At 48.3% G+C, this 143,423-nt stretch overlaps 1 protein-coding gene and 2 long non-coding RNA genes across 6 annotated transcripts; 2 read left to right on the top strand and 1 right to left on the bottom strand.

Annotated features, from left to right (window-relative positions):
- Positions 1-244: 244 nt before the first annotated feature.
- Positions 245-3,732, top strand: LOC121677219. The gene is made up of 3 exons (XR_006020841.1): positions 245-2,184; positions 2,526-2,638; positions 3,354-3,732. It is a non-coding gene; the product is annotated as an uncharacterized LOC121677219 (long non-coding RNA).
- Positions 3,733-28,274: 24,542 nt separating this feature from the next.
- Positions 28,275-121,921, bottom strand: LOC119816281. Of its 3 annotated transcripts, XR_005285716.1 has the most exons (5): positions 121,642-121,921; positions 85,307-85,384; positions 72,510-72,656; positions 32,643-32,827; positions 28,275-29,371 (listed from the first exon to the last, which is right to left on the bottom strand). It is a non-coding gene; the product is annotated as an uncharacterized LOC119816281 (long non-coding RNA). The 3 variants fall into 3 exon arrangements; XR_005285718.1 differs by lacking the exon at positions 72,510-72,656; XR_005285717.1 differs by lacking the exons at positions 72,510-72,656; positions 85,307-85,384; positions 121,642-121,921 and adding exons at positions 36,162-36,335; positions 45,936-45,996.
- A 5,576-nt stretch (positions 121,922-127,497) lies between these two features.
- On the top strand, positions 127,498-142,913 carry Errfi1 (ERBB receptor feedback inhibitor 1). Of its 2 annotated transcripts, none has more exons than XM_038332549.2 (4): positions 127,498-127,805; positions 139,091-139,283; positions 139,395-139,471; positions 140,324-142,913. In XM_038332549.2, exons 2-4 carry the CDS (start codon positions 139,162-139,164, stop codon positions 141,505-141,507), a joined length of 1,383 nt encoding a protein of 460 aa, XP_038188477.1. In that variant the 5' UTR covers positions 127,498-127,805; positions 139,091-139,161; the 3' UTR covers positions 141,508-142,913. The 2 variants fall into 2 exon arrangements, with proteins under 2 accessions (XP_038188477.1, XP_038188476.1); XM_038332548.2 differs by lacking the exon at positions 127,498-127,805 and adding an exon at positions 129,172-129,412.
- The last annotated feature ends 510 nt before the right edge of the window (positions 142,914-143,423 follow it).

Genomic DNA, 143,423 nt, shown 5'->3' with positions numbered 1-143,423 from the left:
AGTTGAGTCTAGAGAAGCTTTTCATCCACCGGAACCCAGAACTTCCCAAATCGCTCCCAGGGGAGGAGGAGTGCATGGAGGTTGGGGGGCAGAGCCAAGGGCCTGGGCTGCTCCTGCATCCTTCCCTGGACCCTGTTTTGCTCAAGTCAGTGATGCTTGTCTTAGTGTTTGGAAGTCCACATTACCATCTCATCTCTGGGTCCAAGCGACAGCAGAAATCCAGAGCGAAGCTTCTAGGCAGCATGAGTCCCCTAAAGACAGCCAGCCTCCACCCCAACTCCTGCTCCTCTAAGAATACAGATAAGACCAAGCCTGCAGATGCACAGGAACAGTTTGTATTGTTCCCTGGGTGTTAAACATTAGCTAGGCTCCTGCTGGTCCTCAGGTCCTCTTATTCCTTAAGCTCTAAAACTGGGCACCAGGGCAGCTCTGCTCCCTAACCCCACCCTGGGCTCACCTTCCTGACCTCTCGTCAAAGGTGTGGGGGGGTTCCTCTTTCCCTGTTGTGTTCTCCTGGACTATCCCAGGTCATCTCTCTCCTCCCTTCTCCCACAGGCAGACTGTCCAAAGGTTCTGTGCCTAGGCGCCCCTGCTGGGGTCATAACCACTCCTAGTTAACTAAGGGCATGGACTTCCTCCTGACTCAACACAGGACACTGACTCACCTGGTGGGAGGTCTTCCAGGCAACCAGACCCTCTTTAAACTCCAGCATGACAAACCTCTGATACCCGGCTTCCTCAGCCCAGGACTCGAGGCAGCCCCTCCCTAGAGTTTCTTACTCGCACCCCTTGGGTTTCCGTTCACCCCTCACCAGAGGACCCAGAGGTACATCACCAAGGACCAAGGATTTCTGTCCACATAGGAGGTACCAGAGCTAAGACACAGCTCTGCCAGCCGTAGCCACTCATGCTGGTCCATCACCTGCCATCTCCCGAGGCTCCTGTAATAGGAGGTCTTTGAAGGGCCTCCAGTGGCTCTGTCCATTCTTGCCTGTTCTGACCCACTCCTGCGAAGGAATTTCCGTTTCTCTGCCCTCTTGGCATCCAGTCCATTTTCTATCCCACGGGTTCTGCAAACCTTCCCAGCGCCTCTGCGCAACCCCATTCCCACCGCTTGCTACTTGTGAGCTCGTCCTCAAGCCTCAGTTTTCCCGTGCAGATCAGCCTTGCACAGCTGGATAAAGGAGAAGGGGTACAGTGTGTCACGGGGGGCCTTGTTCGGACGGAGGGTGGATGCTGGGGTTGGCGAGGATGGTGACGGTGGTGACGATGGTGGTCGCGAGGGAGCCGGAGTGGCACTGGTGGTGATGATGGATAATTGTGGATGACGGTGATGATGGCGGCGTTGGTGACGGTGATAGCGAGGATAACGGCGGCGAGGACAGTGATGGAGGTGGTGATCACACTGATGCCGATGACAACAGAGGCGGAAGTAGTGGTGATGGTGATGGCAATGCTGGCCATGGCAGTGATGGTGACGATGGTGAACCTGTACCTCATGACTATTGATCAGTCTGGAAGGTCTTCCCTTCCCTCCCCCCGTGACATGGACACACACACACACACACACACACACACACACACACACACCCCTACATTACACGTGGAACCAGCATAGGGGCGACCACTCACACATGTTTTCTTCTGGGTCCTACGCCTGGCTCTCCTGGGGTGTGTAGCGGCACAGAACTAGAAGGAGGTGACAATGGGAAGGCTGAAAACAAAGAAAGGAGGCGGCGGAAAAGGAGAAGAGGAGGGGGATGAAGAAGGAGAGAAATGGAGAAGCAGACAGGAAGGGAATAAGGATGTACGGAGGAAGGGGGAGGGAAGGGGAGGCCCCTCATTTCCTATTTACTTACGGCGTGCCAGGCACAGACTTGCAGCGCTTCTCATAGAAGACACATTTACATATGTGGACTTATCTACACACACGTGCATGCACACACACACACACACACACACACACACACATTCATTTAATTTAATTTAATAAACAGGTCTGTTTATGCCTCAGAGAACTCCAGTGAGTGGACAGCCACCAAAACTGAACTAACTGGGCAAAGTCGCCTAAGATAACAGTCGAGTGGAAATCAGCCACTACCAGCAGAGACCCGACTGTCAGCCCTTGCTGTGGGATGATGGCACCTGAGTCCCTGGAGGTCTCTCTGGTAGCTGTAGGAAGTGGTGAGAAGCCAGTGATTGAGGAAGTCACAGATAGGTTGGCAGGAAGGGCCTTGAGAGGACACTCTGGTGACAGGCAGGAAGTGAGCTGATAAACTAGACCTGAGAGATAGGAGGCCTCCTGTCACTCAAAGGCCAGAGGGAGGTGTTTAGTGAAGAGGGGCCTGGGTCCTGCCTCCTGCACTCAGGGGCTGGGCTCAGCCCCAGGGGGGAGCCTTAGTGGCCAGGAAGTGGGGTGGGGGTAGAGGGTGGGGGATGGGAGTGAGGGGGTGGAGGGGTGGGGGGTGGGTGGAATCTGGGTTCCCTAGTCTTCCCCCTTATCACCACCTGGCCCTGACCTACAGGCTGGTGCGCAAGGCCGACTTCCCTCTTAGGTGTCTCCAAGGGTTCTCACAGGCACACCCAGAGATGAACTCTACTCCCAACCCATGGAGCACTCAGGAGTAACCATCACCAGGTGTGGATGCCAAGGACAGATATGTGGGATCACTGCCTGCTGCTCGGGCAGCTTTCCCATAAACTTGAAATCGTAGCCCAGACTGGCTCACACTCACAAAGATCAGCCTGCCTCTCCCTGGGATTAAAAGTGTGCTGGTTTTTCTGTGGGTTTTTTTTTTTTTTTTCATCTCAGCATTGAGAGGCAGAGGGAGGATAGGGACCACAGGTTTGAGGTTAGACTGGTCTACATAGTATGTTCCAGGCCAGCCAGGGCTGCATAGGGTGACCCTGTCTCTTAACAAAACAAGAATTAAATAATGGTAGTAATGATAATGATGATGATGAGGGTATGCTAATAGAAACACAGAGGGTGAGAGACAGAAAGGCGAGGGAGGAAAGGGGAAGGAGAGAAATGGAGGAGCAAGGGAGGGAGGGAAGACAAAGAAGGAAGGAGGAAGACTTAAAAAGGGAAGGAGGGAGGAGATAAAGGAAGGAAGGAGATAAAGGAGAGAGGGAGGGAGGGGAGAGGGAGGAAAGGAGGGAAGCAGGGAAGGCAGAGCGCAGAGGGAGGGGCTGCCAGGCCTCCTCTTTCTTCTTGAAATCACTCACTGTCCTCCTGATTGCAGCCCTTATTTCTAAAACAGACACTGTCAGCTGGCAGACCAAACCTGCCGTAGATTTGCTTGGCCCTCGTGATGTCCCCATGACCTAAATCCGCCCCTCTTCTTTCCCAGGTTTGCCTAGGCCTGCCCACTTCTCTCCGAAGTATAAGAAACCTCTACAGAGGTGTTCTCAGGTGCCTGCTTCGTCAGGGTGTCTGGTCCCTTCTCCATTGGACCCACTCATCCGACCTTCCTTGTCTACTCCAAGCTTTCCTAATTTCATCTGGGGATTTCCACAGTGGCATCCTGCCTGGCCACACATCCCTCAGCTGGCTGAAGCTCACCTACGATGTTGGTAGTTAGCCTAATTTTTCTATGGCACGCTGCTATCCTATTATTTAAGAATGTGACTGTGGGGCTGGAGAGATGGCTCAGTGGCTGAAAGCACTGGCTGCTCTTCCAAAGGTCCTGAGTTCAGTTCCCAGCCCCCACATGGTGGCTCACAACCATCTGTAATGAGATCTGATGCTCTCTTCTGGCCTGCAGACATACATGCAGGTAGAACACACTCTATATAATGAATAAATAAATAAATCTTTTTCTTAAAAAAAAGGAATGTATCTGTGCTGGCTAGTTTTTATATCAGTTTGACACAGGCTAGAGTCATGTGAAAGATGGAAGCCTCAGTTGAGAGAATCCTCCATAATATGGGGCTGTAGGCAGGTATGGGGCTATAAGCAGGTATGGGGCTATAAGCAGGTATGGGGCTGTAGGCAGGTATGGGGCTATAAGCTGGGGCTGCAGGCAGCCTGTAGAGCATTTTCTTAAATAGTGATTGATGGGAGAGGGCCCAGCCCATGGTGGGTGGCGCCATCCCTGGGCTGGTGGTCCTGGGTTCTATAAGAAAGCAGGCTGAGCAAACCGTGAGGAGCAAGCCAGAAAGCACCACCCCATCATGGCCTCTGCATCAGCTCCTGCCTCCAGGTTCCTGCCCTGTTTGAGTTTCTGTCCTGACTTCCTCTGATGATGAACCGTGATAAGGAAGTGTGTGCCAAATAAACCCTTTCCTCAGGTCATGGTGTTTCATCACGTACTAGAAACCCTATGACAACATTCCGAGGTACTCGTGTGCGTGTGTGTGTGAAAGAGAGAGAGCATGTCTTGCTATGTTGTCCAGGCTGGCCCCTGAACCTCTGTGCTCGAGGGATCCATCTGTCTCCACCTCTGGAGTAGCTGGGACTCCAGATGTGTGCTGCTGTACCAGACCTTCTGAGTTTTCCTCAAGCATTTGTCTTTTCTTCCTGCCTCCTCGGGAGTGTCTGGAAGGAGGTGGTCATCCTGAGTCAGGTTTCTGTCCTGCCCTCTTTGGTTGGCTACATCGCAGAATTTAATAGATACCTACTTAATTCAATATTTCTTTTTTATTTCTGGCTGTTGAGTTACATCCAAAGAAATTCTCAAGTTCACCTTACAATGACAGTAGACAAGAACACAAGGCTATGAAATGGCCCTTTTGAGGCCTCCCTGGGTGGCCCTATGGCCAGTGACCATGGCCATTGTGATGGCTTTCAGGTAGCCGGTGGGCTCTGGGTGGTTCTGGATGTCTCATGGGAGGACATTGGTTTTCAACTACATCTATTTCCGTAAATGTTTCAGAGCTCAGCAAGGCTTCAAACACCTAGCTGGTCATTTGAGTATCCCTCTTCTTGCTCTGCCCAAGACACACGGCTTCGACACCACAGCAAACAGCACTGGGGCCAGTTTCTAGTCACTTCAAAACAAGCCTAGTGGCAAAGGCGCTGTCCCGACAGAGCAGAGCGGGGTGAACAAGCCTCCCGAGGTCATCTCCGGGGGAAGGCCGCTGCAGCTAACTGACTGCCGGGCCTGGTCTTGGGTGCTGAAATCCCCTCTCTTCATGTCTCATCATTTCAGCACATACGGGAGAGAATGATGTCATGCCGCACAAATGCCAAAGTCGCCCTTTGGAGCGGCGACACCAAACATGGGCAGCGTGCCTAAGCCAAGTTTGCTTGGGCAAACACGCAGCCCTGTTGCTGAACTCGTCTTCTGAGTCGATGCTTCTTGGGCAGGTTTCATGGAGGTTCTGACCTGGAGATTCGATTTCTTTGAAGTTTTGAACTTCAAAGCTTTGTCAGAAGGCCACACAAGATGCCCACGCTAGAGTGCCTCTATTGTGGGGGACAGGTACCCAAATACTCAGATCCTTAGACGGTAATAATATGAGCCTAGATTTTTATTATTATTATTATTGGCTCTAATGTGCACTTCCTGGTAGGATGTTAGCCAGTTTCCCCTTGTCTGTTTCTCAGGTGGGGTGGTAAACAGTGAGTCTCGGTTCTCTGCACATAGAGAGCCCTAGCCCTCTTGTCTGTGAGTCTCAGTTCTCTGCACATAGAGAGCCCTAGCCCTCTTGTCTGTGAGTCTCGGTTCTCTGCACAGAAAGAGTCCTATTGTCTGTGCACAGCATGACTGACCCCTCGGCTGTCTGCAGGCCCCTGCTCTGAGCTGCTTGTCTGGGTGGGCTGTACTTTTCCTGTTAATTCACAGATTCTTCTCTGGTTCCACTTGGCATTGCGACAATGATGTACTATCCACAGATGTGGAGGTGGGGAAGGAGCCCCAGAAGCAGTTTAAATTGTGATTAGAGTCCTCAAAGGCCACGAGAGCGAGAGAAGTTGTTCAGTGAGCCCTGCCTTGCCAACTCACAGACTCCACAATCACGCGTGAGGAAAACTCAAAAATTCTTGGGTCTATATTCCTCCCACATGAGCATCTATGGAAGCCCGGTCACTTATGGGTGGTCTCTGAGGACACATTAAGAGGGGAAGCAGGGATTAAATGCACTGCCCGGACTCTTTTTGCTAAACAACAACAACCTCAAATGTCATTGGGACAGTTCTAGGCCGCTTGAAATCCCCACCAAGCCCCAGAGACCCTGGGAAATGCCAGTCTCAGAGGAGGCCAGCCTGGCCACAGATCAGGGAGAGGATAGCAACAGAGGCCCATGCACCGCTGGCTTAGTGATTGAGAGTGTTTGCTGCACACTCCGTTCGGTTCCCAGGTAACTAACTCCCAACCGTGTGGGACTCCAGCTCTCCAGGGTCGGGTCCCCTCTGTAGCCTTCACGGACACCCACACATGTAGACATGTAAATAAAGGTAAACAAATCATAAAGGATACAACCTGAGGAGAAGCAGAAAATGCTCCCCCATTCCTGTTTTGACAGGCTCTGAACAAATAACCAGTCATACACAAACGGCTGTCACACGCGATGAGCGACTACTCGATGTACCATACCCCATCCTAAGACTAGGACATGACATTTGCATTCCTGCGCCAGGAGGGAGGGAGGGTGGCCAGGTGCTACGGTGCCAGAGAAGTGAGGAAAACTGACTAAACCCTTGGGACTAAAAATAAACAAACACATTCGGGCCAAGGTTCGGCTTGCTCCGCGACAGAGCACAGACAAGCATTCAAGAGGCCCTGGGCAGGACCTCCAGCACCTCGAAAACAAACAAATGTTCTGCCTCCCTTAGCTAAAGCTCACGTTTAACTGTGTTTCATTTTTGTAGCGTTAATCTGATAGTGCTAAGGGAGGCGAGCATGGTCACAAAGAGTTCTCAGGCGCCTAGTCCAAAGCTCCTGGAGAACTTAGTAGAATTAAGGTGGGGGCCCCTGAGGATGAACTCTCTCTTAGACTCAATTTCTCTCTCTCTTTCTTTCTCATTCTTGAACATATGTTCAGATGACCCTAACAGCACAAGACTTTTGGAAAGGATGCATCAAAAATAACATTATTTTGTTGGAGGTGGGCAGTGAAGGACGTTTTTCCTGTCTTCATAGAGAGAAACTATGGATTATGCCATCTTCTCCTCCCTTCTTAAGACCCCGGTGTATGACTTTGTACTCTAGGAAGGCCATGATAAAGAATAATGGATTTGGGGAGGGTATGGGCTCCCTCAGGCCTAGCTGGTGGGACAGTAAAGTGATTAACAGTCCTTTTGGAAAAGGACCTGGCCATTCCTCCCAAGGTTAAGCACTGAGTTGTTACACAGCCCTACAATCAATTTCTGCAATTTAAGCAGTGAATTATACAGTACTGTAAGATACCGTACTGCTAGGTTGTACATGGCAGTGTGCAGTACTATGCAGTACCCCAGTGAAGCCATCAAAAACCTGTGTGCATGGAGCATAAAGAAATCTTAAAAAAAAAAAAAAAACAGTTTTAGTAAAAATGTTAATAGCTGTTGTCTCCAAGTGCTTGATCCTGTTAAATTTCTGCCTGCTATCATCTTTTGGCACAAACAAAGATCATTCAAGGATACCCCTGTCTCCCAGGGTCACAGAGACATATGTCCATGCTGTACCAGGCTTATTCTTTGGGCCACCAACCAGTTCCTAAATCATGTTAAGAGACTTGTTATAGTTAGGAATGCTCGGCCTTAGCGTGGGCTCATTTCTTATGGCTGTATGTAACTTATAACTGTTTCTCTTTATCCAAACTTTGCCTTGGGGCTTTTTACCCCTCCCCCCTTCTTACTTTCACTGCTTCTTTATATCTGACTGGTGGCTGCCTAACTTCTGGCCCTGGGCGTGTCCCTTGTTCTCTCCTCTCTTCCCTCCTCTCTTGTCTCTCTAGATTTCTCTTCCTACTTATTCTCCCTCCCCACCCCAGTCCCAGCTATCCCTCTCCTGCCTAGCTATTGACATTTCAGCTTTTTACTAGACCAATGGGGTGCCTTAAGCAGGCAAGGTGAAACAAATATGACACATCTTTACATAATTAAACAAATGCAGCAGAAACAAATGTAACACATCTTACATTATTAACAAAGGCAGCAGAAACAAGTGTAACATATCTTTCCCTAGTTAAAATAATAGCCCACAACACTATGCAAACTTGTTGAAGAATGCCAGAGGCATTATCAACACAGCAGAAAGCTGAAACAGCCTTAATATTCATCGAGCAATAGGTGGTTAAGTAAAACGTATATTGGTGTACCAGGGGGAATTTGAAGAAGAAATGAACCGGGAGAGGTGGTACGCTGCAGTAACCCCTGCTTTCCCAGGCTGAGGCAAAGATCAAGGAAGTCAGATGTGACTTTAAAAAGCAGGAAGAAAGAGAAGTAGGAGAGGGAGAGGAAGAAGAGAAGGAGAAAGAGGATGAGGAAGAAGATGAGGAGAAGGAAGAACAGATTGCCACGGTGATGTGAGAGGGTTACGAAACCAGTGTTTGGTAAAGGTAGCCAGATACAGAAGGCCATACATTATAAGTTCCATTCACGGGAAATGTCCAGAGCAGGCACTCATGTAGCAAGAGACAGTATAGATTAATGGTTGCCTAGGACCAGGAGGAGGACGGCGGATGGAAGAACTGCCAATGGGTGTAATGTTTCTTTTCAGAGAGACAAAAATGTTCTCACATTAATTGTGGGGCTGCTTGCACAGCCTTATGAATAAACCATGGACTCGTGTGCTTCCAAAGGGTGGATTTCATGGCATGACAATGAGGCTGTTAAAATCTATTTATGTGCACCGAGGCATAGAAAACTCTTTGGGAAGTGGGTTTAGTCAAAATATTATTATAATTGTTGTCTCAAAGTGCAGGATTATATGAAATTTCTTTTTGAGGGCTTCCTGCCCTCTTTTGCAGTATGCAAAGATTGCACTTGGAGGTAAGAGGGAAACAGAACAAACTTCCTTACCTGCTTAGGGAAAGCTTTCAACATCTCCAAATCCAAGGACTTTCCCAAGATGGCCCCACCCCACACCGCGACAGACATATTAAAACATACCCAAGCCTCCCAGGCCACTTTCCATGGAATGATTGCAGATAACGCTGTTGGGATTGGCCAGGTTTGTTCAGAAAACTGCCGGGCAAACTTGGGAGTTTGTGTTGGTGAGAGAAGAGAGTGTGCGGAGGTCAGAACACAACTCTGTGGAGGAGTCCTCCACCCTGGCCTGAGCACCAGGGATCAAACTCATCTTTTGAGGACAGCAGCTTCAGTCGCCGATGTCATCTTGCTGGCCATGGAAGAGACTGTTATGAATTCTAAATTGCAAGCTCTCTGTAAGCGCTTCACGTTGCAAGTACGAACACTATTTTTACTTTTCAGGGTTTTGTTTGTGGGTTACACTGGAGATGCAATCCCAGCATGCTAAACCAGTGCTCTGGACTGAGCTTCAGCCCCAGCCTGGCTGTTTTGGTTTTCTGGTTTTTTTGAGCCTCCAGGTGAGCCCTGGGAACCAAACTCAGGTCCTTTGCAAGAGCAGCAAGTGCTCTTACCTGCACAACCATCTCTCCAACCCCATTCCTGTGTCTTAGAGCAGAGACCTTATATCAGACAGGTTTTGAAGGTGCATCCATGAGCAAAACCTGGTAGATGCTCCCGAGCTGGGGGATTCGCAGATCAAATCTGCCACCAGGCTGGCTTAGCATTTCAACTGAAGGGGCTGTTTTCCTCCCTTCCTCCCTTTTTGTTGGAGGTGGAAGGGAGTGATCCAGGCCTCCCTAGGCAAGCCCTTGACCCCGAGTCATAGCCACCACCTGAGGCTAAAGCTTTTGTCACACTCAAGAAAATACAAAATAACCTAATGGATTCGCCTGCTAAGAGAATGGGTTGTGAAATCTATCCCCCCCAGCACTTAGCAGCACATTCACAGGGCTGGAAAGATGGCTCAGGGGTTAAGAATGCTTGCTGCTGCTGCAGAGGTCCAGCGTTCTGTTCCCTGCACCCATGCCTGGTGGTTCAGAGTTACTTGTATCTAGCTCTGAGGAATCCAGTGTCTAAATCTGGCCTCCAAGGGAGCACCCCAAAACCATGTCTTTGGATGGCCACGTCTGTCATCTTTCCGTTACCATAATAAACTCTGGAGTTAATTAACGTAGAGCAGGACAAGTGTCATCCCAGCTCAGTGTGGTTCCGTCCCCAGCCGGCTGAACAGTGTGAGGCAGCCCATCATGGCAGGACGCTTGGTGAAGGAGAGCTGGTTTTCTGCCTGTGGCCAGAAGTGAGCGGGAGAGGGAGGCCAGGGCAGTGGCCTCCTCACGGCCTCTCCTCCCGCCTCCCCACCCCCGTGAGCTAACCTCTCCTCTGAGTCCACTTCCTAAAGGGTCTTCCACTCCCAGCAGCACCCTGAGCCAGGAGTAAGCCTTCAACACACACACTTTTGGGGAATGTTCCAGATCCAGCAGTTGAGTCCTGGGTCATGAAGGACTCCTTACATTCGTGGTATTTAGCAGGGGCCTTCAGAGACCACGTGCTGTTGGCTCCATAGCCGTTCTTCTCTCACTCCAGCTAATGGAACACACCAGCCTCGGTTCTCCAGGTGAGGCCCATAGTTTCTGATAAGCCGTGGTGAGAACTTTGCCAAATCAGCCTCAACTGACCGTGCTCACCGCCTCCACATCCCCACCCGCCATGTGCAGAGGCCCCGGCTCCCAGGGAACCTAACCTCTCAGGCAGTTTCTGTTCCCCCCCTGACCTTTGGTCTCTTGTTGTCACATAGGAGATACCTAAACAGACTTCTTTTAATTTTTTAATCAACATTCAAAGTAATCGATTTCCTTAAAACATTTTCACATATGCTTTAAAAAACGGGGATGGAGAGATGAGATGGCTCAGTATTAAAAGCATTGGCTGTGTGCAGTGCTGGAGGTCAACCCAGGACTGTGTGCATGCTAAGCTAGCCCCTCTATGAACCGAGCCACCCTGAAGCCCTTGGTGGTCTCCTGTGAATTCATTCTGTAGGATACTGACAACCAGAATGGCTTTAACTGTTAGTTGAGAACTGTTTTTCTCACATGCTTTGCCTGAGGGTCTTGTGTTCTAACCTGATGTCAGTACTCTGCAGCTATCAGCATCTTGTAAGCCTCCTGACACAGCATCCTTCTTGACGTCACCTGGGTGACCCTCTCCCTGTTCCAGTCCTCAATCTCTTTCTCTGTTTATGGACCATTAATTCTTTTTTAAAGCCAGGCACGGTGGTTTCTAGTACTTGGAAGTCAAAGGTAGGCAGATCTCTGTGAGTTCAAGGCCAGCCTGGTCTACAGAGTAAATTTCAAGATAGCCAGGGCTGTTACACAGAGAAACCCTCTCTCAATCAATCAAGTCATCAATCAATCAATCAAGTATCCAGCTGTATTTCTGAAGGGGATAGGCCAATAGAAACAGGCCGCTGAGCTGACTCATGGCGTTTGGAGCCTTTAAAGCCACACACAGGTTCAAGAATCAGATGGAGCTGAGGCAGACACTAGATCTTGTCCTAAAGCTACACAAACAGTGGGCTGGGGCCAAACATTAGAACCAAGGTGAGGGCTGAGGCTAAACATTAGAACCAAGGATAGATTTTGAGTCACTCTATGCAGCTGTGCATGTAGACAATGGGGTAGATGGCCTAGGTCTGCCTAGGTCTGATGGATCCAGGCTCCACCTCTGCCTGGGTCTGATGGATTCAGGCTCCCCTCTGCTTGGGTCTGATGGATTCAGGCTCCACCTCTGCCTAAGTCTGGTGGATCCAGGCTCCGCCTCTGTGCTTCAAGCTCCCCACTTGTGAAATAATGGAGTGGTGGGGTACTGACTCCCCAGGTTGTGTGAGAATGCCCCGGGGAGAAGGATGCAGGACCCCCACACAGTGAGCTGAAGCGTGCTTGCTGTCACTGCCACCGTTGACTTGGTGCCTGTTCTCAAGATGACAGAGAGGAAAGAAACCAGAGAGTAAAGGACATTGTGTCAGAGATTATGGACCTTGAATTATCTAGCCAATGTCTTAAGGATATCAATATAATATAATCCTATACCATTCTTTTTAAATTAAGAAATATGTGTATGGGCATTTTGCCTGCATACATGTCTGTAATGTGTGTGTGCCTGGTACCCAGTTCCTGCAGAAGTCAGAGGAGGAATGTCAGATCTCCTGGAACTGGAGTTGAGTCACAATCTGGGTGCTGGGAATTGAACCTAGGTCCTCTTCAAGAACAATGCTCTCTCAACCACTGAACCATCTCTCCAGTCCCATCTATATCATTCTGTATCCTATATAAAGGTCTTTCAATTATCTGAAGAAATGCTTACATTTTTTATAAAAATTAATTGTTATTGTGGATTGAACCAAGACCCTTTCATATGTCAGATGAGCACTGAGCTGCATCCCCAGCATACGGTTAACTTTTTTATTTTGAGACACAGTCTCACCAAGCTCTGTAGACTGACCTGAAACTCACTCTGTAGCCCAGGCTAGCCTGGAACTCACGCTGAAGCCCAGGCTGGTTTTGAACTAGTAATCTTCCTGCCTAGGCTCATGAGTATCTGGGATTATAGGACACTTGAGCCTTGTTAAATATTTTAAGCGTGGAAGTTGTCAAACACACACAAGGAAAGAGACATGGATGTGAGGAGCCCCACCCCACACCTTCCACAGTGCGGATACTCCCCCTTGGCACGCTCTGTCTCCATCCCTAGCCACTGGTTACCCGGGCAGCATGCAGAGTCAGCTGCTCTGAGAACCCATGTGGCTTTTGATTATCCTTGGGGTGGAGAAAGGGGAAGAGGATTCTTCTTGTTCTGGACCCTCATCCAGAACAAGAGTCATTTTTCACATTTTTCACCTAACTCTTGACCACTGAAGAGACGCACGTTGCTTCACCTGTTTTTGATCTTGGCTGTGCTTGTGGTCAAATGCTTTTGCTGCCAACAGAGCAAACAAACGTTCAGACACTTCTGGGATCAAGAGATCAACTCAAACTCCTAGCAGTGGCCTCGTTGCTTAAACTAACACAATCTGCTCCCAGGACAGCACAACCCAGGCCCTCAGAATCAGGCCTGGCAGTCCCCTTCATGCTTGGTCAAACTGTGATTATGTTTGTAGAAGATGCAACATTCAGGCCAGGCATGGTAGCACTCACCTGTAATCCCAACACTTGGGAGGCTGAGGCAGAAGGATGGAGCATTTGAGGCTAGCCTGGGCCACATAGAGGTAAACGTATCAAAAACACAACAGGGTAAAACAATTTAAGAAGGAAAAAGGGAAGTGCTGTGCTTCAGGACAGACGTTCTGCTGGGGTGGAGAGCTAGCAGGCTCATGGCCAGGGCTTGTGATCAGGCTTGCACCAGTTGGCACCTGCAGTTTGCAACAGGTCCAGGAAGCTGGTGGATGCCGTGATTGCTGTATGCAGACTGGCAGATTGACTGGTATCTAGTGTATCAGTTTCTTTTCTCTGCTGTGATAAGATACTCAAAAGAAGCCACTGCAGGGAGGAAGGATTTGTTGTGGCTCATAGCGTGAGAGGGACAGTCAGCCCAGGGTGGTGAAGAAGGCATGGCGGAGTTCGTGGTGGCTCCAGGCCATGGCAGCAGAAGTGCCAGGCTGCTTGCACACATTCTAACTGATCGCCATTGCATTCAAACTGCAACATGCTGACAACTACCCTGGTGGTGGAAGACAGCGTCCTCTACTTATAGCTGAGGAAGCTGAGCCGCAGAGAGGCAAAGCGCACTTGCCCAAGGTGTTACCACAGCAAGGAACAGCTCTCCCTAGTACAGGGCTCTGCACACCTCACTTCATTCCTGGCCGTGGTCAGCCCGGTGTTCTGCGTTGTTCATGTATTTCCCGCGTCCTCCACCTTATCTTTTCTTTGGAAATTCCATACTAGATCCCAAACTGCTTGAGAGTGTGAATAAAACAGAGGCAGGATGCTCTGGACACCCAGTGCTACGCAAACGCCTCCGGACAGGTGACGAGAGCCACTGTCCTCTAACACCTGTCTCCCAGATGGAAATGCCTCATGATGATAAAGCCGAGGGACAGTCAGCAGATGAAGCCGATATTGGGGACAGACCGCCATGACATGCTGTGTCACCAGCATGCAGCTGGCCAAAACGGCACAGATGAGAGAGAGCATCCAAGACCTTGCTGTGCCCTGGTGCACACTGTGAAGGTCTTAGCTTTCCTTCCTGGCCACTCACACTGGGAACTCCTCATTCCTCCTAGTACCCTTTCAGATCTCTGCTCTAATCTCTGTGAATTCCTGAGGTGGCAGTCACGTGACCTAAGTCACACTCCAAGTGCTCTGAAATAAAACTGCAGACAGAAGGCTCCAGGAAGCTCAGGCCCTGGCTCTTGCAGGAGCCCCAAAGTTCTTGCTGGGACGAGCCGAGGAGGAGCAATGCAGAATGCCACACAATCTTTCTTTTGGTTGCAGTGAGTCCCCGAAGCCAGGATGTGGTGTGATTCCTCTAACAGGTGGCTGCAGCACTGCATTATCTATTATATTTACAAAGCAATTCTTGATTGTCAGGCCGCAGCTGTGGAAGTCGGAGGGAGGAGGAAGAACCGACGTGGACATTGATTGAGCCCCTACTGTGTGCCAGTTTCTGCTGCTCACCTGGGAGGAGCCTCGGGTGTGGACACACCTAGTTTGCTGCTGTAGAAGGGGAGTTGAGATTACAGATGTGACCCCCAGCTAGAAGATTGGGCCACCCAAAGCTGATCACAGAGCACTTGCTTGTCCCCAACACCATGAAGCCTGGCAAAATGTTCCAGTAAAGCTTTATGGGTTATGTGACTTCATTAGCTTCCCAAAGATATAATTTTCTCTCTAACTAACTAGAAAAAAATAACATTTTCTTAAGATGCGAAACAGCTCAGAAGCACGTTTGAGGAAGTCGAAGACACCTGACTTCCTAAGAGCCAGATATGGATGACCTTGACATTTCCACTGCGATGCTTCCTCATTAAACGGACAGAATATTATACATCACAACATTTATAACTGACCTAAGTGGGAATGGGTTGAATCCCTGAGACTCTTAAGGCCGAGGGTTATGGAAGAATCAAGAGGAAGGAGTTGGGAAAAGATATAACAGAGAATGTCCACCCAGAGACAATAGTTCTCTCTGTCTCTGTCTGTCTGTCTTTTTCTCTCTCAGCCACCTTTTAGTAGTAAACATTTTAATTCACCAGGCAATATGAAATTTTTTTTTTTTGGTTTTTCGAGACAGGGTTTCTCTGTAGCTTTGAAGCCTATCCTGGAACTAGCTCTTGTAGACCAGGCTGGTCTCGAACTCACAGAGATCCGCCTGCCTCTGCCTCCCGAGTGCTGGGATTAAAGGCGTGCGCCACCACCGCCCGGCTGCAATATGAAAATTTTAAGTGTGCACATGCTTAAAAATGTCTGGCCCTTTGTAAATGAACATCTCATAGACATACAGAGAGAAACTGACAGCCGGGACTGCAGAGCAGGTTCAGCAGTGAGGAGCACTTGATGCTTTTCTGGAAGACCCCGTGTCAGCTCCCAGCACCCACATGATGACTCACAAGTACCCACAACTCTAGTTCCAGGGGATCTAACACCCTCTTCTGACCTCCACGGCATGTATGTGGTGTGTAGACACACACGCAGGCAGAGCACTAATACACATGAAATAAACTAAATAAACCTAAAATAGAAATAATCATATATATATATATATATATAGAGAGAGAGAGAGAGAAAGAGAGAGAGAGAGAGAGAAATTTAAGAACAAATTTCCAAATAATCCATTGCTCAAAAAAGAAATTATAATGAAAACTGAAAAATATTTAGAATAATATTATAGAGTATATGGGGCTTATGTGACATATTACGGGGAAAGTTGTACTCAGAGCCAAATGTGTTATTTTAAATACATGTCTAAATGGAGAGAAAAAGGCTAATATTAATAAGATAACCTCAACTTGAAAAGTTAGGAGAACACACAAAATCCAAGGGTGAGGGGAACGTGGGTGAGAAGGAATTAGGACCACTACGTGTTACTATACCACTGTGCCAAAACACCTGAGACTGGGTAGCTTGCAGAGCTTAGGGGCTGACTTAGTTCACAGATCTGTCCAGCTCTGAGGAGGACCTCAAGGAGAACAGCACACCACAAAGGAGACATCGCACCTGCAGTCCAGAGGGATGAGGGTTGGAGACAGGGTTTTGTTTCCAGTGTCCTCTCATAGCAACCTGCTGTCTTGAGGACAAACTCAGGGTCCCACAAAACTACCTTAACCCTTCCCAGGCAACATCCTCAAAGGCTTCGTAAGTTTTGGTTTGATTTTTGAGGCCAGCTCTTTTAGCTCAGGCTGACCTTTGAACGTCTGTGGTGGAGGGTGACTCTGAACCCCTGACTTCCCTGCCTCTGCCTTCTGAGTGCTGAGATCTACAGGTGTGCGGTAAGTCATCCAGCAGGTCTTCATTTTAAAAATCAAGCAAGGGGCTGGGCGGTGGTGGCGCACGCCTTTAATCCCAGCACACGGGAGGCAGAGGCAGGCGGATCTCTGAGTTGGAGGCCAGCCTGGTCTACAAGAGCTAGTTCCAGGACAGGCTCTAGAAACTACAGGGAAACCCTGTCTCGAAAAACAAACAAAAAAAAAATCAAGCAAGGTCAGTTAGAGAAAGAAGCATCAAAACCCAACTTCCTTCATGATCACAGACTCAAAGGCATCTCTGAGAAATACTGGTGGTTTTCCATGAATGCAAGGGTGGATCAGCTTCGGTAGGAAAAACACCTACCCGTGTCCCTGGGCTGCGAGGAATCAGTTTCCTCATAGCAGCCGGCTTTTGTTTCAATTCCTCTAAAGCCCTGACATTTCCCAAGAAATAGAGGCATCTTTGTTTGTTATTTCATGGATGCTTTCTGGCCACATTCGATGACTGGCTTAGTGGGGTGACTCATGGTGGGCCCTTTGCACCTCGTCTGAGTTAAAGCTAAAGGGATCACGGGTGGGGGTTAGCTATGCCAGCATGGCCAACTGTTGATGGGAAGGCCAAGGCTTCGGGCTATTTAAGATTGGATAGGCGTTGGCCAAGAGAGGAGGTGCATGAATTAGAGAGGCTGAGGGCATTCATGTGAGTGTCATCAATCAGTGTGCTGATATAATGAAGGGTTCAGTGGCTGTTCTGGGCCAACAGGCTTGGGCCATTGCTGGGCTGGCAGTACCGTGCATACTGCCCATACACAGGTTGCCAGGAGAGTAAAGCCTCCGTGGGCACAGGAGCTTAGGCTTGGAACCTTCCCAGTTCCAGGTTCTGCCCCATGTCCTCTTCTGCCCATTGAATGTTTGTGTCCTCTGCTATAACTCAGACTGAAGTGTTTCTTGGGGCCCTTTACTGCCTTCCCCAGGCATTTTGGCCAAACCTGAGGGAGTTTGAGTGGGGGTACTTGGGATTCCCGAGTCATGACAGACTTGGCAATCTGGAGACTCTATCCTTCACGCTGGGTTTAGCGGATGCCACAGAAGTTCGTTGCCTCCCATAGAGGGTGATCAGCTACTTGTGACTCTCAACAGACATAGAGGAGAGGAGCATTGACAAGACTTCTTGTCTCATTGGGTAAAGAGCTTGCCGTGGAAGCCTGATGACCTGAGTCAGCTCTCTGGGGACTACGTGGTGTAGTGAGAGAACCAGTTCCTGTAAGGTGTCCTCTAACTCCACACGGGCATGCACACGCGTGTGTGTGCGCGCGCGCACACACACACACACACACACAATGAACAAGTGAATGAACGTAAACAAACATTTTTAATATCTGGGCCATTTTGATTAAAAAGAGAATTAAGTAGACTAGAAAAGTTTTTCCTTATCCTGGTAAAGAGCACATGATCAAACAATATAAATACAAAAGCTGTTGTCAGGCATGGTGGCTCCCATCTCAGAAAGATCGCAAACCCAAGGCCTGCCTGGGTTCTAGAAGGAGTTCAAAACCAGTCTGGGTAACTTAACAAGACACTGCCTCAAAATAAAATGTAAAAAGAAGGTTGGGAGTAGCTCTGTGGTAAAGTGTTTGACTAGCATGCAAAGAGACCCTTGGTTCAACACCCCCGACACACACAAAAGGATAAACAACAAGGCACACGAGGATTCTTAATACGCTGAATCCAAATGAGTGCTCAATTTGGTAAGATGCTTGGCTTCTTGTCAAAGCTCTCTACAGCATCAGCTTAGGGCAGCAGGATGAGTCTGCTGGTTAAGGTGCTTGCCACCTGATAATTTGAGTGCATCCCTGGGACCCCACATGGTGGAAGGAGAGAACTGGCTCCTGCTAATTGTCCTCTGACTTGCAAATGGGCACCATGACACACAGATGCCTCCCTCTCTCCCCCCAACAGACCATAGAAAAATAGACAGCATTAGTTTATACCACAATGTAGTTTATACCACACCGGCCGGTGGCATGCACCTTTAATCCCAGCACAGGGTGGCAGAGGCAGGCAGATCTCTGTGAGTTCAAGGCCAGCCTGGTCTACAGAGTGAGTTATAGGACAGCTGGGACTACACAGAGAAACTCTGTCTTGAAAAACCAGAGACAGACAGAGAGAGAGAGAGAGAGAGAGAGAGAGAGAGAGAGAGAGAGAGAGAGAGAGAGAGAGAGAGAGAGAGAGAGAATGAGGAAGAAATGATGTCCACACAAAAGAGCACTCAGTACCATGTACTCTAAACATCTACAAGCAATACAAATGCCCAGGAGCAGGTAAAATTTGTCCATTGAGCAAAATACTCCCTCCTCCAGACTCAGAGATCACCACACATCTCAGGAGCTAGGAAAACTCTCAGAAACATGAACACAAAAAAGTAGAGAGGAAGTGCAGCATGTGTGTGTGTGTGGAGGGGTGGGGCCAACAGGGGTGTAGTTCCCTGGCAGAGTGCATACTGACCATGTATTATGAACTGGATTCCATCCTCAGCACCAAAGAAAAGAAGGGGAGGTGCAGAGGGGGAGAGGAGGAGGAGGGTAGAAAAGACTGTGTCACTTCATTGATATGGACTTCCAGAACAAAGAAAACAGAGCCAGTTGCCCAAGGAATCCTTGGAGGGGTTGAGGGACTTTCTGGATGGTAGAAGCAGATTTCTCTGGACTAAGGAGTGGTTCCTTGGGTGCCGACATTTCAAAAAACACCAGGCTATGTGCTTTGAACTCTGTGCATTTCTTTGTGTATGACTTACACATCAGCTTAAGAGGGGCGGTTGGAGGGCCAGGGCACGGCTGAGAGTACAGCGATGTGAGGAGCTAAGTTCCAGTCTCCAGAATCCATGGACAAGCTGACAGGTGGAGGCCATGTAGAACCATGGTGATGGGGAGGCAGAGACAGGTGGATCCCAGAGGCTTGCTGGCCGTTTGGGGTGGCCAAAATCGTGGGCTCCGGGTTCACGGAGAGACCCTGTCTCAAAGAACAAGGTAAGTGACCGAAGAAGACACTGAAGTGAACCTCTGGCTTCTACATGCACAGGTGAGTTCACACACGCATGTGCGAGTGCGTGCATACACACATAAGCATTTGGGGAGAAAATTACAAAATTACCTTTAAAAAAACACGATAAACACAAAATTTAATTGAAATCATAGTTGTCTCAAGGTGGGGAGATGGTAGCAGTGGGAGGGGCCTCATACTTATGGGAGTCACAAATGACACTGACTCTTGGTTTGAAGGCCCCAAAGGCCTCTTTCATATCATTATGTCTGTAATAACATAAAATATTCATGTTATATGAACACACATATATATGTTATATTAATTATGTTGTAAGTATCAAATAATGAATTCATTCTAATTTTTAAAACAATTTTATTTAGGGCTGGAGAGATGGCCCAGCAGTTAAGAGCACCGGCTGCTTCTCCAGAGGACCGGGGTTCGATTCCCAGCACCCACAGTCCAGCTCACAACTGTCTCTAACTCTAGTTACAGGGGTTCCTCTCGTCCCCTCTTCTGGCATCCACAGGTACTAGGCACCCACATGGTGTGGACATACACACAGGCAAAACACTCACACATACCAAATAGAAATAAATCTCAAAAAAATTATATCTGTGCGTCCGTGTGTATGCACACATGATAGGGTTTCAGGTGGTTGTAAGTTGTAGGAACCAAACCCTGGTCTTTGGCAAGAGCAGAAAGTGCTCTTAACTGCTGAGCCCTCTCTCCAGCCTCAATGGAATAAGCATTCTAAAAAAAAAAAAAAAAAAAAAAAAAAAAAAAAAAAAAAAAAAAAAAAAAAAAAAAAAACCAACAACCCCGAAAGCAGGGGCTGGAGAGAGGACTCAGCAGTTAAGAGCACTGACCACTCTTCCTGAGGACCTGGGTTCAGTTCCCAGCATTCCACGGTAGCTCACAGCCATCAGTAACTCTGGTCCCCTTCAGGGTTCCAAAGACACTACATATGTGTGGTACACTTACATGCAGGCAAAAGACTCATGCTTTCAAACTTAAGGTAAATCAGTATTTAAGACAATATTGATCACTTCGTGATGGGAGACTCCTTACGGAATTCCTCGAAGTCTATGGTCAGCAATAAAAAACTCTAGAAAGAACCCAGGCTCTACCATTGGCAGTCTCACAGATGGGAGACAAAGGGAGGCATTTTGTAGCTGACGCTGACGGTTCCCACCTATCTCGCGCTGCCCTTGTTTCTTCCTGGAGGTCCTCCTATCTCTAGCTTTCCTGGGCCTGTAGGACAAGGAAAAATATTAGATTTTTGCTGTCTCTCAAAGACCTGAACTTTCTGGGCATAATGGTACATGTCTATAACCCCAGGGTTGGGGAGGCTGAGGCAGGAGTAGCCTGGGCTACTTAAGAGCAGCCTTACTTAAGTAGCCTGGGCTACTTAAGAGCAGCCTCAGTGAACAAAATTGCCACATGGAAAAATGACCGACTGAATCTCGTCAAGTGAAGTCTCAGCCACAAAGCTCCCATGGTTCACTGCTGCCTGCCAACCAGGCCCCTTTTGTCAATCACACAGGGATCTGCAAGTGGGCACCTGCTCCTTGACTCAACTCCAGCGTTGGCCTTTGAGGGCCCAACCTCAAACCCTTGACAGCAATGATGTTGCGCGTGGCCCGGAGACCAACTGAGGAGCCAAGCTTAGCGGTGAGGAAAGCATCCTGTGGGGGTCTGGGATCTCCCGACAAACCTACGGGCTGCTTCTGCCACCTGGACGCTGCGCCTTAGCACAACGGGATCCTGGCTTTCTCCTGGTGTGGAGCAGCCAGGTTCCCTGCAGTCACTGACCCTCTGAGTGCAGGTGGGGGGTGGGGGGGAAGTGGGCTCCAAGCAGCTTGCCAGCCTTGTCTTTCCTAGGAAGCGAAGATCCAGAGTGGGTCTCTGACCACCGTGGCTGTTTGAAGTTCACTAACCATGGGGCTGACCTGCAGATGCCCCCAGGCCATCCCTGTTGCCCCCTCCCACACCGCAGGTCACAGGCCCTGCCACGGGAGAAGCAACCCCTCCTCATTCCCGGTGATGTTAAGTCTAAACAGGATGAAACTTTGGCCTCTGTCACTTTTCTTTTTTAAATGTTTTTAATTAAATCTCTGGGGTCACTGACACCCTGGAGATGGGGAAATGCAAGCCTGCAGCTAGCTCGTTAATGATACACCATCTGTTTGTTCACGCGGGGCGATCACATGATCTTTACTCGGCAGAACATCCTGTCTCACTGGCCTAAACCGGTTTGTGGGTGAAATGCTTGGGAAGAATGTCAGAAGTCTCCGTCTTTCCCTCCTCTTTCTCTCCCTCTCTCCCCATCTTACAATGGGCAGCCTGTTTAAACTACCTTCACTCTGTGTTAGCTGTCTGTCCGTTTGCACCGCAGGATTCCAGCCGGGCACCCAGGAAGGGAAGGGCTTGCTAATAAGGTGGCACTGTCCAATCAAAGAGATTTCCAGTCAGGGAAAGACCACAGGGTCCTCAGCTTGGCATGTGGTATCATCCAACTACCGCTCCACGTGGGGGACCCAGGGACTCCAACCAGGGAAGAGGACAGGGCCTGGAGCCCTCTGTCTTTGACAAGGAGTGCCTGTGTGACTCACTTTTACCCATAAAACTGGGATCATTGACTTGGGCCCATAGATAAAATCTCTGGAGTGTTTCCCCGAGGGTGATTTTAAGGCTTCCAGCATTTAGCCCATACAGTGAAGGCTGGATCACAAAAAAGAAGGAGGAGGAGGAGGAGGAGGAGGAGGAGGAGGAGGAGGAGGAGGAGGAGAAGGAGGAAGAAGAAGAAGAAGAAGAAGAACAACAACAACAACAACAACAACCACCACCACCCAGGGAGATTCTGCCAGTCACTGACCCTCTGAGCGCAGGGGGGGAAGGGGGGCATGGACAACACACGACTCCATCCCTCCCTGTGTCCTTCTCATCATGCCCCAGGGTGGGTGGGCATGGGGGAGCAGAGGAGGTTCTGGAAGAACGGCTGCGAACTATGCTTTATGAGACATATATACTCCTGGACTTGGTCACCCCAGAGCTGTTGGCACACTCCTAGACACCGAATGCTTTGCAGCCTACCTGCAGAGCTCCACCTGACACCAGACACCGTGTCACCGAGGAGGTGACAAGGCACTGAAGCATGGCAGTTTGTCCTGGCGGTGCCCTCTTGTCCAGAGGGCTGCAGTCACCGTGGAGGCGGCGGGAAGGGTGCAAGGACTCGTCTCAGACAGGTGCACGCAGCGTCACCCAGGGTTCTCACGTATGGAAAACTGGATGATGAGTGTGCCGGCGCTAACAGCAGCGCGCCGTGGCCCCTTGTGAGCGCGCCGTGGCCCCTTGTGACATGCCCTTGTGAGCATGCCATGGCCCCTTGTGAGCATGCCGTGGCCCCTTGTGAGCGCGCCGTGGCCCCTTGTGACATGCCCTTGTGAGCATGCCATGGCCCCTTGTGAGCATGCCGTGGCCCCTTGTGAGCATGCCGTGGCCCCTTGTGAGCGCGATGTGGCCCCTTGTGAACACATCTTGCAACTTTTGACAATGGCTCTGCTAGCACCCTTCCTCCCTGTCAGATTTCACTTTCTGTAACAGTCGTGTTTCTTTTCCTGATAATTCTACCTCTGGCTTTGGGCCTCTGCCCACAAGGTAAGCTGGAGGAGGGGGCGGGAGGGAGAGAAAACACCAACAGAGAACTTTTCTTAGGAGGAGCAGGGCACTAAGTGCTTCCCATTCTGGGCTTATGAAATCTTTCTCCAATCACCAAAGAGTCAATGGCCCAGGCCTCTTATCACCACTGATAGGAGTTCGCAGCCCATAAAACCCAGCTCTCCTCCACTCCCTCCAGGAAAACATCTGCACCTGGGCTTCTTGGCCCGGAAGTATGTGACTTAGTCACCTGTTGGTTGAGTGTAGCTATTGTCCTGCCTCCCCTGTACAGACTAGCCACCTCAGATCAATCACCTGTGGTCGACAGCCGTAGGGGGCCCTGGCCGGGATGTACATTCCTCTGGTTTTATCTTCAGCCCCCAAGTAAAACAGCAGGGATGGCTTCCTGGGACAAGCAAGGGGCAATGTTTATCTCGCGGTCTTCCTGGAACCCAGGAGCCATTGACTAGAGTCACACCGGTGGCCATCAACAGTGTGACCTACGGTGAAGACAGGAGGACTTCCAAAGCTGCTGCTAAGAATTCCAGACTGGCTTCATCCAGTAGCACCTGGTTAGCACAAAACAGTGTGACGCCGGATGTCAAAGGTGGCTCTCGGATAAGACCGTGAGTCACTTCCGTGCCTGGTCCTACCGGAGGGGATGCTCAAAACAGCAGCTGTTGGTCTATGCACAACAGTTGGGCGGCGATACGGTTTGAAAGGAATGGAAATGCTTTTTGGTGCTTGGCCACGGGAAAACTCAGGCTGATAAACCCTTTGTGTTCATGCAAGAACTCAGACAAAGATGCTCAGGTTGACTGCTCCTCCTGAGCAAGTGCACAGGCTCTCAACAACACTTTTTAGCTCTAAAGAAACCGGATGGGACACGGTCTTTGCAAGTGGCATCTCAGCTGCCATCTCCTAGGGGACAGCATGCTCCCTGCTCTCCCTTGCTCCGTCGGTTGTCAGTCCATCTTTCTAGACCTCCCTCTTGCCACCTTTACCCTCTGCCTCCCACCTCATCCATCCTGCTGGACCTGGGTCAGCCCCACCTCCTCCAGTGCCTGCCCAGATACTCCCCTCAGATGAACTCCCATGGGATGGGCTAAATCAGGTCACTGCTCCTACACCACCTGTCTGACATGATCCAGAAGGTTCTGGTTGGCAGCATTGCCCAGGCAGAGAAAGACAGGTGCTGTGCACTCCCTACAGCCTCTGCAGCACAAGAAGGATGAGGTGCAGTGGCCCTTAGAGCTTCCACTTTAAGAGGTCCCCACAATCCCTGTCCCCTCATACTTGATCCATCAAAGCAAGTCAAGTGGCCGCCTGAGCCTCAGAGATGATCCTACAGGAAGTCCCAGGATCCAGCTTGTCATGCTTCCTTTGGACAGGGACCATCACTATCATATGCTGTTATCTGGAGGTTTACCCCGCCAAAGGAAGGGGATCCTGCTGGGGTCTGTTGGGCAGCCAGGAGTCTGGGGCCTAAGGTCCACTGGGGTGGCCTGGGATCTGGGGTCTGCTGGGGCGGTCAGGGGCTGAGACCTGCTGGGGCCTAACTCCCAGATGGGTGGTAGGGGCTGTAGCAGGAATACTCAGTCCTCGAGGGCATGTAAACCTCTCTGTTGTACCCAGGCCTTGGAGCCTGCTCCAGTTCCGGGCTCTGCTGAATAAAGAACAAGTTAGCCTTGCAGCTCACTGGGCCTTGAGACCCAAGCTGTGCTGCTCTGGCTATGTCTTAAGTTTTGCAAAGGGTAAGAAGTTTGCGCTCTCAAGCTGGGCAGATGGTGGCACAAGCCTAAATCTGAGCATTCTGGAGTTGGAGGCAGAAGGATTGGGAGTTTGAGACTAGCCTGGGCTACACAGGACCCTGTCTCAAACAAACAAACAAACAAACAAGAAAAGAGAAGCCGCTAATCTTCCCCAGTGCCTCTCTTAATCTAACAGACGTGCACTGTGCAGCACCACCCTTGCCAGTATCTCAGAAATAGTCCACCCTTGCCAGTGTCTCAGAAATAGTCCACAGGCAAAACCACACAGCCATGTGATATGTGTTCGTTTCCTCTATGTGAGGGGCCAGGGATGTGGCTCAGTTGGTAGAGCACTTGTCTAACACACAGGGGGCCTAGATTCAATTCCCAGAACCTCATAAGTGGGGTGTGGTGATAAACATCCATAATCCTGGTATTCTGGGGGCCAGGAAATCAGAAATTCAAGGTCAGTCCTAGCTATAGTAAGTTAAGGCTAGAAGGTGACATAAGACCTCGGGATACAGGAGAGGAGAGGAGGGGAAGGGAGGGAAGAAAAGAAACAAATCTTATACAGAAGAAGCATTCATGAAACACATAGAAATACTTCTGGGGGTGTAAAGGGAACCGAGAAATCTTTCTTCAAGGAAGCAAAGTTTTTCCTGAGCCCATGTCGAAAGGGTCAGAGGTACTGGGGAATGGCGGTGGAGATACAGGACTGGTGGTGGGTTTCCGTTTAGATTGGAAGAGTACAGGATAGGTTGTCCCTAAAGAGCCAATCAGTATTTTAGGCTTCGTGGGCCACATATGAACTCTGCCACATGCCCTTCTTGTGTGCTCGTGTGTGTTTATGGCCCTTTTAAAATGTAAAAGTCATTCGTGGTTTGCGGACCATATGAAAGCAAAAATAAGTGAAGGCCTGCCCAAGGGGATGGCTGTAATAAAAAAGGACAGACAATAACAAGTTCTGGGGAGAGGGTGAGGAAATGCCCCTGACCATTGCTAGTGGGAAGGGTGGTAGTTGTGGGAAGGGGTCTGGCAGCCTGTCACAAGCTAAATACATAGCTGTCATCTAACCTGGCATTTCCACTCTTGGGTGTGTGTGTATTCAGGAGAATTAGAAACATATGTCCACACAAAACCTGTGTGTGGGTACTCATAACAGCATGTCTGGAGCCGTAACCATGGAAACAGCTCAATGCCCACCAGGTGATAAATGGGTAGATGAAATATAGATAGGAATGAAGTTCTGCCAAATACCACAACACAGATGGATCTTGAGATGCTTCACCAAGTAGAAGAAAGCAGACAGACGCCCAAGACCAGACTTTTCAAGACTGGGCTCTGCTGAATGGTTCCAAGCAAGCAAGTCCATAGACCAACCAGTGAACCCTATTCTGGGCTTGAGGGTTTCAAGACAGTGGTGAGTGCCTGCTAATGGGCAGAGCTTCTTTTGGGGGGGGGGGTTGATGAGACTGTTCTGGAATTATCAGTAATAATGACATCACAACTCTGTGAAAATAATATCAGTCATGGAATTGTGTGGTGTGGAAGTGTGAATTAGGGACTAAGGAGATGATTCAGTGTCTGCACACAAGCCAGAGTTCAGATAGCCAGCACACACATGAAGCCAGGTATGGTGGAGCATGAGCATGTCTATAATCCTGGCATGCACGCACGTGCGCACACGCGCGAGCACACACACACACACACACACACACACACACTTTTGTTTGTTTTGAGATAGGGTGTCTTAGCTAGGATTTCTATCGCTGTGAAGAGATACCATGACCACAGCAGCTCCTATAAAGAAAACATTTCATTGGTGTGGCTCGCGTACAGTTTCAGAGGTTCAGTCCATCACCATGACAGGGCGAATGGCAGCATGCAGGCAGCTGTGGTGCTGGAGCTGAGAGTGCTACTTCTTGCAGGCAACAGGAAGTCCACTGAAATTCACACTGAGGGAAGCCTGAGCAAAAGAGACCTCAAAGCTGCCCCCACAGTGACACACTTCCTCCAGGAAGGCCACACCTTGCAATAGTGCCATTCCCTTTGGGAGTCATTTTCTCTCAAACCATCATAGTGTTTCTCTGTGTAGCTCTGGCTGTCCTGGAATTTATTCTGTAAACGAGGTTAGCCTCAAACTCATAGAGATCCTCCTGCCTCTGCCTCCCAAGTCCTGGAATTAAAGGCCTGCGCCACCACCTCCCGGCTATTGCTTGCATTTTTTAATGTGTGAATTATAAGCTGGAAAGATGGTTTTGTTGGGCAAAGGACTTGCCACCAAGTCTGCCAATCTGAACTCAATCTCTAGGACCCACCTGGTAGAAAGAGAAAACCAACTCACAAAAGTTGTCCTCTGACCTCCGCGTGCAGAACACAGTATGTGAACACACACACACACACACACACACACAAAATACACTTTTTAAGATGTTTTTAGAAGCGTGAGTTTTATGAAGTGCAAATTATGTCTCCTTTTTAAACATTTGGCAGGTTTGACATTTGGTTCTTTAGAGCCAAGTGAAGGGCTGTGATTTGCCAAATCCTGGGTAAATGGTTGGAAGGAGCCACGGAGGCACACAGAGACCCACATGGTCTTGCAAGCTGGGAAACAGACTTGGACTTGGTCCTCCAAGGAATGGGGAGGAGCTGAGAAGGCCTAGGTGTAGGAGAGGCCCACCAGAAAATCTTCCACGAAGGCAGAGGCAGAAAGAAAGGGTGGGGACATTGAGATCTGGAATTTGGGCACCATAATAGGAAGGACAGGGGCACAGCCCAGTTCTTTGTGTGTGGCAGAGTCATCAGACTGGATGACTGGCTGGTCCTGAGTCTGAGGGTCAACGGAGAGCTGCTTGTAACATCTAGTAAGAGCTGGTGATGGCTGAGATCCAGAAGCCAGGAGGAGGGTGGACTCGTGAGTGGGATAAGGGCGATACTGGAGTGTGCCCGCCACAGAGCAGTCCCTGAAGGATATCCTGGTGGGGAGCCCCATCGCTAGGCCGAAGGGAGCTATGTGTCTGGATCTCAGAAGAACAGAGACAGACTGGAGAGGAGTCGGATTGCTGGTCCAGCGAGGGTCTGAGGTGCCCACCCACACTTGAGAGGTCAGAGATGAGAAAAAAAGGACAGGAGAAAGTCCAGATGCCAGAGGGCTGGGAGAGCTATAGAGCACACATCAAGGAGAGGGCACCAGATGTTATGAGGTCACCTTATCCGGTGAGGTGATGTCGAGGTCCCAGGGGGAGGAATTCTACCTCCAGCCCCTGATGTCAAAGCTGCCGTGGTGGGGAGGGAGACGTGGGAGGAGGTGTTTGAGCTGGAAGGATGGGAAGCTCTGAGGATGGATGGGTAGTGTTGATGAATACCCCAGTGTGAACGGACCCAATGCTGTTCAACAGTTGAAACCGTAGGGTTGAGTTTGTTTGCTTTTTATTAAAACAGAGTCTCATTATGTAGCCCAGACTGGGCTCCAATTCACAATTACAAGAATTGCTCTTAACAGCTCTTGCTGCTCCCATCCCATTTTATATGGTGTATCTCTAAATCAGGGGTTCCCCACACTCCCATCTTGGGTTCATAACTGAGGAGAGCCCTTTACGACCAGTCATAGGTTTATTAGCAAGGCTCGGGGGCACTGTAAGATGTCCATGGCATGGTCCAGCAGGGCCACAGCACACTGGTACCTTCCTGGGTTCCCCATTCTCCAAGCACATTAATACGCTCACCACCCTGGAAACGTGTGGGAGTGTCATTACGTAGGTGTGATTGATTAAGTCATTGGCCACTGGTCTTGGTCAATAGCTCAGTCTCCACCCTTTTCCCCTCCTCATAATTGGGGTGAGTATTATGGAAGTTTCAGCCCTCAGTCATGCCTAGATCTTTCTTGTAACTAGCCCCCATCTTGATGCTCCCAAGGGCCCCCATATCATTAACCTGAAAAGATATTCGCATGAATCTGGGGAACTAGCTTAGTCTATAAGGGCAAATAATGAGGACCCGAGTTCAGATCCCCACCACCTACATGCAAGCTGGGCCGTGTGTGTGTGTGTGTGTGTGTGTGTGTGTGTGTGTGTAAAATCCCTGGGCTGGGGAATGGAGGCAAGCAGATTCCTGGAGCTCGGTGGTGGCCTGTCTAGAATCAGTCAATTGTATGTTCACACAAAGACCCTACCTTCAAAGATAAAGAGACAAACCATAGAGGGGGATATCCGAACTCAACCTCTGGCCTCTCCACACAACACATACACGCATATACTCATGTATACACACACAAACATGTACACACATACACACAGTAAGTAAGTAAATAGAAATTTAAAAGATACTGTGGTGATTCTTGAGATTTCCAGAATCTTCTGAGCTATGTGCTGGGAACCAGGGATGAGGACCACGCGTCTCCATCTCTGGAGGGCACCAAGCACACTGAACATGACCGCAGCTGGTCTGTACCTTCCTTGTGTCTTCGTCAGGGTTTTTATTGCTGTGATAAAATTCCGTGGCTAGAACAACCTGCAGAGGAAACAATCCCTAGGTCACACTCTGTCACTGAGGGGAGTCAGGGCAGGAACTCAGGGTGGGAACCTGGAGACAGGAACTGAAGAGAGACGGTGGAGGAGTGGCTGACTGGCTGTTCCCCGTGGCTTGCTCAGCCAGCTTTGTCATAGGGAAGGCACCACCCACAGTGAGCAAGGCTGTCCCACGTTAATCATCCATCAAGAAAATGCACCACAGGCTAGCCCACAGACCAACCTGCTGGTGGCATTGTCTCAACCGAGGTCCCCTTTATTCAAATGACTCTAGCTGTGTCAAGGTGACATTAAATAGCCCGCACACCTTGTCACCAGTGAGCAGAACTAGGTGTGGTTGTGCTCGCCTTTAATGCCAGTGCTCGGGAGACAGAAGCAAGCAGTTCTCTTTGAAGTTCCAGGCCAGCCTGGTCTACATCATGAGCTCTAGAGGTTTGGGGGCAGTGGCAGGGGGATGGGGGGGGATGGACACACACCCAAGCCGATGTACGTGTGTGTACATGCTTCTGACAAGCCTTGCTTGTCATTTCTCAGGAGCCGTCTACGTTTTTAAATTTTTGAGATGGGGTTTTACTGGCCTGAATTTGTCAAGTGTTCTAGACTGGCTAACCAGTGCACCCCAATCTCCTGTCTCTGCTTCCCCAATGCAGAAATGAGTGTGACCCACTATGCCTAGCATTTTACACGGGTTCTGAAGATTGAACTGCATGCTCACACAGCAAGCGAGCACTTTACCAACTGGGCCCAAGAGTTCTCTTTATAATGCAAAGTCAGTACCGAGTAGGGCACGGGTCCTGAGGAACCTAGTGAGACCACAGGGACACCCGCAGGAGTGGCTGGCTGGGTAGAGCTGCCTGCTCAGGGGGCGGGCTCTTCCCAAACTTGCAGTTAGCCTGGTGCTCCAGCTTCCGCCCCCACCCCTCCCCGACAAACTGCATTCCCAGAGAGACAGACTGAAAAGATTGTTCCTCCCAGGCTGGAAGAACAGGCCCTGTGCCTCCTGCGCTCCTCCAGGACTTCCAAGGACCGGAAAAGGTCTGATTGACAGCACAGAACAGCTGCAGGAGGGGACGGGAAAGAAGCGAGACTTGAGTTGGTTGTAGGTTAATCTCACGGTAGAATGCGCAGTCTCCTAGACGTCTTCGCATTTTATTTTATGTGTACGAGTGTTTTGCCTGTTGTGTGTCTGTGCGCCATGTGCGTTTAGTGCCCGTGGGGCCAGAAGAGGCGTCAGACTCCCTGGCACTAGAGTTACAGGTGGTTGTGAACTGCCATGTGCCATCAAACCCTGAGTCCTCGGTGCTCTTAATGACTCGGCCACATCTCCAGCCCTACTATCTTTACAACTTTTTAACCCTCCTGAATACAGTGAATTCCAGTATGGAATGCAAGGTGGGCTACTTAAGGACAGGCTGGGGCTGTAACTGGAGACTGTGTTTCGTTTCCCGGCTGCCCAGATCCAAATAATCACACAGAAGCTACATTAACTACAACACTGTTTGATCAACGGCTCAGGCGTATTCCTAGCTAGCTCTTATATCTTAATTTAACCTATTTCTATTAATCTGTGTATTGCCACGAGGCTGTGGCTTACGGGTAAGGTTCTGACGTCTTTCTCCTTCAGCAACTACATGGTGTCTGCCTGACTACACCTTCTTTCCTCCTCTATCTCTGGTTGGATTTCCCACCTTGCTATATTCTGCCCTGCCATAGGCTAAAGCAGCTTCTTTATTAACCAATGGTAATAAAACATATTCACAGCATACAGAAGGGAATTCCATATCAGGGGACCCCCCCAACAGGTCCTGTCAGCTGGTACCTGGGTCTGCAAACTTCTCCACTAACTGTGATAAATGATGGGTATGTGATTAGTGGCTTTCTCTTTTTCCACTGTGTCCTTTCTAAAACTATTGGCTTTTTGCTATTATCTCAAAAACACTTTTGCTCTTTGGACACAAGTATAATTTTAAATGCTTCTGGATGCGCATACAATCTGCATAGGAAATATACTCTTTTCCAAGATAGAGTGCTCATGCGTGTACACATGCACGTGCACACACACACACACACACACACACACACACACACACACACATGCGCACACCCCACACACGCAAACCTTTCTAGCTGAAGAGAATATATTTCTCTCTCTCTCTCTTTTAATCCATGTTTTAAGTTAGCATACAAAGCAACGTGTTTCGCTGGGCACATTTTCACACGTGTTCTTATACTGTGCTCATATTTGGGGGCGGGGGGTAACTGTGACTGTGTTCATCCCATGACTGCTCCCAGAGCTGCTGGGATAGGGGTGGGGCAAAGTCTCATCCATCATTCCTGGCAGCTCAGACCTCAGCCCCGAGATGCCCATAAACAAGTCCTTTGTCCCTGAGAGCTGAAGGAAGCCCAGACCCTTTGACTCTGGAGCTCCCTAGCAGTACAGGGTCTCAGCACTGGACTCTGTCAGATCCCATATAAGGCAGCGGTACTGTTAGAGGGCAGGTGACTTCGTGGCAGAGCACTTGGCCAGCACGCATGAGGCCCCAGGCTCCAACCCCGGCTCCTCAAAATAGTCCCAGTGGTAATGATGGTGATGCGGGACAGCAAAGTCCTCAATGGAGAATTAATCCTCAGGCAGCATGGTTCCTTAGCCCCAAGGAGAGCCAGAGCAAGTGTCCCTATTAACCGTTCTAGTCATAAATGCTTCAAAAATGGCATCAGGCCAAAAATGGTCCCCAGTGAGTGTCCTTAAACAGTCAAAATAAACACCCTCCACCCCTGGAATGTCAGTGCAGGCTACAGAGGGCAGAGAGCAGGGTCTGAATGCTAGGAATTTGCTAATAAAGCTATGGCCAATCCCTCTGACCCTCCTGTCCACTCCAAAGGCTCGATGGTCAGGCCAGTGGGAACTGCTTAGGGCCAAATGTGAAGAAGCTCTTGCTGCTTGGGTCTGGGCAGTAGAGAATGCTGGGGAGGCAGAAGGCCAGGGTTTCCTGGTCCTCTCAACGGTTGACTTAGGCCTGCTCAAGTTTCTCTGCTCCTAGGTCAGACTGCTTTGTGGGAAGCAGGGCCTTCTACCTTGCTGCATAAACAATGGGCATCTTCTCAGGAGATGGGCAGGCTGCTGGAGTCAGGTTGCCTATTGGAGGACAATCACATGGCCTCCCCACCTCCAGACACAATGATGAATGCCCTAGAATTTGGCCCAATCCCTAGCAGTAATTTATGTGAGTGGCAAGGGAGGGCTTATCACTTACTTCTCTGTGGAAGGTCAGCACCAGTGTTAACTCACTGTGTGCCAGAGAGCCAGCCGCTCACAGACAGCCTTCTCCTCTGTAAGTGGCAGGGACTCTCAGCTCTCCAAAGCCCCTGAAGTCCTGACATGTCTGGGCTCTCGGCAGCCTTGGATGATGTACAGAGTGTGATGAAAGAAACCTGTCATCTGTCAAAAGAAAACAAAACAAAAAAACCAAAGCTTCATGCAACGAGATGTGAAAGGAACCTTCTCTTCAACACAGAATCACAGAGAACAACACTTCTGGTTCAGCCTCAAGTCAACTCCTGTGTGCGTGCGTGCATGCATGTGTGCATGCGTGTATGTGTGTGTGAGAGTGTGTTTGTGCACACGCGTGCATGTGTACAGGCATGCAAAAGCTGGATATTGAAGTCAACTCTGTGTGTGTGCGCTTGTGCATGTGCATGTGCTTGTGTGCATGCGTGTGTACAGACATGCAAAAGCCAGATGTTGAAGTCAACTCTCCTGTATGCAGGCGTGTGTATGGGCATGCGTGCATGTGTGTATGTGAAAGCGAGATGTTGACATTCTATCACTCTCCACGTTATCCTGAGACAAGCTCTCTCAACGAACTTGACCGCTTACTGATTCAGCTCGTCTGACTGTCTGGCCAGTGTCCCCACCTCCCCAGCACTAACATTACAGGTGCAGCTGTTGTTGCCTTTACGAGAGTTCTGGGACCTGAACTCAGGTCCTCCATCCTGTGCAGCAAGCACTTGATTGACCAAGTCACCTCCCCAGCCCCCAAGTCGACTGCAATATTGGAGAAAAGAACCATCTTCATCAAACTGAGTCATAAGTCCTCCTCCAGAGAAGAGCTGCTCCATGCCCGTCTGCACAACTGACTGTGATGGGGAGCCGGTCCTTCAGGGCTTGGAAGGGAATGACGGTCCAAGTATCGCTCCTTACACAGCCACTCAGGTCTATTCCGTTTCTGTGAACAGTGGGCCCTGTCCCACCCACCCCTCCTCCGACCTGCTTGCTGGAGAATTCAGAGTAGGGCTCAGTGTCCTGCAGACTGTTTTTACAAATCTACTCTAATTTTAATGGTTTCACGGGGGTACCAGTATTTCTTGGTAAAGACTTATTTTGTTTCTATTCTGTGTGTGTCTGTGTTGGTGTGTAAACACTAGTGTAGTGCCCCAGGAGGCCAGAGCATCAGATCCCCTGGAACTGGTCTGAAAGGGAGTTGTGAACTACCTGATGTGGGAATTGAACTCAGAGTCTCTGAAAAATCAGTGCACATTCTTAACCTCTGAGCCATCTCTCTAGAACCCGGCCTACTGACTGTTTAAAGCAAATCTATGAATGTGTTGGGGTAGTTTCGGGTTCACAGAAAAGCTGAACAGGAAGTGCATAGCTCTCACAGGCCCTCCCCCTCCTAGAGTTTCTCCTGTGAGTGTGAGTGCGGTTGTCACAGTGGGTGAGCAAGGGTTAACTAAAGGCCATTGTTCCCATTCCTTCTTAGTGTCCTTTCTCAGAGTTTGACAAATGTGTGTAGCCACCACTGCAATGTCATAGAGAATCATAACTTCACAGTTCACTTGTTCATGCTCCCTGCTCCCCATCCTGGTCACCTTGGACCTCGGAACCTTGGGTCTTTGCAGTCTTCACAGTTTTTATCTCTTTCAGAACGCTGTAGAGTTTGGCTACATTACAGACTTCACAGATCTATAGGGTTAAGGTGATCCCATGTCTCTTCATAGGAACCCAGCTTCTCCCTCCCTCCCTCCCTCCCTCCCTCCCTCCCTCCCTCCCTCCCTCCTTCCTTTCTTCCTTCCTTCCTTCCTTCCTTCCTCTTTCCTCCACCTCCTTCTCCCCCTTCTTTTCTATTTCTCTTGTGTGTACATGTGATGTGGGATTCCCCTCTATATGCTATGAAGATATTTTATTAGCATTGGTTAATAAAGAAGCTGCTTTGGCCTATGGTAGGGCAGAATATCCAAAAAGAGATACAGACAGGAAATCCAAAACAGATAGAGAGAGAAAGTAGGCAGAGCCAAAGGGATACCATGTAGCTGCCAAAGGAGAAAGATGCCGGAACCTTATTGGTAAACCACAGCCTCATGGCGATACACAGTTAACAGAAATAGGTTAATTAAGATGTAAGAGCTAGCTAGAAATATGCCTGAGCCATTGGCCAAACAGTGTTGCAAGTAACATAGTTTTTGTGTGATTATTTGGGTCTGGGTAGCCAGGAAACAAAAAAGCAGTTTCCATTTACATATGTGTTCACGTGTCTGCAAGCATGTGCAGAGACCAGAAGTCAGCCACAGGTCCCATTCCTCAGGTCCCATCCACCTTGGCTTTTGAAACAGGGTCTTCTTAGGTCTTTCTAGGCTAGACTAGCTGGACAGAGAGCCCCAGGGGTCTGCCTGTCTGTCTCCTCAGCCCTGAGGCTACAAACGTGCAACACCACACCCAGCTTGGAAAAAACAACGTGGTTCTAGGGCTCAGGCACAAGCCTTCCTGTTTGCAAGACAAGCACTTGACCAGCATAGCTGTGTGCTGGGCCCACAGTCCATTTCTTCTTTCTCACTGGATAGTATCCGTTGTCTATATGTAACACAGCGCATTCATCCGCTCACTGAAGAACGGCTCGGTTGTGATGGATAAAACCAACATTCTTATTATTATTTTACTATGTGTACCTCAGAATCCTTTCCGAAGAGCATGGGACTAGAAATTAGCTCACTGAAATATGACTCAAAGATCGTTCATGGGGCTGGGAGACACTAAGCGTTCAGCTCACCTCCTGCTTCTACAGAGGACCCAGGTTCAGCTCCCAGGACCCACGCGGTGGCTCACAACTGCTGTAATTCGAGTTCCAGGGCATCTCACATCTCACTCCCTCTGGCCTGCTGCCTCTATGCAGGCTCACACACATACACACCAATAAAAAGTAAATAAATAAAACTAAAAGTAACATGGTTCATCCTATAAAGTACCAGTCTTGAAAGAAACCAGTTGCTAAGAATCAAGTTTGCCACAGCCCTGGCTAAGCCACACTATGCCAGATTTCTACTACCCAGTGTTGGGCAGCAGGAAACCTCAGTGCTCCTTAAATACAACATGCACCAAGTATCATGTCAGCTAAGAAAGCCGCGGGCTTTACCTCAAGATGCACAGGCATTACCAAGACCAAAGTTTTCGGTCACCCTGCCTGGAATGAAGCACACATTCTTCTTATTAGAAATAAAGAGCAGGGGGCTGGAGAGGTGGCCCAGTGCATAAGAGCACTGACTGCTCTTCCAGATAGATGATTTGGGTTCAGTCCCAAGGATGTACACAGTGGCTCAAACCATCTGTAACTCCAGTTCAGGTCACCTGATGCCCCCTTCTGACTTCCTTGGATGTACATACATATCTGCAGGCAAAAATACTCATACACATCAAACAAACAAACACATCTAAGAAAAGGAAGGAAATTCGACAATGGGGGCCAGGGCGATTGCTTAATGGGTTGCTATACGAGACTTACCCCTTGAGTTCATATCCTTGCAACCCATGTAGAAAGTCTGATGCAGTGGGGCACACACATCTGGAATCCCAATGCTCTTAGGGGGAGATGGGAGCCAGAGACAGGAGACTCACTTGGAGGCTTGCACGCACATACCCTGGACTGACGCAGAAAGCAATAGAGACAGAGGAGACCCTGCCTCAAAACAAGGTGAAAGATGAGAACAGGGCCCTGAATGTTGACCCCTGACCACCACACAGGCGAATGTGTACCCATCCTCAACACCCCCCCCCCCACCAAACAGACCCGTACTCTCTGTTCTTAGTGACGCTGCAGAAGCCCCAGCACGCGGCAAGTCATTTCCGTTGTTAATTAGGTGTGTTAGTTACGTACTTAAGCGTGACGGTTTCAGCTATCAGTGGAGAGATTGAGGGACAGAAAATCCTCACGAGGCATAGACTGGGCTAAGCCTGGTTTCTTAATACAAGCAGGAGCTTGGAGCCGAACACAAAGCAGCAAATCCTTCACATTGCTTTTGTTACAGTAAAATGTAAGGATTTTGTTTGTTTGTTTGCTTTTGTCAATAGGGTTAAAGGTTTATTTCAAGACAAAAACAAGCCGCCCCCTGCCTCCTCCTCACGCAGCTCCCCCGGGTGCCTTCAGCTGTTACAGATCAGCCTGATAAATTACTTCCACATTGGTGACTGTAACTGTCCGTCTGTACCCAACAGCTCTGTCTACAGATTCAGAGTCGTGGGTGGGAATTTTGAAAACAAACAAAACCCCACTGCATCTGTACTGAACACATGTAGATGTTTTTTCCTGTCAGCATTGGCTACAGTCCAGCTATTCTCCACTTTTTCATTTCCCTGTGTGTGTGTGTGTGTGTGTGAGTGTGTGCACATGCGCACGCGTGCACATTCAGTGCTGGTGTTGGAAATCACCCCCACTGCTCCTCTACATTGTTCGTTGAGTCGGGGGTCTCTCCATCCATCCCAGGGCTTGCCATGTGACTTGTCTCACTAGCCAGCTGGTCTCTGCCTTCTGAGGCTGGCGTTCCAGTCAGGACTTCACACCCACAGGACATCTGCATATATCCTGGGGATCTGAGCTCTGGCTTCACCCTCATAAAGCAAGTGTTTTAACCGCTGGACTGCCTCCACGGTCCGCTCATGTGGGAGAGACATCACATCGTGACTGGACGCACATGGGAGGGTGTATGTAGGAACAGGCATCTCTGCAAATGTCGCTGCATCTGCTTTTGTTAATGTTGTTTAATATTTGTATTAGAGCACAGTATAGACCTTCTGCATTCATGCAATATAAATACTGACTGATGAATTCAGCAAATTAATATTTTTCTTTTATGACTTTTGTTCTCAAAGTTTGTTGTTGCCTTCTATTTGGATTTAGTGTTTCTTGTCCCTGTGATGAGCCGTTCACTCCTTGTGGTTAAACCATCTGATAGCCTGTCTTCTCAGTCTTTCCCCCATCCCTGTGTGAATGTATGGGTGCACACAAGTGTGTGTGTGTATGCACACCTGTATGTAGATGTGTGCATGTTTCGTGTACATGTGTATACATGTGTATACATATGTGTGAGTTTTTGTGTGTGCATGTGCATATGTATATGTGTAGTTGCATGTATATATGTGTGGGTGTGTACAGAACATATGTACCGACTGACGGAGATGGGGCCTCAGCTATGACTGTGGAGTCCATGTATGTCACTTCAGGTTTGCAGCCCCTTCCCATGATACACCCTAGAATTAGGCTCACCCACTCAGCAGTACCAAAAAATGGCAGCCTATCTGGAGGTTCAAGAGCTGCTGGAAACACCCATGCTCGACGGCTGACAGAATCCAGAGAGCAGAGAGCAGGGCAGACGGGAGAGGCAGCCCGGGGTGAGGTGGCCCGTGGAGCAGAGGCTTCCGAGTCTGGGGGCCGGAGAGGAGGTCATCTCATGCCGCTGCCCATGTCTGCCTTAGAGGAGAGCCATTACAGAATCTTCTCTCTCTGCTTCAAGCTTTCCTCTGGTGCAGAATCCAGTCCCAGACAGGATGGAGTCTATGACTCTGTTTCCTGTGTTGCATAGCTTGAGGGAAAATGGAGTCTGGATACCTTCTGCCAACTCAGGCTGAGCAGACCCACACTAAATGGCTTTCACTAATAGCTCCTCTTAAACTCTAAAAATAAAAAGGATTTGTTTTTATTTATGTGTGTGTTGCATGTTTGTATGTAAGCCACATGTGTGCAGTGCCCATGGAGGCCAGAACAAGGCATCAGAACATCTGGAGCTCAGGTTACATGTGTGAGACACCCATTGTGGGTGCTGGGAACTGAACTCGGGTCCTCTGGAAGAGTCGTGAGAACTCCTCACTGCGGAGCCGCCTCTCCCGTCACACTTCTTGGACTTTTGAGGAATGGTCGAGAACTGAGCATGGTGGCTCGCACCTGTAATTCTGGCACTGCAGAGGCTGAGACAGAAAAAGGAAGGAAGGAGAGAGGTGGGGGGAGGGGAGAAAAGAAGGCGGAGTTATGGAAAAGAAATGACTGGAGCAGCAAGGGTCCAAGCCGGGAGTGATGTGGGGCAGCTGACTTGTGTGCACACTAATACTGCACACTTTAGTCCGGCGGAGGCATACACCCCAGACACTCTCTTTTTATGGGAGGAAGCACTGTGAAGCATACGGTCTAATTCAGTTTATTACAGTAAATTTCCCCCAAAGTGCCCCCTGATGTCACACCTCACTAGGGAACAAGCCTGGTTTTCCCCACACAGCCAGGGCACCTTGATTCGAATGCAGCTTGGAGATCCTGAAGGAGGCATCCAACCTCTGCCAGCCCGAGTTTTACCACCTCCAAAGCAAACACACTATTATCTGCGCTGCCTCCTCAGAGGGGTAGGGAGGCCTGACCTCATCACACGCAGGTGGGTGCTGGGGCTGAAGGTGCTAATCGGAGGCACTGTCACGATAACGACCCACCTGGCCCTTCTTCCCTCAAGCCAAACAGTTGTGTGCCAATTGCCTCAGAGCATGCCCGCCTGGGCTGTGTGCAGCGCCAACGTGTTCCTCCATTTTCATGCTCAGACCCACGGACCAAGGTGAGAAAACAGATGAGGAGCTAACATCAGGCTTACACTAACTCGGGTCAGCACATCTCCCACCCCATGGTGAAGAACCTTGACCTCCCAAGTGTCCTGCTTTCACCTCCCAGGTGCTGGGGTTACAGGCGCAAGCCACCATGGCCTGGTTTCTGCAGTCCTGGGGAATGAACCCAGAGCTCTGTGCATGCAGGGGAACCAGCTGAATTACTTCCCCAACCCCATAACTCTTGTCTTTAAGATGCTGGTGAAGCTAAATTCCTCACAGCTGTGGTGGCAAGAAAGGGTCTGGGGTGATGCACACTCTCTTCCCTTCTCCGCTTGACCAGGCTGACTGCATCTGCCCAGATTAGCCACGGGGCTCTGTGTGGTCTCTGGGTTTTTGACACAGGGCCTGGTTTAGTTTCTTTTCCTGTTGCTGTGATAAAATACTGTGACAAGAGACTGGAGAGATGGCTCGTGGTTAAAAGCACCGGCTTCTCTCCCAGAGGACCCGGGGTTCAAGTCCCAGCACCTACACGGCAGCTCACCACTGTCTGTAACCCCAGTTCCGGCGGATCCCACACCCTCACACAGACATGCATACAGGCACAACACCAATGCGCACATATAATAAAAATAAATATTAAAAAGATACTATGACAGAAGCAACTTAGGAGAGAAGGGCTTCCTTGGGCTCAGTCTCACATCCTTGGCAGGGAGGCCGAGGCAGTAGGAGTCTGAAGCGGCTGATCACACTGCATCTCAAGAAGCAGAGAAAGAGAAATGCCAGCTCCTGTCCAGCACCTTTTCCTCGTTTAGACCATTCAAGAGCCAGCTTTAACCCATGAATACGGGGGCAGAGCTCTCAATTCAGTTCCGAACACATACCTTCCTGCCACATGTAGATTCCACGTCCCTGAACGTGGGGTCAGTCTTTGCCTTCTGTGTGCCCACTCCCACTCCCAGAGCTTCAGATGGAACCTGGGGTTTTACGCATGCTAAGCCAAGGCTCTGCCACTGAACCATCCTCAGCTTGTCCGTGTGCCTCTGCTAGGCCCCTGTTCAGTACAGAGCATCGAGGGCCGAGACCTCCTTCAGTGGGGAACTCAGAGCCATGCAGAATAAAGAAAACAAGGGACAGGCGAGTCTGTTGCAACAGCTGCAGAAGCATCTGGGCGTGGGGGCCTGAGCCTGTGGTCCCTGCTGCCTGGGAGGCTGAGGTGGACCTCTACTCTCAAGAGTGGCACCAGTGTCTTTAGAAGCAAAGGAAGAGACACTAGGAGTGAACACAAACAGAGAAAAGGCCCTGTGAGGGCAAGAGAAGAGGTGCCTATCCACAAGCCAGAGATTCGGTGCCTAAGAGCGCTTGCTCTGCAAGCATTAGGACCTGAGTCTGGATCGCCAGAACCTATGTAAAACACCCGGGTATGACTGGCTGGCAGAGGCGGTGTGGGTATGTGTGTGTATGTGTGTGCTGGCTCCAGGCTGGCTCCAGGCTGGCCCCAGGTTCATTGACAAACCCTGTCTCAAGGAAAGGCAGTAGAGAGTAACAGAGAAAAACACCCTATTTCCTCCTCTTGCTTTTTTGAGACAGGGTTTCTCTGTAACAGTCATGGCTGTCCTGGAACTTACTTTATAGACCAGGCTAGCCTCAAACTCACAGGAATCCATCTACCTGCCCCTGCCTCCAGAGTGCTGGGATTAAAGACATGTGCTACCATACCCAGCCTCCTCTAACCTTCTTTAACAACCATGAGCATGCATACCTGTACCCACAGACACATGCATACCACACACACACAAACACATGCACGCACGCATGCATACACGCACATACAATTAATTAGGAAAAAGTTGAAGCTAAGAGCTTTAATGCTTGCTGTGTGCACAGCTGTGCTCTCAGAGGCAACGGGAACCCCTGTACACTTTGCACTGCTCTCCTATGTCAGAGCCAAGTTGCCTGTGTATGGGAGGTTCTGGAAGCATTCTCTCTTGACAAGCCACAGAAGAGATGTGGAAAGAGTACATTTTTGGAATCCGAAACCACCCGAAGATTTAAGTGTTGGTGATGAGGTCAGAGAGTCACCATGGAATTCAAGGTTCTTCAAGGCTCCACATAATAGCTACCTATTAAGTTTGGCTTCTGCATGACCCTCCCAGCTGCTATTTAGACAGGGGAAAGCCGTCATCCACCACAGCCACCATGGAGGCCTGCTTTAAACTTTGTCCTTAGGAAACTGTTTTCATAAGTATTTGGCTTGGGTTCTCTTTCCAGCCCTGTACAAGATGTACGGATGGCATAAGTTGCCTTCATCTGGACTCAGGCCCGTCTTTCCAATCAATTAGAATAAGAGGAGTTTGTTGTTTCTTGGAAAAAGTCACCAATCCTAATGACATACATTCAGATTCATGACTTACTCTTAAAAAGAAAAAAACTTCCAGGCAACATAAAGGGTTGCTTCTTGTTTTGATTAATTTTTTTGTTTCTGGTTTTTTTTTTGAGACAGGGTTTCTCTGTGTAGTCCTAGCTGTCCTGGAACTTGCCCTGGGAACCAGGCTGGCCTTGAACTCAGAGATTCATCTTCCTCTGCCTCTGCCTCCCGAGTGCAGGGATTAAAGCTGTCTGCCACCACTGCCCGCACTTTTGAGTAACTTTTTAAGTCATTATTATTGCGTGTGTGTATAATGCCCTGTGTTGGTGGGGGGGCGGTAATGTGCCGAGGAGCACATGTGGAGGCCAGAGGGCAACTCTGTGGTATCGTCATCTCCTTCCACCATTACGTGGGTTCTGGGGATCGAACTCAGGCTTGCACCGCAGGTGCCTTGGCAGCCGGGCCATTTCTCCTTTCTCCCACCCTTGGTTTTGTTTTGTGTGTTTCCAGAAATCCCAGACAGACCTCCCACACAGCTCAGAACCGTGCCATCTGGCCTACCTGCGCTACAAAGGCCTTGAGAAAGGTGTGTATTGTCCCAGGCTTGGTGCCACCCTGAACAAACTGAGCTTATGGTAATTAGGCCAAAGGATAGAATGGCTGGTATCGAGGGTTAACTGTGACATGTTCCTCCCAGGCTCTTGTGCTTTCTTGGTGACTCGCTTTTGAAAGGTTGTGGTCACCTTAGAGCAGTGTTCTCAACCTTTCTAATGCTGTGACCCTTTGAGACAGGGCTTCTTGTTGTGGTGACCCCCATCCATAAAATTATTTTTATTGCTACTTCATAACTGTAATTTTGCTACTGTTATGAATCGTAATGTATCTGTGTTTTCCAATGGTGTTGGGTGACCCCTGTGGAAGGGTCGCTCATTCCCCCCCAAAGGGGGCATGACCCATGGGTTGAGAACGGTTACCTTAGAAGATGGAGCTAGAGGGAGGACGTAGGTCGTGGATGGGGAAGTAGTTTTGTTCCTGGTCCATTTCTGGCTCCCTACTTCCTGCCTGCCACTGGGCAAGAAGTGCCTCTGGTAACCCCAATCTTCCACTGTCACAGTCTCCTGCCCCTCCCCACTGGGGACAAGAAGCCACAAACTAAAGAGAAACTGAGAGCTAAAATAAAACCATGCCCCATCCCCCATGCCCTGCCATGTTGTTTGTGCCAGATATTCAGTCCCAGCGAAGGACAGACCTTATACTGTGAAGTCAGGCGGCCGCAGAGTCTCCCACACAAGGCGTGGAGCAGGAGGATGGCTGCTCTCAGGCCTGCCATCCCATAGCTGGAGCAGGAGAAGCCCAGGAAACATGCCCCAGGGGCTGTGCCGCTCTCCTGTTGCCTAGGCAGGCTGAGAGTCTCGTGGGCTGTATGTAGACTTGGCTAGGTTGAGACCACAGACAAGACCACCAGGGCTGCCATCTCAGGATGGCTGCGGACAGAAGTGGCAAACGGAGCAGGTACCAGGCCCTTAGAAAACAACCGACGTCCCACATCCCTGTAGGGGTCCCGAGGCCTGGTGACTCAGCTCCCTTCCCTATTCTTTGGGCTCCCCCACATCCGCCTCATGCATTCTTCTGCGCTTTCCTTGGTCACAGTTGGTTTTAGTAGCGGTGCCAGATTTCCTAAGTCCGGGAACTTAAAGGGCAGCCGTCTTCTGGAGAGTGAGGCAAACAGGCGCATCTGGCCGCGTCCGCCCACGCCCACACATCTCTCTCACAAGGTGTTCCGAGATGGCGTCTATGGTAGGTTGGTGAGGGGCAGCGAAAGAGGATGCCGGGGCTGGGGAGAGCGCACCGGGGCCAAAGCCGTGAGTATGGCCAACAGGTTGTTTTCGCTATGACTATAAAATTTATATGCAAATATTGTCTTCAACTTGATCACTCTCAAAGAAAGACATTGTTTGCTGTTAAATCACTTCTGCTAGGAAACAGTATTGTTTGTCAGCAGTCTTTAAAGCTATACAAATCGTGACAAGTACAGATTAAAAGTTAAATTGTGTATTCAAAATGTAAATCATCAAAAATAAATTAAAATGCAAGGTGTGGTGGCTTCACCCTTTTAATCCCAGGCAGTCCTCAGGAGACAGGGGCGGATGGATCTCTGGGAGTTTGAGGCCATCTGAGTCTACTTAGAGAGTTCCAGGCCAGCGAGGGTCATATAGTGAGATTCTGTCTCAAAATAAGTAATTAACTATTTCTAACAAGGAGCCGGAAAGATGGCGCAACAGGCAAGAGTACTGATGGCTACTCACAGGAAATGGGTTTGATTCCCAGCACCCACGTGGTGGCTCACAATCATCTGTAACTCCAGTTCCAGGGGATCCAGCACCCTCTTCTGGCCGCCTCAGCCACCACGCAAGCCTAGGATGCACAGGCATATATGCAGGCAAAACATCCATATGCATAAAAATAGAAATTAAAAATCAAAAATAAAACAAAGAATAAATAGGTGAGGGGGTAGAGAGATGGCACAGTGGGTAAGAACACTGGCTACATGATCTCAGGGACCTGAGACCGGATACCATCATCCATGTAAAATGCAGAAGATGGCTGCCTACACACTGTAAGGGGTGGAGACAGGAGGATTGCTGGGACTTGCTGGTTGCCAGTCCAGTTCCAGGCTCTGTGAGAGACCCGGCCTCAAAGGAATAAGGTAGAATGATAAAGCCGGAGGCGTCTATACTCACACTCCCTCTGACACACCCCACACACAGAGATGTGCACACACCACATTCACACATACACACAGACACCAAAATAAAACACAAGCTTAGTTTAATGAATTGTTCTGAAATTCGCATGCTATTTTATTTAAACACGGAAGTTTTAGTTTGTTTGTTCATTTCTAAGCATCCACTATACCACTGAGCTACATTCCTATCCCAACAGTGTATTAAGTAAGAGGGATTTAAACAACATTTTGAGCCAACTGTGGTGGCACAGGCCTTTAATCCCAGCACTCGGGAGGCAGAGGCAGGCGGATCTCTGTGAGTTCGAGGCCAGCCTGGTCTACAGAGTGCATTCCAGGACAGCCAGGGCTACATAGTGAAACTCTGTTTTGAAATTTTTCATTTATCTTTTCTTTGGAGGAGGGTGGCACCACAGGCTTGTGGAGGCCATCGCGTAGGCTCTGGGGATCAAGCTCAGGTCGCCAGCCATGTGGCAGGCACCTCCACTAAACCACTCGCTGTCCCTCTAACTACTTCAGCTTTAAAAATGGACAAGAGGTTGAGACTGGAGGACTGAGAATCTGAGGCCCGCTTAGCCTCCATAGCAAGACTCTGTCCGAAAACAAACAAGTAAACAAGACCTCTTTCCAGCCCTTGCGATGCGGCTCACTTATCCCACTGCAAGTGGCTTCATTTCCTCCCAGATCTTTCTGGGGCTCCCTGGAGCCCCCAAACTGAAGGAGCTGCCTGTGACAGTTGGCTGTTGCTTACTCCCTGTCCACGTCCACAGCTGTGGTCAGCTGCTCCAGACCTGAGAGCCTCAGTCACGTGGTTCCTGGGCCAAGCTGAGCTAAAACCAGTTCTCCCCAGAGAGTGGCAGAAAGCACAGCTGTGGAAACACAGCTCTGGCGCTCAGAACCAAATGACCTCGTTTCTCTACCCCTGTGCTCTCTGCTATCTGCCCTTCCTAGGAAAACAGCCCTGCTCTTGGAATGTGCTAAGTGGGGAGTTTCAGTACAGATGCCCCGACTTCCTTGCTGGCTTTCCTGAAAGCTGATTAAACCGGGCTTTCAAGTGAATTCTTTTATATCCAAAGTTTTAGCTACTTAGACGTTAAAGGGGTACACGTGTGTGTGTGTGTGTGTGTGTGTGTGTAAGTGTTTTGCCTGTATGTATGTATGTGCACCATCTGCATGCCTAGGCCAGAAAAGGACATTGAATTTCTTGTGACTGAAGTTACAGATGGGTTGTGAGTCACCACGTGGGTGTTGGGAACTGAACCTGGGTCCTCTGCAAGAGTAACAAGCAAGTGCTCTTAACCGCTCAGCCATCTTTCCAGCCCCACGTTTTTGTTTTTGTTATTTGTTTTGCTTTGCTTTGTTTTTAAAGTCCCGATGTGATAAATATCTATAAACCCGAGCTCAGCTCAAATGGACCACACTGTAAATGGAGAGTACTCGGCCACCCAGACCTGAATAATCACACAGAAACTATATTAATTAGATTGGCCAATGACTGTTTGGCCAATGACTCAGGCGTATTCCTAGCTAGCTCTTACATCTTAATTTAACCCATTTTTATTAATCTGTGTATCACATGGGCTGTGGCCTACCTGTAAGGTTCCACTCGGCATCCTTCTCCTTCAGCAGCTACGTGGTATCTCCTGACTCTGCCTTCTCTCTCTCTCTCTCTCTCTCTCTCTCTCTCTCTCTCTCTCTCTCTCTCACTACTTCAGCTTTAAAAATGAACAAGAGGGGGCTGGAGAGATGGCTCAGAGGTTAAGAGCACTGCCTGCTCTTCCAAAGGTCCTGAGTTCAATTCCCAGCAACCACATGGTGGCTCACAACCATCTGTAATGGGGTCTGGTGCCCTCTTCCGGCCTGCAGGCAGACAGAATATTGTATACATAATAAATAAATAAATATTTTAAAAAAAATGAACAAGAGGTTGAGACTGGAGGACTGAGAATCTGAGGCCCGCTTAGCCGCCATAGCAAGACTCTGTCCGAAAACAAACAAGTAAACAAGAACTCTTTCCAGCCCTTGCGATGCGGCTCGCTTATCCCACTGCAAGCGGCTTCATTTCCTCCCAGATCTTTCTGGGGCTCCCTGGAGCGCTCTCTCTCTCTGTCTCTCTCTCTCTCCCTCTCTCTCTCCCTCTCTCTCCTCTCTCTCTCCATCTCCTCTCTCTCTCCCTCTCCTCTCTCTCTCTCTCCTCTCTCTCTCTCCCTCCTCTCTCTCCCTCTCCTCTCTCTCCCCTCCCCTCTCTCTTCCAGCCTGGCTACACTCTGCCCTGCCCTAAGCCAAAGCAGTTTTATTCATTAACCAGTGAAAGCTACACATATACAGAGGCACCTCCCACATCACTACACCTTGGTTACCCTGTATCCATCCCCTTCTTGATTCCCTTCCGTGGAAGTCACTTTCCCTTTGTGAGTCTCAGGGTGCAGAAGACAGAGCTGGCAGCCTCCAGACCAGAGATTTCTGAGACTTTCCAAGCTCAGTGCCTCCATCCCCCGTCCGTCCCATGCATCCTGGAGACCTTTCAGTGTGCACTTTCATTTACAAGAGACTGACGACCCTCACCCTCGCTTGCTCAAGGGCCCCTCACCCACCTGCCTGGAGCTGCTTTCTGTGGGCTGGAGCTCAGAATCGAGCTTAGTGGAGCCCTGACTTGGAGAGGGATTCTCGCACGTGACTTCTTTTCAAAAACACGTTCATTTCTTTCCTTACCTTGAAACAATTCGAGCTTCTTGCCGTGTTCATGCCAGACTCTGCACCAGGCATGTAGAAGAAAGGGTGTCAGTTCCCAGCAGACTAGAGAGCAGGCTTAGGCTGGGTACCGTGCTTTCCAAAGCATTGAGCATCTGTAGGCTTTGAGTTTGAGGAACCTGGTGACCCGTTCTGGTTTCTTCCCTTGGGGGAAGGAACACATAGCCTTGCTAAAGTCAGATTTGGCTCAAGGAACAACAGAGTTAAACATTTTCTCGATCAAAAGCCGCGAGTTGTGAGAGCAAGCGTTTTTTAAATTGTGGCTACGAGCCCAGGCTATACATGTTGAGGGGTGCAGCAAAACTTGCTATCAGGGTTGCTTGCCCCTTAGGAAGTCCATGGGAGCGTGTTCCTGGTGTCTGTAAGCTGCTGCCCTGGGGGAGAAGGGGCTTTGTTTTCTAGCAGTTTCCCTTGGCTCCACAGAGAGCTCAGCCTGCTAACGGGGAGGGGACACAGGCAATGTCATTTCAGACGTTCATCCAGCAGAAATGCCGATGTGGCGTCATGTAGCTGGCACCCCCTGGCAGGAAAACTCAGTAAGCTGACGGCAGAGGCGGCACACGGGCCACCAAGGCTGCGGAGGGGACTCACTTAGGCCTGAGGCCAGGAGAATTACAACTCTATTGATGGAATTTCTCCCTGGAACATTATCCCTTACATGGTCTGCTCACACTCAGGGATTAAGAAAGTGGAGTTGCTGGCCAGGTGGACCATACATGGGCTTCTTCCTGGCGTCTAGTAACCACGGACGCCTACGACGATATAGAGGCCCAAAGACAGCGCAAGGGCAAAGGAACCCAAGGTCTGTTTGGCCAAACAAAGGCAAGATGTCAGCCCCTTGAGCCTCTGAGAGTAGCCGTCACCACACCAGGAGGACAGAGCTGGCCAAAGTCAAGCGTGGGGGGGTTCCCGCAGGAAAAGTGGTCCAGTTCCAGCTAACAGGGCTGTGGGAAAGAGGGGAGGAGTCGTGAAACTGCAGGAGGCGTTAACAGTCCAAGGAGATGCTTGGGTCCTGTTCTGACCCCACTGTGGACAGATCAACTGTGCAAACTCATCCTAGGAGGGCTTGGGAGGTACGGCTCAGCCTGAAATGTGCTTGTCAAGCCAGCACCCATGAAAACCAGCAAATGCTCAGCAGGTTAGAGCAACGGTCGCTCTTGCAGAGGACCCCCGGCTCAGTTCCCAGCAACCACAACAAGTGGCTCCTAACCGCCCGTAACTTCGAATCTATGGGGTCTGGTACCCTTTTCAGGTCTCTTCAGGCACTTGTACACACATAGTACACAGACATGCAGCAGCCCCTTATAAACCTAAATTTAGGGGAAAAAACCCTTGTGAGTATTACAGATTATTAAATCCTGGGGCTTCCTAGCTAGCTGGTATGGGCTGCCTGGCAGTCCTGAGGCGATGTCTTAAACCACAAGATAAATGATGCCTGAGGAACACCTGAAGTTGACCTCTGGCCACCATACACACACCCATGTACACCCACATACAAATAAACATGCATACGTGTGTGAGCACACACACATGTATATACGCACACTCACGGAGAAGCAGGAAAACGTGAGAAATAGGGTATAAAGTGACAGTGACTTGTACTTGAGCCCCAAAACCTTTTCTCTGTCAACTTTCAGGTTAGAAGTGGTCTAGGGGAAGTTTCAGAGACCGGGTGAAGCGTGGCGGGCAGACAGGCACACGGCTACGTAGCGTGAGCTCTAATTGGTCTTAGTAATAAAAACCCAGAGTCAGATATCGAGGTAAATGCTGAAAGATCAGAGAAGTAAAGGAGCCACTAGAGAGACCGTTTACCTCTACCTTTCTCTCCGACCAAAGTGGGCAAGATCCTGTCTCTAGCAATCCTCAGACAGAATGTGCTGAGCTCCTGTCTCCTCCCACCTTATATTCTTCTCTCTGCCCGGCCATATCCCTTCCTGTCGCCACCTTCCCAGTGCTGGGATTAAAGGTGTGTGACTCCCAAGTACTGGGTTTAAAGTTGTGAGCCACCACCACCTGGCTCTGTTTCTTTTTCAGACTGGATCAATCTCGTGTACCCCAAGGTGGCCTTGAACTCACAGAGATCCGTCTGCCTCTGCCTCCCAAGTGCTAGGATTAAAGGTGTGTGCCCCCACTGCTTGCCCTCTATGATTTACTAGTGGCTCTCTCCACACTCTGATCTTCACACAAGCTTTATTTGTTAGATCACAAACAAAATATCAACACACAGCTGTCCACAGGTTTCATCCTGTTGTCCTTCAGCGACCCATCCCCTGACCATTTCTGCTAACCCGAAGCTGTGGTCAATCTAACCGATGAAGCAACTAGCCAAAGACTTTTCTCACTTGCTAGGTTGATGGTATTGAGTTGACGCCGGGGGCAGGAACCGCGTCTGCTGCTGGAACATTCCAAAGGCTTTAGGGGTAAAACAATAGCCCATTTACAATTTGCTTTAACTTCTTAAAAGAATGTGTTGGGATTTGGAGGAAAACATACACCACTGAAGCAGAAATGACCATGAAGGACGGGCCATATGCTTGTCTTATGTGCTGTGCAAACCTCACGTGTGTTAGGCAAGCACTCTGCTGCTGACCACCTTTTCCACTCTCTTGATTGGAAATATTTCATGAAAAAGAAGCAAAACAAACTAGGGGAGACCTAAGAAAATGAAGTAGATCCTGAAGAGCTGAGCTGCCCGTCATCCTTGCCACCCTTTCCTCCCTCCCACCCATCAGCCTTCTCCTCCTTTCCCTCATCACCCCTCTACCCCTCCCCCTCCCACCCATCACCTCTCCACCTCTTACCCCTTTACCCCCCCTCCCACCCATCACCCCTCCACCTCTTACCCCTCTACCCCCCCACCCATCACCCCTCCACCTCTTACCCCTCTACCCCCCACCCATCACCCCTCCACCTCTTACCCCTCTACCCCCCCACCCATCACCCCTCCACCTCTTACCCCTCTACCCCTCCCCCTCCCACACATCAATCACCCCTCCCATCCCTCCTCCTCCTGCCACCTCTCCCACCCCTCCCACCCATCACCCCTCCGACCGGACACCCCTCCCACCCCTGTCACCTGTCCCACTCCCACTCCCAAAGTTGCATAACTGGAAAAGTCTTCAGCTCTTTCTTGCTAAGGATGTGGGTTAGAAGAAGAAGGAAAACCCATGGCTGATTACTACCATGCACTTCCCAGAAGAAACCAATTAACCCTTACGGTTACTCTGAGAGTAAGAGGCTTGGGCGTGTGTGAGCTGGTCTTGTTGTTCCTATAAACCAGACTGAAAACAAACCAACCAGCCTATGGCCTCAGAACTCTGAGAATCCTCTAAGCTGCTGGCTGTTTCAAAGGCCTGCAGAGGGCAGGGATTCAGACTCAAGGGTGCAGGTTTTAAAAGGCACCCCGCAAACTGAAATAGTGATTGAGATACAAGACTTTGAGAGGGGAAACTAGAAAGTTTTCATTGTCCTGGCCATGTTTTTGGTTAGGAGAGAAGAGTAGGTGCTGGCCTGGTGCCAACCAAAACAGGAGGGTGGAGGACGCAGCAGGAGCCGTGGTTTTGTTCACAAATGCTCTCTCTCCATGGCTGAACATCTTAGAAAGGGGTCTATTTTATGTCCTTTTAGCCAGCTCACATTTGTGTTATTTTAGGGCCTCAGTAGGAGGGTCTAGGATTTTTGAGCAAATTCCACTCCCTCCCTCTTTCTTTTCCCTTCTTCCTGGATTCTTCAAAGTGTTTTTAAAATAGGAAGCATATTAGATGGACAATATTAAACAGAAGAGCATATCTGGTGTTGAAAAAAATAATCAATGTTCATTAAAATGCACAAAATCAGTAAAGTCAGAAACGAATATAAGCTGATTTTTTTTTTAATCAAGAAGAAATGGGCTGTGGAATATTTTAAATTATTGTTGAATTTTTAAAATGACATTTCTTTGTTTACTTTGTGTGTGTCACGTATGTGGGCACACGCAGCACACACCACTGTGTGCAGGTGGAGGTCCGAGGACAACTTGCAGGAGGTCCAGAAAAACCTACCTCTTCCCAAGAGATCATGAGAGGTGGCATCGGCCTGTGAGCCAGGATGTCAGCTGAACACATCCCGGCCCTTGCTGTTGCGTGTGGAGTTGTTCATTGTGGACGGCTATGGGATGAGGCATAGCAGTGCAAGCTTCCTTTTGGAATGCCATCATTAACTTTACACTTTTTAAATCTTTTTAGTGTCCCTGACACTAATTTAGTCACAATTTTATCCGACATCCTTAATCAGCTGCAGCCTCATGGAATACAATAGTGAGGTAATGGGTATCTTCGTGTACTGGAAGAATGGAAATTCCTGGATATGAGATAAAAGATAAGGCTCACGTCCACTTTTTCACAATAGACACAATCTTAAAAGACCCTGTGGCTCTGTCAATCCTTCAAAGAGGGGATCTAATGACGGCCTGGAATGTCACACTTCCTGTGCCCGTGGTCTTTGTGGCCCTCTGGAGAGGCTAAAATCCCTCATTCTTTTCCTGGAAGTGTTCTCCATGAGGCTGATGGACAGGTCAGTCTGGACCTGTATCCTGGAGCCAATTCTGAGATGGAAGGCGGGATGCGGGGCTGTTGGGTAGGAGATGGAAGGGTGGATAGGCAATGAGAGAGAGCCTGGGAGAGGGTGCTGGCATGGGGTACCTGCGCTGGCTGCGTAAGCAGGAGCTCTGACGCAATCATAGTGCAATGCTTCAAAAGGATAAGCATAAAGGGAGCTCTTCCTCCCCCCACCCCTACCTGTCCCGCACCCTCACCCCGCTTCCTCCATCCCCTTGTCTCTTTTTTTCTCCCCTTCTCCTTCACTTCCGTTTCTGTCTGTGGAGGTGCCACAGCTTGGGTTGTGGGGGGCTGCAGTAAGGAGGAGTTCTCAAAACGGGAGATCCATGGTGGTGGTCACTAAACCCAAGAACAGGACAAGCGGCCATCCATGGGACCCTGGTGGAGGGGAGTCAAGAGTCCTGGTCCCCAGACTGAGCCAACCAGGGTGAGGAGGGTGTCCTGGGTGGGGGCAGAAGTAACCACATAAAGGCCCAGCCTTAGCATGATGGGGATGGTTATTCTTTGGGGGGAAGGAGGTACAGATGTGGAAAGAGAAGGAATCTGTACTTCTGGACAAATCTCAGAGATGCCAAGCCAAACAGATGTGTACCGTCCACATCTGCCCTCTAGCCTGTCTTCTGCAGCAACAGCCGCTCTGTGACAAGCACCCTGACCCCTAGACCTGGATCTCAAAAGCCATTCCCTGCTTGCAGTCATTGGGAGGGACGGTGTGTTCCAGGGCCAGACAGCGAGAGGACACCTGAGCTAGGGTGTCTCTGTAGTCCACAGAACAGGACCGTCCAAAGAACCTGGACCGCAGCCGGGAGGATCACCAACTCTATAGGATGGGACTGAACACCAAAACAGATGGAGCCAGGTAAGTACCAGCAGTCAGAGAGAGAGCATGAGGTACATTCGGTCTCACAAGGACAACATGCATTGTATGACCTGTATCCGTGACACAGGAATGAGGCCAGCTTCCCAGATGACGTCTGGCATGTGCCACCTCATTGGGTGGTTGACACGGTGGCAAATCCAAGCTTGACATTGCATGTCAGAAGACAAGTCAGCTGGCATTCACACCACCGCGTCTCTGCAGTTCCTGTAAGGGATGGCTCAGCCCCAGCCACTCGGAAGCTCTAGATGTCAAACGCTGAGGTGCACCCTGATGAAGCGACTGTTCCAGTATCTCCAAAAGTGGCTGGGTCATGAAGGTCAGGGAAAGACAAGGAAATGACTCAATGTATTTGTGAGTAGACATCAAGGACATTATTGGGACAAGTGACAAAACTTGAGTGGGGTCTCAGGATTCAAGGGTGGCCTCGAGTTGCTGAGAGATCATTTCCTGGTGTTGACGGCTACCAGCTTGTGTGTTAAAAGGATTCAGTGTTCGGGACTCAAGGACCAACCTCAAGGGCTGGTTACTCAATCTTTGTGTGTGTGTCATGTGCACACGCACGTGTTTGCTGTATTTAAGAGTACAGACGGCTGTGTGAGCACAAGGTGGGGTGGGGGGACAGCAGGTACCCTACAGGATTGCGCTCTACCTTATTCCCTTGAGACAGGGTATCTCATTGACCCTGGCACTAGGTCTGAGCCAGCAAACCCTGGCAATCCTCCTGTCTCTTCTTCTGTAATGCTGGGGTTACAGGAATACGTGATTGTATCTGGCTTTCTCGTGGGTTCTGGGGGTTTGAACGTATGACCTCATGTTTGTGCGGCAAGTACTCCTTTACCCTGGAGCCTCCTCCCATCCCAAGAATTGTACTGCAACTTCGAGTCAAGATTCCCCCCTCCCCGTCTTCTGGAAGTACAGGAGATCTAAACTGGGGCCTCGCATACACTAGGCAAATGCTGTGCCCCTGAACTACAGACCTAGCATGAGCTCCCCAACTCTTAAATGGCTCAGAAGGATTTTTGTAGGTACACGCTCTAAGGGGGTTATTCAGGACCTCAGGATGTGCGCCCCTAGATATGAGACCAGCAGTGAGGGGGAAACGCCCAAGCCTGGGTGACTCATTCTCCATTCATTGGCACCCCCAAGTCCAGGTTAGGTTTCTGAATTAAAAGAGAGACGGGGGAGGGGGGTGGAGGGGAGGCCGGTTTACTGTAGATAAAAGGGAGGGCACAGCCAGAGACATCTGGGAAAGCCCAGAGTGGATGTGACCCTGAGCCCTGTGAGGAGGGGGAGAGGGGAAGAAGAGGTGAGAGGGGGAACCAGGTGCAGTAGTTAAGAGGCCCCAAAAGAGGATGGGCAACCAAATGACTGGATTCTATAGGGAAGACTATGGGGGGGGGGGAGGGCAGGCCAGCTCCTGGGCTGGAGAAGTTTAGGGTAGAGGACAGGATGTGCCTGCCAGGAGGACTCTGTAACAGGCCTACCTGAGGGATGCAGGGAAACCTGGCAGCCAGCATCCACTTTGATGTGGTAATGGATCCCTCAGTTAGCCATTTGTCTCAGGTGTGAGACATTTCACAGAACCCTGCATGCAACCCACCAACTCTCCAAAGACTGTTTCCTGTTAGAGAACTGGCCTGGCTTGGTCCTTGTGTCCCCAGTGCTTGGCCCAATCCCAAGTAAATGCAGGTCCCAAAATAAGCACTGGCCACGTGAAGAGCTGCGAAGAAGTCTCTTCCCGTAGTGTTGGCCATCACATCCGGTCATGCACAGATGGAGACCAAGCTTGTGCCCCTGGATCTCCTGCCCTGGGTTCGGGTGGAGCTCTTAGAACCTTGCACTGCTTTGCTGCCCCTCTCTTTCAAGACTTCACAGAACACTGACAAACAGGTCACCACCATGGGTCAGCATGTTCCCTGAAGGGCCTGTAGAGAAGACACCTGGACAGGAAGGAAGCTAAGCTGCCGCTGCGGTTCCATTGGTAGCATGCTTGATCAGCATGCACGAAGTGCTGGGGTCTGTCCCCGGCACCACGTAAACCAGATATGGTGGAGCCAACATGTGATCCCTGCACTGCCGTCCTTGACTGTGCAGTGAGCTGGAAGCTAGCCTAGGCTATTTGAGACCCTATCAAATAATAATAATCATTATCAGAGAAAACCAGAGTGCTCAAGGCTGCCAAGGCTGATGAGCACAGGGCTGGGGACTGTAGTCAGCGAGTGTGAACAGGAGTATGGATCTAAAGTGACATAAATCCTCATCCCTTCTCAGGCTGTTGTGCTTCCCGGCTTCTAGCCATTTCTCTAGCAATTTCCTTAAAGAACGCGATTCTGGCCCTGTGTGGTGGCACACACCTTTAATCCCAGCATTCGGAAGGCAAGCAGGCAGACAGGCAGATTTCCGTGAGTTCAAGGCCAGTCCAATCTACAAATCAAATTGAGTTCCCGGACAACAAAGGCTACACAGAGAGACACTGTCTCGAAAAACCACACACACACACACACACACACACACACACTCACGGGGTGGGGGTGGGAGGGAGAAAGAAAGAAAAGGAAAATGATTCCAGGGAACCCAAGGACACTCCAGCATTGATTCTGAAAAGGTCTGAGTTGTCCCCAAAGCATGTCCCAGGGGATGTGTCTGCCTCTACTCTAGTGGCCCTATCCTGGGCCACCACTGGCCGGGTTGTCCTTTTCTTTTGTTCAGTTTCTCCAACTGGAAAGAGCTTGTATAAAAAAAAAAAAGAAAAAAGGCTCCAGCACTCGGTCACGTCACAATGGGGCCGATTGTTCTGAGAGGGCCACGCTGACTTAAATATTTACCTTTTTTGTTTCCAACAGGAAACAGGGGTCAAGGATTTTTTGTTTCCTTTCCACCTCTGGTCAGCACCACGGAACAGCTGTTTTTCTACCCAAGAGGCAAAAGATAACAGGTAGAAAACTGGCACTTAGCAGATGCCTCCGGATCACAGCCTTGGGTTTCAACGGAATCCTCCAGCAACCCAGCGGAACAGTCGGTGTGGAGCCTTGGCCAACCTTCTCCTACTTTCCCTGTGCCTCTTGGGTGGGGCTGGTGGACAGGAGAGGAGCTCAGCCTTGTTAAACAACAACAAAACCCTAGGATTCTGCTCTAGCAGACCAGACCAAACCGGAGTCACGCATGCCAACTGTTACCTCGAATGGTCGGTTTCCCGCATCTTGGGCAGTCTTTGCCTGCATCATTGTGATAAGGAAGCTTGTGCTGCTTTAACCCTTGTGAACCGCGCCCTCCTCCCGAGATGCCATGTTCAGTAGATAAAGCGCTCATCTAGCACGAATAAAGCCCCAAGTTTGGATCCCCAGTGACACAGAAACGTTTCCTAGGCATTTCCTTGTGAGACCTTTCTGTCCTGCTTTGTGTCTGAAGACTGTCTTGATGCACGATCCACAAATAAAATGCTAGTTAGGTCTGTGACTTGGTCTATGTGAGACGCTGAATGTTATCAGTAACCAAAGTAGACCACTGGGCTCCTTGTCAATCGAAGGCCACGTCGGGTGGTGACCCGAGGGTGGGGATTTGGGCGCTCTGCAGCACACTGTGTGTCAGGTATGCACAGGGCTTGGGCTTCATCCTGGCCAATGAAAGACTGAGAAGAGCCTCGAAAGGACCTCAGGACTTCTCCAGATGTTCTTGCTGGGCGAGAGACCACTCCTGCACAGTTCCCTCTGGATTCTGAAAGGAGGGGTCATCACTGAACACGCAACCCCAAGCCAAAGAGTAAATGGGTGGATGGGGGGGGGGTGTTCTTGTTTAAACTGCCTCAGACTTCCCTCAGGTTTGGTGTTGAATTTGAGATAAACTCACAACAGGCAGAACGATAGGAGGACGCGTATACAAACGTGTTCATGTTTGAGGATTGCATATATGCCTACGTGAAAGGCATGGTGGACCGTGAGAGCAAAATCTTCCCTGTGGCCTGACTCGAGAAGTTTTGTTATCAGTTTAATGGGGAGAAGGGCAGGAAATAAAGGCCACTTAGGGAACAGTAAAAGACTGTTAGGAAGAGGATTGGCCCTTAGGAGAGTAGATGGGAGGTGTTTTAGGTGTGGGGAGGTTTGTCAGGGAGTGGCCTGACCTCTAGAACACTCTTCCCAGTCACTCACTCCAGGGAGGGTCTAACAGCCCTCCAGCTGGAGGGTCTGTCTTTCAGAAGACAAGAACATTCCAGAGAAAACTGCTCTCTGTGTCCAACTGTTTTCCAGTGCCTTCCTCCCTAAGACAATTGGCACCAACACACCAAAGGGGCATATTTAGAGCAGCATGTCCTGAAACCCCATCAGGAACAGAGGTGACTTTGAAACAATTAAAAACATGTAATTCAGTTACCAGATTTTCATAATTACATGAGTTAAAATCGTCTTCAATACTTTAAAGCATTTATGTATTAAAACCCAGTCCCTTACTTAATGTGGTAAGCACACACCTAGAATTCCAGTGCTCAGGAAGGTGAGGCAGGAGGATGATAGGTTTGTGGCCAGTTTGGGCCGTATAGTAGGATTTCATCTCAAATAAAATAGAAAGTCCAGATCTTAAACCTGTATTGCATGTGTTCAAGACCCATGCGTGGCATTTACTACCTGGAAGCAACTGTCTATAACCTTTCTATGCCTCAGCTTCCATATTTCCATATTTCTATGCAAAATAGGGGCAGGGTATATAGCTCAGTGGCAGCATTTGCCTAGCAAGCCACGCCCTGGGGTTCAGACCCCAGTGCCGAAAGGAGGTGAGGGGTATGACACAATGAGAGGAAATGATGTCTATCATACAGGGTTTGGCTAGGAAAAGCGTTTCTGCAAACCAAGTAATATACCAGGCACGCAGCAAACACTTCATATATAACATTCGGCATTTTGATATTGTCACAATGTTTTATTACATGTACTGTGTGTGTGTGTGTGTGTGAGAGAGAGAGAGAGAGAGAGAGAGAGAGAGAGAGAGAGAGAGAACAGGTGGGAGGGTGGGGGAGGACATCAGATACCCTGCTCCAATCCTCCTGTCTGCACCCTCCGCGGTGCTGGGATTTGAGGGGTGTCTGGACCATCCCTGACATTTTACCAGGGCGCTGGAATCAGAAGTCAGGTGCCCACTGAACAGGAAGTACTCTCAGCATAGAATCATCTCAGAAGTCTGTGCTGGACAAGCCTGAAGAAGGGCTTTGATTCTGGCTACCTAGGCTGTTAGACTTGGAGTCCTAGAGCCGAGGAAGGCAAAATATGCCTTCTACACATGGCCTGTAACATCCATGAGGTTCTTCCGTAGCCGGGGCTGACTGTGAACATCCATCCGTCCATCCATCCATCCATCCGTCTGTCCATCCGACAATCACAGACAGGCTTTGGGAATGAAATAAAGGTTTAGCCAGCCAACTGCCAGGAATTATTTGTGCCTGCCAGGCCCGAACAAGTGAGTGCAAACAGCACCAAACCTGGGTGTGCACTGAAGGAGTCTGGATACACTGGAGAGAGAGCGGCTGACCCAGCCCTCAGGGAGTGACTTCATTACCCGAATGGGACTCTGGGACTTGAAAACAAATTGTCTCACCTCCACTTCACACTGCTGGGTTGCCATGGACTTCGTGTTTATAAATTTTCCACTGCCTCCATCAAGTTGGGTTGATTTTTAAAAATTATTATTATTTTATTATTATTAGGTCTTGCACTGTATTTTGACTTCTTCACCCTTTCAAGTTCCTCTTTTAGTCTGGCAGGTCCATCTGGAAGCTCTCTTGGAGGGAGCTTTTCTAACTGTGCTAAAGCCCCAGAGGGTTGGTTTGTTTTCATTCCAGCCCCAGGCTCTGCAGAAACCACAGGGGGCATTTTCCAGACTTCCTTCCAGTACAAACAAAGCTTGCGAGGCCTGCTTAGTTTCACTCGGCCCACGTCTCTGGGTCTCTGGAGGAAGGAGAGACCCCTGACCTTCTGTAAATATCTCAACACAACCAGTTCTCCAAGGAATTAGAATTTGTGCTTTTGAGTCAACTCTGAAACAACCATGACCGAGGCCCTATTTTTATGGCTGGGTGTACTTTCTCCATAATGGGACGTTTTTAATGCTATATTTTTACGGCTGTTAACAAAAGAATTCCACGGCCTAAAACTCTAGTGGTGGGAGGGACACAAAAGAGGAGCACAAGCGTAGCAGTGATTGTAGTGTCTGGTTTGATCCGGCCACAGACACGGGTAGATCACAGAAAACTCTATTGGATTGAGAAATCTTCCCGGGTACAAGCCTGGCCTGCTAAATTGAGAACATCCGTGCCTTAAAATGGAGCCTAGAAAGCTGAGGTTCGATGAGAGCCCCAGGGCGGAACATTCCGTAGCTTTGTCTTTCCCTCGTGTGTACACGTGTGTGCACTGTGTCCACATGGGTGTGGGAGCACGAACCTCTGTGTGTGTGTGTGTGTGTGTGTGTGTGTGTGTGTGTGTGTGTGTGTGTGTAGGCCTGAGGCTGATATTGGTCTTCCTTGAATGCTCTCCATATTATTCTCTGAGGCAAGGTCTCTCGGTTGAACCAGAGCTCACCAGTATGGCAAGTTTGGCTTGCCAGCCTGCTCTCCTGATGCCCTGTGCCAGCTTCCTAATGCTAGGATTGTAGGCAGGCCCCCACGGCCACGCTGCATCTGCGAGGGTTCTGGGGACTCTGATCCTCACGCTTGCACGGTCCGCACTGCACAGCTGAGCCGTCTCTGCAGCCTGGGACAGGAAGTTATAGGACACACGCCAACATTCCTGGTGGACACCAGCAACTGTAGGCAATACTCAGTATATTCTTAGGTACACCGTAGTTTTTCCTATACATATTCACCTATGATTAAGTTTAATGTATAAATTTGGCACAGAAAGATATTCGCCACGATAATTAATAATAGCAGAGCAATTATAACAATACGCCGTAACAAAGGTTAAAAGTGTCTAGTCACCCAGAATGCCCTACTGCTCCTCTACTCTTCAAGGAAGCAGTTCATGGGACTTCTCTTTGGCATATCCCAAGTGCTAACATCACGACTCATTATTAAATAAGAGTTACTTATTGCCTGATAGCACGACAGCCAAACTGATATCCAAGACGGCTCCTCAATGACTAATGGGAGAGTATTAGATCCGGTGTGGGCACGCGGGAAAAGGAGTGACTCCTAGCCCAGACATAATGCCGCAAGCCTTCACCGCGATATTTAGAAAGCACGTAATTTAAATTCGTGGATTATTCATTTCTGGAATTTTCCATGAATACTTTCGGCTGATAGTTGACTGTGGGCAACTGAAAGCTTAGCAGCTGATCCTGTGGTAAGGAGAGAAAATTAACATAGCTGGTTTTCAGAGTGGGATTTCTGGTTTACAGAAGCCAGGAATTTTGTCATGAGGAACCAGGAGAGAAGGTCTCCGATGACTTAGTGCCTCTGCCATATCTGTCTGCTCAGAGAAGGAACTGTTCAGGTAACGGTGGGAAACGGAAATCCCAGTTTTGTGTTGTGAGAGGCAGACATGCAGTTTCTGGTATCCTGCACACAAGAATGTGGTGGTACACATGTGTTGATGTTGTAAGGACTTGGGAAAATTTAAGAAGCTGCTTGATCGGGAGCTGGTAAAGGCACTGGGTTCATAATACTTCGCAGCATCAAGAGTTAGTTGGAAACAGGAATCTTTGCAAAAGTGCAGACCAACTACTGTCCCTAGCAGCTAGCCCCCTGTGACACCCAGCTTTGTGGTCTAGACAGGAGCAGGGATAACTGCTTGGGAAAGGGCGGGGCTGGGGAGACACACAGAAGCAGAAGGAGTCCATACCCTGTACTCAGCAAAACCAACCCCCTTGACCCTAAGTAAACCCGGCTTGCGGTTTTTGCCTATATATGTCAACCCCAAATGAGGAACGGGAGCTCTCCCTACTGCGCTGTGTGTGTGTAGTGGGGAACTCCCAGCTAGCTGGCAAAAGAAATAAACCTTGTTTTTGCATTCTGGACTTGACTGGATTCCGGTGGTTTCTCTGGGGGGTCTCAACTTGGGCACAACGGTGTGACTACACATGGCCTTTGCATGTGGAGGCCAGAGGCCACCATCGGCTATTGTCCCTCAGGTACCATTCACCTTGGTTTTTGAGACAGGGTCTCCAACTGGCCTGGGGTTCTCTGATTACACCAAGCTGGTTGGCCAGCGAGCCCTGGAAAAATCTGTCTATTTCTACCCCACCAGTGCTAGGTTACAGTGGGCTCAACCAGGCCCTGCTTTTATTTTAATCTGGGTTCTGGGTATTAAACTCGGGTCTTCAGGCTTGCAAGGTGAGCATTTTACCAGCAAAAACATCTCCCCAACCCCTTGGCATTCTCTGGTTTGAGGAAAAGTAACCCCTTGACACACACAGAAGGCCTATTTAAATTCTAAATTGATCGCAGTATGAGATTAACCACGGTGACAAACAGAACGACCAGCTATCACAACAGGGCTGTAATGAAAAAGGATGCATCCTCTCCCCGCCCCTCCTCCAGCTCCCCCCCCCCCCCCACAGCGGAGCCAAGGTGCCTAAGTGGTGGCAACTTCTAATGTTTTGAGAGAAACCGGAATTCTCCAAGTATTTTTGTTTGGTTGGGTTTTGTTTGTTTCGTTTTGTTTTTAACGTAGAGACCGTGAGCCAACACTGAAGGAACACAAAGAGAAAGGTCAAGTTCTGGGCTCTCATGAACGCTGTGGCAATCAAACATGCAGTGTCTCTCTGCAGCCTCATGCCTGGCTTGAGAGCGCTTGTCTGACAAGGGATGTGGCAGCTTCCAGGGTCAACCAGCAGGGAACTGGGGGCCTCAATCCTACAACACGGAGCCGAATTTTGCCATGAGCTTAAGGGCCCATGAGAGGGCTCAGCAGGTGAAGGAACTTACTAGCAAGCCTGAATCCTGAGTTCAATCCCCAAGACCCACGTGGTGGAAGGAGAGACCCAACTCTCTCTATCCTCTGATCTCCGACGCACACCATGCCACTCACCTCCCAAAAATAAATAATTTTATAAAAGAATGTAGTAGATTTTTCTCCAGAGCGGCTAGACAGGAACTCGAAGGTACCTTGATTTCTGCCGTGACAGTTCCTGAGCAGCCCCAGGTCTGCAGAACTGGCCTTCCTAGGCAAGGGCTGATTTTGTTGTATACCAGCTGAAAATGAGTATTCTACCTCAGGCCTGTTTTGTTGTGTTTTGGAGACAGGGTCTCACTCCATAGCCCTGGTTGGCCTGGGGCTGGCTATGTAGACCAGACTACCCTTGAATTCACAGAGATCCATCTGCCTCTGCCTCCCAAGTGCTGAGATTCACCTAAGGAGTTTTTAAAAGAGCATTTCCACATAGCACAGATGTGTGGATTTTCCTCTGACAAATGTAACCTTGCGATGTGTAACGACATTACAACTTGTAGCTTAACGATCATGTTTCCCAGTTTCAAAAGGAAGCAGTAGTCTGGGCCTCAAATTGGGATCCATAGACCAATCTGGCAGAGAGCTGCTGTATTTTATGTCTTCCAAAACACAATATAACTTTCCATGTTCTGTTCTTTGAACATCTGGCAGGCAGATGACATCATATGCACCACAGAGGTGGTCTTTCGTGTTTATTTCTAAGGACCACTGCAAATGGTGGTTTTATTATCTATGTTTCTCTGTTGTTGTGATTATTGGTGTGACATAATAAAAATATAATTTTTTTCTTTTTGAGATAGTGTCTCATGTAGCCCAGGAAAACCTCAAACTTATTATGTACTTGAGGCTGGCCTTGAACTCCTGATCCTCCTGCCCAGTGCTGGGATTGCAAGTGTGTCTTCCTACTCAGCTAATCTCTGCATTTTGGTTTTGCACAAAGCACCTTATCAAAAATACTTTATTAACCTCAGGCCTGATTCAAGCATAGAAAACAAACCAAGCGGGGAATAGAAAGCCTGCACTGTGGTTATGCGACCAATCTGTTTCTGCTGGGTTTCTGCTGGGTTGTGAAGGAGCTCTCCCTCCACCTCTCCTGCCTGGATGAGTCTCTGCAAGACTGGGGTCATTTCTTCCTTGAATACTCAGCTGGTCTGGCTTGGTGGCTTCTGAAACGGGAGATTTTATCTTCCGCTTCTACTTCAGTGGGCTTGAGAGCAGCCAGGCTCACATGTCTTCCTGAGTCAGCTGTAATAAGATAAACTACTCCAAGAATGTATCTACCTGTGGTCCTAGATGCAGCACACACCTGTCTGAGCTCTATGAGCTACCACAGTTTGCGAGCTTCAGGCAAGGGGCTAGAGGTTGAAACACACAAACACACACAGACAGAGAGACAGAGACAAGGACCTCTAGTCCCTGGTAAGAAGCTCCTTACTCAGTAGCACCACAGAGGCTTACATACCCAACAGTCAGGTGGGCCAACAGGTGAAAACCTTATCCTCTGATCCTCAAGGCAACACGTGCTCGTGAAGCAGAGCTGGTAAACAACTTTGACACAGCTTTCAGTAACTCAAATCAGAAGGAAAGTAAAGATCTCTAGCAGGAAAGAGCAGCTGGGGGCCAGGACTCCAAATGGTCCCAATACCTAGAGATGTCCATAAGGCCCTTTATTGCTTCTCGAGCTCGGCCACCTCTGTGTTTTGTGTCCTGGTTCAATTTGGGGATTATGTGTGTTCGCGCATCTCTCGTGCTGTTGTTGGGAACAGTTTCTCTGCTGCCCAGGGTATGTGCAACTTTCCTCACTAGTGTGACCAAAACGCCAGCAGAGACTAACTACAGGGGAAAAGACTAACTTTTGACTCAAATTTGGGAGGTGTTCCAGTCCATTGTGGGGGTGTAGTGGAGATTCCTCTCATGGTAGAAAGTCCAGAAGCCGAAAGAACTGGAACTAAGGACTACATAATTTCCAAAGCATAAATCCCCAGTTCCCAGGGAAGGAGGACAGCCCCCCAACTCCCAGGGAACAAGGATAGTGTCCCCCAGTCTTCAGGGAAGGGGGACAGCCCCCCCCAACTCCTAGGGAACAAAGATAGTGTCCCCCAGTTCCCAGGGAAGGAGGACAGCCCCCCAACTCCCAGGGAACAAAGATAGTGTCCCCCAGTCTTCAGGGAAGGAGGATAGCCTCCCCAACTCCCAGGGAACAAGGATAGTATCCCTCAGTCCCCAGGGAAGGAGGACAGCCCCCTCCAACTCCCAGGGAACAAGGATAGTATCCCCCAGTCTCCAGGGAAGGACAGCCCCCCAACAACCAGGGAACAAGGATAGTGTCCCCCAGTCTTCAGGGAAGGAGGCCAGCTTCCTCCAACACCCAGGGAACAAGAATAGTATCCCCCAGTTCCCAGGGAAGGAGGACAGCCCCCCAACTCCCAGGGAACAAAGATAGTGTCCCCCAGTCTTCAGGGAAGGAGGCCAGCTTCCTCCAACACCCAGGGATGTTTTAATAACCCTAAAAAGAAACCCTTATCTATCAGCAGTCACCACCCCACTCAGTGCACGGAAGCCTTGAGTCTGCCACCTGTGTGCTTCTCCTTGTTCTGGTTCACACATGTGGAGTCACACAGGAGTGGCCGTTGTGATCAGCTCCTCTCCCTTGATGTGTCTTGTGACTGGCGTCTTCTTTTACTCGGAGTGTTTGCAAGACCTTCCCACGTGACCTGGTCCATTTGGGCCGCTACAACAAATAGCTTTGACTGGGTGATTTGTAAGCAACAGAAATTTGTTTATTTATTGAGGCAGTGAGTCTCGTAACACAGGCTGACTGCAAGCTCCCAATTCCCGTGTCTCCCCAGGGCTGTGTTTCCAGGAGTGTACCGCCACACCTGGCTCTTGGGGTTTCTGCCTTATACTTCTCATAGCTATGGATGCTGATAGCCCAAAATCAAGATGCCAGCAGCTTCGGTGTGTGCTGTGGTGTCACTCACTGGTTCACAGGTGCCATGGTCACATGCCTGTGTCCTTGTGTGACAGAAGAGGGAGGGAAGGGATGTTTGAGAGCCTCTCTCCCGTTTGTTTTGGGTATTTTCAGAGTCTCAGTCAGCAGTCCTGGCTGGCCTGGAACTCGTCAAAAACCCTCCTGTCTGGGTCTCCTAAGTGCTAAGATTACAGATGGGCACCACCACACCTGGCTGGGTGGAGGACGTCTCTCAGTTAAGGTCCCATATTCCACCCTTGACCCCTCCCCCTTCATGCCCTGTTCACCCGCTAACCCCCATCTTATCACTCTGTGCACTGGGAGTTAGGGTTTAATGTATGAGTTTTGAGGACACGGGTGTTCCAGTCATAGCGTAACCTGCATCAGCACTGAACTGGCAAGCTGCACCCCGCTGTGTGGACCGAGCACATTTTACTGTCTGTCCATCAGTCAAGCAACTGGACGGTTGTCACGTGGCAGGGGTAGGAGCAAATAACACTGTGGACAGCGAGCTTTCGTTCTCTTGAGTAACTCCCAGCCGTAGACATACTGGGTCATATGGTAACTCCACACTTGACACCATTTGACAAAGCCACCAGCAAGATGCTCATTTTTCCACGTCCTTGGCGTCACGTGTCATTAGGTCACTTTTATTAGAGGTCTTACTCCTCCGTGCCAGCATCCTGCACTGTGCTCAGCACATGGCATGACCTCAATGCTTAATTATAACTAGGTTACGATCCTCCTAATTACAGCAGGTTTCTAATTCTCGTGTGTGTCTTATGGATGCATACATTATAGTTACATTTAGTATGTATAATACGGCTAAAGTGCTATTATATTTTGTAGCAGTCATTAAATGCCTTATTTTAAGCTACCCATGATATTTGGTCAAATAACATGAGACGGGAGGTGGGGGCAGGTCTCCCTGGCAATGGTCAGGGCCCATTACCTGAGCTACAGAAGGCCGTGTCAGCCATGTGGAACACATAGACCAATTCAGGCCATAAAAGATTTTCAAAGCTCTTTCATTGTATAACACCTTAATAATACAAATCATTTTTTCCTCAACAATAGTGTATGGGTGAATCAAAAAGAAAATCTGCAATTTTAAAGTCTGTATATTTTCCCTTAAGTCACAACCCATTTGATTCTAAATGGGGGTGGGGGAGTTTTAAAAACATTTTCCTGGGCTGAGGAGATGGCTCAGTAGGCAGAAGTGCTTGCTACATGCGTACAAGAACCTCAGGCATGGTAGCATGCACCTATAATCCCAGCATGCCTGCATGCTGCAGTAAAATAGGAGGTGGAGATGGAATTCTGGGAAATTGTGGGCCAGCTCACTAGAGTCTGCAGTGGCAAGGACTCAAGCAAGGTGGAAGATGAGGAACAGCATTTGAGGCTATCCTCTGACCGCCACGTGTGTGCCTAACTTATACACATCATACAACCATACACACAAGATTAAAACCAATAAAGTAGCCAGTGGTGGCACACGCCTGAGGCAGTGAGCACTCAGGAGGCAGATGCAGGCGGATCTCTGAGTTCAGAGTCAGCCTGGTCTACAGAGCGAGTTCCAGGACAGCCAGGGCTACACAGAGAAACCCTGTCTTAAAAAACCAAGAAAACAAAACCAAACTCAATAAACCCATCTTCCTCTTTCCTGGCCTCATCCTGACCAGGCCCCTGAACTAGATGTCGCTTGTTAGTGGTGGATGCCCTTCTCTTGGGCCTCACACTGGGAGCCACGGTTAAGAAAACTGTGCTTTAAGGACTGAGTATCTTGGTCAAAAAGCTTTCTTTTGAAATAGGTCACTTTGTCCTGAGGGCCGAGAGGACAGAGGATTGGGTAATTCTGTTCATTCACTCACCACAGATTCCTCGAAAGACACAACGGGGAGATTTGTCTCCAACCCCCCTCCTGAGGTCCCCAGTGATCTGCTCACCTTGGTTGCTCTGGGCTACGGCTCTGCTCCTAGCCTCCTACTCAGCACCTGAGACTCTGTCTCCCTCCTAACTACAGTTTACATAACACATCCTTAAATCCACGCTCCTGGTACTCAGCCACATGACGTGCTCACGCAGCAGGTGTCTAGACATTCCTGCGCCCTTGCCACAGTCACCAGCACTGCCAAATCTTAAGCAACTGGGGCCACATTGCTGCTCCACTGTGCACCAATCGGGATAAGAGTGTGGCATGGGTGAGTCCCCAGTAAGCAATGCGCTAACAACAGACTCCGTCCTTGGCATCACTGACTTCAAACAATTAATGAAGCAGTCGTCTTTGCGTCTGTGTGTGGTCAGCAGACTGTGATTACTCAGGGCCAGGACACCTGTCTGCCAGTGACAACATAGACCCAGGTGATTAGGGACACGTTTCTACTGCAGGCCAAGGTGTCATTTCAGGCATACCAAGGTGTGTCTGAAAGGGGACCTGAGTGGAAGGCAGAGAGCGCTGCTCACTATTTACCCAAGGGCCCCAGGCAAGGTCTTAATCCTAGTATAGCCTGCTCTGACTTTCTCTTGTCTCCTAGTGAAAGGCTTTCTGGCTCTCCTCCGTCTGGCAGGAATTCTCCTCGCCAACATGCTTTCTTCCCAGCCCCTGGACCTGCTTATTCAGTAGACAGTTTTAAACTCTGGGTGAATGAGAAAATGTTCCCTTTGTGAGACGGCAGTGGAAGCCGTGTGTGTGTGTGTGTGTGTGTGTGTGTGTGAGAAAGAGAGAGAGAGAGAGAGAGAGAGAGAGAGAGAGAGAGAGGGAGAGAGGGAGAGAGAGCAAGCACGTGCATACACATGCACATGCATGTAGACGCCAGTGTTTAACTTTGGGTGTCCTCCTCAGTTGCCTTCTGGGACTAGAGAGACAGCTCAGTTAGTAAAGAGCTAGCATGGGAACTTCAGTTTGATTTCCAGGATCCATGTAAAAGTCCATGTACAGGTGCACGCACACACGCACGTACACACACACACAAGTGCACATGTGTAAAGGCAATGTTCTATTAGGCAATTTGTCACGGCAACAAAAACATCTTACTAATCTGTATGTCCTTATTCTTCTTGAGGAAGCTAAGGTCCCCAGGACAATCTTGAGGAAGAAAGGCAGGCATGAACAAACTTGTCCTGTCCATCATCAGGCAGAAGCACCCGGGATTTCACCATGAATGATATGGCTAGCTGTAGTTTGGATTTTTGGTTTTTTACAAATGTCCTTTTTCAAGTCAAGGAACTTTCCTTCTGTTCCAGGTTTGCTGAATGTTTCTGAATGGGAACTGAGTATTGTCACGTTTGTTTGCTTGGCAGAGGTGGGCTGAAGATGGGGACATCCACTGAGCTCGTGGTGGTGGTGCACAGCTTTAATCCCAGCACTTGGGAGACAGACAGGTAGGATCTCTGTGAGTTCAAGGACAGCCTGGTCTACAAAGCAAGTTCCAGGTCAGCCAGGGTTATACAGAGAAACCCTGAGTTGAAAAACCAAAAAAAGAAGACAGACTGACAGACGGGAGAGAGGGAGGGAGGGACGGAGGGACAGAGAGTGAAAGGAAGGAAGGAAGGAAGGAAGGAAGGAAGGAAGGAAGGGAGGGAGGGAGGGAGGGAGGGAGGGAGGGAGGGAGGGAAGGAAGGAAGGAAAGAAATGTACTGACTCACAGCTCTGGAGGCCGAGAAGTTCATGATCCAGAGGCCAGCACCAGACACAGCCTTATCAAGACACAGAAGAGGGCATCATGTGAAGAAAAGGCAAGGCCAGGATGAGCCAGAGTGAGAAAGGGAGCCAACGCCCGAGACGAGGAGGGTAAAACCCACTGGACTGATGTCTCCTCACAGCTGAGCTTTCCAATGATGCTGTAATGGCAATTAGAGTTCCGTACTAGCTGAAGAAGAAACAATCATTCAAACCACAGCACCCTCCAGTGTGTGCGCGGTGGAGCATCTCTCTTGGAGGGGTGGGGAATGCTGGGCTCAAACCCAGGGTCTCGAAGGTGCTAGGCAAGACTTCTACCACTGAGCCAGGTCCTAGACCTCTTGTTGGAGAGGTTTTTAAAGATCTGTTCTACTTTAAATCAAGTATATTCGTATGTCTGAGTGTTTGTCACATGTGTGCGGCTGCCTTGAAGCTGGAAGAAGGGTTTCAGATGCCCTGGACCTGGAGTAGCAGATGGCCGTTAGCTCCCTGAGAACTGAACCGGGTCCTCTGGAAGGGCAGCAAGTGCTCTTAACTGCTGAGCCCTCTCTCCAGCCCCCACCTCTAAGGGTGTCTTTAGCCCGAGGCCAGCCTGCTCTGCAGAGTGAGTTCCAGGACAGACACAGAGAAACCCTATCTTGAAAAAGAAACAAACAAGCAAAGGATGTCTTTAGCCTCATAACACACATTTTAATAGACTGATTTCATTTCCATCCCCGTTCAAAATACATTCTACTTTACATTGCGACTTCTTCTTTGACTTGGGTTATCCAGGATGATTTATTGTCCTGCCTCTTGGAGATTTTTTTTTCAGTTCCTTTGTTGTTGTTTTGCTTAACTTCAGCTAAATTCCAGACAGGTGTTGGGAGAAATTTCTCCTGTCCCTTGGCTAAAAATTTAAAGAGTATTTAATTTATTTAACCAATAAACTTCTTTTTGCGGCAACTGCAAAGGTAATGTCAGATGTGTTTTCTGTATATGAGTGTTGGCTGCATGTATGGATGTGTCCTATGCCTGGTGCCCACAGAAGCCAGAGGGCAGCATCAGATTATGAGCTGACACGTGGGAGCTGGGGACTGAACCTGCATCCTCTGAATGAACAACCAGTGCTCTTAACCTCTAAGCCGCCTCTAAGACTCAGGCATGTTTTCTGAACTCATTCAATCTTTTTTTTTTTTTTTTTTTTTTTTTTTTTTTTGGTTTTTCGAGACAGGGTTTCTCTGTAGCTTTGAAGCCTATCCTGGAACTAGCTCTTGTAGACCAGGCTGGTCTCGAACTCACAGAGATCCGCCTGCCTCTGCCTCCCGAGTGCTGGGATTAAAGGCGTGCGCCACCACCGCCCGGCTGAACTCATTCAATCTTAACACCAATGGTGATCCTTTTACTATTGACAGTTTTAAGTAAAATATTACAATTTTTAACAGCCATGATTTAGGTTCTACATTAGTTTTTTTGTTTAATCTTTTGGCTTTAGCTCACATTTAGATAATTACATTGAAACAAAGACCTCTGGTCTCTGAGTAGGTCAGCCCAGGAGAAGGGTTGTAGGCAGACACCTTAATGGTGCTGGCTCTGGGTCTTCTCACATTGGCCAACACTCATGGAGCATACAGTCGCAGGAGTAAACCCTCGGGTAAACTATGGACTTGGGCTGGCAGAGGCATGACTGTAAGTCTATTGATTGTGACAAAGGTTCTGCCCTGGTACCAGATATGGATAGTGGGAAGCTGTGCCTGGGGACAGGGGCTGGGGTGCTGGGGAACCCTGCATGTCCCATTCAATGTTGTCATGAATCTAAAACCATCCAGAAACTAAAACCTATTTAAAAGAGCCAATAATGGGATGCCCCGTCGTCCAGAATGTTAGACTAACATTTAGGTGCTGTGGTTACATGCTTGCGGCTGTCACTAATTAGCTTCTTTGATCCGTGTGGTTTCCAGGCTGACTTTGTGCGAGCCCCCTTAACTTGAACAAGCTTTACTTCGTGAAGGGAAAATCACTTTGATGACGTCTGTGCTATTAGAGTACCGAAGCATTTGGACCCTGGGTGTGAACTAGAGCCCCTTGGCCCTCACAGCCACTGCACGCCCTGCGGAGACTGTTAAGAGTATCTCCCGGCTGCCTCCCTGGTGAGTTCAGCCTGAGCTTGGTAAATAATATCAGAACTGAGTCATTTATGGTTGAATGACACAGAATGAAAAATAAATGCCTTTCAGGCAGTTCCTGTTACCTAATATGGATGAAGTAGTTGACACTTTAACAAGGGCCCCACCTGTGACCCAAATGAACTTTTCCCTATAAGGCTGTTGATCTAATTTCCTGATCAAAAAGGGAAACCAGAAATACTGTAAATGGTCTGTCTAGACCTGAAGAGGGGCTTTTCTCTCTTCTCCGTGGCTTTGGCAACATAAGTCTTATTGAGCCTATTCCTTAAATAGTCAAAGGTGTATTATTTTGTCGTGTTTTTAATGCGTTCTGGGAAAGGTGAGGTCTGCTGCCTGGATGCTCACAGACCCCCTCCCCGCCGCCCGCCCTTCCCTCCCCCACCCAACCCCCAGGACCCGGAAGCAGGGTTTATATTTAGAGTTTAGAAAGCAGTGCTGTTACTCTTCCAGAACCTGGTCTCAAAGCCCTGGAGCGCATCCTCCTTCGAGCGTGGGGGAGGGGGAGGGTTTGAAAGGCAACTTTCAGATAGCTGAACGAAAGCCATAAGGAAGTGAGGCTTGTTCTAAGGAAACACAGCCCATCCATAAACGTGTGACTCACAGGCTGCTTTCAAGTTGCAAAACTGATTCTGAATCATTGAAGGAAAAAAAAAAAAACTTCAGCTCTCCAAAGTCTGAGTCGTCTTTTAGGAATCGATAGCTGAGGTCTTAGCTGCCCGTGAATATGTCCTTATTCATCGGCCTAAAGTAACCCGAAAGCGACTTTAAAATAGGTCAGTTTGCTAGAAATGTTTGCTTAAAGGCCAGTCGGGGCTCCAAATTTCCTTTGAATGAATCATAAGAATCTAGATGATAAAAAAGATTTATGCAGAGAGAGACAGGCTCCAAACAAGGCAGCAGGTGAAGGCACAGAGCCATCCTTAATAGAAACCTGCTTCTGGAGCCTTGAGAACAGACTCAGGGGATGAGGGACCTGAGAAAGACAGAGTGGCCTGGGATATCAAACTTGCTCCCCAAAGCTGGGCTTACTGGTGTGTGCCTGTCACCACAGCTACTCAGGAGGTTGAGGTATGAGGACTGGGGAGTTTAAAGCCAGCCTAGGTAACTCAATAAACAGTAAAAAGAGGACTAGGGGCACAGCACAGTGGGCTGAGCAGGTCTGTGCTGAGGAAAAAGAAACAAAAAGCGGCCACTGTGAGGGCTCGGCAGTTAAAAGCACAGGCGGCTCTTACAAAGGACCTGGGTTTGGTTCCCAGCACCCATGTCAGACAGCCCACAACCAACTGTTTAGCTCTAGGAGATCCCACACTTCTGATGACATCTGTACTTAAGTGCACACACCCGTTCTTACACACATAATTAAAAATAAATAAATCGTTTTTTAAAAGTAAAGACAAACACAATTGCCAGTTAATAGGGGGATAGAGCCTACAAGGTGGAACCGTCAACGAGCGGTGGGATTTTCCCAGAGATCAGTTTGTATTGAGATGCTTCAGAATCTGTGTTACAGAGAGGAAGAAAATGATGACCCAGAAAATTTCCAAGTGACAAGGAATAATGTCCACCCTGAGATTTCAATCATTAACTTCGGACTGACCTTCAGGCTGATACCCAGGTCCAAGAGCCAGGACAATGGTATCTATCAGAGATAAAACACAGTGTTTAACTGGAAAGCTTGGAGATAGTGGATGCAGATAAAACCAATATTGAAGTGCTGAGAAGTTTTTTATGAATGTATAAAGACAGTTCAGGAGAAGTTTGGAGGCAATTTTTATTAGTACTCAGAAAACTGAAATTTGAGTAAACATTAACTGGACCATGTAAATGTTATGAATTATACTTTCCTGTGAAAATTTCCTGAGATTTTCCCACGGGTGTTACCTGTGGTCATGTCATTGGACATTAAACCCTGAGGTGAGAATGAATGAATGTGTACCATGTGCCCATGGAAGTCAGAAGAAGGCTTTAGATGCCCTGGAACTAGAGTCATGGGTGCTGGGAACCAAACCCAAGCTCTCTTCAAGAGCAGCAAGTACTCTGAACCGCTGAGCCATCTCTCCAGACCCATGACGAGAGAATTTTAACGTTCGTTAACTTCAGGGCACAAGCAGGGTTTCCCACAGATCCAAAGATGTCCTGGCGCATTTCCGACAGAGGTGAACTCGTAGGTGAATCCCTAGTTTATCACTTACCAGAATGAGGACAAAGGGAGCCATTCAGAGGGAGCCGTTCAAACTCTCTGGGCCAGTTTCCTCATCTGTAAGATGGGGGTGCCTCTTCTAAGTGGGTCAGTGTGGCAAATACGTCCAGTGACTCGTAGTCGCCTGCTTCCTAGGGCCCTGATGGTCAAAGACATTAAAAAGAAAGCCCGGTCTTCACCATCACTGCCACAAAAGAATGCCAACGCCAGAGTCTTCGGAAATGCAACAGTAGGTCTTGCAACTCAACACCCAGAAAGCTGAACTCACAGATCCACTACACAAAGGAAAACGTGACAGAGTTGAAACAAGGGGTAAAATTTCAACTTAGGATCCTCTGTCTTGACTTAGGTGTCCTTTGCCTGCATTCCGGTCCTTCTTCCCTCATCGCTGGTACCACTCTTCCTTGGTCTCCTCTGCACATTTTGGACTGTATGTGCACCTATACCTGTTACACACACACACACACACACAAACTGTATGTACATCTATGCCTGTTTGCACACACACATAGACTGTATTACACCTATATCTGTTTACACACACATGTCTACTTAGACTATATGGGCACCTATGCCTGTTCACACACACACACATACACTCTACAGGCTGGGACCCACATATGTGTCCGAATGCTCAGCTTTCTTCTGAGGTTGTGTCACCTTGCTTGATATTATACTCCCAAGATCTGCACATTCTCCTGAAAATTTCCCATTTCTTTTTTCTGGATAACAGTCTGGGCTGTGCACACACCACATTTGCATTACCAGCCATCTGCTGACGGACATCTGGGCTGCTTCCATTTCCCTACCGACATAAATAAAGCAGCAATAAACACTGGCATGCGAATATCTCTACGGGGCAGCCCAGGACACCAAGTATACACCCAGGAGCAGCAGAGCTGGGTCAGATGGCAGGGCTACGTTTCTTTTCTTTTTCTTTCTCTTTCTGAGGAACCTTCAAACTGATTTCCATTTGACTGCATTAATCTCTACTCTCACCAAGTTTTATAATCTGAAATTCTTCCCTTTTTTCTCCTGTTTAAATCTATATCAGAGCAGTTCATTTGCGATGTTATTTAATATGTGAACTGTATTGTTTTACACAACGTGGTTTTAAAAATTAAATGAATTTGCTTTAAATGGGGATGCTAAGACTACCTCATAGGATTGCCTTGGTCAGGGACACAACAAGCCATATGACTTGGTATGGGAACCCTGCAACTTTTTTTTTCAGATTCATTATATTTTATGATTGTTTGGCCTGCACGTATGTCAGTGCACCGCAAGCGTGTCTGGTGCCTGTGAAGTCAGAAGAGGACAACGGCTCCCCCAGTTAGGGAATTAAGGATGATGTGGGTGATGGGAACTGAACCCGGGACCCCACAAGAGCATCCATCACTCTTAATCACTGACCCATCTCTTTAGCCTTGGGACCATGAGCTCTAAAAGCTAACGAGAACCATTATTTTACGTCGCTATTAGTTGATGCTCAAGAGAAATCGCATTCTTTTGAGGGAAAGACACACTCAGCATCGTCAACCAGGGTGCCTGTTTGAAACTTGGCTTCTGTGAGGTTGCATTCCCAGGCCCCAGACGACCGCCAGCACTCCCAGTGACCTTAGCAGCCACTCCATGCAAGCCTCAAAGAACAGCGTCTTCCTACCCGTCCCCAGACCGCAGCTAAGGCTCAACACGTACTTGCTGAGATGAGTGTTTACAGCAAGGAATTTGAAGGGATTCTTGTTTTCCAGCCTTCTTAACTGCCGCGCGCATGTTCCCTCGTGGAAAAGGTTACATGTGTTGACTGCCGGACAAGTGCCCCAGACTCCTCAGATTTACAGCCCTTTCCCGAGAGAGCTACAGCTCAGCGTTGGGCAGCAGGGTGCTGTTCAGTTACTTCTCCCCTCTAGCAAGGAGTTCAACCCAGTTTAGATTAAGACACCAAACTCCCGGTGGGTGCCTGCTTAGCATTCAAAAGGCCCCAGGTTCAATCCCTAGCACCACAATAAATAAAATAAAAAGAGGAAGAAGCAGCCCAAATCTCTGCTCTGCCTCTTGACCTCTGCCTGAAGCCCAATGTGCTGAGCCCAGTGACAAACATTAACTGACATTTGGGAAGGGGTGTGTCTCCTTGTACATTTTGAAGGATCATCTGAGAGTTTAGTGTATGACATTTTGGATCCTTTTCAAGAAAGAAATCATCTTTAAAGCCAAGTGGAGACGATGAAGTGACTTCACATTTGAACGCAAGAGGCAGATAGCTCACTGGGTGGAGTAAATGAGGGCTGAGGTGAGTCACACGGTCCTGGGGATGGAATATAATTAGAGCTCGTTTGGAAGCAAGCACGTACAGACGTGACCTTTATTCTCCAAGCAGAGCTGCGCTAATGTCCGCTGCCACGCTGACATGGACACCAGGGGACATAAATCTAAACAGCAGCGGCCGGAGAGCAGGTCACACTCCAGGGGGTGAGGCTCTGGCCAGCTCCAGGCTTCTACTGAGCCAGCACACACCTAGAGGTCAAGGTCCCAGATGACAGTGGCCAGCTGGTCTCTACCACGCTGGTGATAACAACTTTCCATGCTGAGGTGGCGTCTCTCACACACGGTCATCCACAAGCTCCATCTTCCTGTCTAATGCAGACTCAACCCACACAACCTGGTGCTCACACTGCTTCTTGGAGATGATGGTCCCCAAGATGTGTTCATTTATTTTTTTTGCCTTAAAATGTCAGCCCTCATATTGAGCGAGGTAACCCAGACCCAGAAAGACAAATATAATATGTATTCATTCGTAAGTGGCTTTTAGACACAAAAAAAAAGAAAGAAAAAAGAAGAAGAAAACCAGCTGATGGGCCACAAACCCAGAGTACCTAGACAACAAAGAGGAGACTAGGAGACACACACATGGATCTACAACGGAAGGTGAAAAAGACAAGATCTCCTGAGTGCATTGGGAGCGTGGGGGTCATGGGAGAGGGTAAAAGGGGACAGGGGAGCAAGGGAGGGGAGTGGAGAAAAATACATAGCTCGATAAAAATAATAAAAAATGTCAGCCTTTGGGGGACTGGAGAGGTGGCTCGTGGGCAAAGCTCTTGTTTTGCCAGTATGAGGTCTGCAATTCATTTTTGTTGGGCACCTGCAGCAGGCACCTGTAATTCCAATACTCAGGAGGCAGAGACGGGAGCCATGGGACAAGCTACCTATCTAGTCAGAATTGACTGCCAGGTCCAGGTTCAAGCAAGAGACCCCCCTCAATAAATAAAGTAGATATCGATCTCGGTCAGTTTTGAGCCTACACACACATGCACACACACACATACACACCACTGCAAGACACACACAAATTATAAGTGAGAAAATAAATAACAGACATAATAAAATGTCACCCTTGCCTGGCTCACTTTACTTTTAATTTGAGTAGCTGATATGGGTTTCTTCCCTCCTGCCTCTACTTCCTGAGTGTTGGGATCACAGGCAGGCATCGCCGTACTTGGTCTATGTGGCTGGGAACCCAGGGTTTCTTGTGATAGAAGCAGTCTGTCATTTGATCTCCCTCCCTCCCCCTCCTCGTGTGTGTGTGGTGTGTGTGTGTGTGTGTGATTTTGGGAAACATTCTGTGTAGTCCAGGATGGCCTCAAACTTGAATTTCTCCTGCCTCAGCATCTGACATTCCTGACTTTTGCATTCTCTCAAGCCTGCCTGTTTCTCACCTCTACTTTGTGCTCTGCACCATTCCTTGCTCCAGGCATCAGTGTATTATCAGAACACACTGGAGTGTGCACAGTACAGCTGCTGGGGGAATACAGCTGTTAGTAGACTCTGTGAGAGTCACAGATGTCCTGACCCCAAATGACAGATGACCTCTAGTGCCCTCCCCATGATCAAGGACATGGTCAAGGACATCTAGTCATTACACCCAACCCAGTGTCTTCCAGAAAACCTCACATGATTCACTGTTACCTGTCCAAAGTGATGCCATGTGATACGCGAGTTCTTGGTATTCTTAGTGATTAGCGAATAACGAAGGTCATAATTATTATCATGTGCTCCACTGTAACTACAAGCGGACATGAAATATAAGTCAGAGGTCATTCTTAGTAACACAAGTATGAGTGTGTGTGTGTGTGTGTGTGTCTGCGTGTACGTGTTTCTGGGAATTGGACCTGGGACTGTAACGCAGTCCTAATTATTAGTCTTATTAATAAAAACCCGGGGTCAGATATCGAGGGTGAGAACTGAAAGATCAGAGAAGCAGAGCTGCAGGCTCTAGAGAGACTTCTTACCTCTCCCAAACCCTCAAACCAAATGGTCCCACGAGGGGCAGCCAGTCCCCATCGCCTTTATCTTTATAAAAGGATAACAAGACTAATACAGATATGTTGCTGAGGATTGAGTCCTCAATTGTCACTTAGTCTTTGCATCTTGGGCAGCCATGCACCTCTGCATTCACCTCTATTCAACTTCTTAAAAATTATTTTTAAGTAAATAATAATAATTTTTTTTGCAGTACTGGGGATTGAACCCAGGGCCTCCTTCAAGTTAGGCACGCACTTAATACCGAGCCTCGCTAATTTTTGTTTCATTTACTTCATAAATTACCCAAGCTGAACTTGAACTCACCATCCAGCCTGGGCAGCCCCTAAACTTGTGACTTGCCTGCCTCAGCATCCTAAGTAACACACACCTAGTGTGCTCAACACTCTGGGCTCAGACCCCAAAACTGGGGGAAACACATCCTGCGCAGATAGGGTGTTCATGAGGTGGGTGGGACAGAGAAGAGGCACAGTGAGCGAGCGCCACGGGGCTCAGGCACTGATCTCTTCGCCCCACCCTGCTAACAGGACACCGCTTCCCGAATCCTCAACACATCCTGAGTGTAAATGTCATTCTCCTTGACACTCATCCTGTTCCAGCCCTGTACCCATCCCCTCCCTGTCGCCCACAGTTTTCCTGTCCCTGAACTGTTTTTGGTACCAACACTCCATGTGTTTCCTATAATAGTGACACTAATGTCACGGCTTCAGTTGGTGTCATGGCTCTTTCAAAGACACCCGGAACTCTTGACGGCCATGGGGCTGTTAACCACGTTATTAACTGACCACACGATTCCATCACGTAATGGACAATTATCCTCTCCATGAGGAAACTCAACCACCAGGAAGGTCACATAGCCAGCTCCAGGGTCCCACAAGGTCAAGAGTAGTAGAAGGAACCTGGAAGTGGGGTCTAATTCATGTCAGCCATGGACTAGCCGGCTCTTATCTTTCCCAGGAGCCGCTCAGAAGGACACAGGAAGCCAGCACTGGAGCAGGACAGACTGCCTTCTAAAAACAGCATCCCCCATTCACTTCTTAGCCACACGGCATCCTTCTCTGTTTGCCTGGATAGAGCCACCCTGTCTGTGAGAGTAAGGATGGCCAATCCATGCAGACCCTCTCCTACAGCTCTCTCCCTGACCAGTCCACCTGTCTTCCCCACAGCTGCCTTGCTCACACCCTTATCCGCACCGGCTCTCCTTGCCCGCACTCTGGGGGAAGCCCAGCACACACTGTACCTCCCGCCCTTACAAATCATGCCTGCTCTTCCCCCGACGAAGCCTTGACTCTGAGATCACATGCTCAGCAACACCCTCCTTGACCACCTCCTCTGCCTGTCTCCTGCTGCTTCTACCCCCACACCTTGAAGTTCCTGTCCTTATCTCGTTTCCACCCCAGCCCTTGACACTGCCCGGTGTGTTTCACTTGCTTATCTTGCTTGTCAGAGCCTAGCTAACGTGGGGAGAATGAACTCGCCGTCTTTGGGGTGGGGTGGGGGAGAGAGCTGTGTGCAGCAATGACTAATGCTAGCGTAGACTGCTGGCTGCTTTTTGATACTACTCTTAGGAGCTCTTGCAAAGTCGCTTGTGGTTTGAATGACTTTAAGATTCAGAGTGCTATTAATTTCCGGTGAATAATTCCAAGAAACATGGTGCTTGGGGAAGAATTAAGATGTTTTCAAGAGAGTACAAAGAGCTGCCTGGTGTGACTCTAGAGGAAAAGACCACAGCGCTGAAGTCATTTTCCTGTTTGGTGAGCCACAGCAGGCAGTGCCTGGGATATTTTCAGATTTACTGTACTCTCATTCATCCGAAATCAGATTCCACACGATGATACGTTTGTTTAAAGCAGCCTGGAACAAACTCATCTCCATCCCAGCTCTTGTTTTTCTTTCTCTGCTCCCTGCTCCCCACCCCCACCCCACCCCCGCCGCTACAAAGGTATTTATAGGTTTAAAGATTACTGAACTACCAGAGACTTTCTTACAGGTTCTTCAATATGTCTGAAAAGCAGGCTGGGGCTGGGCATGATGGCACACACCTTTAATCCCAGGACTTGGGAGGCAGAGATAGGTGGATCACTATGAGTTCCAGGCCAGCTTCAGGCCAGACAGGGCTTCATAGTGAGACCCTGTCTCAAAAAAGAAAAAGAGAGAGAGAAGGAAGAGCAGAGAAAAGGTGGGGAGAACTGAGGGTATGTGAGTAGCTCAGTGGGAGAAGACTTGCCTAGTGTATATGAGGGCCTGGGTTCTACGCAGGCACAAGGCTTCTATCCAGTATTTTCCATGCATGGTATGCCAGGAACACACCCCTTAGTCTTTGGGCACATGTAAGAGGTTGAAGGCAGCTGTGGCTGGGGGCATGTGCCACCCGCTCCATGAAATCAGAAAGGAAGTGAGGTGGCGGCTGCAGGCTGTCCGCCTACCTCAGGTCCCACCCGCGCCTCAGCAGCTGCTTCCAGAGGTGAGAGATGTCAGCAGACTGATGGGAAACAGCTGGCTCCTTCCTGCCCTTTGTGTTCCCCCAGCCCTAAGCCCACACACAACTGCAAAACCCACCGCATGACCCTCCCAGCAGCGCTGCGGGTCTCGACGGTTGCTGTATCCTTCGGATGGAACAGACAAGGTGATGCCGGGGAGCTCTAGACAAAGGAATCCAGCTCCCAGGGCCTCTGTTGGGCTTTAGTTTATCAAGATTTTTTAAGATAGTGTCTCCAAGCCGGGCGGTGGTGGCGCACGCCTTTAATCCCAGCACTCGGGAGGCAGAGGCAGGCGGATCTCTGTGAGTTCGAGACCAGCCTGGTCTACAAGAGCTAGTTCCAGGACAGGCTCCAAAGCCACAGAGAAACCCTGTCTCGAAAAACACACCCCCCCCCAAAAAAAAGAAAAGAAAAGATAGTGTCTCCACTAACCCACTCCGGCTTCACACTTGCTATATAGCTGAGCATCCCAGAATTCCTACTCTCCCTTCCATAGGCTCCGGAGTACTGGGATGACAGACATGTGCCACCAAGCCCCACTTATGTGGGTTTATGCTGAGAATTGAACAGAAGGCTTCGGGTATGCTAGGTGAGCTCTCTGCCAGTTAAGCCTGGTACATCGTCAGCCCTTATTTTATTTTAGGAAGGTAGGGTTTCATGTAGCCAAGGCTGGCATTGGACTCTTGATCTTCCTGCTTCTGCTGCACATGGTTGGGATTGCAGGTGTGTGCCACTGGCCTCCTGATGGACCCTGAATGCCTAAGCAGGTCTCTGTCCCTTTCCAAGCCTGTTTTCTCAAACTCAACACAGTGACGGACATGTCACGCACGTTCTGTGGGTGACCAGTGAAGGGAAGATTGGTTAGATGAGCTGCTTGAGGGGACAGCTGCCTGTCAATCTACCACTTGGCGCCGAGTTGCTTTGAAAGTACCACATGTAAGTAAACAAACCATTCTGGGAAGCAGAATGGTTTTACGAGACTGAAAGCCACCATTGCCGGAAGGATTGGAAGCATGAGGTAAAACACCAGGGTCACTGCACACAAGTAGACACCTTCGTTCTTCACGGCTGCCTTTCAAAGATGGATTAACAGAATGGAGCCATATAATGTAATTAACATACACACACACACATTTATGTATCTGTACACAGTGGAGTCTACTCACCAGCAAGAAGAATGAGCTGATAGGATCCACGTGTGCACATACTTACTACATAAACATTATGCTGAGTGAGGGGGGCTTTCCACAAGAGACCACATTTATATAATATTCATGGGAAGGCAAGACTTGTCTATGGAAGTGGGGGGTTAGAACACCTGTCTGAAGGGCCGAGCTGGAGGGAGCTTCGGGAAGTCATGCCGGTCATGGACCTTGTTAGGGGTTGAGTTCCAGCAGGATGTGCTGATGGTGCCCTGGAGAGGCACGTGTTTGGAGCTGAGGGTAGAGCTGCCACTCCGTGGCGGTGAACCCACCAGCATATGCGTGACCTGGGCTTGATCCCCAGCATTACATTTTTTAAAATTATTATTAAAAGAGCCATGTTGCCGGGCAGTGGTGGTGCACACCTTTAATCCCAGCACTTGGGAGGTTGAGACAGGTGGATCTCTGAGAGTTTGAGGCCAGCCTGGTCTACAGAGCGAGTTCCAGGACAGGCTTTGTCCAAAGCCACAGAGAAATCCTGTCTTTAAAGAAAAAGAGCATGTCTTTATTGCATTTGAATTTTTCTTCAAAGTAAAAGTACATAATTACATCAAATGCTGTGCTCACTGACAAAGCGTTTGACTGTGTCCCAGGTTGGTCTTTAACACTGGCAGTGCGAGCAGACACAAATGAGGTTGGGCACCACCAGGACTTCGTGGGTCGGTGGAGAGAACCGGAGAGTAGAAGTCTCGTCTCTTATAGCAGTCACCACCTCCCGATAACAGCTCAGGCTGAGGAACGAGCTCCAGTACACGGGCCTTGGAGGGACAGTTCAGACCCAGGCTCCAGCAAGGGGAGGAGTGGCCCTTCTCCATATACACCTTTCAGCGCAGCCCTCCTTTGAGAATCACGCCGCTGCTTCACGCATTGCTTCCGTAACGACAGGAAATGTTTAAAGTCAGCCTAGATGTGGAAGAAACCCAACATGCAGCACGGACTAACATGATCATCCAAGTGAACTGATGCCCTGACTGCCCTGCAGAAGGCAGAGCAGAGAAGAGCCTGGGTGGTTCGTCGTCTTTTGTGTATTTGTTGTGTGCATAGACACACACATGGCATAAGTGCATGTGGTATATGAGCATGTATGTGTTCTGGCTACCACGGGATGACTGCATGTGTCCTGCTCTATGACTCTCCATTTTTTTCATTTGAGACAGTCTCTCCCTGAAGCAGGAGCAAGGCCTGGCAGCCCCATGTTCCTTCCCCACAGCACTGGAGTTGATGGGAGCTCAGGGGACCTTGTCTGGCTTTTTATCTGGGTTCCTCGGGATTGAACTCAGGCTCTCCAGCTTTCAAAGCCAGGGCTCTTGCCCACAGAGTCATCTCAGCCCAAACATAGGTGAATTTAGAAGCAGGCTAACCCCGGTTCTGGGGGCACAGGGGATGACTCCTTTGGAAACAGGCTTGCTTCCCAAGCGTCAGAGCCTGAACTGGGATCCACAGCACCAGGGAGAAACTGGGTGTTCATATGTAGATTAGCAGTGCAGAAAGGTGTAAGTGGCCACTCTCCAGAGGTATACATATCCTCAGGCCACTGGAGTGTGAAATGTCCCTCAGAGGCGTGGCCCCTCCCTGTGGTGCTAGGGGGAGGTGGTGACGCCTTTGAAAGGCAGGGCCGTGGAAGGGAGCACGCTCATCGGGAGAGTGATGGTTCATCAGCTGGCTGCACTGGCGATCACCTAGGAGACGACACGTCTGGGTGTGTCTGTCACGTGTTTCCTGAGAGGTGTACCTGAGAAGGGTGACTGGAGACGTGAAGGTCCCTGGGGCTTGCTGGCCCTATCTAATTGGTGAGCCCCTGGGTTCCACGAGAGACCCTGTCTCAACAGCTGAGGTGGAGACCAGAAGAAAACCAAGGGGGCCTGTCATGTGGGATCCTGGAACAGGACACACGAGGGAAGCTGAGGTTATCCGTGGGGAAATCGGACGAGAGGTAGTTAGGGAGTTCTCCACACCGTTTTGCAAGTCTTCTGTAATTCTAAAATCATTACAGAGCACAAGGCAGAAAGTCACGATGTATTGCTGGGTGGACAGATGCACTGACGATGTGATAAAGAACCGCATTAGCCGGGCGGTGGTGGCGCACGCCTTTAATCCCAGCACTCGGGAGGCAGAGGCAGGCGGATCTCTGTGAGTTCGAGACCAGCCTGGTCTACAAGAGCTAGTTCCAGGACAGGCTCCAAAGCCACAGAGAAACCCTGTCTCGAAAAACCAAAAAAAAAAAAAAAAAAAAAAAAAAAAAAAAAAAAAAAAAAAAAAAATAAAGAACCGCATTAAAACATCAGTCGAGCTGAATACACCTGCAATCCCAGCACTTGAGAACCGAGGCAGGAGAATCAGGAATTAAGGTCAGCCTGAGTTACATAGCAAATTCAAGGCCAGCCTGGGCTAAATGAGATGCTGTCTTTAAAAAAAAAAATGTAAACAAAGTCAACTATAGAATTCTATGGCAACCAAAAGAGGGCTCACGGTACAGCGCTAGAAGGTTCCCACGCGCTCAAAAGCTTCAAGAACGAACTGTTGAAAAGACCAAATTAACAAACTAAACTTAGCCTTGATCCTGGCGGCAGCTTCAAAGTTCCTCCCCTGGCTTAAGAAGCACGTGTGATCGGCTGCAAAGTTGACCTGAGTAGAAAGTTGTGTGTGATGATCCATGTGACACCACCAAGGGAAAACAGGCGAGACCGCTGAACATAAACAACGATGTAACCAAGGCAACAGCAGAGAGGACGGTGGCGACCCAGGAAAGAAGGCTGGGAATTCTCAGGAGAGAATGTTCTGTGAGATGCCATGCAGCTGAGATGGTGAACCTAATGAAAGGTTCACGACACATCCAGGCCCAGGCTGTACCTGTGGGCACCCATCCCTCTTATCAGACACTGATTGCAAGAGGGAGGGGGCAGTGGAGTGAGCTAAGTCAGGGCCGGTGTGAGCTGGTACAGTCGCCTTATTTAATATTATTTAATTACTAAATAAACTGATCTCATGAATCAGCCCCACAGTAAAATGATGTAACAAGCAATAAATCCGCAGTGGTAACCTTTGGTGTTCTGGATGAATGTACACACTGTAACCCACATATTTATCATGGAGCAAGGGAAGCTGTGGGGTTATAATGGAATACACACATGTCCCTTGGAGACTGAGAATCAGAGGAGGGCGAAGGGAAAAACATGAACTTCAAGCTCTAAAGACTCACAGATGAGAAATGTCCTATGAGATAATTCAGAAAGCGTATGGTTCCCTGTGTGGGACAGGAAACGCCTAAGGTCCAACTCAGCCCTCAGAAGATATACATTCAGGGAAAATTCCAAACCTAGTCCTCCAGGGAGCATGGAGAGAAACCAGCCTAGAAGCTTGAGGCTACATCAGCTGCAAAACTTATCTGGTTCTCCAAGGGGGTTGTGAGCCACCAAAAACTCTGTGCTGCAGAAATCAGTTTCAAAGCCAGTAGAGGTGAAAATGCTTTCTCATGTGACTGTAGAGCAGCGGCCTTGCCCATCTCAGTCCAGCTCTGACAGGACTCGTGAGTCCAGAGAGGATTCTGGTCTGCAGTAATGAAGCTAGGGGACATGGTGGAAGACTTTACCCGAGCCCTTCCAGCAACATGGCAGGATCTCGAGTACTTCGTAGGGGACAGTTACTTAGTGACCCTAACTAGTGACAGTTCTAATTGACCTTAAGAGGGTAATCAGTCTAAATAATAACTCCCACACTCTCACAGGGGTGTGTGTGAGGGGGTACGTGTGTATGTGTTTGTGAGTATGTGTACACATGTGTGTGTGCACGTGTGGAGGCCAGAGGTTGACATCTGGTGTCTTTCTTGAGACAGGGTCTCTCGCAGGAGATAGGGCTCACACATTCAGTGGGACTGACCAGCAAGCTCTAGGAATCTCCCGGTCTTTGCCTCCCCATGGCTGGGATTACAGGCTTGCACCGCCATGCCTGGATTTTTTATGTGGGTCTGGCAGTTCAAACTCAGGCCTCTACGTTTATGCGACAAGCCGTTACCAACAGACATCACCCCAATCCATAACAATTTTTGTAAGTAATGATACCCGTTGAACACCTTTTGTGCACCAAGCTTGCGCCCTTCAAGTAGACGGACTAGCTCATTTAATACTAGTCTTCTCTGAGAGCATGCATTAGCCACGACAGGATACAGGACAGAAGAGCTGCTTACTGGTTAGCCTGAGTGATGGGTGAAGATCACTTGGTACAATGACTTAGTACAGCCTCCTCCACTGCTTCTCTTCCCTGAAACTGAAAGTGTGCCAAGGGTCTCTTTGGAAATCATTCCAGTGGTGTGTATCTCAAAATTGCCGAGCAGGGCCACTGCTCCAGCCAGCCAGCCACTCTCCCCATGTGCAATTCCATATAGCAACATAGCACATTACCGCCTCTGAGCGTCAAATGTGTCCCTGAAGGTGTCTGTGGCAAAACTGTACCCAGCCGGCTTGGGAAAGAATAGGAGACATGCCAAGTTCACAGGTTCCCTCTAAGGTGCTGCAGGAAGAATCTGATATGTCAAATAAACAACAAAGTGTCTAAGCACAGATACTTGTAATTCTGCTTCGGCAGGGGAGGGGAGGGAGGGAGAGGAGGGCCTTTGTTACTGTGGATTTTTTTTTAACTCTATTTTTCTGAATCAGACCAGTAAAGAAACACACCCGGTTCTGGTAGATCTGATAGATTTCTCATGAAAGCGGGAAGATTAGCTGCATTTTAAAAAGACGGTTGTTACCCCTATGGCTGGGTTTATATCATTCCAATGGGAAATGAGAGTTTACCTGGACATTTGAAATTCTGAGGTCTCACACCTCTGAGCAGATGGATTCTCCTCCTCACCCCGTGGTCATCGCTGTTCCCTAGGGTAAACCAAACATGGATGTTGCAATGTCTTTTACTCATGGATGCTTGCAATGTCTTCTTTGACGCTTAGAATTCAAACTCACTGATTCCATTTTTTTTTAACGTATTGATAATCTATTTATTTTATTATGTGTATAAGTGTTTTTGCCTGCATACCCTTGGAGGTCAGAAGCGGGTGTGGGATCCCCTGGAACTGGAGTTAAGGGTCGTTTGAGTCAGCCACCATGTGGGTGCTGGGAACTGAACCTTGACCCTGGGAGAGCAATGGTGCTCTTCCCTGCTGAGCCCCGCCCCTACGCCAGCTCCTGACTGCGGACTTGAAACAGGGACTTTGCAAAATACCGCAAGAAGAGGCAATGCTTGCATATATGCAAATAATTCATGCGTGATATGAGCTCAAATGAGCTTCAGACGCCCACGGTCTAGCAGCAGATGGGCCCCTTTGGGCGCTCTCCTAGCCTTTCCCTGTCTCCAAGCGCCCGCTAGAAGCCTATTCCTTCAAGGGCTGCAGCCTTACTCCAGGAGAACAAAGGGAACCTTCCCTTACTCTCTTCCTTCTGGTCAACAGTTTTAGTCTATACAGTTAACTAAGGACAGAAAAGCACACACGGAGTCCACTGCATATCCAAGAAGCCCAGGGGTCATACCCAGAACAGGAGGCTTCAAAAACAGCAAAATGTTTTGAGTGTTTTCTGAGGGTCAGAGGCCTGCAGATGTAGAAGCCCGTGGGCAAGTGCACAGCCACCCAGGGAGCCTCCTAGCTGAGAAATACGAGGACCCTGCCTGCCTGGGAGAAGCCAGACCCCATCCCTTCTTCCTTAGAACACATCTTTCCTAGGCAGGCTGCAGCCGATAGAGAGACTCTACCAGCATCTACGGTTTATGTCGGGAATGTGCAAGGAACAGCTTGCAGTGGTCCCTTTCTGCAGAGGGCTGCAGTTTCTCTGAACAGCTCCAGCTTTCAAAGAAGCATGGACGGGGTGAAGCATTTCCCTCTCCCGCAAGCCTCTGTACCTTCCTTTGTGGACAGCAACTTCAAACCTCCACTCCCCTCCTTCCCAAGTGTGAATCCATCCGGAGCCCTTTCTCCTCACCTTATCTCTTTAGACCAGTGTTTTTTATTTTAAGTAGTGTGTTACTGCAGCACTGGGAACTGGAACCCAGGTCTAGCCCAGGCAAGCATTCAACTGCTAAGGCCCAGCCCAAGGCTCTTGAGACGCTAGACCCACAGACTCCCTCTTGTCTCTTTCCTCAGGCTCCTTCTCACCATGGCTTTTCCCTTTGCAATGCAAGGATCCAGCACAGGAAGAAAAAAATGTGACCTTTCCCGACACCCTAAATCTTTACGTTCTCTCCTCCATCTTCTGTGCTAGCCTTGCCTCCCACCTGGGCCTGGAACCCATCTGTTCCTCTTCATCTTTGCCAGGTCCCCAGCCCACACCACAATCTTCTCTTCTGGACTCTTTCAAAAATGCAAAGCAGGCCAAGTTGCAATGTCTACACATCAGTGTTTCCTGGCCGTCCACAGACATGCCCCTACCCCGCTGCCACCTCCCTCCACCACCCCCTTCCACCGTGGTGGTTTAAAGACTCGGCCTGGGGTCCCTTTTACTCTGTCCAGGGACAGTCACAATGCTCCTATTTGTCCTTTCTGTCCGAGCTCAGAGGTCTTTCTCAAGCGCTCACACTGGGGCCCCCCAGCTCTGTGTGCCTCGCGCCCTCTCCCCCAGGTGTGCTCAGTACGTATCACCCATACGCCTTGCCTTCTCCTTACCAGTGCCTCTCCCCCGTGACCCTCCACGTCCACGTCCACAAGAGTGAAGCCCACATCACTTTTTCTCACTTGTACATCTGCGAGTGCACAGTGTCACTCTTGGAAGGGGTTCAGGAACCGTCCACCCTCCTCAAACTCTGCCTCCCGGAAGGAGGAGGCGGGGCTAAGATGACTGGTGACAGACAGATCTTCTCACCAACCACTCCTCAAGCCTCTACCGGGCCGCTGGCCTCCGAGGAAGCGTTGGGCCTCCTTCGCCTCGACTTCTTTCTGTGGTTCCCTTCTGCTTCTCCCCCAGTCGCTTCCTCCCTGTACCCCCAACTGGTCATCTGCTTGCTTTTTCTAATCTCCCCTCCTACGAGGATCTAATCAGAATTACAGGCCGAGTCCACCTATCCCAGTGTGCCAAACAGACACGCAGAAGGGGGCTTCTGATCTCCAAGGTCACTGAGCCTTGTATGCCAACCACTTAGGCACAGTGACCCCAAGAAACTGCACTGCCACCCTCATCTAACTACCACCTTGCCCAATAAAGTCACCTCTCCCTCCGTCTCCCCCCACCACTACTGGCCTCTTCTTCCTCTGCACCCGCAGCTCTGTCGGTGAGGAATACACTTGCTCCCTACCTGCTCTTGGGCCACACTTTTCTCCTTCCCAGTTGTTTCCCCAAACTAAACACTCCTTTAGATAACTCGGGGTCCACTCTCAGCACTCCATAAAGTCGTCTGGGATCCTTCCCTACAGGAAGGACTTGATTTTCCCCAACTCGACTTTCAAATCATTTCTCAAAAATATGGCCAGCATCTTTCCTGAAAACAGAGCCGTTCCAGGACAAAACAGTGAAGCTTCCACACACATGGTCAGGACACTGTCTTACCGGTCTCCTGCCTCCGCACCCTCCAACACCACCAGGAATAGACAAGTCATGCAGGGAGTCCTAAGGAGTCCTCGCTGTAAGCTAAGGAGGGAGTTTGATCCCAGCCTGGCCCCTTGGCAAGCCCCTCCTTGACTGCCTAGCCCATCTAAGGTGGCAGTTGTTTTTCAAAACAATGGCCTGCCCGCAGCCCGGTGGCCTCGACTGTGACCCCACATTTTGTCAAGCTCACACCCTGCCCTGCACTACTTAGCCTATCAACTTGGCATTCTTCCTGACCTGCTCAGACTTTTCAAATTCTTCCTCAAGGCCCAGAACAAATGACTCATATCTGGGCCCTGTGTCACCATCCAGCTGCCCTCTCTGCATTTGAAAGCAGAGCCCAAGTCCGGCTTTTTAATGGAGCTTCCTGGATCAGTGATGCCCACGCATGCTCAAGGCCACGTAGTGTGAGCCCAATACCCTGAATGAACTAGACTGGGAAAGAGCAGACAAGAGCGAACCAGAGGCCGCTTATTTATAGACCCGTTTTGTTTATTTTGCTTTCGTCCTAAAACTAAGAAAAACACTAGGCTGAGAGAGGCAGGCAAGTCCTACAGTAAGCAATTTCTGCTTCCTCTGAGCTGTGTTTGAACGGTATTTATTCCTGCAGCTTTGCAGGTCGGGTAGTCTCCAGCGGTAACCCCAGGATGGGCCGCTAATGTGGCCCATCCTGGGGCCAGCAACAGCACTTCACCCTGTCTCTAGAGCAAGCAATCTGCAGCCAGGGCCTCTGTGGGAAGGAGCGGTTTAGCACCGGCAGAAGGAGGAAAGCAAGAGCCTGTCGTTGATGTTGTTTCTTTTTTTTTTTTTTGTTTTGGTTTGTTTTTTTGTTTTTTCGAGACAGGGTTTCCCTGTAGTTTCTAGAGCCTGTCCTGGAACTAGCTCTTGTAGACCAGGCTGGCCTCGAACTCAGAGATCCGCCTGCCTCTGCCTCCCGAGTGCTGGGATTAAAGGCGTGCGCCACCACCGCCCGGCTGATGTTGTTTCTATACAGGCCTCCCGCTTCATCCTCAGCATGAAGGAGGAACAAACAAAACCAGAGCCTCGAGTTAACCCCAACCTTTCTTCAAGAGAGTAGCTGTGAGCTACATCCCAAGGTATAAAGTCAGTGTTAGTAACAGCCAGCACTCAGTACTGCGGGCTCTACATCCATAGTCCGTGGTTCTAAACAACTTCAGAGATGATTTGGCGGCGCGCTACATTGAGCATGTGCAACTTTTCCTCGCCAATTCTACGTCCACCGTTCCAAACAACTTCAGACAGAGAAGATTTGGGGGCTCTTATGTCTCCATTGAGCATGCGCGCTTTTCCTCACTAATACTCCCTAAACAGTAATAGTATAGCAGTCACTCCCAGGTTCTATGAAACACCACGCCATCTTGTCTAAGGGATCCAAGCACGTGACTGTTGGTAGCCACACCCTACCCCACCCCTGAGGCACCAAGGGATGATGGCCTGTGAAGGAATTTTAAACAGAGACAAATTCAACTGTGTCAGGCTGTTAGAAGCTTGGAGCTAAGATTAACTGTGTCTTCCGAGATTTTTTCTTTACTAGCAATTGAGAAGCATGGTTTCAGAAAACCCAGTGGAACTATCTGTGTCTAACCCTGAGCCTCTTCTCCGCTACCCCATCCAGGTAACAGCCCTGGTGTAGAGCAGAGCAGCCTGAGGGAGGGGGAGAGGATGCTGAGACCCCCACCTTGGGTATCAGTCATGGTTACCCACAACCTTTGAGTCATGGAGGAAGGAGGAGCCACTCTTGACCAGCTCTGGAGATGCAGAGACCCATGTGTGCTTTTGGGCAGTGGGAACAAGACTACAGGGACCTACAACAGAGTAGCTGGGGGCAAACTCCCCTCGGGCCAGGACCAGGAGTGTCCTAACCAACCATTCTCTGCCCTCCAGACACCCAGCTGAGAAACCATCTGAGCTCGCCTGGCCTCCAAGTTTGTTCTCTGGCCTTCTTTCCCCTTACCCCAGCTCCACCCCCACACACATACTAAGCGCTTGGCTTTGCCCTTATAAGGCTGGACACAATATACAAGTGTCTAGGCAGCAAACATCATTGGAATGTATTTCTTTTGTTCTCTGAGTCCTGTATGCTCACTAATATTCAGTCTGATGGCCACTTCCTAGCATCTCACTGTCCTCCCAATTGTGAGGGCTGAAGGAAATACCAAATGCTACTCAGCTGAGAAAGAATTCTAGAAACCTGGGAGACCCGAACTGATGCTCACCCTCCGTCCATCTGAAAGAACTGAGAACAGCTTCCTCTGAGAACACAGTTCACTTGAAAACCCCTGGATAGAGCCTTGACGTAACCTGTCACAATGTAGACCAGCCTCCAGGATGCGTGCCTACCATGTGTGAGGCCCTAGGTTCAATTGTCAACTGAAGAGAAAAAAAAGAAAGAGAAGAAGGACAGAGGGAGGGAGGGAAGAGAAGGAAAGAACGGGAAGGAGGGAGGGAGGGATGGAGGAAGAGAGGGAGGGATGGAGGAAGGAAGGAAGGAAGGAAGGAAGGAAGGAAGGAAGGAAGGAAGGAAAGAAATGTTTTGACCAGAGCACATAATTTTAAGTAATTTTTCTTTAAGTGTCTTTGTTTGCTGGCTTTGAGGGTTCAGAGGATTGCTTGGGGTCAAATCCAAGGACTCTGAGCAGGCTAAGATGTTGTGGTAAGAAGAGGGTGATGATAGATAGATAGATAGATAGATAGATAGATAGATAGATAGATGATAGATAGATGATAGATAGATAGATAGATAGATAGATGATAGCGATCGATTAGATAGCTCGCTAGCTCGCTCGCTCGCTAGCATGAGCTGATAGCTCGATAGCTAGCTGCTAGCTAGCTCGATCGATAAGCTCGATGCTCGCTCGCTGCTCGCTGCTCGCTCGCTCGCTCGCTGCTCGCTCGCTCGCTGCTACCGCTCGCTGCTCGCTCGCTGCTCGCTGCTCGCTCGCTCGCTGCTCGCTCGCTCGCTCTCTCGCTGCTCGCTCGCTCGCTCGCTCGCTCGCTCGCTCGCTCGCTCGCTGCTCGCTGCTCGCTCGCTCGCTCGCTCGCTCGATCGCTGCTCGCTAGATCGCTCGCTAGATAGATCGCTCGCTCGATAGATAGATAGATAAGGGTGCGAGCAGGGCTAAGGTGGTGGCACAGGGGGCAGAGAATTTGCCTTAAAAGCATGAGGGCCTGAGTTCAATCCCAGCACCCATGAATAAAGCAAGGTGTGACAGACCTCTGACCTCCACCACACACATGTGGTATAGGAGGGCCTTCTGTCTATGTGTTGCTTTTATTGGTTAAAGAAACTGGCTTGGCCTATAGCAAGGTAGAACTTAGGTGGAAAAGCTAGGCTGAATGCTGGGAGAAAGAAGGTGGAGTCAGAGGCAGATGCCAGAACTTCAGCTGGTAAGCCACAGCCACATGGCTATATACACAGATTAATGGAAATGGGTTAAATTAATATGTAAGAGTTAGACAATAAGAAGCTAGAGCTAATGGGCCAAACATGATTTAAATAGTACAGCTTCTGTGTGATTATTTCGGGGCTGAGTAGCCTGGAACTAACTAGCGGCCTCTCTACAACACACATGCACATAAGCACATACACATGGATGTGCACACACAATGCTTTGTTTTGTTTAAGAAGCTAGTTGCTAGAATAAGAGAAATTTAAAGTTAAAAGAGGGAAAATAAGAAATTAACAGTATCAAAATTAACAGTATCACATCGACACAAGAACTGCCTGTCTGTCTACCTCATTAGTGGGAAGTCTGCTGAGGAGAAAAGATAGTCAAGATGACGTTTCCATAGTCAAAATGGACATAACACAGCTTATGAACTAAAAAAATAAGTAACTACCTAGGAAAAAGCTTTAACAAAAAAATAATAAGTGGACTCAAAAGACAGCAATGTAAAGAACGTCCATGTTGGAGGAAAACTCATGCGCAGCCAAGAAACCTTGTGTGTCTCTGACTGACTGGCCAGAGGCCAACAACACATCTTGGCTCCTCAGTCTGCATCCACCAATGAGTGATGGATACAGCAGACAATAAAGCAGGGGTTCTCAACCTGTGGGCCACGACTCACTGGCATTTGAAACCAGTGTAAGATCTGGATTGGGAGACCCATGCTGCAGCTCCCCAGCCATCAGCTCAGCATGACAGCACTAAGCCCTGGCGAGGGAAGCTTCCAGAAGGTGAGAGCAGCAAGCTAAGGCCACAGAAGACCATGGACTTGAACTGCACAGAGAAGTTGCTGAAGACTGACAAGCAGAGACAGCATGGTCAGGTGAGTGAGTAGGTGCGTGTACAGGGATGAAACCCACGCTACCCCATGCTGTACCGCTGAGCCACACAGCACAGCCCTCAGAGCAGCTTTCTGTAGAATCTGATCTCTATCGAGAAAAGTGAACTGGAGGAGGCAGGGAGGACGCAGGGAGGACCCAGGGAAGGGTAGGCAGGTCAGTGCCCATGGCTGCTCAGAGGGTAACAGCAGGAGGGTATGTGGTGCAGCCACGTGTTTGTACTTAAGCGTCATCTTACTCTGGTATTCTTTTCCTCCAGCTTTTGGGATTAAGTCATCCAGCCACCTAAACAAGAAAGATGACAGAGGGTCCAGCCCACAGGCGGACAGGACAGACCCAGACAGCAAGCTGCGGTCTGCCCAGCTTGGAAGGGCTGAGTCTACTGGTGGGTCTTCGGAAACCCTCATGTAATTTACATCCATGTTGATCCAGCTCCCTTCCCTCCTACACAGCCAGTTCTCTCTCCCATCTACTTTCTTCCCCTCCTGCCTTGAGAGCAGGCTCCGTAACTTGAGGGAGCTCAAAATATCCCTCCCCCAAATATTCCCTTATCACACTTATAGGCCGTCTTCCAGAGAAGCTGCAGGGACAGACGGACAAAAGCTGTTCTCTTATAAAAATATTTGCGCCCGTCCCATCTGCTGCCCTCTACCTAGGAAATAAACTTCCTCAGGAAGAAGAGAAGGACTCTGACACCTACCCAGACAGACCGGCCCAGATGGCTGCCACCTCAAGACTTTACTGCACCCAAGGGAACCTTGTCCACAACCTTCCCTGCCCTGCCTGCTCCACTTCCTTCCTCCAGAAGCTTTGTTTAGTTCTAGGGAGCTTGCACTGCTTTGAGCCTTATATTTATGTATGTGTGTGCATATGTGTGTGATGTGCATATATGTGTGTATGTGTATATGTGTGTATGTATAGTGTATGTGTGTGTCTGTATGTGTGTGATGAGTATATGTGTATGTATGCATGTATATATATATGTGTGTGTGTGGTGTGTATATATATGTATGTGTGTGGTGTGTATATATGTATGTGTGTATGGGCACGCATATGTGTGTGCATACGTATATATGTGTGTGTATGTGTGCGTGTGTGTATAGGCATGTATATGTGCGTATACATGTGTGACGTGTGTATGCATGTGTATATGTTGTGTGGTATGTGCGTATATGTGTGTATATATATATGTATGCACGTGGTGTGTATTTTGTGTATGTATGTATATATGTGTGTATGTATTGTGTATGTGTGTATATGTGTGTTTGTGTGTATTTATGTGTATATGTGTGTGCATCTGTGTGTTTGTATGTGTCTTTGTGTATGCATGTATATGTGTCTATGTGAATGTGTCTATCTATATATGTGTATGTATGTGTGTATGTGTGGATATGTGTGTCTGTATGTATGTGTGTGTGCATCTGTGTATTTGTATGTGTCTGTGTGTATGCATGTATATGTGTCTATGTGTATGTATCTGTGTCTGTCTATGCATGTATGTGTATATGTGTACGTGTGTGTACATGTGTGTCTGTGTGTATCTATGTGTGTGTGCATGTGTGTATGTGTGTGTCTGCAAAACTTAGGAACCTAATAAAATTTGTTATTTCCCACAAGCTAGTCTCCTGTCATCTTATTTCTGCGGCTTGGCTGAGGAGTTGGCAGAAGGAAGAGACACACCCCGACGCCCAGGAGCTGGCTCTAGAGTAGCTTACAGCTCAGGGATGTTTCCAGAACAATGCACAAGCGAAAGAAAGATAGATTGGAGCTCCTAATGAGTCCCAATCCATTCAGTTCACACGCGCTCTGACACCGTAGAGCAAGAGAGGGACCAGGCGGCTGTGTTCTGATTCTGAAGGGACGTGGGGGTAGAGATGGGAAGGAGCCGAGCTCTCCACTCCTTTTTCTCTGGGCTGGAACAAAATGTGCCCCAAGAGAGGAGGGGCATGCGTTGTTTTGTTTTACATGTTGTTTGTTGTTTTTATTAGTCACAGGTAACAGGAAGCAACTTTTGAAGAGAAGCTGCTACAGGAAGGAATTCACAACACAACGGTGTTGGGTGCTGATGCTGGGGAAATCGGAATGTAGGGATTTTTAAACATCAAAGTGGAGGGGAAAGATTTGACAGTGAACCACGGATGTCCACATCACTTTGCTTTAGCATTGATCTCACAGGAAAGGGAAAGGGAATATGTGACTATGAAAGCAGGCAGACAGCTGTGTGGAGACCTGCAGACGTGTGCACTACCGTGTGGAGACCTGCAGACATGTGCACTACTGTGCAATCTGCAGACGGCGTGCACTACCGTGTGGAGACCTGCAAACGTGTACACTACTGTGTGGAGATCTGCAGACGTGTACACTACTGTGTGGAGACCTGCAGACGGCGTGCACTACTGTGTGGAGACCTGCAGACGTGTGCACTACTGTGCAGAGACCTGCAGATGTGTGCACTACTGTGTGGAGATCTGCAGATGTGTGCACTACTGTGTGGAGATCTGCAGACATATGCACTACTGTGCGGAGATCTGCAGATGGCGTGCACTACTGTGCGGAGATCTGCAGACGTGTGCACTACTGTGCAGAGACCTGCAGATGTGTGCACTACTGTGTGGAGATCTGCAGATGTGTACACTACTGTGCGGAGATCTGCAGACGTGTACACTACTGTGTGGAGACCTGCAGATGTGTGCACTACTGTGTGGAGGGAGACCTGAAGACGTGTGCACTACTGTGTGGAGATCTGCAGACGGCGTGCCCTGTGCTTCCACACTGCCTTCGCGGAGTGTGGGTCTGGGCTGGTGTAGGTTGCTCAGGTTACCTCTCTGTTGACTGTAATTACACGGGACAATGTAGCCTTGGGGAGCCCGGGAGCTGGTGTCTGCTCGGAGGCCCAGCCTCTCTCTCTCTCTCTCTAAAGCTGGAAAAGCCACTGATCCATTTTCCACAAATCACTTTTGAGAGTGCAGCCAGATCTAAAGTGCTTTTGCCCCTGAACAAAGGAGCAGCCATTCCCAAAGTCCAGTCCAACCTGAAATACCAGATTTCTAATGAGCCCTGGCCCCAGTCCTCCAGCTCACTCTGCACCTGGCTTAACCTCTTTCTGCCTGCAGGTTCTGAGTCTACCTTCAGTGGGAAATGGTTGTGTCTAACTGCTGAGCAGATAAGCCTGCACGCGGTCCCTCTATTCACGCCTGATCCTGTGGGACTTAGGAAAGAGCACTGCCCTTTGCTGCTACGCCGCCTGTTAGCCTCCTGACGCCTCTTGCTCACCTTCCCTGGACACAAAGGGGACTGATTTACTAGTTCTAACCAGTCATCGCTCTGTCACCACGGGTTTGGCTTACATAGTGTACTGGATATCTGTTAAATGATCCCAGGCCCCTGTGTTATTACTAAAACTCTACACACTCCCACCCAGCAGATGAAAATGCCAAGACTCAGACCGAGCGTCTGATTCAGTTCTTGGTAATTCTGTTGTGTCATCTTCTTCCTCTCCTCTTCCTTCTTGTGGTGTGTGTGTGCACATGTATGCAGGACATGTGTGTGCACATGTATGCAGGACATGTGTGTGCACATGTATGCAGGACATGTGTGTAAGTGTGGAGGCTAGAAGTTGATGCCAGGTGTCTTCATCTATCCTTCTCCATTTTATTTTTTTAAGACAAGGTCTCTCACTTAATCTGGAGCTTGCCAATTGGCCAGACTAGCTGTCCAGCAAGTCGCGCCCCCATCTCCTATCTCCTTCTCTCTCTGTGCCCCCAGCACTGTTAGCCACCCCCACCCTCTCCCGCTGCCCCTTCTCCTCCCATCTTCTACCCTCTCCTGCTGCCCACACTCCTCCCATCTTCTACCCTCTCCCGCTGCACCCTCTCCTCCTATCCCCCACCCTCTCCCGCTGCCCCCTTTCTTCCCATCTCCCATCCTCTCCCACTGCCCCCTCTCCTCCCATTTCCCACCCTCTCCCGCTGCCCCCTCTCCTCCTCTCCCTGTGCCCCCAGCACTGGTATTGCAAACTTGCACCACCAGGCCCAGGTTTTACCTGGTGCTGGGCCCTGAACTCAGGTCTTTGAGTTGGCACAGCAAGCACTTCACCCACCAGGCTATCTCTTCAGCCTACTACCTTTTTAAAAGGAGAGCCTTAGATTCTGGGGTTTACAGTCTTGTGATTCTTCTTAATCACGTGTGCTTCACACAATTAAAACTTACCAGATGTGAGACTTGGAGTATTAAATTCTTGTGATCGGAGAGCAGTAGAATCTGAACGGTTTGTTAGAAAACTAGTCATTCAGAGAAGTATGAATGAGAGGTCTCTCTCTCTCTCTCTCTCTCTCTCTCTCTCTCTTTCTCTCTCTCTCTCCTTATGAAGTTAAAAAAAGATTAAAACAAAACAAGACACTCACAGAAAAATCTGGAGGAGAAAAACACAAACCTTGGAGGGAAGTGTAAATTAGTGCAATTGATTTGGAAGGTAAACTAGCAATTAGTATCCAAAGAGTTAATCATTTCCTTTGATCTAATCGGCTTTACTTTGATTGATATACCCCAACAAAATAACTCAAGAGTTTGGTAAAAACAAAGTAGCAAGACCAGGGAAGTGAGTGACACATTGTATCTGACCTACGGCATTGGCAGGAAAACACAACCCTGAGAGACAAGTAGAAAAGACAACGTCTGTAACCTAGATAAACACCTGCACCGCCTGGGATTTGGGTAGATCAGAAGCTGAGAGAGAAGGAGGGGGGGGGTGGTACAGCATCAGGGAAAGGTAATTAGGGAGGTGATGGTGGCAAATATCCACACGGGGAGGTGGACTGAGAAGAACACGCTAGACTGAGAGCCTGCTGTGAGGGAAAAGACAGAGCTGGGATAACGGCTTGTCCCTGAGGTCAGCAGACCTGGGAAGCAGGGCTCTGATTTAAATCTTGTAGTATTTTGTGGCTGCGGTTCCTCTTGCCTTTCTGTCACGGTGAGACGTCACACCGGAAGGGATTGAGAAGGCAGATTGACACAGTAGAAGACTATTTTCCAGAGCCACCGTGGGCAGCGTGGCAAAAGCTGGATTACAGAAAGGGAAGTCTGAGATCAAGAACAGTCCAAAGGCAGAGCTCTCAGGCAGGTGGAAGGTGGAGGAAGGGACAGATTAAGCCATTTAGTGGCTTGCATTCAAGGCTTGGCCACCAGTTAGCTATGAGGCTTAAGGGTCAGTGAGGTCACAGAGACACCACTTTAGGGAAAGGGATTTAGCTACATTTATGGGCAGTTCACAGCAAATTCCTCCTCATCAGCCCACCCAGGTTCTTAAAGGGGGCAGGTTACTCCTTCCTGACCCTTTTCCTCCAGCTGACAACCATCTGGACTGACTTTTAACCGCTAGATCTCCTCAAAACAAACAAAATAGAGAATTTCTTTGCGAATTCAAAACACCTCTAGACTTCACGTTTCATTGCTGGGGACAGAACCAGAGCCTCGGGTACGTTAAGGTGTGTGCTCTGCCTCGGGTACGTTAGGTGTGTGCTCTGCTGTGAGCCGCATCTCCAGCCTTCTGAGATGGCAGACTAGGTGAGTCTTCAAACTCAGATCCTCCTGAGTGGTATGGTTGCATGCATTAACCGTAACGCCTTGTTTAGATTTGAATTTATAAAGAACCAAAGAATTCAAAATCAGTTCAGGCAGTAACTATGTAATCTTATTTTTGAAAATATTAATTTTAAAGAGGCTTTTCAAGTGTAGATTTGATTTCAATGAAATAATTCAAATACCATAAGAATCTCTATTTTACCCCTTCTTAAAGTCACCTTACTTTTTCCTTGAGGTATGGAGAAAATCCAGTTATATTTTACATATAAAACATCACACTTAGGAATGACTCTCTTAGCTGTGCCTTTGACCCCGGAAGTAGTTGGCTCAGTTTTCAAAGTCCACCTACAGGAAACGGTAATGAAGATACACTGCAGAGGACTATTTAACGCCAGGTCTGATGTCTCAGGGGACAGTAAGTACATCTTTGTCTTGTCTGAACTGTGATTTGGATTCTAACTCAATAGAAAGTTATTAAGGTAACTAACAAAGGCTGGTTCCTTTATGGACGAATTCACGGATACTTAAGCAATAGAAACCTGTGCACACGTGCACACACACTGAATGAAGGGCATTGAAAGCAAAACAGCAACATCTGAAAAGCTCATACTGGAAGCAGCATGAGCAGCAGGCCCCAGGGTCATGTATTAATCTACTGTCTCCAAGACAGGACGTGGACCTCCCCCAAAGCTGGCAACAGCCTCCACTCACGAAGACTGAATTAGTGCAGTTAGACCCAAAAGAAGGAGGCTTTGTCTGCCTTCTCCCTGGAGACCCCAAGGTAAAGCTGGAATTGCAATTTCTGGACAGCCTGGGCTGAGCAAGGCTCTTGTCCTATCCTCTGAAGTAACAGGCAGCCATGTCTAAAGGGAACGCTTAGTGGGCAGGAAGACAGGGAAACAATGAAGCAGGTTGTTCTAGAAGATGACAGAGGTCCCCGAAAGACTCTTCTAGATCCAGCAGTGGTCTCCCTCCGCAACAGATGCTGCTTCTGAGCAATGACAGAGGCATGCACAGGCACACAAGCTTTGAAATCCGCAGACCCACTCCAGTGACCCTGGCCAGTTGCTTAACCTCTGCCAGCTGGCTTATTTCTGCATCTGCCAAAGGCGGTAAGCGTGCCTACTTCTGGAGACGCTGTGGGGATTGAGTGAAGTAACACACGTAGAAGCACAAAGCCTGCCCCCAGGCCCCGGCAGACTTTCAGTAGCTTGTCTCCCTTTGTCTCAAAGAGCCCAGGGATTTGAGGGCACCCCCTCCCCCCAAGCACCAACCACATGAGGAAGCGCGGACTCGGCCCTATATCCTCTCTTCATCTGAAAGGCGGCAGAAGACAGACTCTCTTGAGTGCCTGGTCCCAGGTCCTTTCCTGCAGATGAAAGGAGGCATCATCTGCAGGTGAACAGACCCCGACGACGCTGGGCGCAAGTTTGCTGTGCTCACGGCAGGCAAGGTGACTCACGGAAAGACTGAGCCGACAGCAGCATGTGCGGCCACCGTGGTCCCAGCTGTTATTTAGGTCCCAGCTCTGAAAGAGTCTCGCTGGATAGCCCAGGCTAGCCTGAATCTCAACATGCTCCTGCCTCCACCCGAGTGTTGGGAGTATAGACCTCTGCCACCACATCTGGCCTGCTGTATCCTTTTCTTCTCAAATACTCAATAAATAAATGAAAAAAAAATTGCAAAGACAACAAAACCATTAAAAATTGAGATTAAGTATCTGGAGTTTTGCGGGGGAAGGGGATTTGGGTTTTGTTTGTTTGTTTTTCCCTCTCACGTGAGAGAAAACTGATCCAGTAGAGCTCCAGAAAGCAAAAGAGGAGGTCCTGTGTCAAAGTGTCCCTGGGGCACCCCTAGTTGTTGCATCGCAGTGAGGAACACAAGACAGCACTCTGCTATGCCGAGCAGCCAGAATTGCGCTGGTAACCCGGCTCCAGAATCATCATGGACTGATCCAGCCTTCTGTCCTCCTATCGGTCATGCCCAAATCAGTTCAGGTCTCGGCTGCAGTCTCAGTCCGGGAGCCACTATAGCCCTGCCCTCACAGAGTGGTCATGAGACCTGAAGGAGTCTTCGGATTCAATGGCGGTAATACTTGTCAGCTGCTCCCCCCCCCCACACTTAGGCCTTTCTTCTCCTCCAGGGTCAAGCCCAAGGTCAAAGGCAGAGACCTCTGAGAAGCCCTAGGCCAACAACCATGACCTCAGACCGTAAGTCCTTGATATAAAGCCCTAATTCTGAGCATCCTGTAGGAAGTGCTCACTCCCTGTCTCTTCCGCACAGTTAAGGCTACTTTTATCCTCCATAGATGGGGTCCCGGGGTCCGTGTCCCCTCTTGAAGGCAGCTGCATCCTGAGGAAGAGTGTCCGCAGGCATGGAGAACACCACCATGTTTGTAGTGGTATTTCAACGGTATTTTAATAAACAAAGCTTGCCTGAAGATCAGCCTTACAGGCCAGGCAGTGGTGACACACACCTTTAATCCTAGTAGCCACACTAGTTGCCTTAGAAATCGGGCGGTGCACGCCTTTAATTCCAGTGGTGCATGCCTTTAATCCCAGCACTAGAAAGGATTATAAAATGGGAGGAGACAGGTCTCAAGACAGTCTCATTCGGAGGATTCCTGAAGGATCGCCATTTTGGACTGAGGTAGAGGTAAGAGCCAGTGGCTGGCTGCTTTGCTCTTCGGATCTTCAGGTCAAACCCCAATATCCGTCTCTGAGTTTTTATTAATCATGTATCACATGTTAGCACCATCATGTAGGGGAACACTGCTGTTACCCCCTAATGAGTCAGGGGAGGAGAACCCATGGCTGCGGCAACTGTCACCAAGGCCTTGGGCACTCTTTATCTTTTTGTTTGTTTGTTTGTTTGTTTTTCGAGACAGGGTTTCCCTGTAACTTTTTATCTTTTGACAGAACATCTTCAGCATGTGACTTGGGTCACATGGTTGACACCTGAGCACATCTTGGAAAGAGAGCATCAGAAAGAGAAAGGGCCAAGAGGGAGGGTTGTATGTGAGGACCCCTCCCCTCAAGCCACTCACCCTGGCTAACCAGATGGAGACCCCCGAGGTGCAAGGGGAACTAAAACTGGAGTATTTCTTGTTGGTTTTCTTTTTTTTTTTTTTTTTTCTGTCTTGTTTGAGACAGGATTTTGCTCTGTAGCCTTGTCTGGCCTCCAACTCACAGCGATCCTTCTGCCTCGGCTTTCTAGTGCTGGGATTACAGGTGTGAGCCTTCAAAGACAAAAACAATCTTTTTTGAAGCTAAGTAGATTGCGGATCCAAACAAAAATCTGTGCTCTGCTGGGGAGAAAGAGTTATCGGGTAGACACCTAGCAGAGACGTTTCTCTTGGCCAGCCTCCAAAAACAGCTCAGCTCCTACTGGGGTATACTTACTTTTATAGTACCCCAGACTTTGTATACTGCTGATGTAAAAAATGATAATCCAATGATTTGGCGTGTAATTTTTCTTGCTGATGCTGAAATCAAATGCAGGGTCATGCCATATGCGAGGGAAGTCATTTGTCATTGAGCTCTAGCCCATTTCTCATGTACTCAATTGTCAAGCTATCTCCCTACAGAAATGAGAGCTTGGGGAAGGGCAAGGTGTGTCCTATGTGTGCCCTGTTCAGGTGTCCCCAGGGCCCCCAGACCTGCTCCAGTGCCTACATCTGGTACGCATACCTGGTAGACATATTCAAAAGTAGCAGCTAAATTAAAAATTAGAGATTTACTGAGACACCTGGCAGCCGCAGACGGTGCCTCTGGCTTTCCCTTGTTTAAACACAGGCCAGAAGGACGCATGTGCCCCACTCAGTCAGCGCTATGAGCAGAACCCATGGAAAGAGCACCAAGAAACAGTGGGAAAGTATTTTGGGTCAGGACTTGACCTACGTGGGAACAGAAACAGAGCCCCCAGGGACACGGCTGAGGTCATGGGAATAGAGGGATGGCAAATGGGGAAATCCTGGGAATCCCAACCCGACTTTGCGCTAACAGACATGGGAGGTAGAGAGGAGAGGCAAGAGGTAAGGTCATATTTGGCTGTGACTGCTTTTCCTGCCCCCTTCCCTCTTTCCCTCCTCCCAGTAAAGGAGATTTTTACAGACAGAGGGAAGTCTGCTGGCTGCTAGAGGCCATCTCTGCCCACACACTCCCAGAACTGCTGGAGCCTGTTAGACCCTCGAGCACACAGGAATTACACAAACCTGGTCTTGAAACATGGGTGCCTCAATGTTGCTAGAGTGGTGGGGCACACATTTGCTGCTCTGATAAGCCCTGTGAGGTGCCATGACAGAGATTAATAGGGGAGATGGCATTTAATGACCGACCAAGAATGAGAAGTCACTATGACAACTGCCAAGGCAAGAACACCGGCAGTGTGCACGGCAGCAAGAAGGAAAGGGACAAAGCGACAGATGTGTAAGAGGTTTAGTATCGTCTCATCTCTGGAGTGTGAGCACCCTACCCGTGAGCACCCTACCAGTGAGCACCTTACCCGTGAGCACCCTACCCGTGAGCACCTTACCCGTGAGCACCCTACCCGTGAGCACCTTACCAGTGAGCACCTTACCCGTGAGCACCCTACCAGTGAGCACCCTACCCATGAGAACCCTACCAGTGAGCACCCTACCCGTGAGCACCCTATCAGTGAGCAGGAGCTTTTTCAAGGCTGTTGCTCTGCCACCTGGAACAGAGGAGATTTTTAGTCCACATCGTGGGATGAATACAGAGGTTCCAAGCACAAAAACAAGACAGAAAGAGTCGGGAGATGCTTATCACATCAGAAACCCCAGCACCTTCTTTGGATGCATTAACCATCAAGAATGAGTTATGTCAAAGCCAGGCCTGGGGTGCACACCTATAACCTCAGCTCCTTGGGAGGCTGGAACAGGAAGATCACCAATTCAAGGTCTGCGTAAGTGATAGAGGGAGTTCAAGGCCAGGTTAGGTAATTTAGCAAAACGTCTTCTCTCAAAATGGGTGGGGGTGGCAACTCTGTACAGTTCAGTGGCAAAGCATTCACCTAGCAAGTTGCTGGCCATAGGTTCAACTCCTGGTACAGGAAGGAAGAGAAACCTGCATCAAATTACTTTGGGCTATGAAAGAAAATATGCAACTTTAGAAGCTGTGTCTCAGGGAAGGGATCTGCTGGCCCTGTAAGTGCTTTCAAGATTTCTGCTCCAGAAGAAGCTGAAGGGGAGATAAGGGTCAGCCATGCTCCATGTGTGGCAAAGCCAGTATCCTGTCCCATTAAACAAATACATCACCACAAACAAGAGATGCTAAAGGGCTAAGACAGACACACCAAGCATAAATTTTGCTTGGTCAACATAAATTTTCTAAATGAAATAAAATCCAAGCATCATGTCACTATTAGGTTATGACAGGGTTTTTCTCAGGGTTGTTCTCATAGTGACAAACACCATGACCAAAAGCAATGTGGGGAGGACAGAGTTTATTCTAGTTTCCAGCTCTTAGGTCTCACTCCGCCACTGAGGGAAGTCAGGGGCATTACTTACTAGCTTGCTCCTCATGACTTGCTCAGCCTGATTTTGTATATAACTCATGACTGCCTGCCCAGTAGGCTGGGACCTCACAAATCAATCATCAAACAAGAAAATGCTTGACAAACTTGCCTATAGGCAAATCTTATGGAGGCATTTTCTCAACTGAGAGCTCCTTTCCCTAATAAAGCTAGCGTGTGTCCGGTTGACATGAAACTAACCAACAGAATTGTTCCCATGTCAACTTGACAACTCAAACACAGTGCTATTAACCCACAGACCTACCTTTGTGGGTTGTCCCCAAGATCTCATATTAATATCAGCATCACAATATCAAACACGCTCAACCCCAAACTTAACAAAACACACAGATGAAAACCAGAACTGACTTTGACCTCGGACCTAAGAGCAAGGCCGCATATCCCATCTGTGCTACCAACAAAGCTGGTAATTCTCTTCAAAGGCCCCTGGAGAGTACTTTCAGGACTGGCGAGGTTTATAATCAATACAGACCCATGATACCTCTGATCCCTGTTACTGCAGAATAGTCAGCTTACAGCACAGGCCACCGAAGAGAGATTAGCATATCAATTCGATAGGGTAAAGCTGGGGGGCCCAAGCAGTCAGGAAGCAGGCTCTATGCTTATGAAACATACATAGAATTTCCACAAAGAACGTTGGTCTCCTGAGTAACTGACTGGGAATGAGAGACAAATCTAAGTCACCCTCCTGAGAAATAGGTCAAAGTTTACAGAACTAAAATGAACTGCAAGATGAGATATTGAAAACCTGCCATACAAGTAAAGATAACAAGAAACATAGCCTTGTGAATTAAAAGAAAACATGGCGGGGCAACACACTGATGGAGAAGGAAGGCACTACAACTTGGCCTTGGGGCCAAGGAGAAAGGTCAGCTGACTACTGCAGTGGTCAGCTGATGCAAGAGTGTGAATGAAGCAGATACTTAGGTTTACACAGTAAGAATTAAAATCTCTGCTTTGACACGTGAGTTTGAATGCTGTTAGGGTTGGTTGAATTGTACTCTCCAGGACATTGAAGTTCTAATCCCCGTGTCTTGAATGGGCTGTATTTGATAGTACAGTCACTGTGGCTGATGAAGTGTGTTGTTCCTCAATCCAAGGATGGGTGTCCTTGCAAAACGACCCTATGAAGACGGAAGCTGCAGTGATACAACTGTAGGTCAAGGAGTGCCAGGCACAGCCAGGGACAGCTGGGCACAGCCAGGGACAGCTGGGCACAGCCAAGGACAGTCAGGCACAGTCAGGGGCTGCGGGCAGAGCCAGGCACAGCCAAGGACAGCCAGGTACAGCCAGGCACAGTCAGACAACATCCAGGGACAGCAGGCACAGCCAAGAACACCCAGCAACAGCCTGCCACTACCAGGTGCTAGGAAGAGCAAGAAGGATTCTACCCAGAGCCTCTGGGGTAGCACAGCCTTGTACTTCTTGCCACCAGAACTGAGAAAAAAAAATGTTTCCATGGTTGCTTCCCCCCCCCCACACCCCTTATCAAAGTGAATGCAGATGTTTATCAGACATCCAGGGTCAGCTTTGAGGGCTGTTTGGGACTGAAGGCACACTTTGTGAGCTACATCATAACACTGGGGTTGGCTATACAACGAGACCTGCTCATTTGCTGTCTTGGGGAACTGCAAAAACGGGAACAGGTGCCAACCTTGGAAGCAAGGACATGGTCTACATTCCAAGATCCCTGAGTAAGTTTAAGGAGAGCAGAGCCTGTCATCACGGATGTAGATTAAATATAAGAAGCACACGTAGCGAACATTCACAGATAAAACCACCACGTGGCATAGCAGTCAATTCACGGGCCAGTGAACGTAATAAAACTGCCTTAATGATGAAGACACAGCAGATAGGCACATCCGGTCTCACCTCACGTAATGGTGTTGCAGCAATGCTGGATCCATACAATTATGACAGCTAAGAAATTCCTGCCGCCTGGTGACATCAAAGCCTCCTCTTGTCCCCCAGCACAGCCCATGCCTCATCTGTTTATGGTGATGCCACACGGTGCCTACAATTACACGCAGGGCGCCATGCTTGATAATAAGTGGTTGTGCGACTGTCTTATTACTATTCCATACTTGGTGTCGTTCCTTTAGAGCAGAGTCCTGCCACGGTTTCTACAATGAGCTTGCTGTAAAACAGCACACACTGCTTTGCACTGTACAGCTCCCTGGCTGGCCTTGGCCCCGTTCATGTGTTTGTGGAAGCTCTTCTTGCTCTGAGAGGCCACAGGCAGTGTGGCCTACATTTAGGTTTGTGTAAGTGTGCGACGTTGACACTCCTAGCAGCTGTGACTCTCTGATGAGTGACATGTGTGTGCATTCACCAGCTAACATCTGTAGAGCTTAGAGAAATGATCACAGTGACTACCAAGGAGTTCGACAAAGAAACTAGCCCAGGATGAGTCCATAGATGGGGTGGGTTGAGTGGGAAGAGAGGGAGCAGACGACAGCCAGACAGCAGCCTCCTTCTCTGAGTGCACACACCTTCCAGGTACAAGGTTACCGAAGTCTGGGTCAGAACCTAATCACATTCTTAGATCAAAACCACAATCAAAACAAAACATGAACAAGGTCAAGGCACCATGAAGTAATGAAAACTTACAGCCTACGAAACACCCCATTCTTAGGAGAGGAGCCGGTTCAGAGCAGGTCAGGCCATTTTAACAGCAATAAGGATAAATACAGCACTCAATTTGCATAGACTATATACTTACAATGAATGTGTGCATAATTTAATCTGTATTCAACACTGTCCATCAGGTTCTTGGGTGCCAGAAAGGCATGGTGGCGAAATGGCTCCTCCCACAGACAGCCAGGCTTGACTTGCTCAGATGGTCAGACTTGGCGCTTCCCTTCCAAGCTCAGGCCTACCCTGCTGAAGCAGGGCCATGCTGGTCAGTATGCACGGTTGCAGGAGCCTCGCTCAGTCCTCTCCTCTCCTCCCCTTCCCTCTCCTTTCACCTCTCCTCTCCTCTCTTCCCCTCCCCTCACCTCTCCTCCACTCTCACCTCTCCTCTCCTCTCCTCTCCTCTCCTCTCCTCTCCTCTCCTCTCCTCTCCTCCCCTCTCCTCTCTTCTCTCCTCTCCTTTCCTCTTCTTTTCTCTCTCTCTTTTAACTAAACCTTTAAAATCCCCCCTAAATGTAAATCAGTAATCTTTTTGCATCTAAAACTCAAGTTCAAATTTTCCTCCAGTAGCTTCATCAAATTGAAAACTGTGGAGAATCCATTTTTAACAAACGATGGCCCTTGGATTCCAGTGCATTCCGTGGGTGTTTGGCACTGTTAGGGGTTTCCTTCCTGCCCTGTTTGATGAAATCTCTAGTTATAACACTGTTAGGTCACCAGGACTCATAGCCAGCCAAACCTCATCTGAGGCATTTATGTGGGTTTTCCCGAATACCCCTCAGCAACCTAAATCCTGAGTGTTAGTGCCAGCTACCAGGGAAATTAAGCAGGGAGTACAGGAAATAGAAGTGACTAACAGTTAGTGATTGCACAACTTTTTCTCATGGGCATTTTCCATGGCTGGGAAACAAACTCGCGGGCGCAGAGGGACACAGTTGAACGTTCAGACATCCTGAAGTGCAGCGTCTCTGAACACATGGAGAAACTTCTGGTTTGGTTCCTGGAAGGACTAAAGGTTTGAGTCATAAGCTTCTGTGGCTAAGGCTTGTTCAGCTATATCTGGGCAGTCACGATCAAACACAATCAGCATCGTGGGCTAGCAAAGGTCAATGTTTAAACATTTATAGGCACACAATCGCCTTTTACTTGTAAAAAGAAGGAAGTCCTAATCATCTGATATCAAGAATCATCAAGAGGAACCATTTGGACCTTACTCTGCAAAGTTAACATTCCGCAGATGTTTGAGACTGTGGTACTCTCATGGAAGCAACATCTATAAAATGAACACCCATTTGTTGTCCAAGTCTAGTGTGTGAGTCAGCTTCCCTATTTTGTGACAAAAAAAAGATCCAAAACCCAAAAACCAAAACAAAACTTTGGCCAATCAACTTCAAAGGAAGAAAGGTTTATTTCGACTGTTTATTCTGCTGAGAGGGTAGTCATTTCTCAACAGCACCATAAACTGGAGACCAAATCGCCAACACACAGGTCTGCAGAGGAAGTTTGCAGTTCCAACTATGGCATTCAGAATGGGGAAAACATTAAGAGATAAGCAAGTATGGATTTTACTCAACAGTATGGCAAAACTATTATAGAGGAGGAAGCTGGGAAGGAAGTCTGGCCATAGGGACAGCTGGAAACATTCTAACACTCACTGCCATAGCAAGACCTTGTGTGTAAGGGACAGGGAGTGGGGAAGGAGAAAGAAAACATACCTACTAACTAAGCCCAAAACAAACAAAAACAACAATAGAAGGTCAAAAATGTCATTTGAAAATATAGGATGTATTGGACACAATGACTAACATTCTATGACACAGAAAATAGAATTTTTGTTCAGGAGTCTTTACATCTGGAATCCCCCCCCCCATTTTATTTGGGTAGAGTAATCATAAAAGCCTACAGGAAGATTTTATCCCTGCGTTTTTTGTGGTACTTGCATTTGGTTATTATTAATTTTTATATTAATGAGTGAATATAACCATCATAGGCCACTTTCAAAGGTTGAAGGCACAGACATAAACACAGATACACACACACACAGACACACACACACACACAGAGTCACCTTACACATCCATATCTATTTCTCTGTCTCCAAAAACCAAAGGGTTTCAGGAGGCTCATTAGCTACCGATGATGCGTTGCTTCAGTTCAAGTCTGCACTCCGTGTCTTAGAACGAGTGCACCATCGCTTGTAGTGTGTATACTACAGTACTACGCCTGTAGTGTGGCACCTGCACTACAGGACGGTTCGCAAGCTGGGCAAGGGACTGGAGATTTAAACACATACACACACAGACAGAGAGACGAGACACGGGTCATCCTGGAAACAGGAATGCCCCCTGTATTGTGTAGCAGGGCAGCTTATATAGGGATCCTTAACTGATAGCCACGCCCAGCCAAACACACCAGAAACCACTCCCTGCCATCAGGAACGCCTGAGGGTCTCGTGCTCAGAGCACCTGCAAACACGGGAAACAAGTTGTTTTGCTCAGAGCAGTTGCAAGCATAACAAGTTGTTTACAGGAAATTTAGGGTCTGGAGGTCCACAGCCCCAAACAAACAAGAAACTGTGTACCCACCTGCCAGGTACCATACGCCCATCTACCCGCCTGCCAGGCACCATGCTCTCATCCACTTCCAGTTTGCTGGGCAGAAGATACATTGTTCTATCATATATTTGCAAAGTTTCCTTGTTTTACACTATTTGTACAAAGGTGTGTAACATCAGAATAAGTGTCGTGTGACTTCTCTGTCTTCTCCGTAGTGGAACTAACCAGGAAACGGAGACCCTAGAGAATCCGTAAAGCCCCACTCCTGTGAGTTCTTTGTGTCCGCTAACCCCTCATTGCCTGACAAATTCCTCATGCTGGTCTCGGAGGGTGGCCTCCGAGAGACACGTAAAGGCCGGCTGGAAAAGCCACTGACTAAATTAAAACACACTAATTGGGCATTGGATTTCTGCTGGAAGCGTCCCCTCCCAGCATCACTGGTGAGGTTTCGTGGGTGTCGGATGTACGACTAAGAGGAAATTCTTTCTTTCTGCACAAATGAATCATTTGGAATTCGTTTTAGTAAGCTTTCTTATTGGTTCCTGGAAAGATCAAATGCAGGATGTGGGAAATTCAACTAGTCAAACAGTCGAGAGGCTTTATGAATTCAGCGAATGGAAGCAAGAACTGACATCCCAGAGCAACTCCATCCTTACTAAAGAAAACGCACTTCTTCGCTGAACAATTCTAAACAAATCAAAGCTGCCTCTCACGTATGTCCGGACAGATGGGTGCTGTCACCTCCACACGGATGCTGTGAAAATGTCTGCAGTTCAAATCATATGCTAGACTTACGTTTTGGACAGGATCTCATGTAGCACAGGCTAACCTCATATTCACTAAGGGTTCGAAACTGACCCTGAACTTCTGATCCTTCTGCCTCTAACTCCCCAGTGTTGGGGTCACAGGTGTTTGCTGCCATACACAGTGGGGGTTTTCTTTGTTTGCTTGCTTCATCACACTTATTTATTTAGTGTACACACACCACACATGTACATAACACATGCTGTGGCGTGTGTGTGGAGGTCTGAAGTCAATTTTGAGGAGCTAATTGTTCCCTGCTCCCACCATGCGGTACTTGGTCAGGTGGTCAGGCTTGATAGCAGGCATCTTTACCCCCTGAGCATCCCACTGGCCCCATAGCCAGTTAGTGGTGCCAGGGACTGAAGGCAGGCATTGCACACACCGGGCAAGCGCTCGACCAACTGAGCTACATCCTCAGTCTCTTACTAAAATAATTTAAGAAGACATAGATCTTAAGATTTTTTTGATTTAACATCAGTTCCTAGCTCACAACATTACCAAGAATATGCCATATAAAATTAACCTTACACAACTAGGCATGATGACATGTACCTACGATTTTAGCACTCAGAAGGCTGAGGGGTGGGGGAGGGCTGTAAATCTGAAGCCAGCCTGAGATGTTTAGCAAGACCCTGTCTCAAAACAAGCAAACCTAACTTGACATTCAGAGACTTTCTCACCGTGCATTGTTCACATCCTTGAGAAGGAGAGCAGCTATGCAGATTCTCCTTCTGGTTAGTGATCTTTTACATCTGGAATCCCCTCCCCTCTGGTGGTTCTTTTTTTTTTTTTTTTTTTTTTTTTTCCACAATGGGAATCAAAGCCATCAGGGAAATGTTCTCTTAAATGTTCTATGGAGCTGAGTTCCGTTCTGCTTTATTCAAAGATAGTGAGCAGCCCCCAGTTCCCAGTTTTGTCCAGAATATCCGACCCAGGATTCCGCCGTTTGAGCTCATGTTGCCTGTAGGAGGCTACAGACTATTTCTCGGCAAAGGGGTTAAGGTCAACGGCTACAGTAATAAATCACATGACTGGCACATATCTTTGATCAGATGGGATGAAAGTGGCAGTCATTTACAGTCATCCTAAGCAAAAAAAGAAAAAAAGAAAAGAAACTTGTAACTCCAGTCAAACCATGAGGAAAGCATCTGATAACTCCCAGTAGAGGGACTGTCTTAGTCCACGTGGGCTATAAATAAACCCGTAAAACAAAATAGAAATTTTATTATTCATTTGTTTGTTGAGACAGGCTAGCCTGAACTCATTATAAGGCCTCAGTTGGCCTTGAACTTAAGGAAACCCTCCTGCCTCAGTCTACCAAATGCTCTGACCACGGGCATAAGCCACTACCCTCTCTCCTAAAAGCAGAAATTTCATGCATGACAATTCTGGAGGCCAAAAAGACCGAGCTCAACACACTGGCTGGTCAAGAGCCCGGCTCTGCTTCATGGATGGCTTCTCTCCTCTGTGGCCTCACAGGGGAGAAGAAAAGAGACAATTCTGGTCTCTTAGTCCCTGATGATGGCACTGATTCCAATCCCACAGGGCCCCACCCTCGGGGCACACTTGCACCTCCATCAAGGTCCCACCTCCTAAAACCATCCCCATGGAAAGTAGGGTTCAGCCTATGAGTTTTGAGGGAAATGCCCAGATGGCAGCTCAGGGGCACACTGCAATGCCTCGTGTTCTTCAGAAGGGTCGTGCTCATTAAAGACAAGGGGAACCCAAGAGATCTCCGCTGTGGGAGGGCCTGAGGAGCTATGACAGTGACGGCTAAAGTTGTCAGCTTGATTGGCTTGAGAGAGGCCTCCATTAGTAGTGCATTTGCTTGTCTATGAGGATTAGACCAGAGCGGATCAGTGACTTTAAACTATGAGCAGATTGCTGGAGGTGGCGGAACTGTGGAGGCTGAGCAACGAGGTGATACCTTTGCAGGATGCACCCTTGGTTCTAGCCTCTTCTTTCTCCTCTTTGCTTCCTGGCAGCAATGAGGTGAGCAGCTTCCCTCCCCCACACACCCGCATGCTGCATGCTGCCACGGCGGTCTACCTCACCTCAGGCCCATAACCATAGCGTGAGCTGGCCATGCATTGAAACTACCAAGACAGTGAGCCAACTCTTTGCTCATTCAAATTGTTTCAAGTATTCATCACAGAAACAAAATGGTAGTGAACACAATGTGTGGTACGCAAGCGCAGAAGATCGGTCAGTACACTGGGACCCCATTTGGCTCCGGGCTATGTAACTCTCCTTGCGATAACACACTTGCAGCATAGCTTCTCAGCCTATGCATACTGGGCACATGCAGCCCCAACTCCCCACCGATGCACCCAGCAACCTCAAAATCACCTTGACCCTCCACCTACGTTGCCCTACACACCACACACTCCCATCTCTGAGCAAGTATATCATGTTCCTCATCCCTGGTAAGAATCAAATTGAGACAGTTTTCTATTTCAGTCAATTCCAACTATACCTGGGTATGAAGACTAGAATGGCTAATCCAGCTGGAATTGGTTTGGGGTACATGTGCAGCAAAGTAAAGCCGGGTCCTCTGGAAACCTTTTATGGAATGTGGTGGTTTGGATAAGAATGGGCTCCACAGGCACGGAGACCTGAACGCTTGGTCACTGGGGAGCGGCACTATTTGGAAGGATTAGGGGTATGGTCCTGATGGAGGAGGTGTGTCATTGGGGATGGGCTTTGAGGTTTCAAAAAGCCCACTCCAAGCCCAGAGTTGCTCTCTTCCTGCTGCCTGTGGATCTGGATGTAGAACTCGCAGCTACGTTTCCAGCACCGTGTCTGCCTACATGACGCCATGTCACCAGCCATGACGATAATGGACTAAACCTCTAAACCTGAAGCAAGCCCAACCGAATGTTTTCCTTTATAAGAGTTGCCACGGTTATGGTGTCTCTTCCCAATGACAGAACACCGACTGAGACATGAGTCATGGAGGATCCTCTATTTACCATCTTATGACTGCATACGCTCAGCTTCAGACGTATTATGGGAAGGAACACGTACAGTGAGCTAAGTTAACACGTACCTGATCTGGCAATCGGAATATAGAGCCACTCAGACCAGAGCCCTGAATACCTAGCTGCTCATTTCCCTGAGAAAAATCCCTCCCAGAGCACCTCTCTCATGAGGCCGCTGTCAATCTTGACTGCATCTCCCCCCATTTAATCTGCACTATAGCTTTTCTCCATTATCTTGCTATTTTTGCAAACCTGTGTGACCCCCATTTCCAATTGTCTGTGGGGTTTTGTTCTCACTGGGTTTTTTTTTATTATTTCATAGATGAATACTGATTTTATCATTGCTATCTCCCTCCCCCTTACAACTCCTCCCATGTACCACCCCCACATCCTCTCAATATGGAACACCCAGCCCAGACCCCTAACCACCAGTAATAAATGGTTATTATAGGGTGTCCTAGACAAAAGGCGGGGGTGGAGTGTCCTAGAGCAGAAAAATAAAAGGATATTGGACAAAAACCAGGAAAATCAGAACAAACCACAGACTTTAGCTAATAAATATATCACATATATTTCCTTAACCATAGCAAGTGTGTCAGCTATGTGAGAAACTGCAATGGAGGGGCGTGAGCGTGAGAACGTCTTCCTTTTCTTTCAGCTTTTCTGTGATCCAATGTTCATCTGAAAATCCATACAGGTGGTTTTAAAATGCCATAGTTTCTTCTCTATAACTTATTTGTAAAAGGCTCAATAAAGATACATAGACAGCGAGAGGAAGAGGGAAGAAAAAGAAAACATAACATTCTGTTAATACTTGCTGGCCAAGGAGTGCCCACGTGTTTTCTGTATTCATCTGGCAGCTCCTCTGGAAGTCTGGGATTGTATCGACATTAAACATTTTTGAAGACAAAACGTTGCCATCTGAAAGAAGAAATGTCTGCTAAAAAAAAAAAAAAACCTATTAAATTTTTACATAATAAGCTGCTCTTCCCAAAGTAAAACAGCAGGAAGAGACTGAATCTGAAATGAGGAAAACCCTTCTCAGAAGGCATCGAAGCAGACACTCTTCTGCTGGGGATGGCCGGTGACCCAGCTATGTGGCTGCAATTCAGCCATAGAAGGTTTGAAGTTGTTCAGCCTCTTTGATCTCACACTTCCTAAGCTGAGGAGACTTTGTCTTAAGTAGGCAACTATGTACAAGGCAGTTAAAATTAATTAATTAATTAGTTAATTAATTAATTATAAAAATATTATCTATGGGGCTGGAGAGATGACTCAGTGGTTAAGAGAGCTGTCGTCTCTTCCAGAAGACACAGGTTCAATTCCCAGCACCCACATGGCAGCTCACAGCTGTCTGTAACTCCAGTTCCAGGGAATCTGACATCTTGACACAGTTGTGCATGCAGACAAAAACACTAATGCACATAAAATAAAAATAAATCATTAAAAAATAAAATATTACCCATAAAAACACTCTATTGAAAGTCTAAAAATTGGCCGGGCACGGTGACACAAGCCTTTAATCCCAGCACTTGGGGGGCAGAGGCAGTCAGATCTCTGAGTTTAAGGCTAACCTGGTCTATCTAGTGAGGCTCCTCTGGCCAGCCAGTGCTGCATAGTAAGACCTAAGAATTGAAATCAGTCAGATGTGAATTATGCTACAGGCACATGAGGGATTCGTAAAGTGTCATGAACCAAAACCATCATGGAACAGCACTTACTGGTGATGAGAAAGTTGACAGTATACACCATTCATCAGAGTCTAGTTATTTATCTACTTATTTATGTATTTTTGAGTTTTTTAAAGACTGGGCTTCTCTGTGGAGTGCTGGCTGTCCTGGAACTCACTGAACTCAGAGAAAAGGCACACACCACCACCCTGGTTTCCATCCTAGTCACCTCTGAGTAAGCTTATCATTTTGTTGCCATTAACCTTCTGGCACCATGAAGAGATCCTCTGCACACAAGACAGAAGCATATTGTGACGCTGAATCTGTAAGAATGCTTTGGAGGTATCAAGTGGTATCCAGCCTAAGGAAACATGGAAGCGCCACACGGAAAATAACATGGGTAGCTGGGAGGCGGTGGTGGCTCACACCTTTGATCTCCAGTACTCCGGAGGCAGATGTATCTCTGAGTTTGAGGCTAGCCTGGTCTACACAGAGAAACCCTGTCTCGAAACAAAACAAAACAATAAAAATCCAACTTAATAAAAAAGAAAAACAGCATGGGCTTTGCAAGAACAAAATGGGGGTTTATGTGTGTCTTCATTCTGCAAACAGTTAACTGCCTGCTGCCTTCAAAACATTCTGCCAGGGAAGCCAGATGTGGTGGTGCACACCTTTAATCCCAGCACTCAGGAGGCAGAGGCCAGTGGTTCTCTGAGTTCAAGATCAGCCTGGTCTACACAGCGAGCTCCAGGACAGCCAGGGCTGTTACACTAAGAAACCCTGCCTGGAAAAAAAAAACAAAACAAAAACAAACAAACAAACAAAATCCACTCTGCAAGGGGCTGGGAGAGGAAAGAAGGGCAGCTACAGAGTTTGGATAAGCAATGTTATTTGGCTTTAGTGAGCTTATAATTTATCAGGAATGTTCAAAAAGAAAACTTCGTAAATAATTTTGCTGTGCAGAACATTAAAGGAAGGAGAGGGAACAATCCCTGGATGTTAAAACACAGATGTTCCTGCTGTGATATACGAATACAAGAGTCATCTTTTCGCTGCCAACTGCTGCTATGGGGACGCTGGCAGCGGATTTGTAAAGAGGAGTGAAGGAAAGCTTCCTAGGGAAAGCACAGACTTACTATGTGGCTGAACACATGGCAAGCGTAAGGAAGTGAGTGCCGAGAAATGACCGGGCAGGTGGGTAAACATCGGAGATCAAGCTGGGTGCGGTGGGGCGCACCTGCAATGCCAGCACCTGGTGGAGGCAAAATCAGACCCTCAAGGGCAGCTTTGACTCAAAACCATAACAGGAGAGCAAACAAAAAAGCCAGAGAAAATGAAAATGTACATTAGGGGAAGTCTGGTCTGGACTCTCGATTTTAAGTGGGCACGGCCATGAAACATCCCTGGGTGGTTTGAGAGCCTGGTAAAATATGCCTTAGTAAGAGAAAGTGGCCTCTGTTGCTGGCAGCAAGGTGAATGGGAAAAGACCTTCAGGTGCAGCATCTCAGTGGCAAGCAAGATGTTTTCAAACACCTTTGTAAATGCCTGGCTGAGCTGACAGAACGTGAAAGCCCCTGACATCTGACACAGAGGGATAAGTCAATAGGCTAGGAACAGGCTCGCCATCTCCCTGGAGCAATCTGCCAGCTCCTGATGGCCTAGCACACTCAGCAACGGTGGCCCATAGGCCACACCCAGCTTGATAGTCAATTGCACAAATAAAGTTTTATTGGGACAAAACCACACCCCAGCATTTATACGTTACCTGACTATGTTCGTGGCTACCATGGCAGACGTGAGTTGTAACAACAGGAGCCACACAGCCCACAAAGCTTAAAATATAGTCTTTCCAGTCCGACCTTTTGAGAAAGACTATGCTGATCCCTGAGCTTGAGTTTTAGTTGGCTAAGTTGGGGGATTGGGAAGAAAAAGCCTGGGATCTGACTAGAGTTAGGGTGACCCTATGAAAAAAACCCATGTGAGCTGGGATCCTGAGAAGTAACCCCTCAGCCCATGAAGCAGGAGCTTTCTCTGAAGGAGAATCTGAGGGGATAGTCACATAGTGGTGTCTTGGGTGTGGTGGGAAGGAGAGAGTTTCCCCTGAGTATGACTTAATACAGGTTAACCTTTCACAAGTCAAAACCCATATCATCTGTGGGGTAGAAATAAAAACCTCCCAGCCAAAAATGCAGTTTATCCAAGTGAACCATTTGACAGTGAATCTAGGCTTAGAGCTTTAAATGTCAGTCACCTTAGGTTCCCCCAGATTGGGAGTTTTACAAACAACTTAAGCTTTGAGTCAAAAAGCACAAAACAGACAAGAAACTGAATTACTAAAAGCAAAATTAAGGAGAAAGCCAACTACACAAATTGGTCACAGAGGTCAGGATACTAAAACTATTAGGTACCAAATGTTGACTGTGTTGGTTATGATTCAAAAAACAAAGAAGGCATCAGCCTGGGCACTGTGGCAGACACTGTAATCTCTGCTCTCAGGAGGCTCAGACAGGTCATGTGAGCTTGCGGACAACCTGGGCTACAAGTGAGACACTGGCTCAAAAAACCAAACAACAAAATCAAACAAAAAAAGGGGTGTTACACAAGGGGAAAGAAGTCACCAAAAATGGCTCACTGTACTTTAATAGAACCAAATGCCATGCCTAAAAGTTCTCAAACTTTTCAGCATATAATTGGGGTTATAAAACCAATCCAGGTAACCGAGATGCCCAAAGAGAGCAAGAGCAAGTTGGAAAGCAGGTATGAAGAAATCATACAAAAATCCAGCAGAAAGAAAGAAGTAGAAAGCACAAGAGGAAAGAGATATAAAAGAGTAAAATCTGATACTCATTCAATCAAATTATAGGAGGAAAGGCAATTGAATGGCTAAAAATCGTCTGATGACACACACAATCTTCAGAATAAAAATAACCTCAGAGACCTGCTGTGAAGAAACTGCAATGCACAACAAAAGAAAACTATTAATACTCATGGGAAAAATAGAATCATGACTAATTTCCCATCGGTTTTGATATTAGAAGCTAGAACAATGGTCTTAAAGCTCTATGGAAGAACACACACATTATTTTTCAAGATGAGGGTGAGGGGCTAGAAACATGGTGCAGGGGTTAAGAATCCTCACCCTTGCAAAGGACCTGGATTCGTTCTCTGCCCCCACATGGCAGCTTGTAACTACCGTACTTCTCCTTTCAGGGGACCCAATGCCCTCTTCTGACCTCTAAGAATACCAGGCATGCATGTAGCGTACACACATACATGGAGGCAAGCAAAACCCTCACCCCGGTGGCTGGAATGAGAATGAGCCTCATAGGCTCATGGATTGGAATATTTTGTCCCCAGTCGTAGAACTGTTAGGGAAGGAGTGGGAGGAGCAGCATTGTTGGGGGGGAACGTGTGTCACTGGGAGTAGACTCGGGTTTCAAAAGGCACTTATCCAGCACCACGCCTGGCTGCTTACCACCTTGCTCCCTGCCATGAAGGACATGGAGCTGTGTTCTGACACTGTAAATAGGTTTTCAATAAAATGATTTCTTTATAAGTTGCTTTGGTCATGGTGTTTTGTCCTGGCAATAGAAAAGAAACCAAGACACTGGTACAATGCAATAAAAAAAATATTTAAATAAAAGGAAAGGGTCAAACCCAGGCATAACTGTAATCCTTCCTCTCCAGCAGACAGATTCCTGTGAATTCAAGGCCAGCCTGTTCTACACAGTGAGTCCCAGGCCAATCAGAGCCACACAGTGGAGCCCTGTCTCCAAAGAATAAAAGGAAATGCCAAGCAAAACAGATTTCAAAGTAAAAGCTATTCCTGGAATCAAGGCTTGCTACACAATAACAAAATATGGGATTCAAGACATTGAATGCTTTTGCTGCTGCTGCTGCTGCTGCTGCTGCTGCTGCTGCTGCTGCTGCTGCGATGGTGTGGCGGATCAAATCCAGGGCTTCGTGCGGGATAGCTAACCCTCTCACGAAGCCACCTTCACTGCCCAGAAGAGCTCACCCACAACAGTTTCAGAATTCCTAAGGACAATCCACCACACGATTTTCCGCAGATGGAAGCTGCGAGCAGTGCTCCCCAGGGGTCTGCAGTCCTTGCCTGAGGCATACAAGCCTCCTCCCACCCCCACCACCTCAGCTTAGAGGGCCAGGAGCAGAAAAAAATGGCCCCTAACCATCAGCATTGCCTCAGCTGAGGAAGACTTCCTGGTCCAAGGATGCCTCTTCCTGCTGAGAGCAAGCTAGGTGAGTACTGGCCAATGGGGTTAAAGGAACAACTCTGAGGCATACCTCCTGTTTAAGAGCATTCCAGAGTCAGAGGTTGCGTTGCCGAGGCCACATTTCACCTTCTCTCCTCGTCTCCCTCCCCTAACATCCGTCTGTCATAATAATCTCCACCCCAAAGACCGCAACTCACGTGTGAGGGACTGGAGCCGTGTGGCTGAAGGTCAGCAGAGACAGTCAACCTACAGTTGGATTTTTGTGTGATGTATGTAGAAGATGCAATTAAATATTTAGAAACTGAATAAGGTAACTAAATGAACAAACCAGGAAGCTCAAAGGTGAGGCCCTCTAAACACACAGGTGCACAAAAGACAGGATGGAGGAGTCGCATCAAAAAGGTGTGAAGTGCCTTCCCCTGATGTCATGAAGAGAAAACAAGCCGTTCATAAGCCGATGGTGTTAAATGCTGTTGATAAGAAGCCAGTTACAGGGGATGTTTCCACATCCTAACCACACAGACGCCTCTTTTTGACTACCAAGTGTGTCCATCCTATAGCCTGGGGGCCACGTGGAGCCAAAGACAGCTGCGAACACTGTTAGTATTCAGGCGTCTGTACTGGCCTGACCTTGGGACCTGAGGACAGGAAGACCTCAGCTGTAGCCTTTAAGAACACCTCTTGGGCTGGGCGGTGGTGGCGCACGCCTTTAATCCCAGCACTCGGGAGGCAGAGGCAGGCGGATCTCTGTGAGTTCGAGGCCAGCCTGGTCTACAAGAGCTAGGTCCAGGACAGGCTCTAAAAAAGCTGCAGAGAAACCCTGTCTCGAAAAACCAAAAAAAAAAAGAACACCTCTTGGGTCCTACCCCCCAACACACACTTCTTCTGCCTCTCCTGTCTCCAGAGGCTGGTCTCCCCCTCCTCCTCCCCTCCCTCTTTACATTCCCTTCTCCCCTAATAAAAACCCCTCAAGTGGACTCTGTTGCATGGTATCTTTCTCTTTTGCACAGCTGCTTATTATTATTATTATTATTATAACAAACGCAGCCCAACGCAAAACCATAAGCTCACTTAAAACATGGAGATTTATCTTTTGCAATTTTTGCTTTTGGTAACTTGATGGTATGGTTCTCCAACTCCGAACTCTGTAGGTGACCTGGGGTTTCGCTGTCAAAGGTTAGACACTCCTGAGTCTTGCCTCCCTCCCTTCCTTCCTCCCATGGAGCTCTTTTCACCGCCAGTCAGGAAGCTGGGTGCCTGCTCAGGCCTGGCCCATCAGAGAACTGCCTTCTCCGCTCCAGACTTGGCCAATGGGAGACTGCATTTCCCTGGCCTTCAATTCGTTCTAGTGAGACTCAGATTTTATTCAAGCCACAAACTAGGCTCTTCTGTATTTCAGCCGGAGGGCACCAGAGTGTGCTAGCAGGCATTATGCCACTAAGATACCTTAAAATGAAGCCCCTGCCTGGCCAGCCTCGTGGGAATACCTGGACAGAGAGCCTCAGCTTCACCCACTGCCTCCCCATGCTGATCCACTGACTGCCTTTTCTTATTTATGAGGGGGAGTGGGTTTCTGTTACAAGCAAATAAAAAAAATTCTGGCAGAACTTGTCTACCCCTCCCCGCTTTCCATCCTGGGTAAGAGCATGGGAAGTTAATTTATCTAGCGCCTTCTGTCATGCCCAGTTCTAAGTAAATGTTACAAAATGTTAGCTATTATTAGTTATTATTCCTAGTTCCCAAATGAGGACATTCACCCTATTTATAAAATCTTCATGAGAATATGAATAGGCATTCCGTTTCTACTCAGGCAGCCGCCTTACCAATGGGCCAGCTTTTCATCGTGCTGCGTATCGCTGATTGAGGTTGGGGGGGGGGGGATAAAGCTCTCTGTCTGTGATTATTTCCTTACTTTCGAGTGCTTCCAAGAACTGCCTGATTCTCAAAACCTTTGTAAGAATGTAGATTCTCTGGCTTTTCTCTAATGAATTTTCCTTTGGGTTTGTTGTTGTTTATTTGTTTTAGTTTTTGGGGGGCGGGGGAGTTGTTTTTGGGTGGGTTTTGTTTGTTTTTTGTTGCTGTTTTATAGTTTTTTGTTTGTTTTGTTTGTTGTTTGCTTGCTTGTTTGGTTTTTTTGAGATAGGGTTTCTCTGAAGTCCTGGTTATCCTGGAACTTGCTCTGTCGACCAGGCTGGCCTAGAACTCAGTGATCCACCTGCCTCTGCCTCCTGAGTGCTGGGATTAAAGGAGGGTGCCACCAGAGCCTGGCTTTTCCTTTGTGTTTTATGCCAATTAGGTTGCTGTACTCACCCACATCTCTTGTCCTACAATTTAAGCCTATACCTGTGATCAAGGTGGTGCTATGTACTAGGGGATATAGAAGTACCACTGTTTATCGGTGTCCTATACTCTAATTAATGAGGCAGGGCAGAGCATATGGAAGCATTAAAGAAAGGGGGAAGCCACCAGATAGCTCAAGTGACTTTGGAAAAGTCCAACCATCAGAAATGCACATGACAGATACTCGATAAACAGCAGTGGAGTGGGCAACGGTCACCTGGGCTGTCCTAGCGTGCCTCCTGACGCAGCAGGCGGAATCTGTTAACAGAGTTGGTTTTCTTATTTTCCCAAATTGGGAAATCTAAGTTTTGACATGTATTTTTTTCAATAGCCTTAACTACTCACAACCCTCTAAGGCTCAACAAAGGAATACTCACTCATCTTAATGTCAGAGGAAGGCACACTTTAAGAAAATACATATATGCACAACCCTACAACCTTTAAGGTATCTGACACATTCATTATGACGAGAAAGATTACTCTGGGGGGCGGGACATGGTTTTAATAGCACAATCAGACTGATCAGAGAAGAGATAAGAAACAACTCAAATGTTCCCACACAGACGGACAAATTCATCAGTTACCAGTCATAATCAAACCATCTTTCTGAAATGCATAGTCTATCTTGTACAGATATTAACGCCCCAAAGCCTGGGGTTCAGCCCGCTGGTAGAGTCTTTTCTGCCTAGTTATCTTTGTGATGCTCTAAGCACCAACTCAAATGTTCACACACAGACAAAATTATCAATTACCAGTCATAATCAAGCCATCTTTCTGAAATTCATAGTCTAGCACCAAAGGTTTTGTTGGAGAAAATCAGTACCAACCCACATTTTCCAGAATAAGGATACCAGCTCAGCACACTGCCATTAAATGACCAAGGACAAGAGGAGATGAACTTCTACCTGAAATGGCCTCTGACCCCAGAATCCACCAGGCCTCAGCATCCAGGGGTCACAGCAACTCTCCTGAGTGAGTAGGTTGTCAGTGTCCAGCCATACTGTAGAGTGAAAAGAGCCAAGGAAAAAACACTGTGCCCCGGAGTAGACCTGAGACCTGGGCTAAGGACTCCCTGATCTGACCCAGAACCAGGGCCTAAAATCCCACTAATCCCTGAGTTTACCCCAGAGTCAGGCTGCAGAATTCCACCAATCCCTGAGCACAGAATCCCACCAATCCTTGAGATCCCTGAGCACAAAATTCCACCAATCCCTGAGTATGAAATCCCACCACCAATCCTTGAGCTTGGCCTGGAATCAGACCAGAAAAATCCACAAATCCCAGGTGACCCTAGTGAGCTCCACCCCCACAACCCTGTATCATCTCTACCCTGTTCAGTTTGCTCCTGCTTCTCACCCCTGAGGCAGCCACTCTCCTGGATTCTTCCTTCCCAATAAATCTCTTAAGTGAGGTTTGTTGTGCTGTGTGCTATGACATTTTTGCCAGAGCAAAGCCCAGATGCAGTAACTTTCGCAGGAGCCAAAGAGCGGAGCAGAACTATAACACTTTCACTGGGGAAGAGCTGTTCCACCCGAGGGGCCCTGAGCAGAGCTGGAACCGCTTCGCCGGGAAAACCCTCCCTGGCTAGAGCAGGGTTGTTACGTTTGCCTTGGCGTGCCTTTCCTGGAGCAGGGCTGGAAGCTGTGCCACTTACGGTGACTCTGTGGTATTCCTGGGCTCCCAGCTGCCAGGATACCTCTCCATCTGAGCTGCACTTCCTGGCACTGATGAAGTCAGCATTTGGCAAACCTTGGAACCTTGGAACAAGAGGATACAGTTTTACCTCTCTTATCTTTAGGTCTTCACCTAAGTTCTAGACCCTGTGTTCATCAGTCACACCTTCTCCCATGCTCTAACTCCCCAATCCACTGTTTCTCCCTGGGTCTTAATAAGCACAATCGTCCACCCTCTTAAAAGTCTGAAATCACAAATCATCCTTGACTTTTCCTCCCCTCTGTTTCTCACAGGCAAGCTATCGTGAAGGCCTATTACTTCCAAATCCAAACAGAAGCCCAGAAATCTGTGTTTCTAGAACCTTCTCGTTCTGCTTTCTCCCATCTTCCACCACCTTCTCTCACCGGCAGGTCACACCTGAGACACTGACAGTGGCCTCCAGTTGTTTTCAGGCTGAGCTCTCTCACCATGGCCCCTCACACTTCATCCAGGTCTTAGTGCATCTCTCCCAGCTCCTCCCATGCTAGTCCAATGACAGGCACATCCGTTAGCTCTCCACCACCTTTCCCATTAGACTGGAAGTTTCACGGGACAAAGATGATATCCACTGTCTACCAGCGTACCCAGTGCTAGAACAGGGAGTGAGCAGCTTGCTAAATTTGGCTCGAGTGAATGAATGTTTTGAAGATGACTCTCCAATGCTCACAAGTTTTTCTATCGGGCATCCAAGGGTTGCCATGAGCCACAAATATAGTAGATTCCCCACTTTCTCAGCCCTCATGCCCCCACCCCCATCCCTGGCTTAAACTTAGTTTTTCTGTGGGAACCAGCAGTCACTCGAGTTGAAGCAGTTTTTTCTCCCGCTTGGCACCGGAAGGTGGATTTACTCTACGCCCTCAGGAGGAGCACAGTAGAGGAGGCCAGCTTCTCAAAGAGAACCATTTAGTAAGGCGGCCATGAAAGATGAGAGAACTCAGGGAAAAAGACGTCATCTTGTTACTTTAAAACCTAACATACAGCTTCCCAGTGCTGGGACATGGGTATTATATGTGTGTGTGCATGAATTTCTATTTATAAACATTTATATGTAAATGGGTTCGTTTTACTACCCAGTCATCCAGATTGCCCTTAGATGGCATTCACGTACAGGGTTGTGCAGGGGTTTTACGCTTCTGTGTGGATTTCTTGTGCTCTGAAGGGCCACGTGCCTGCGCTTGTGCCTGCATTTGTGCTCAGGGATAACTGCCACAGTCTTTACAGCCACTTCCCACCTTGCCTTCTGGTTGAGGCGCTGGGTCCCGGGGCTTTACTATTGGGCAGCCTTTCCTCGGAAGAGGATATCCTGCGGAGTCAGGAAGGCCAGCCCCTGACTCATCTGCTCCTTGGATGCAGTGAACTCACCTCGTCCACAGACTGTGTCAGGTATAGATAGCAATCTAGAATCGGGGAACTGTACAGTAAAAGGTGTTTAAACATCTCTCAAGGGATAGCCAGCAAAAACAGAGAGACTAACAACACAACCAATCATATCAAAAGTAATATTTATTGAACCCTAATTGGTCCCAAGTGCTGTTCTACATACTGTTACATGCCAATGCTTGCCAGCTAGTCTTACTGTAAGAACCCCTCTTATTTCTAGGTTACTGGACACCAGATATCAAATAATTTGCCCAAAGACAGATAGTTAGTGCTTCTCAGGGTCAAGTGAGGCTTCCAACACAGATCCTCAGATTCCACAGAGAGTGCGCTCCAACGCTGCTTTTCTTCCTTCTCTCTCTCTCTCTCTCTCTCTCTCTCTCTCTCTCTCTCTCTCTCTCTCTCTCTCTCTCTCTCTCTCTCTCTCTCATTTGTCTTTTGTTTGTTTGAGACAGTCTCACCATGCAGTCCAGGACACTTTGGACTTTCGATCCTTTTGCCTCAGCCTCCTGGTTGCTGGGATTATAGGCATGAACCATCATGCCTGGCTCTTGTACTACTTTCTTTCTTCTTCTTTACTTAGAATAAAAGAAAATACCAAAGTATTTTAGGGCTAAACCAAAGGAGTAAGCTGATCAAGTTTTCCTTATTTAATAACATAATTTAACTTTCCATATGCACTATGTATGCATGTGTAACATGTATCCATAGAAATACACCCTATATGTACTGGTAGTCATAAGTTTCTGAAATCTCTTAATGCAGAGTTTACATTAATATTTTAATTAATTAATTTGGCAAGGGACTAGAGCACACCCTACTGGCCAGCTAATAGGAAATACAGTATGTACTTGAGACAAAGGGCTTCAATTTGAAACCGCTTAAAAGAATCTCAGAAACAGCTAGCTTATGTATCTAAATAAATTAATCCATAGGGTGCTAAAAACTTATTAAAGTTATGAGTTCTAGAGATGGGGCTAGAATAAGAAACACGATGTTTGTTAAGGGAACCTTATGTACATAAAAGATGACTCAAAAACCACCGCTAGAGCCTGCCTTCATTCTGAGGGAGTCAATTCCTTCCCCTTAAGCACTCCAAACAACAGCCTAGAAAATTCTAGCACAGCTGGCACAGGCAGTCTTCTCTCAGGCCACAAATCACCCCGCGTGTGTGCAGGTATGTGTGTGTGTTGTTAGCCCTTTTTAAGAGGAAAATCTAGAAGAGGGCAGCAAACCTCCTGAACTACAGAAGGAAAAGCAGGAATGCTGCAAACAACGTTTAGTGCGCTCTACTTTCCATACGGCCGCCGAAGTTCAGAGTTCAATGGGCGCCTCTGCCGCGGCGCAGCGCTCCTGTGAGTGCAACTCGGGGCTCTTGCTCTCTGTAACTGTTTGAGAATTGTATACACGGCTGAAGTGTACTTTGATCAAGTCCACCCCTGTCCCTCCCTTTCAGTCCCTTCCCAGGCCCTCTTAAACTTTTCAAAAATAACACGTAGTCATTTACGTGTGGGTGCGTGTTGTGGAGGTCAGAGGACAGCTTGCCGGACTGGCCTCTCTGCTTCCGTTGTGTGAGTCTCAGAGAGAGAGGCAGGACAGTCTGCTTCTCAGGTTCTTCTGTGGTCTTTAATCTACAGAGTTTGCTGCAGAAGTGGGTGTGTGCGTGTGCATGTGCGTGTGTGCTTAATTCCATAGTGTGGTACAGTAACAAATGACCTCTAAGAAATGTAAATTTTCCACTGTTTATGCATTTTTATTGCGCTTATCTACAGACTAGTAAAAAAATGTCTATCTTATATGTTGAGAAAAACTAAGGTCCTGTTGTTAATAAGGCAATGCAAAAGTGTTTCTCCTTAAAGTATTTCTTTTTAAACAAAGTACAGAAAACACTTATCATCAAGAAGAATAAACACAAAAATGCATGTAGTTGTTTTACAGGCTTCCTAGAGCAAACATATAAACATACATTTGCTAAGGCCCCATGGGGCACGTTCACTCCCAGACATGACTTCTGGGATTTCTTTGAGAGAACAGAGGGGAAGCACCACTGCGGGTCTCAGATTTCTGAGCCAGAACCTCAACCTCGTCCTCATTCCGGGGTGGCTAAAGAGAGCAAAATGACAAGCTAGGTCAGGGCAACAGAAGACTAACGTTTTAGATAGTGTATTTCAGTTCTGCTTTTAAAGACAGCGACTGATAAAAATTCCTTGGGAAATGGCCTCAAGGCTAAACCAACTTTGACTTTTAAAAAGAAAAAGAAAAAAGAAAACCTTTGCATTTCTGAGTAGAGACAATTTAAATCACGTTAGAAAAGAGTATCCTCTCTAGCTCTCTGCTCTGGTGTTTGAGCTGTCACAGGCCAATGAGCAAGCGATCAATATGCCAGCATCACTCCACGTGGCTTAGCATTTTCACTTTAAGCTTTTCTCAAACTTCTCTACAACAGTTTTGGCACATCAGTGTTGTTATAAAATACTATTAAGCAGCCTGTGGAGTATAAGTTTCCCCACAGAATTCTCCACAACTGAGCAAGCGCCATTATAACAGGGGGGTAAAGTTCGTGAAGTCAAAATTCTAATTCCTTTCCCCCCCCCAAAAAAAAGCGTAAGCTAAATATTTATTTTTGCAAGTTTAAAGTAATCTGAAGAGAAAAGCCAGATTAATCATGTATTTCTAAAAAAAATTGTGATTTTTTTTAAATATAATTTACCAAAACATTAGCACACCCCACAGCTCACAGGGTAGACCGAGTATCCTGTTGATCGTCTTTCTCTGCTGAAGGGGTGTGTTCCAGGGTTGCGTTGGTGATTATCACTGTTTTATGAATAGGGGGATATAAAGGCAAGCCAGTCAGGCTAGAGCACGAATTACAACTGCATTGTGTGGACTAGAAAGAGAGTAAGTAGGGTTCTTCTGGATGCAACTGGACCTCACTGAAGTCCCCATTCAGTAAATGCTGTTCTATGAAGTCTGAAAGATGTTCTCAGGTGGATCTTTTAAACACACACACACACAGCGAGGTGGAAGAGGAGAGGGACAGAGAGAGAGAAGGGGAGGGTGGCCTATGGGTAAACCAGAATATAAAAAGTGGGGGGCATGTGGGACTTCCTGTGACTCTCGAAGTCTCCTCAAGCTGGATGAGGTTAGCCCGAGCTATACGGTGAGTTCTAGACCAGCTTGGGCTACAGAGTAAACTGTGTCTCAGAACCCACTAAAACCTAAATAAGCAAGGAAATAATAAATATCTAGCTAATTTGGCAGTGACTAATTTCCGTAAGATTAAAATACTTATTATGTGAAAAGCAGTGAGAAGAAGAGCGAACAGAATGTCTGGAAGCATGGCTGTGAAAACGGTCCAACCAGCCCCTGCAGACCAGTCAGGGCATCGGTAGCCTGCCGCTGAGAACAGGCCAAAGAATACTTGAGATTTTTCTTTTCTTTCTTTCTTTCTTCTTCTTCTTTTTTTAATCTTGTGTTTTAAGGCCTTGAATTCAAAATTAGGCCTTTGAGTTAAATGAAAAAGAATGCAAGTCAATACTGGAAAAGGCAAATCATTTCACGGGGCACAAAGTTAATAGTTAACCAGATAACGAGGCCAGAGCCTCATTCCATATGTTAAACTGGCTCAATTAGGCAGTGCTAAGCATATAACTACCAAGCATTCTTGCTGGAGTGCCAGAGGGCTCTGTGCTGACCACAGAGGTCAGCCACAGGTCTGTGGCCTCTCCTCTGTGGAACACCATTAGGGAGATTTGTACTCGCTCAAACTGAAGGGCTTCGTTCTGTTTGCTTTTTTTCTTTAACTACTCTTGGTTTATCGTTGTATTATTTATTTTACGGTTAAACTATAAACCTGAGTTGCATCACTGGATTTCGGCCCCAAGAAACCTCCTCCCTGGAGACTTGATGGCGTTTTGTCCTTGGGCACCAGTGGCCACCCTGGGGCCGAAAGACATGGAGAACAGCACGAGCCGGACAGGTAAACCAAGAGGCTGGGGGCAGGTTTGAGGGAGGCGCCCCAAGTGCAGCCTAGCTTTGCCCTAGGCCAGGGGCGGGGGAGTGAGGCCTCCCTGATCCTGTCCTCTGAGCTCTCTCCTGTGTCTGTCACCTTCCTATACTGTCCCTCACTTTCTCAATGTCCTTTAATCACCCATATTAATTGTCACGGTGCCCTGTATGCCCTGCAGTGGTTCGCCCTGCTCCTTGCTGCCCTTCTATCCCTTCCTGTCCTTAGCCAGGCACTCCCTGCCCACTGGCTTCAGGTTCCTGCAGCATCTCCTGCTGTATCCTGGTGGCCTTGCTGCCTCCGCCATCCCTCACTGTCCCTTCCTGTCTTCAGTCTCATGCTGTTCCCCACTTCCCCTCAGTTCTCGGCCACTTTCTCCATCGTCCTCCACCTCCATCCCTGGCTGTAGTGCCCTGCCATCCTTCACTGTCCCTTGCTGTTCCTCATTGTCCCCCTCCACTCTCCTTGCCAGCCCTTAACTCTCCCTCACTGTACCTCATGTCCTCTCTTGTCCCTCAGACTCCTTTTCTGTCCCTCACTGTCCCCCAGAGTCCTCTTCTGTCCCCCAGCAGTGTCCTCTCCTGTTCCTCCCTGTCCCCTGAGTCTTCTCCTGTCCCTCACTGTCCCCTGGAGTCCTCTCCTGTCCCTCACTGTCCCCCAGTGTCCTCTCCTGTCTCTCACTTTACCCCGACTCCTCCCCTGTCCCCTAGAGTCCTCTCCTGTCCCTCACTGTCCCCCAGTGTCCTTTCCTGTCTCTCACTGTCCCCCAGTGTCCTTTCCTGTCTCTCACTGTCCCCCAGTGTCCTCTCCTGTCCCTCACTGTCCCTCAGTGTCCTCTCCTGTCTCTCACTTTACCCCCGACTCCTCTCCTGTCCCCTAGAGTCCTCTCCTGTCCCTCACTGTCCCCCAGTGTCCTTTCCTGTCTCTCACTGTCCCCCAGTGTCTTCTCCTGTCCCTCACCGTCCCTCACTGCACCTCACGGTGCCCCTCATCGTCCCAAGCCCCTGCCTTCCTCCTCCCCCAGAGGGCTTCCTTGGCCCAGGGGCACCTCAGCGCCACTTCCTTCCCCGGGGCTGGAAACAGGGCTGCTCACAGCCTTCTGAGGAAAACTCAGTGTCCTCGGGGCTCGGCAGTTCGCACAGGGGCAGCCCCGCCAGAAACATCCCCTCAGGAGACGAGGCTGCTGCCGACGCCCGGCGGGCCCCACACAAACGCTTCGGACGCGGCATTGCCCCTTTAAGCAGCCGGCCGCCCTGATTGGCTGAACGGGGGAGGCGGGGCAGGGAGCGGCGACGTCACTCTGGCGACTCACCCTATATATACGGGCGGCGGCCGAGGCGGCGGCTGCGGCGGCGGCCGAGTGCAAAGCAGAGCGAGCGAGCCGTGCAGTGTGTTGAGCGGGCGCCGAGAGCGACGCGAGCACTAGCAGCCTACGAGCGAGCGGAGAGAGAGAGGGAGAGAAAGAGGAGGCGAGAGAGCGGCGAGGCGCCTGCGCGATGCTCGGGCCCCTGAGCCCGCGGCGCTGAGCCAGCCGGAACAGACATGCGCGGGACGGCGCCGCGGGGCCCCGCTCCCCGGGGGTAAGGGGCCTTGCGGGGGTCGGGGAGCCCGGGACGTCGGCGGGGCCGGGGGCGCAGAGGGAGGGCGAGCGGGCGGGCTGCTTCCAGGGGATGGGCCGGGGCGCGCGAGGAGCCGCGGGCCGGGGCACTCTCTGGGCTTCCCGCCGGGGCCATGCCCCCGCTCGCACACGACACGTCTCCCCAGCTCGGGGCTCCGGAGCGGCGGCTGCAGGGTCTTCTGCGGCCGGGGGGTGGGGGGGGGGAGATGAGGCGGGGCTCCCTCTCACCCCGCGCACCCCGTCAGTCCGGCCCAGAAAGCTCCAGCGAGAAGCTGTTGCGGGCACGGAGATGGCTAGTCCCCGGTTGGTACCAGTTTTGAGTCGCAGTCCGACTCGGCGAGGAAGGTCATTGCCTATTTAAAAACAAACAAAAAAACCAAAAAAACTCATCCGAGTTGTTCTGTGGCCTTTTCCTTGCCAGGAACGTGATTCTCTGCCTTAAATGAATTAAATATTACACAAAGCTGCAAAGTGAACTGTTCGATCGCAAAGGCTCCTTGGCAGTATCGTGTATTTATATATATTTCGTATCTTTGTTCAAATTAACCGTGATTGGTGGTGCTGGATGGGTGCTTCCTCAGTCTTTATTAGGATTTCATCACTGCTTGAAAGAAACCAGTCTCCTACCTGATAAAAATGTGAATAGACTGTTAGTCATAAACTTCAGTGTAGTAAGAATAGAGACTGTAGCTTTAAAAGAGCTGTGACGGGAGGTACACCTGCAACACAGGTAGGGCAGGACTGGTTTCCAGGCAACTGTCTGGGGTGAAGAAAGGTGAGGTAGAAATTGCTTTTTTTTTTTTTTCTTTAAACCTCCTGGGGGTGGGGGAATAAAAGAAGGGCTCTACGGTTTTAAAGTTCCTCCTGTCTCTCCGGGTGTAGTGGGTCCGCATCTCTGGAGACTGGAACATCAGGCTGTGCCTGCCTGCCCTTTGTTAAAACCTTTCTTAAAACATGTATGTAGTTAGGGAGCTTTAAGAAAGATTTTGCTTAAGAGACCAAAGGTGGTCTAAATACCTGTATCAGCAAAAGGGCAAATTTTATAAAAACAAAAATAGTAAGCTGGATTCTTACTAACCTGCCAGTTATGGCTGATTGTCATCAGTCCATCCCTTTCTGGATGTTAGAAAGGAAGCACATGAAGGTTTTTAAACAGGAACTGGACACTCTCATTGCCTCCACTTCCTCTGTTCTGGTGGATGTTTGCTAGTAAGTGGTGAAAACTATCTTGGCAGATGCATTCGATGATAAACTCCTTGAGAGCAGGCACTCTGCCTTGGAGAGCTTTTGTTCTCAGCCTTGCACATAGCTGATGTTGATAAGTAAATGCTGAGAAGCGTGGCTCACATTTTAAGGCTCAACAGGATTGGCTCAGGCACTGATAAAGTTTGGAAAGAAAACTGTTGTTCCTTTTTAATGGCTCTTATGAAATGTCTGAATTACTCATTTTTGAGAAGTGGAATTACCGATTTTTAACAAGTTGGATCTCCTACTTTGGGTTTACAATAGAAACTTTTGAGCCATTTGTGTGACTTAATATGTTGTAGTCTTTAGGTGTTTTTTTTTTGTTTCTTTTTTTTTTCTAATGATACTCTTTATTGCCGCTTCTCCAGAGTTGTAGATAATACTGCCTTTCTGCTCATACTAATAGTAGCTTGTAAAAGCAAGTTCCCTAAATTACAGGTGCAATCTAACATGCTTGCAACTGACCTGATTGTCAGCATACCATCAAGTTGCTTTAGAGAGGTGAGCAGAGGAGGGAAAAGGTGGTGCCCAGGGTAATTCCTGGAATTTGAATGTCATTGGCTCCCTCCACTAGAGACGCAACTCCACTCAGCCTCCATAAACATGAACTGGTACCTCGTCATCAGGGTGCACACAGCATCCTTTACAGGTGTTGGCCATGCTTTATGAAAGCTAATGAATAATAATTCACTAGATAAGCCCAGTTCAATTGTGGTATGCTGACATTATTCACACAGTTTAAACTTGATAAATGTGGATAAAACTGGTGAACATCATAAGCCAAAGTGTAAATTACTAACTTAACAGGATTGGTGTTGAGAAAAAGTTAGTGTGGTATTCAAACTTCAAAAGGTGACATTTGTAGTCATATTGATAATTTAGTTCATTTTAGAATATCAAATCAGGGGTAGGGGGTTGCAAACTGACCAGTGTTTCAGGCCTCAGTGAATAGATCTCTACAGTCCGGAACTAGAGGTCTTTTCAACTTGAAATAGAATGACAAGGACTAGAAGTTACTGTTCAGAAGCTCTTATTAATAATGCCAGGCAGTGGTGGCTCCCGCCTTTAATCCCAGCACTCACGAGGCAGAGACAGCCTGTGAGTTCAAGGCCAACCTGGTCTACAGAGCTAGTTCCAGGACAGCTAGGACTGTTACACAGAGAAAAACAAAAACAAGGGGGAAAAAAAAAGCTCTTACTAACAACACATAGCTAAGAAGAAACTTCACTAAGTATAGATTCTTACTCCACATGGAAGGTCCTTCTCCTACCTCATTTCATGGCTCCCTTCTCTGTCCTTTAAGAAATCGATTCAGAGAGTGCCCTGTCGCCGTGCCCTGTTCGTTTCCTTGAGAGTTATCACTGTCTGAAATTGTTTGTTATCCCCCTCCCCATTGGATGGAGGGTTTCTTCAGGCAGCAACCACAGTTCTTCATCTAATGTAGTCTCTAGTCCAGAAGAAGCATCCAGCATGTGTTTGTGAAAAGAATTAATGTTTGCTCTCTAAGAATTTGGCCTGAAGAAAGTTGAGTACCAGTTCCTGTCTTTGCAGCTAGCTAACATACAGGTTTTAACTATTCCTCCTTTGTATAGCACCGCTTTATTTAGGCAAAAGCGAGAGCGTTAGAAGAAGCCAGGCTGCCCAAAGTGATACTACCACAGAGAGGAGGAGTGTGGTGACAGTGCAGTGTGGAAAATGCTGGCTAGCTCACACGCACGTTAGCAGAATGGAGTTTATAATTCCTGCCTCCTCTTAGAGGGGTGTTGTGGGGACCAGGTGAGATAATACATAAGAAAGTGCTTTGTAATTTGTAGAGTGCCTTACGGATAAAATAATTCTGTTACTGAATTCCAGGTTTCATGATAGAGCCAAGTCATAACGGCATCATTGGGGTCCATGCTATGAGAGTGTTAAAAAGAAGCCTGTTTGGATATAGGCGGTAGCCCTTTTACAAGTAAACCCGTGCCACATCAAGTAACTATGTATACAGAGCCCGTTGTGGGGCATCATTGTAACAGTAAAGATAAAGACCGTCAAAAGAATTACTTCAGTGATCATAAAAGGTTAGTTAATACCGCCATCTGCCCATTTTAGATATCTAGGCCAAATACATAATTGATGACTTTTTAGTAGGGAAATTTGAGGCAGTGAAATGGGAACACTCATAGGCTTCGGGTTACTCAAGGAAATACTGTTACCAAATAGAATCCCTCCAGAAATGTCTCCACCTTCCCCATAGCAGTCAAGTGTGTATCTTAAGTAATTTTTAGCCCATCAGTTTGAAGAGCCTCAGGGTGTAGAAGAGAGGCTGGGGTATGATCAAGAACCTGAACTTCGAAGCCAGGCTTCCTGGAGGAAGCCTTGGCATTACTGTGGCTCACCAGATCTGAGAGGGATCAAGTTCCAGAGGCTCCTCGTGTGCAATTGAGAGCAGTGATGGTCACACACCCACCTTACCGGGTTGGTGCAAGGACAAAACCCTGGAAAAGCTTCCTGACAGTGTCCTGGATGTTAGTTATTAGTAGCGCCTGTGTATTAGCTTTAACAGTCTGGAGTGGCCCATTGGGTTATTTAAATGCTTGTTAAATAAACTTGAAGTTTTAAAGACTCACTTCCCATCATTAGACCATTGTGCTCATTGTCATTAAGGTTACAACAGAATCCACAGATCTTTCACAGGTACAATGTATTATGTCCGAAAGGAATAGTCTTCCGTCCTGTGTGTGCTCACCTGTATTTGTGGATGCTGCTGTTGATTGTGGTGCTCTGTAGGAAAAATACCAGTGGCAAAACAATACATTGTTGGCTGCCCTCCTGTAACCGTATTGCCCTAAAATCCTGAGAGACAAACGGGGTTACAGGGCTGTTTGTTGATTATGGTGGTTGAACTAAAGTGCTTAGTTAGGATTTTTCTGGATTATTGAAGAAGTTCCAGCCTCTGATTATTATTTTGATAGTATGGGTATAAATTATTTTCCTTGTAGCCTCCATTTTCACTACCTGCAAGTGAGCCAGAAATGGGGGGTGGGGTACATTTAAGGCCCTCTGAGGAATGGTGTTGAAAATGCACAAATCTTCATTTTAATTTCATCCTTTAGAACAGCATTTTAATATTTGATGAAAGTGTCACATTTTACTTGATTTTTATTTAAAAAGTCATTCACGCATCTAATATAAAGGCCATTTCTGCCTTTTCACAGTAAGCATATAACAATTTTTTTGTTTTGTTTTGTTGTTTTGTTTTTTGAGACAGGGTTTCCTGTGTAGCTTTGGAGCCTGTCCTGGAACTCGCTCTTGTAGATCAGGCTGGCCTTGAACTCACAGAGATCCACCTGCCTCTGCCTCCAGAGTGCTAGGATAAAGGCGTGCACCACCACTGGCACGAAGAAATTTTCTTAGTTTGCCTCCTTTCTTTCCCTATTCCCAAATCATAGCTTTTAAAATGGAATCTGAAAAACTTTGAATTCAGGCCTTTGCTCTTGAAATGTCTGTGCAAACTGCCCCTGTGCTTTCTGTAAACCAGTGCAGTGACACCACCTGCCGTCTTAACTGCTTCCGCAGCCAGGAAGACACGTGGTCACTTCTTACCGCCGATTGACCAGAAGTATGGCCTAGTATATGATTTTAGTTCCTCCTGCATGACTGCAACAGTGCTGAGCATGTGGGCGGGTGCTAAGTCGTTTCTCTCAGATTAGTAACAAAAGTTGATAAAACAGCCAATAACTGATTTCCATTTTCTCTCAAAGGTAATCAGACTATATATATATATACATATATATATATATATGTATATATATGTGTGTGTATATATATGTGTGTGTATATGTATATGTATATATACACATATATATTTAGCATAGACTGGCATATTTGGGGAGGAGCGAAAGTCATAGCATGTGCCCAGTTCTAATCAGTTTCTTGTGGTAAATCTTGGCCGTATAGTTATGTTATATCTTCGCTGGTTATAGAAGTAGTTAGGTGATTGTTAAATGCAGCTGAAAAGACCAGTTATCATTCTGGATAAACATAAATCAGGTTCTAGAACCAGACTGAGAGAAGGAAATTACATCACACTCTTAAATAAGGAAGCACTGGGCAGAGCTGGGTGAGTTGTAAGACAAAAATGTGCCCCTCCTCCTCTCAGGGATAGCTCTTGAGATGTATTAGTGAGATCTCACGGCAAGGTAAGCATATCTAGGTTACAGCCTTAAGGTAGCCTGGCTTTGTGTGTTAAAGCAGTTCCAAAGTGTTTTCAAGATGAAGCCATGTGCATTCACCTTAGAAAGCCTTGCCAGTGAGCTGTTGGTGTAGCATGACTTTTATTTTTGAAAGAAAGTAACAAAGTAGCAACAAAAGCAAGGTGAGTGGATTACAGTCCCACGGGAGTGGTATGTGAGGAAGGGTCCAGTTTGTCCTCACTGCTTTAAGTGCATGCTAAGGAGCCGTGTAGAAAGCCCTGCCAGCAGCCAGTGACGCTTCAGACATTTGCTCAGCCTCCGCACTGTCCGCTCTGGGTTTGGGGGGATCTAGGGTACCCTAAGTGTGTTAGAGTGTTACTGCCCATCTTACCGCTCTGATGATACTGAGTTGATCCCGTAACAATTTTTTTTTTTTTTTTTTTTTTTTTTTTTTTTTGCTTTTCCCCTTTGCTCCTTTCTTTAGCCTGAGGAAAATCTTGTGTGGTTATGTTTTACAGTATGAGGTGGCTGTTTCCTCAGCGTTCACTTAATATTTACTAAACTAAATGTGCAAGAGCTACGTGGGGGTGGAGGCAGGCACCAGTTCTGGATTTGGAGGGTGAGAGCACAGAATAGCTAGGAGCAGAGAGACATGGCTCTGGCTTTTAGTAAAAGTGTTGAGAGCACAGTGTGAGAAAAGCAGCCTTAAAGCATAGGAGAAAAGCAAGAGCTGAAATGGGTAGATTAAGTAAGGCCTCACTGTGGAGGTCTTTTGTACCGGGTAGGGAGCTTTTAGAGCTTTTATGGGTTCTTTTTGGGGTGGACAATTAAGGAACATTGATCTGATCCTGTTGGTCATAGTCTGGTTTAAGTATTTTCAAACTGGAGGCCAGTTGGAAGCAGTAAGACGAAGAGAGACTTGAAAGTGTAGGGATTGTGTGTGGGGATGGCAGGCTAAAAGCGGCACCTCAGGAAATGGGATCCTTCTGAACCAGAAAGGGGAGGTGAGTTAAGAAACCTAAGGAATTGGGGTTTGGAGACTATAAGATGCCAGAGGCCCATCCAAGTGGAAGGATAATCACCAGACAGTAAGAAATGCAAAGCTGAGCCGGGCGGTGGTGGCGCACGCCTTTAATCCCAGCACTCGGGAGGCAGAGGCAGGCGGATCTCTGAGTTCGAGGCCAGCCTGGTCTACAAGAGCTAGCTCCAGGACAGGCTCTAGAAACTACAGGGAAACCCTGTCTCGGGGAAAAAAAAAAAAAAAAAAAAAAAAGAAAGAAAGAAAGAAAGAAAGAAATGCAAAGCTGAAGCCAGGCTGCGCTCACCGATTTCGGAATTGTCTGTGGAGTTGAGTGAGAAGTGCTACCGAGAAGCGAGGGTTGGTGGTCCACTGCATTTGCCTCTCTGACAGTACTAACGTCACTTGACTGTGTGGCTATGTCATGCCCACGGTCTTTGGGTCCTGGTCTGTGCTGTGCTACCTGGAGCAGCGTTCACGTTGCTGGTCTTGGGTTTGCAGCAGGACGTCATCTTGTGCTTTTAGGTGTGGATACTCTTCCATCAGTGTGTCTGTGCTTATCGTCTTCACGGATGGAACGGTAGCGCTAACTAGTTAGGAGAACTTGAAGAAAATTGAAAACATTGCAGCTTTAGTCAGTCTCACTTGAGTGACGTGTGTTGCTTTATTCGTGTGAATTTGACCAGGTCAATTCTCTGTCCCCACCAGGAATATACAGCCTAAATATTAGTCTTGTTTTTTGTTTTTTAAGAGAGGTAGAAGATTTTCAGTTGGTCTTGTAACCTCAGTTTAACTCTAGAGAGACTGTGTGATCCACACCTTAAACCTGTGGCATGCTGCTCTCGGTTTACAGCCTGAAGTTATTTCCACAGATGAGAACACAGCAGTTGTATTGCTCTCCTTGCTTCTGCCATGCAAGCAAGTAGGAAGTTCGGATAGTTTCATAACATGGCCCATTCACAATTCCCCATTGAAATTTAGAGGCAGGTCACCTTCTATGAATACACAAAGACACTATTGTGGTCAGAAGTGAGCTGGCTTAGTGAACACAATTCTTTTTATACTAAAAAAAATTTTTTTTTCCTTAAAAAAGCTAACGAGTAGGTGATGGAAACAATGAATAAAAAATAACTTTTTCTAGAACATGTAAATAATTTCAAGTGAGCACTAAAATGTAAGTTTAGGGTTCCAAGGCAACTTGAGCAGAGGCGATAGTTACACAATCACTCTGTTGAAAGCTAAGCTGGGGATGGCATTAGGAGGCTGACACAGTAATTACTAGTCGGACTTGTTGGCGTGCCGACAGGTGGGGGCTGGGCCTGCAGGATCCCCCGCAGCATCGGCCTGTAATCTTCAAACGTGCGCTCCCAAACCACTTAAACACCACGTCTTTCCTCCCATCTTGCCTTTCTTTTCACATTGCCACAGACCCTTTCCCTGCAGTCTCCCAGGCTCCACGGACAGGGAGAGTTGAGCCCTTTTCAAAATAAGAATGTGTTTTAAAATTATTATTTTATGGTCAGTAACACCTCTGTTTCATTTCAATCTGAAAACCAAGACTCAGAAACCACCCACTGACGAGGCTTCTCAAGTGACATATGACTTTTGTGTCATCTATCTTTGAGAGGCTGGTTTTAAAAGAATAAAGTTTGACTCTGAAATAATATTGTAAGCCTGTCATAAAATCACTGGCTTGTCATTGAAACAACGAGCTTTAGAAACATCTGTGGAGGATTTTTTTAGATCATTAGCTTAAAAAAAACTTTATGCCTTCCATATAGTTTATATTCAGTTGATAACAAACATTCTCTTATTGAGCCAGATACCTATGATTAAGGTGGTAGGGACACAAAGCCACTTGTCCTGAAGTCCCAGTTTATTAGACCTGGGATTTGTAAATAATGGGTGTTTAGTGCTGAGTAATTTAATAATAACAATAAAAGGAACTTTCTGTGGAGCCCCTCCAGCCAGCAGATTTGTGCACGTCTCATCCTCAGGCCGACAGTGTCTGCACTTGGTAGGTGTGCAAATATTTAATGGCAGAATGGTGTAAAGTGTTTGGAGTTATCAAAGGGGCCTGTGTTCTGAGCAGCCCACAGAGAAGGTCCCGCTGTCTGTGAAGGGGAGAAGCCGAGCTCACTAAGCGCACGTGACTATCTGAAGACCACAGGGTTTGGTACGAAGTACTGAGTCATAAAAAGTCAACCTGGAATGAGCTCCTGGGCCTCAGACCTGTGGCGTCCAGTAGGGGGCTTCTGAAGCTGAGGAGCTGCCAGTTTCCCAACTATCTTTTGCCTTTGTAATCCATGCCCTACAGGGGAGCGGGATGTGAACTACTGGGATTTCACAAGGGAGAATGCAAGGAATGTCCCTTGTGGAGGGAGGACGTTGTCCAAAGCTGACACTGAAGCTGGTGATCTCGCAGAACTTGATTTTCACAAGATAATAGAAATTAGGATCTTCATATATGACTCCGTCTTCCCTGAGCAAGTAATAACTGGAGCATATGGCTTCTGTGACCAACTCTGAAAAGCAGAGTCCAATAAATGTTAAACTCTGGGGCAGGCAGGTGGAAGGTCTCGCAGTTGTGAGCACTAGTGACTGTAACTGCTAGCTCAGCATATGAAGCACAGTACTTTCTAAAATTACTGGGTTCCCTATGGGTAGGAGAGAGTAAGGCAGGGTCTTGCTATGTAGGCCAAGCTGGCCTTGAACCTTCCATCCTCCTGCCTCAGTCTCCCAAGTACTGGGATTGCAGCCCTTCACCACCATGCCTGGCTTAAAGTTTCTTTCTTAGCTCGGGAAGTCTGGGTGGGATCTACTGTGCTTCCTGTGTGGTACAGCCATGCCATGAAGGTCCAGTGAGTGGGCTGGAGGGAGGGCTGTGTGCTGTGCTGTGCTGTGCTGTGCAAAGCGATGGTGATTTGTTGTGCAACTGGTAAGCTCTGTGGCAAGGGCTGGCTTTTCTGGCAGTGGATTCTTTCTTGTTCTGTGGAAAATGTTTTAAGTGTCAGTCAGGTTAGTATTTACAAAACAGTTATGTTGTCTACATTTTAAGTATCCTCATGAGGAGAACTAGAAAGTCTGTAACCAAATTTTCCCACCTCCTCCTATCTCTGACGTTAGCTCCCTGTGCCACAGCGTAGACTCTGCTGTTTGTGAATTACTTTGACGGTCTCTTATTTCTTGACTTCCCCAGGGAATGAAAGCTACTGGCTGACTTAGAGCCCTGGGCTTCCCAGACTTGAGGGCTTCCTGGCGTGAGGCGCAATGTCAACAGCGGGAGTTGCTGCTCAGGATATTCGAGTCCCATTGAAAACTGGATTTCTGCATAATGGCCGAGCCTTGGGGACGACAAAGACCTGCTGGGGCGGACACAGTGAGCTTGAAAAGTAAGTCCAGAGTGGCTGACTGCTCCGTGTTGTGTGCGCGTTCCTGACACTACCGCCACAGAGGATGGGATTGTACTTGCTCATGACCGTGATGTTTTCCTTTGCTTTCAGTAACTTTCTAAATATTGATCCAATCACCATGGCCTACAGTCTGAAGTCCCCTGCTCAAGAGCACCTAACAACTCTCGGTATGTATGATAGTCTGCTGTGGAGTAGCAGCACACGAAGGGGCCGGCAGGCTCCTTATCTTGGCCTTGGGTTTTAGAGGAAGAAACCTAGGCAGTTTCCATTTCCAACAAGCCTGACACCTAGTGGCCGCAGCTTCTGAAGAGACTTTTCTTAGCTGTCTGTCTAGTTAAAGGAACTGGGGAAGTGTGGGTTTTGAGTCAGGAATTGCTATGCTCTCGGGTATGACGCAGACGTCACTCTGTACCACCTTGGGCGGTAAGTCCTGTTTATTCCTGCACTAATGCACATTTGAAAGCAGCGGGTGCAAGCAGTACCCATGGTAACCGGACTTGGAAAACTGGGCGGTTATTTTCACGTGAACATTGTGTTCCTTAGGTTTTTGTCGAGAGCTTCTTAGCAGGCGAATGCATTGGAAGTGAGGCCATTCTAATTAAGATATGCTGGCAGGAAGGACCTCACCTCGCCTTATCTCACTCATGCCCGGCATGCCTTGTACTGTCGCATGTCTTAAGTGGCAGGCCTGGTGTAGCATGGTGCTCATGTAAATTATACGCTGTTCATCTTCTGTGAATTTTGCACACGTCACAAAACTTGCCTGGGACGTGTGGGTGTATGCCGAGCACATGTCCAAGGGAGATGGCAGAGATAATTTGTTCTTTGAACCAGATCACGTGTGTTCCCCTACTCTGGCTCTAATTATACCTGTGGTGGTTGCATGGGTGTCCTCGGGGTTACACCAGTCAGGTGTTTCCCTGACTTGGGAACTAGAGCTCAAGTCCTGGGCTCCCTGATGGGGTGAAGGACAAAGGTAGCACTTCCCATGATGAGCATTGCTTGTGCCTTCGTTTCAGGGTGTGCTGCGCGGTCTGCTCCGGTGAGTGGCCACTTCTTTGCAGAATATGGCCCGTCTCCAAAGTCAAGCTTGCCCCCTCTTATTATTCCCCCAAGTGACAGCTCAGGACAGCGTGAAGAAGATCAAGTTGTGTGTGGTTTTAAGAAACTCTCAGTAAATGGGGTCTGCACGTCCACACCTCCGCTTACACCCATCAAACACTGTTCTTCCCCTTTCCCCTGTGCCTCTCCATGTGATCGGGGCTCTCGGCCGCTCCCCCCATTGCCCATCTCTGAAGACCTGTCTCTGGATGAGGCCGACTGTGAGGTAGAATTTCTAACCAGTTCAGACACAGACTTCCTTTTAGAAGACTGTGCCCCTTCTGATTTCAAATATGACGTTCCTGGCAGGCGAAGCTTCCGTGGGTGCGGACAGATCAACTATGCATATTTTGACACCCCAACTGTTTCTGTAGCAGATCTCAGCTGTGCATCTGACCAGAATAGAGTGGTTCCAGATCCAAACCCTCCCCCAGCTCAAAGCCATCGCAGATTAAGGAGGTCTCACTCGGGACCCGCGGGGTCATTTAGCAAGCCGGCCATCCGGGTATCCAGCCACACACACAGAGCTTCCCCCAGCTCAGATGAAGACAAGCCTGAGGTCCCTCCCAGGGTTCCTATACCTCCTCGGCCAGCAAAGCCAGACTACAGAAGGTGGTCTGCGGAAGTGACCTCCAACACATACAGTGATGAAGACAGGCCTCCCAAAGTCCCCCCAAGAGAACCTTTGTCACGGAGTAACTCCCGTACCCCAAGTCCTAAAAGCCTTCCGTCTTACCTCAATGGGGTCATGCCCCCCACACAGAGCTTTGCCCCTGACCCCAAGTATGTCAGCAGCAAAGCCCTGCAAAGACAGAGCAGCGAAGGGTCTGCCAACAAGGTTCCCTGCATCCTGCCCATTATTGAAAATGGGAAGAAGGTTAGTTCAACGCATTATTACCTACTACCTGAGAGACCGCCGTACCTAGACAAGTATGAGAAGTATTTTAGGGAAGCAGAAGAAACAGACCCAAGCACCCACATTCAGCCATTACCTGCTGCCTGTGGTATGGCTTCTGCCACAGAAAAGCTGGCCTCCAGGGTGAAAACGGACATGGGCAGTCATGGAAAGCGCAAACACTTATCCTACGTGGTTTCTCCATAACTGTGAGGTCCTGCGTGGCTCAGCAGAAGTTACGTGGAGTGGACGGCTCCCAGCTCTCCAGTTTGAGGTTCATAGGACAATGTCAGGTTGCAGAATGAAGTCGGACTTCGTCTTAATGGGAAAGGCTTAAAGTGTTCGTGAGGTGCTGTTACGCTGGGAGTCCCTGGTTGATCTATAAAGATGTGCTAGAGGGGAGGGAAGAACGGGCAAACTTTTACATTTGACCACATTATATGCCTGTGTATAAATGTGCGGTGTAACCATAGACCATAGCTGCAGGATAACCAATTAGTCACTATTGTAGAGTAATATATATTCAGAATAATTCAAACCAGGCTGGAGGAGCAGCTCCTGAAAGTGTGAAAAATGAGCAGACGGAAGAGAGCGGTATTGTCAGATCCAATTATACATCTGTGTGTGTTAAGTTATAGATGCCTGGCGTCCGGGCCTGCTATATAGGTCGTGTGCCTGTCCCCCACCCCACCCCCAGCAGTCTTCTCCGTACAGGATAGAGCATGCTCTTCGCTGGGCCTGTACCGTCTTGTTAAAATCATTCTATGGCCAAACACTTGTAGCTCTAGCGTTCTGTCCTGTTGAGGAGAAGGACAGCGGTTTCTGGACCATGTTAGCACCTGTGCGTGTCTCACATCTTGAAAAATGTCAGAATTGGTGAATAACTTTCCCATGCTGTTCCTGCTTTTCCCACCCACTGAAATGGCCTGTTGTAGCAAGAGGCTTTCAAGGACGTACGATGGAGTCGTACTGGCCCGTCAGTGTTGGGGATGCAAGTTTTATAGATTAATGCAGCAATTAGCTCTCTGGTTGAGAGTTACTCTGTGGGGATGTATGGTATGTTTTTGTTTTGTTTTTGTTTTTTAGGCTTAATAAACAAGTACAACACAAGCTGGCCTTGTGTTGCTGGTTCCTATTCAGTATTTCCTGGGGATTGTTTGCTTTTTAAGTGAGACACTTCTGACCAATAGCACAGAACGTCTTAATGCCAGAGGTCACTTCAGCATCTTCCTGCTTTGAGCTCACGGCTGGCTGCTTCACTGCCCTGAGATTCAGCGAGACACGTAGCTTTGTTCAGTTTTGTTTTTTTTTTTTTTTTTTACATCCTCTGATGCGTTTATCTTGTGGATAAGCACAAAGAGAAGGTGCTTGCTGACAGAGGGCACTGCTGCGATGTCCCAGCAGGCTGTTCAGTGTCGACTGCGAATGGCGTTATTTGAGCTATTGAAAGCTTACTGTATAGTGTGAACTAAATGAAGGCTAAAACATGCTTTAGAACAATGCACTGATCTCTGCACTGTGTGTACAGTATTGGACAAAGGATTTATTCATTTTGTTGCATTATTTTGAATATTGTCTTTTCATTTTAATAAAGTTATATTACTTATTTATGACACCGTTAATAATGTGTCTTGTCTAAACTCTTATGTCTCAGGCAACTGATAACCTTATTTTTAAAGCATGACAGAAGAGTCTCTGAGGTTAATACATGTTGAAACTTATTGATTTCTAAATGACAATTTGAGCAACTTACTTGGGTATTATAAACATGCATGGGGGCTGGGGACTTGGCTCGGTTAGAGTGCTTGCCTAGCATGCACCAGTCCTGGGTTCTATCTCTAGTGCCACATAAACTGGGCATGATAGCACATGCCTATAAGCCCACTGTCTGGGCGACAGAGGCTGGAGGATCAGGAGGTCAGGGTCATCATCTTTGGTTAAGTATGGCATTTGAGGTCAGCCTGGGCCACATGAGTCCACGGTAAAACCAAGCTGTTTGTTTTTACCGAACTAAGAGAACTTGACTAGTGCTACTGAGAGAACAGTAATGTGAGGAGGGCCGGGTGCTGTGCAGAGCACTGTGCAGTTCCTGAGGTGAGGCATGCAGTATTACAGACTTGATC

The sequence above is a fragment of the Arvicola amphibius genome, chromosome 6 (assembly GCF_903992535.2).
Source record: "Arvicola amphibius chromosome 6, mArvAmp1.2, whole genome shotgun sequence".
In the NCBI taxonomy this organism is placed as follows: domain Eukaryota; kingdom Metazoa; phylum Chordata; class Mammalia; order Rodentia; family Cricetidae; genus Arvicola; species Arvicola amphibius.
The sequence above is the reverse complement of the archived record's forward strand: the minus strand, read 5'-3'. Positions and strand labels throughout refer to the sequence as shown.

Bases quoted from the DNA above. Each gene is read 5' to 3' on its own strand.
- Errfi1 (XM_038332549.2), top strand. From the start codon at position 139,162: ATGTCAACAGCGGGAGTTGCTGCTCAGGATATTCGAGTCCCATTGAAA. The intron at 139,284-139,394 runs GTAAGTCCAGAG...CTTTGCTTTCAG, and splicing joins GGACACAGTGAGCTTGAAAA to TAACTTTCTAAATATTGATC. The intron at 139,472-140,323 runs GTATGTATGATA...CCTTCGTTTCAG, and splicing joins AGAGCACCTAACAACTCTCG to GGTGTGCTGCGCGGTCTGCT.